Below are 144,179 nucleotides of genomic sequence, written 5' to 3' on the forward strand. Positions count from 1 at the left end.
TAACATTCTGTGTATAGTTAGACCTGAGTTTTGGCGATGAACATCTTAAACTCATCAAATTTGAACCATTTATGTCTTATTTGGATGGTTAGGATTTGATTTTTTTTATTTATTTAAAATAATTATTTTAATATAGATGAAATCTAAAATAAGAATAATCTCTTAATTATTTTTTTTCAAAAAATAATTTTTTATTTAAAATAATTAATTAAAAATTTTAAATCTAAACTGTTGAAATCAATCAAATATAAATGATAATTTGATCAGTGTTGCTCGTCAAAATGATGATCACCGAACCTGTTCCGTGGTTGAACTCAGTGAGCGAGGAAATATGAGGGTATGATATACAGATACATTACAATGCTCTGCTTTCTTTTCCTTTGTATATAACTATAAATACATGTAAAGAGATTGATAAATCAAATTTATCAGTCACTGCTTCCAATTCCATCATTCTCCATTCACGCTCGAATCGACGATATATTGATCCGTCGAAGCCACACAGAGTGAAGAATCATATGAAACACATCATAGGCCTTAGCGGGTCGATTCACCTCAAAGTGTCTCTGCACCTGAATCACCCTTCTCTGCATTCTCAGATACTTCCCTTCCTCCACACTCTGCAATACTTTCTTCAATTCCCATATCTTCTCCGACGGAATGCGCACCGAAAACTTGCTCCAATCAAGGACATCCGAAAACGGCGGTTCGTAGGCGTCGGCGATTATCACAGGGACGCAACCGGCATAGATGGCCTCCACGGTCCTCGGACTCGCGACCTCGAATCCGCTGGGGCACAAGCAGAACTTGCTTCGCTCCATCATTTCCAAGTAGTTGAGATTTGGAGGAAGTTGTTCGTACACTTGGAGTTGTTTGTCTTTGCCCTTCCAGGTCTGGATTAGCGTTTCTCTGATGCTCCCATGGATCCCACCGGCGAAGAAAGCGAGGACGGAGCGATTCTGTGGGTGTTGGCCTTGGCGAGGATGGCTGGATTCACTGGCTCGCAAGTTGATTTCAGGTATGGATACATCTTTTGAAGGATTGAACTGCTCTGATTTGTTGGCGTTGCATAATGCTCTTATTATGTTCTTGTACAATTGCTTATCTGGGTTCTCCTTTGAGATATCTGGTGCCTGCAAAAAGTTGAATGTGAAGCTACACCATTGATACTTTTACAATAACCTTTGCCCTTTATTTCATTTCTTAGTTTGCCATTCATCTAAAAAATATCTTCAGACTTACAGATTAGCGAACCTAAAATGATTTGTTTTATTACAGGTATGAGTATTGGTTGGCTTGGGTTGACTCTTCAAAATCGGGTCTATCAATTGACTTAATGAGCTTCATACGAATTGACTTTATTAAATTTGATATTTTTAAAATATCATACGCATGGATATTCCATTGTAATACCCCCCCAACCCCTTGGAGAATATCATGATTAAGAATCCATAGGTTCTTTCCTTGTTTTACTCTGGAGTTTGAATCCTTTAGGTTCCAAAGAAATGGGTACAAAGGAACCTGCATGTATGCATACTAATCAGCACATGCACAAATGTCGAAGTGCTAACATAGCGCTTTAAGTTTGTGTTTCCCCTCTTCTTAGGGACGAAGTTTTGCTTGACATGCTTTTGTTATGCTTCATATTTTAGAGGAGACCATAGAGAATACCAATCGCCTTTATTACGCTTTATTTGACTTCAAGTTGGAAACTTCCATATGAAAGATTTCTTAGTGTACAACCGGTATAAGCTAGCAGTAATAGTTGTAGGTATGGTGTCACACGCTATGCGGGTTGTTGCATTGTCTGGTTTACAGTTTGATAGTTGTATTCTAACTTATGTTTTGAGTTGCTGGAGTTGCTTCGTCCTTTTCCTTGAAGGAGTGAGCACTTTTATGGAAGGCATCATCATCCATAAGGGACGGATGAAACAAAGGATACTTCTATCGCGTCTTTTGGAATGTTTCTTGGGGAAGTTCATTCTTTGAGGGCTATTTATGTGAAATCCCCACCCCAAAACAAAATTTTCAACCTTCCTAGGCAAAGGTTAGACTTGCAGTTTTGGGAGGACCAGTTAAGGTTTTTAAAATGGGGCACTAATTGCTATGTTTTTCTGTGTGGTGAATTTGTACTATTTTGTTTGAAGTTGCATTCTGTAGAAACCAGAGGTTCTGTGCGCCTCTGTTCTTCAATTTTATGCCCTGAACAGCATGTATATGTATAGGTTGTAGAGACACTCTAATTCTCCTGGGATCATCTTAGATATCATAACTACAATAATGTATACTAAGATATCATAACTCTGTTCATATACATGTGCATATATATGAACAGCATTTATACCCTAGAATCATAGATTTAATTTCTGATATACTAAGATAAAAAAGAAGTACCATATCTAATAGGATAAAATAACAAAATGAATTGTATAAAGGGATCAAGTTATTTACCCAGTCATGACAAGAGAGCAGCAAATGGTCAGCTCCATTGGTTCTATTCCAGAATGGGTGTTTATGTGATATAAGGTGGGTATAATTATTGACTGTTGTGACAAGTAAATCTCGAGCATAGGTGACCAGAGGTCGGTACAGGCGGCTCACAATGTTGCTTACACTGATGGGTAAGAAGAAGACATGGGCTTCATCTGGATGAGAAGCAGAGAATGAGGTATTCCCTTTCTCAACTTCTTGCATGAAGTATCCTTCTATGCCATAAATTGATTCTGTAGGACCTTCATGCACCAAGGGGGGTTCACCTTCCCAGTAAGTCCACACCATGAATCTCTTCACCATCTCTGTGTGACTCCTGAACAAGCCCAATCATATTTAAGGCAATGAGGTTAGTTATTTGCTAGTATGTTCAGTGATTGTTTGAAAGATGGAAGCCATCATCACAATGTAGCTGCTAGCCATGGGTGGAAATAAGCCATAGGCTGATTAGGTGGCTAATGGCTTGGCCTATTTGACAAACAGGTCAAGCTTAAACTCACATCCAATTTTGTTAAATTATTTATAAAATCATCTATTAGATTTTTACTGCTCAATTTTCATTTGTTGAATTGTTAGATTGGCTAGTGGCTTGACTAGATTTGAAACATGAACTTGTGTCATGAACAAATTAACTTGTTTGTATTGCTGTAAACTTATAATTGTATTTTGGTGTTTTATGTAATAATGTGACGTATGAAATTTTGTTATCTTTTTTTTTTTTAATTAAGAGGAAATTTTAATAAAAGATAAAAAGATACATTAAAAAAATTGTTATCTTTTTATGGACGTTTTAATAGGCGGCAGACCTATTTGAGGCCTTGAAGGCCTTTGACCCATTTTTGAGTTGGATTTATATTAGCTTGCGGGTTGGTCAGGTCTTTCCTAGGCCCAAGCCTAAATAAAGCCCTTGTATGAGCCCACAAGTTAAATGTGGGTTTTAGACTTCAAATGCTAGTAATTTTTATTTAGCCAAAATTTAGACTGGCTAGGACTATCAACATTTTTAACAATAAAGAGCTATTATTTTCTTTTAATACTTCAAGAACAACCTTAAACTCAAAAAACTTTCAAGATAACATTACTTTTAAATGAAAAGTTTTCAGAACAAATTTGCATTTAACCCTTTGAAAAATTAGTGAAATTGAAATTGAGTTCCATGAGAATACAAGCAAAGGCTTGCCGGACTCTTACGGGAAAAAAAAATTGAAAAAGAAAAAAAAAGGCATGCGTGACATTTTTGTCACGGTGCTTTTCTATTTTATTCTCTCTCTATCTACCTATCTATCTATGTATATGTATATAAATTAATGATATAATCCCTAAAAGTCCTCCAAATTTTGTCTTATAAAGCTAAGGCTTTCTGATCTTGTATTTAAAATATCATTTTCTTTAATTTAATGTTTTGAAGACAAAGCCACTCAATGTAATCAGAACTATTCTTCTACGTATTATCCAAATAAAAAATGTCCTTCTAGGGAGCAGTACTATTCTTTTTGTTTAAGACGTTCATTTTGGTTTTTTAAATCTTATAAAAGAAAAGATTGAAAGAAAAGTGATCATTAGAAATAAATTGATTTATTTTTAAGGGACTGAATTGCTGTTACTAGAGAAATATCTTAGGCATGAGAATACGTTATCTATTGCTGCAAAAATTAATATTATTGTTCTATTAATTTATAATACTCCTCCGATCCTTATGAGAGTTGACGTTGCTTCTAAATATAAGTCTTATTTTATATGTTTATTTATTAATTTTTGAAAGTAACCCTATTAATATTCACTCAATAATAATCAAGTAGAAGATAGAGAAAGAGAATTAAAGATTATTAAAGTGTTTTAGAAAAAACATATCATATTAATTAATTTAATTAATATCTATAATACTCTTCCGATCATTAATATAAGACCTAGTTATCAAGTTAATTTTAATTTGAAATATAAGATTTATTTTTTATATTTATTAATTTTTTCTAAATTACCCTTATGGATACTCTCTCAACCATAATCAAGTAGAAGAGGGAGAGAAGATATTAAAAAAGATTATTGTGGTGTTTTAGAAAAAACATGTCATATTTCTTATAATTAATTAATTTACCTAATTTTTTTAATCTAATCAAATCAATTAAATAGATCTTATATTAAGGATCGGAGGAGTATATTCAAATTAGTTAATCAAGTATCACATTAAGGATTAGAGGAGTATGTATTTAACCTGGTTAGTTTTCAACAATCTAATTTCCGATAATTTTTTGAAGGACATACAACACAACAATGAAAGTATGGTGCATGGCACATTATGCTGTTGTTTGCTGCAAAATAGAGAATCCTAATCCTTTCATAATTTAATGGTGGGTTACTGCTAGCTAAATCCACAAGCAAACAAGTCTTTTCAATTCACACTGCTGACTCACAACTGTAAGTTAGCCTACTAACCCACGAGTTAACCCATATTTATTTTTTATTTTTTTAATTTTATTAATTACTATAATTATATTATTATATTTTATATCGTATCTTAAAAAAATTTTAAGAAATACCTATATCATTTATTTGGTGCTTTCAATCAAATATTTGGAAAAAAAATTCATTATCTTTCGTTTAGATTGTATAAGAAAAAAATACTTTAAAAATTATTTTTTTAAAAAAAGAAATAATAGTTAGTGGGCCAATCTATCATGGCAGGTTAGGATTGGCTAAAAGTTAGATCACCATTACATGAGCTTTTTTAACCCACACTGTTGAACCTTATTACTAGCCTTAGATGCTAATGTCAAATGAATGGTATTTTTAGGAATTTATATTTTATGCTTTTTGCAAAAAATGGTTAATATCATTTTTAGTCCATAAAATTTGATTTCATTTTGATTTTGATCCCTAAAATTTGAAACTAGTGATTTAAACCTTGTTTCAAACGCCAAAAACACTGTTCCAAGAACTAAAAATCTTTAAATAGACCAAGACCAAGTCAAATTTTAGATATTAAAACCACTATTTTCAAATTTTAGGAACCAAAATTAAAATGAAATCAAATTTTAGGGATTAAAATGATATTAGCACTAAAAAAAATTTAAGATTCTCAAATGCATTTAGTTATCTTCGTTATGCAGTTAAGAAAACAACTTATAAAGAGGGAATAACACCATTGTGCTGTCATTTTCTGCATTGAGGAATACTAATCATCTAGAAACCAAAATCATTAATGTACTCTAAATCAAATCCACTGAATAAATTCTAGTGCTTTTATTTTAATGTTTGAAAAAAAAAACACTCAGGTCCCAAAAAAAGAATGTAGTTATCAAAAAGCCTTATGGCAAGTGAGTCGTAACATATAATGATAAATTTCAGTGCAAAAAATGATAATATATTTATAATACTCAATTATTATGAAACTTTCATCTTCAGATTTTATAATGATTTTCCCTTTAATTTTATTAACATTTTCTCCAAAATAAAAAAGTGACAACAGAAATTTAGGGGTAGGGGAAGCAAAAAATATAAAAGGGTCAAAAAATGAATAGTACAAATTGTGAATCTATGGTCAACAAAGATTAGAAAACATGAAGTGGTCAATATTCTCCTTTTTAAAGTCAACGGTTAAAACTTTATGAATAAAAAAAAACTCATGTTAAGAAAATTATTATCTTTCTCCTTTTTTTTTTTCGCCAGAAGAAAGTTATTCTCAGTTATTCACATGACAATAATCGAAACTAGCCTAGTAATATTATAAACCAGGTACTTTCGTTTGTGTCGTGTGTGTGTGTGTGTGAGAGAGAGAGAGAGCTTAACTGATAAAAAGCATAAGCATTATGGTAAATGCTCCCTCTGGGGATGAAGCTACCATCTTTCTCTGACGTAAATCTTCTGCTTTTCATGGCTTTTCTTATAGCTTTCCTTGCTTCATCCAACTCCTCAACCTTCTTCCATTTCTGCTCCTATAAGTATAAACTCATATATAACAGCATCAGTAACAACTTCAAATACAGAAGAAAACCAGAGATCAGAAGCAAATACAATAATGCAGATGTCAGAAATCACAAAAGGGCTCATACTGTATCATCATGATGAAGAACTGCTTTGTGGTTTTGAGCTGTTTGGAGTCTTAGAGGCAGCGGAATGCTAACATCTCTTTGGTATTTGTAAGTGTAGATGCTAACCAAGAGAAGGCTCAAAAGGAAACTTGTAAAAAGTTTTAAGCATAATCTCAAGCTTGCTGCCATGGCTTCCCACTGTAGTTTATTATTTCTCGCTCTTCTAGCTACAGGCCAAGGTCATATAATAATATATTAATGAGAAATATATATAATGTGGATTGTTATATGAAAAAATATGCGTGAGGTGGATGTTATGCATATGAACTTTCACCTAATTTTAATTTCTAGAAATATACAAGTTTCTTTATTGTTTATCTTTAAATCTTACCTAATCGAGTATGCATATCACCTTTTGGCTCTTATATGAGTTGTGTTAAATCATGCAAATTCCATTCTTATATTTTCTAAGCTTATACAATTATTGACTATAACAAATAAATTCGTTCCTGTTGTGACTCAAAATAATGCGAATTATAAAAAAAATTTGTTATATTTGGATTTAATTTACATGAGTTTTTTTTCAAAAATTTTATTTATTTATAAATAAGTGTGTATAAATTTTCATTGTATGGCATGGCAACCCAGACCACAAGGCTCTTACACAAGAATTTGATGCATACACTGTTATTTCGAGGCTCACTCTCTTTATATGGCATGGAATCTAAAAAAATTAAATCATATGACTTACAAATAATTTGAAAAATGTCTGCCCTATTTGGAAAAAAAATTGGAGATAAATTTGTGTTAATTTTAAAAATTAACTAACTCAAGAATAACTCATAAGGTTTTCACAACTAATGCTCCAAATTTTCTAGACCATCCAAATGTTTAACTAATGAAGACATTATTAAGCTCTCAATTTAAGATCCAAATTAAATATCACAATCCCATATTAAAACCATAGTGTTTAATAACAAATAATTAATGTTTGAGGTCCACACACACACCTGTTTCTTAAGTACAGAGTACATTACACCATTGCCTATCTCTAATACTCAAGTTTTGTAACTTTGTTCAAGACGTATTTAAATTAACATAGTAATGTATTTAAGGCTTAATTTCTATATACTGGTCTTGATGAACTCTTAACAAATGGGATTTTAAATGCTTAAAGAAATTAAGCTCTTTTTTTTTTTGTAATTTGTAGATTTGTAGTAAACTTTCTTAATTTGGGGAGAGATCTTTGATGTGATGAGTTCTTATTGCTTATCCTCTAGAACTAGACAATATTGGTAATATATAGTAACAGTAGTTGGGTCTTATCTCTTTTATGTTTCTTTTTGTGAAATGGGATCTATCGTTTAATTAGTCGTATCAAAATCATAGACAAATGCCTTGAAAAATCTTCTAATTTATATCTATGGTTGAAGACTTTCGAAATTAAATTTCTTTTTATGCATGACAAAGCTAATTTGTCGGTTATATTTTTTGTGGAAGTGATATTCATAATTTTCCTAAATTGTGATTTTATTTTTTCCTGATATTACAAAGACTCATCAACGACCCAAAAAAAAAAAGTCACTTGTGCTTCCAAAATATATTATTTATAATTTACAAATTGTTGTTTCCAACGTCATTGGATTTTTTTAATTTTTTTTTATTATTGGGTTTTAAAAAGGTGTTCATATTTAGTACTCGACAGTGTCTTGAATAGGATTACCTAAAATAGGATACTTATGCTTTAGTAAAAAAAAAATCATCATCGCATTTAAAAATTAAGTATAATTTTAAAAATTTTCAAGTACTCTCTCAATCCCATTTTAGTAGTTGTTTTAGTAAACTTTTTTTTTTGTCCCTTTTCAACTTTTTTTATATTATTAATGGATCATTGATATATTTCCGTCCTAAAGATGAAAGCTAATTAAGAAATTAGTTTTGATCATAAATATGATACTTTAATCTATTTTATCGTACAATCTAATATTATATATAGGTATTTTAAAAAAAGATGTCACCTTTGTTATAATTAAATAATTTAGTCAGTTTTATTAATCTTCACAAAGTAGTTAAATAACTCTTACATTGAGAATGAAGGTGAATTTTTCTGATTCTTAACATTAAACGAATTAGTAATTAATATTTGCTTCTCGAACAGTATATAATTACATAATAAGAGAATATCCAAGCCTCACAACTTCTGTGGGAATGTGAAACGCATCGTATGGGCAAGAGGAGGAAAATGCTTTTATTAATTTCAAAATCTCAGTACAAAACCAACGCTCGGGCTCTATTTATACAAACGACCCAAATAACAAACTCTAGACAAGTAAGCATGAATTGGGCCGAGCAGATGGGCCTCGCATAACCACGGCAACAGCCCTGCAACATTAATAGTTTAATACAGCACAGCAAACAAGAATTAGTCTAGTCAGTAAGGAATCGGCTCATAACTAATAAATTCATGAATTCGGGTCCCACTGTTGATGCAAAGATCTTGTTAATGGACAATCTATAAGTATCTCTATAAACACTTTTTGAATTTGAAGGCATGTTTTAGTTATAATACACCCCTGAGGCTTAACTCCCCTAAATTTCTTACTATGAGAAAAAAAATTAATAATAAAGATCATCACATTAATAATAAAGATACAACAACGATCCTATTCTATCTACTTCCCAACCTCCTTTGAATTAATTACATTTAAACATTATCACATGCTTATGTATCAAAAAGTCCAATCATACAGGGTAGCTGGGGTAAAAATAATAAATAATTTTTTTAATTAAGGATATTGCATTTAATCAAGGATTTTTTTTTAAAAAAAAGATGGAATAACTTTGAAAACAACTATCAAAATAGGCGGTTTTAACAAATAAAAAGTCAGTAATTTAACAATCAATTCTGCGAAGTTTTTTTTTTTTCATTTTGATCCAATTTATAAGATAGGTAGGAAAAAAAAGTTTTACCCAATTATAAGATAAGGCATGTCTTATTAAACATTAGTGTATGTTATAACTAGAATCATAATGATATATAGATATAAATTCCTATCATCCATCAACATGTTTTCGCAGATCCCTCCGCCATACCTTGACCATTCTAAAGCGCCCTATGTCACACCTTCATTTTAAACCTCACTATACATCATTTGGAACCATTTCTGAAGCATTACACTACACTTAAAGTTGGTAAAACCAAGATTGAAAAATTTTGATTTCGGTTACTATTCATGTAACCCCTAAAATCAAGTCAACTTTGAAAAATTATAACTAAATGTAGAAAAATCAAAACGGAGTGGTTCCAAGACTCACGCGAAGCTTATGAAAAGTTCTACATAGGAAAAATAATCATGGATATCATTTCCTCATGGATCAGTGCCAGCTTCCACGAAAATATGTACTGTTCATTTGATAAATTCTGAAATTTCCAGTATTTTTGCTCAACTTTGGAAGGGCATAACTCTTTGCACAAAATTCCACATTTAATGATCTACCACTTGATTTAAAGCTAAAAATGTGATCTATAAGTTTTTCAAATTTCAAGTCCAAATTCAAACATTTGCTATATATTTCATATGTACCAAGTTTGGTCATTTCTAGGGAAAGCTCATCCCCTAACTACACTTGTTTTGGTTCTTTCTTAACCTTTTACCCATCCTTAATCATTTAAGATTTAACACATGCTTGAACATACATTCTACTATACTTTCACATGTTTAAACATAGGCATACATGCTTGGCTCCCATTAGGAGCTATTATCCAACAAACATTTCCAAAGTCATAATATTACCTAACAAGTTTCAAATGTCATTCTATGGTATAGTAAATATTCATTTGGCCTCCGGAACTACTTCCTTGCCCTTGCCCTTGCTTTTGCTTGAACTCCCTCCTAGGTGGTGTTAAATATAAAAGTGAGATTTCAAAGAAATCCCAATAGCAAGGAATCACAATTATCATGCATTCATACAAACACTACATGTAATGCTTTTGTGCATTTATCTTGCTTATGTGTTCATGCTTTTATGTCATGGAAAGCAAGCTATCATACACATATTCAGTGGACATAATGCTAAGGCAACATAATTCAAACATTGCAATCAACATTTGTAATAAAACTTAGTCACATCATGGCACACATTGCACACATACACACTAACACATCCATGTAAGTAAGAAAGCAATCAAAGTGTAATTCAATGCTACCTTTTGACACTTGGTTCTTGATTTCCTTTAGGTTCAAGACGTTCTCTTGAGGATTTGGCAAGGTACCTATCAAACCAATACCAATGCCAATCATTCAACAATTGTTCAAACACATTACACATTACTTAAACATTAAACCCTCTTTCTTTGGATTTTTGGCCTAATTGTTTTCCCTTTGATTCAAGAAACCTCCTTAGTCATTCTTATATGATTTTTCATGTAGAATTCAAATATAAAATCAAATTTTACACAATCTAATCCCTTCCTAAAGTTCTGGTCAAAACAGAAACGAATTGTACAAGGGAAGGTGTCAAAATTTCCAACTTTGATTTTTAATGCTTCCAAATTCAATTCCTCCACATATCCCTACACAAAAACACCCAAGGAATTCAATGGAAGCATCAAAACCATCAAAATCCAATCCTAAGTCCATGAATTCAAAATGGCCGAACACCTCCCCTTGGATTCCTAAATTTCCACATTTTATTCCAATGAATTAAAACATACTTTCATGGCACAAACCTACACAAAATCACATTTCAAATCCATTGGAACCATTAAAACACATGGAATCAAATCCCATCCTTGAGTTCTTGGTTTGGCCGAAACAATGTTCTTGCAGCCTAGGAGGTTTCCTTTCCATAATCTATTCCAAAACAGCATCAAACACAACAACACAAGCTCACAACTCAAATTACTATCCTCTCCTAGAACTTCCAGCAAAACAGAAATGGAACAGCACTTCCCCCTCAATTTTAGTCATGATTTGACCATTAAAAATGCATCAAATTAAAGCCTAAACATACCTTAAGGAGTCTTGGATTAAAGCTTGATGATTAGCCTTGGATTGGAAGTGGTTTGAAGGGTATTTAGAAGTCAAGAAAATAGTTGCGCAGAACCTCCCCTCTTTTGTCAATTTTTATCCAAATTTTGAGTGAATTATGGGGCTATTTATAGATCTCATTTGCTGCCTGAAAACTTGCCCTTGGGCAGCTATTTTTGCCCCAAAATTAAGTGCATAAGTCGGCCAAAATGAGGGGGCAATCCTAGCCACACATGCTTTGACTCTAATTTCAAGAGAGTTGATCCAATGGTTGAAAATTTGCCCAGCACATAAGCCAGCTGTTCTGGTCATAATGGGCATGAATTTGGGCCTTGTTGGATGCTAAATAATTGGTAAAAACTGATTAGGAAGCAATGGAATTGGTTAGGGTAATTTTAAAAATCATTTGGTCACATAATACCTAATTTCTTGCCCCCTATTAGGAAAAATAGCTAAGGGCTTCAAAAATTCCATTTCTTTTCATGATAAATCCCTATTTATTCCAAAAGTGTGATCTGGAAGTTTTGGAAATTTTTCAAGATCTCTGAGTATTTATTTCACATTTCCTTTGAAATCGGGTCTTTACTGATAGGAATTCGGAAATAAATTCCCCATAAATTATTTCCTACATTTGCAATACTTGAAAAAAATTTTATAAATTCATATATATTCCTAGGGAGTGTATCCATATTTTTCCTTGAATTTTTGGAGTCATTAGGTAATTAAAATAATTGTATCACTTTAATTCTCCTTTTGTTTTTCTCTATTTTCCCAAAAATAATTATTTTTTTGGGAATTTTCACCAAAATTTATTTTGGGCCATTCTCACTCCCAAAATATCATAGGTGACTTAAAAACCCCTAATTCCACCTTTTTCTATTTTTAGAGAAATTTCAAGATTTTTTTTAAAATTATTGTTTTGCCTCTATGGACCCGATAAAGTCGATTTTGTCCCGTTTTGGGTTTTCATGTTTTATTCACACCTTATGCTTATCAATCATGTCTCATTCCTTACATTTCCATTGCTAGGGTTTATAATTTTGGGATGTTACACCCTATGCCAGTATATAAATCTCTATGCTTCCTTGATCCCCTGACCTTTACTAAAAGAACCAAGACTTTTATTGTAAGTTGCCAAGTTAGATGGCCAATATTAAATATCTCAAGGGTTAAATATACTCTGACAACTTTATGTAAGATAGAGCTCGATTTTTTTTTTTGGGGTGATAATAAAAAATACAACTGGTAATAATAGACTTGTGCATCTAACCTACCAACATGTCAGAAATATCGCCCAATCTTAACCAACAGATTATTATTGACTAAAACCCAACTTACTATCACACAAGTTTTTTTTTTAATTCCATATTGCCTCATCCTAATTTACAGGTTGGCCGGTATTATCATCTATTCAAAAACTATTTACTCAATAAAAGTAAGTCACACCCACAACATAACACTAAATATCTCATACTTTTTTTGGGGTAAGATAAATATCTCGTACTTGAGTAAGATTTAAAGATGCTTAGTTTCAATTGCTCCAAAAGACCTCGGCTATTTTTAAACCTCACGCCCAATGCCTTTTGTTTTTTGTTTTTAAATAGCAGCCCACCTTCCCTTTTTTTTTTTTCAAATGTAATTCGTGATTCATTTTGGGCATATCTCTTTTTTTTTTCTTTATAAATTTTTAATATCATGTTCAACATTCATAAATAGATGGTGGGCATATTGATGAGCCCAGAAAACAAAAGTAGCCATTGAGGGTTAAGCGGGGATATCCTGCACTCGAGTCTGGTTGCCACATAAAAATCGACTATTATTATTTTTTTAGTGCTGATTTAGATTTTATCTAAGATTAATTATTTGCTAGCAGAATTATAATTTTTTAAGAAAAATTAAACACCCTCCAATATATAATAATTTACCTTTTAGCCTAAATGGTTTTATTATAGACCATTCATACCAACTTAACAAAATCTGAATCCTCGTTAAAAGCAGCCACCGAGATGACGTCGATGTCTGACGTAAATGTGAGTATTTTTTTAAGCGTAAATTTGATTTTAGTGCGCTTATGAATCCTTTTAATGGCCCAAAAAAAGTCATGGATTTGACGAAAAATACAATACTCCTTCCGGTTTACAGGATAAGTCGCTCCTTGTAGAATTGATTTATTTTAAAAAGTCACTTGAAGAATAATACTACTTTCAGTCTTTAATGTGAGAACTAGTTAACTAATTTGAATAGATTAGGAAAACTAATTAAGTTAGTTATTTATAATAAATAAGTGTTATCTCTCTTAAAATTTTCTTATTAATCAAGTGTATTAACTAGAATTATCATTATTATAAAGATTACCTTAAAAAAAATATGAGAAATAAAATAGATTAAAATCTTGGATTAAAATAAAAGCTAAACAAATTATTATATTAAAGACCGGACGTAATACTTATTTATTAATTTTACCATTATGCCTAAATGATGTAAGGGACAATTGCAAATGAAGGCCCTTGAAATTATGAAATTGCAAAATGAGTGCCTGAATTAACATAATTACTACCAAGGACCGGGATTCCAAATATGAATTATGATATGTTGGTGAAAAGACCAAAATACCCCCATTTTTTGGGGGGGGGGGACAGAAGCTCTCATCCTCTCATTCTCTTACATTCTCTGCTTCCTCTCCCTCTTCTCTTTCTTCTACTCCTTCCTCTTCTTTCTCTTTCTCTCTCTCTCCCATCCCCCCATCCGCCCCACCCGTCTTTCCTCCCTCGACTCCTGCCACTGAAGAAGGAAATCTAAAATAGTGATGTTGGCGTCCTCCTCCCTTCTCTGCTCAAATTTGAACAAGTTGATACGTTTGGATTTGTAATAGGCCAATTTCAGGTCTTAGAACACTTCATATGATAAAGAAATTTTTGACGACCAAAAGGAATATAGGGTTCTATAGATTGCTTGCAACGGATCCTGGCTCCATTCTTGATTGTGAATATTTATTTCCACCAAATCATTGTCATAGAACCATTTTCCTGTCTTTACTATATTTCCCTTGCTCGAATGATGATGCAGTGGAGAAACTACATATGGTGCCATTTTAGTAGGATTGCTAAGGCTAATTTGATTTTGTTAAATTTATTAACTTGTGGGTATGAATATCATTGGGCATATGAGAAGGGAATACATATGGTTAGCTCAATTAAGCCTACGCCAGTGACAATGGATTATACGGTCTCTCCATCTTCCGTATTTTTTCCTTAAATATAATATAATAGAGATTCTAGTTCACCATCCTCATTTCATTGCCATATTTTACCATTGTGTGGCTATGGGTTACACTTTATTTCACTATATTGGAGATGAAGTTTATAGAGAGTTGTTATTTTTTATACTAAACTTGTTATTGACAATTAAATTACAAAAATAATGCCAATTTTTGCTAAAATATAAGTTAATATCAATAACTTTTCAACATTTGTTATTTTCCATACTAAACTTATCACTGGCAACTGGATTATGAAGATAATGCCAATTCTGCTAAAACTTAAGTTATTGTGAATAGCTTTTCAACACTTGTTATATCCTATTCTAGACTTATTATTATCAACTAAATTGTGAAAATGATACCAATTTCTTCTAAAACTTAAGTTATTGTGAATAGCTTTTCAACACTTGTTATTTCTTATATTTAACTTGTGATTGGTAACTAAATTGTGAAAATAATACCAATCTTTACTGAACCTTAAGTTAATATCAATAGCTTTTTAATACTTGTTATTTTCCTTATTAGACTTATTACTGTGGAAATGATGTCAATTTCTACTAAAGCTTAAATTTTGTGAATAGCTTTTCAATATTTGTTATTTTTCACACTAGACTGGTTATTAGCAGCTAAATTATAAAAATAATACAATTTCTATTAAAACTTAAGTTAATATCAATAGCTTTTCAACTTAGATTTTATTCCTCAGTTTTGATCTCGGTGTTTATAAGTGTTCTTCTATGAAAGTTATTGGATAACTTTAAGGTAGCAAACCATTTGTCAATAAATTTAAATATGAAAATTACAAATACAGTATATCAAATAACAAGTCTACATAGAAAAATTACAAGTCTGGTAAGTGACATAATAAGTCTGAATATAAAAATTATAAGTTTAATAAGTAAAATAACATGTCTGGATATAAAAATTACAAGTTTAGTTAGTAAAATAATAAGTCCAAATATGAAAATTACAAGTCTAGTAAATATATCAGTAACAATTCATTATCAAATAACAACATACGGTAAAAAATAAGCACTTACATTTCTGTATCATGCATTGCTAGGTTTCCTATCATTTCCTTTGACTACTATGTACAAATGAGCACTGCTATCATTATATCTAAACATATTGGAAATATCACCATCATCATAAAGATCAATCAATATCCTCTCGTCAAGCAAGCCTCTCAAACTGCTGCAACAAGCTCTATAGCCATTGGAGGAACAACACAGATACTTTTATAAGGCAACTCAAATGAAAGAACTGTACAGGGAAAACATAATAATTGTAATTAGATGCAGCAGAAAGAATCATATCAAATCTGCAATACGAAATAACAAGTATACAATAGAAAATAACAAGTCTGAAATATGAAATTATAACTTTGAAATAGAAAATTACAAGTCTGCAATAGGGAGTAGGGAATTACAAATCTAGAATAGGAAATTACAAGTCCATTTTGAGGGGGGAAAAATAAGTTTTGAAAAGCTATTCACATTAATTTAAATTTTACCCAAAATTGGTATTATTTTCACAATTTAGTTATCAATAACAAGTCTAGTATGAGAAATAACAAGTGTTAAAAAATTATTCACATTAATTTAAATTTTACTAGAAATTAGTATTATTTTCACAATTTAGTTGTTAATATCAACTCTAGTATGAGATAAAAACATATTGGTAGTCATTTTGAAGAGAAGAAAAATGTTGCTTGGGTCAAAAAAAAGTGTTGGTAATTCATAAATCATACGTGAGATGAAAGGACAACTGGACAAGAAATAAAATATGAAAGCTGGCAGCAAGCTATCTGATCTTTTTCCTCATTAAAACCATCTGATTGCTTGCAAGAGATGCACAACACATGTCTGGAAGCTTAACAATCATCTGATTGCATATTATTTTCAGTATTTTATGGAACTGATGCTTTTCCTTGTTTTTTTTTTCCTTCACAATTTTGTTTTAAAAAATAGAAATTTATACACAACACACACACACGAGAAACTAACTAAAATATGATAGGGATTGTACATATTAGGAGTCGAATGAGGGGAATAGTATGTGTTACATATGAAAAAAAAAAACATAATTAGTGAGTTTGTTAATGAAGGATCATGTGTGGTACCAATATTGGATTAAAAATAAAGACAATAAGATTTGATTAGATATGTAACATTTGAGTTCCCAGAACATTTGATTAGATACTGAAGTTGTAGATTGTAAAGTCTCCAAGTGTGCCTTGAGTTTTGAGATTACTTATACATAGAGAAGAGAAGACAAACCGGAATCCACGATTTACAAACATTACAGAGAACTAAGCAACCAATGCACTATTTACATCCCCCCATGGTTTTTTTTTTTGGGGGTGGGCTAGCAAAGCCACTATAGTTTCCAAAAGATTTAAGAAATCTAGTCATATGGTCATAAATATCTCTTTTAGCTTTTAAGTTCAAGATAAAGTCAAAATGACCATAATCTTCAAGAAAAAGAAGTTCCGGTGTGGATGGTGGTTCCTTCAAAATGTGAGCAAAATCAATCATATCTGCTAAAGCATCATTTTCTCCAGAAGCCATCCATAATGGTAATGATTTGGGCATGTCGCCAAGATTGAATTCTGGTGATTTTAGCTGGCCATATATTCTCAGATTTTTTAGGATTCCATAATCATACTGACAGAAAGTACCTTTGTGAATCACTGTAAACAAATAAATTCATTTGAGACACTGTTGATTTAGTTCAATAGTGAACAGGATATTCAAATCAACAGTGAACATAACACGAGAATTCCATTGTGAACAGGTCAGAAGTACTCAAATCGCTTCTCAGATTGTACAGAAAAAACTCAACATGATTGCCATTAAGATAATACGTAGTAGTAATTGGTAGGAAAAAGGGCAACGGTATTAGACTTAGAATGCAAATGACAATTTTAAGGCTGTTTAAAACTAGCAGCCACACAAATTTTGAGCAGACATAACATGATTGCCATAGGAGGATGCCAAATGGAAAGTAAATGAAGCTTACTCTAGAATAGATGGTGCAAGTTCTTCGAGGATCTCCATACGTAAATTATTGAAGCAGCAATTCTTCCTCGTAATTTTATTTAAGTACCTTATAGAGAAGCACTAAAGAATAAAGAAAGGAAGAAACCAAACAAAAGGACAAAATGATATGAGCAATGTAGAATACTATACCAAAACAGTAACAACCATTGACTACTTAAATTACCACAATAGTGAATCACTTAGCATTCTTTCTCTATGGTCTTTGACCCAATAGCTCAAGTGAGTATCATAAATTGCCTTCGTTCAAACACCTCAAATTCAAATGTAGCACGCTAGTGATGAGCCAATCTTATGATTAAAAATCAGTGGGTGAGCATGATGATTTTAAGCTCTGAATTTGTATCCAAAAATAAATTGTATTTTTTGGCTGACAAGAAAAATATGTTTTTGAATATATCAAAATTGGTAACCTATAACTACTAGACCTACTAAAAATGTGAACAATAAAAGTACAACACACTTATTATTGTAAAATGAAAGAAACAAATCATAAGAGCAATATAACATATATAATGGCATGTTGGATACAACAGTATTTAAATTCACCCTTGCAACTAATTTTGCACAAAACACTACAAACAAATAAACCTTGATTAAAATGCAGAACAAAACTTGAAATTATAATATTGAGAAGCATACCTTATTCCTCTGCTACTTCCACCCCAATTGCAATAGCTTGCAATTAGTTTCTATAGTTGCTGAGCCCCTCTCAAAGCCATTTGATTGATTCAAAAAGAAAAGCTTTTAAGAGGAACCTAAATAGTTAAAAAGAGGCCAATGAGATCGAAAGCTAACGGTTACGGCAGGCTGACTAATCTTAGCAGATAGTAAGGGTGCTAAACAGTAACACCCTTTTGCCTTTCATAATTCATGAAAGCTGAACTCTAAACTTTTTATTTTAGTATATATTTTATCATACAGTACAAGCATATAACCCCTTGCCCTCTCGACATATCCTCCAACTAAACCACGCACCATTCGCATAAACCAATATATGAATTTTGATAGATGTTTCAAGTTATATGAAAACCCAAAATACAAATATAAAGCAAAATATAATGCAGGATATGGAAAACTAGCATTAGAATTATCAATCTAAAAAGCTTCTCTACCAGAGCCCGTAAACAATACATTGAACCTACCTTTTGCGCAGAAGGTCTTGAGACAATACAACTCTGGTTTCACTCTGTTTATAACGTAGATATGTCTTCGAATTTGCTTAATGAGTCTTTACCAGATGACTTTGGTGGGGATAAGTTGAAATACTTGAACCAGAAATCCAAGGAAGAGAAGACGAGTCAGGGAGGGAAATCGAACCTAGAATAATCGTCGTTGCCATCCTTGCCATAACTCATTCACTCATGGTTGCCTTCCTTCATTCACTCATCACTGCCGTCCTTGCCGTCATTTATCTCGCTGTCGTTGTAAGAAAAGAAGAGGGAGAGGAGTCAGAGAGTGAAGAAAGATAAGGTCAGGGCATGACGGCAAAGGATTAGGGAAAGCAAAAGGATATTTTTGTCGTTTAATCAACATTTCATAATTTCTAATTGGGACCAGATTTGGGACAGAAATTATATAAATTTAAGAACTTAAATCCAAAATTTATATATTTCAGGGTTTTTATTTGTAATTTTTCCAATTCACTGTTAACATGTTCCAGTTCACCGTTAACATGTTTTGATTCTAAATTAATAATTTGTTGTCTCCATAACACATTTAGAGTAAGTCTTTCAATAAAACTTATCAATCACAGTAAAATCTTTAAATTAATAGGTTTAATTATGCAGTTAACAAGTTTTAATTTTAAATTAATAGCTTTATGTTTCCAAAATACATTTGCAATAAGTCTTTGAATAAAACTTGATCATGATACAACTTTAAAAATTAACATATTTTATTTCACAATTAATATGTTTCAATTCTAAATTCTAAATTTTCTGTTACCATAACATTTGAAATAAATCTTTGAATAAAACTTGATCACAATATAATATTGAAAATGAACATGTTTCATTTCGCGGTTAATATATTCCAATTCTAAATTAATAAATTTTTGTCTCCTTAGTACACTTATGATACTTCAAACAAAATTTTATCATAATACAACTTTAAAAATCAACATCTTTTATTTCGCAATTAACACGTTTGGATTTTAAGTTAACAAATTTATATTTCCACAACACACTTATAGAATTGAGCAAGAAATATTTAATATATAAACTAACTTATCATTGCCTTCTTGATTGATTCTTTCGACTTTGCAATTGTAGACACCAAATTTTCCTTATTAAAAGCACTTAAGCAATGTAGGAATGATAGAAAATCTTTATCTCTATAGGTTTTTAATGAAAAGGGTATTAGAATCATTTCATAAAATTTTTAAATCCTTCTTTAGTTCATGTGACCTGATTAAGACTTTGACAAATTCAATGACTTGAATAAAAATTTGGCTTATTTAAGCGTTTTTTAAGAAATTTTTCTTTTTATAAATTGCCCAATTTTTATTGTAAACCTACTTATATCTCTTGTAAATCAGTGATGGGTGATTCTTTTTCCAAAAAAAAAAAAAGTAAGGGTACGAATGTTTTTTCATGCATAAAATTTAATTTAATTTGGTAAAGGGGTCGAATAAAATTACATAATGTTTCGAGAGTTTTTGGATGTCAATTAAATAGGCATAAAGGTGTGCAGTGAAATTTTTCCTAATTTTATCCTTAGATTTTACCTAGATATTGCATTTTTTTGTGAAACAATCAACCTTGCTTTAATTGAATCTGTTTCATTTTCCGGTTTTAGTCTGCATGTTCTTTCTATTTCACACATGATAAGATATAAATGCTTTTGTTTTCTTAAGGGGAAAAAAATCTTTTTTACTGATTCTGGGCACTAATTAGTTATAATTATTTGATAATTTCTTTTCTTGTGCCGTAGATAATATGTTTAGAACATTTCTTAGTCGATCACGTGGCATGATCTAAACCAACCCTACAAATCCAATATAATATTATTTATGAGTAATGAATAATATGACTTGTTTACTTCATTATATATAATTATATGTTGATAGTATAATTCATTTAGCCCAAAAAAATTTTTTTTGTAACAAATGTAGAAGTCTATGATAGTCCAAGTGACACATTATGTGTGACATCTGTTTTTCTTCATTACAAAAGTCTGAGAGGAGTTGTCGGTCAACTTTTTGTGCTTTGTAGCTTTTGGTATCTTAATGTCTGTGCAAAGTCTTCCAAGTCAACCCTCACGTGTGTAGCCCCACTAATAACTCCACAAACAAGCTAGCAGCAAATGTTGAGGGTGTTTGGCAATGGCTGAAAAAATACTTTTGAATCCCAAACTATGGTTTGGGCTCAAAAATATCCGAACACCCTAGTTTTTATAAAACGATGGTTTAAACTAAAATCATGATTTTAGCCTCACAGACCATGGTTTTAGAAAAAGCAAAAAAATTTTGCTTTTGGGACTAAAAAACTGGTTGCTAGAGTAATTATTATGAATGTCACAAAAATACTCCTTCAAATTGAAATAAAATACTGGCCTTATCTCCTCGTTGGTTCCTTGCCCTTCAAATTATTAATTAGTATGAACAATGCTACATTAGTAAATAAAACGTATTTCGATATTTTTCAAAAATATTATTAACTGTTAAATTATTTTACTCTTGATTTTAAGATAAGTATCATCCAAACCACTAATATAACATAACGCTCGTCATGGGTAGTTTAATTCTGTATGTGCCTCATGCCTCACAAGTTACAACTATGTGATTATTCATTCCTTTGCAAGAAAGAAAAAACAGGACCACCGGTTTAATCGGAAAATTAGTGAACCGGTCTGAGGTTCGGTCTGATTTAGCCTAAAAACCGGCCTCCAATCAACCCAGGATGAACCGGACTAAACCGGTAAAAACCAAAAAAACCGCTGGGTGGACTTGGTTGGCCGGTTTTTCCCCCCCCCAAAACTACTCTCACCATTTGCCGAAGAAGGAATGGACATCTTATTGTCTGCCAGAAACCATGGACACTGCAAAGGCAGGCAGTAGAAGCATAGGAGATCATGGAGGCTGAGGAAAAGAAATCTTTGTTTGTGCCACTTTGAGGTATATCCGTAGAAGACTGGAAGAGAAGGAGAAAGATAAGAGAGAGTATAGGATGGATGAATAAAGTGTAGAGAAGAAAAATGGTACTGACCTTTCGCTATTTCTCCATTCTATTTGAGGAAGAAATAGAAGTGATCGCTGAGGACGGCAGGAAGTAATTTGAGAAAGAGGTGGAAGAACGGGTGATGCGTGCTCAAGGAGGCAAAATATGCTACTATAGTGCTACCACCCTAGTCTACTCTGCTTGTTCAATGTCTTATGAGAGAGACGTTGCTTCGTGATGTGTGATATAAGGAGAAAAGTGGCCATGGCACGTGGTAGAGAGAAGATAGAGAAAAAGGAAAAAACCCATTTAAAAATTAAATATTATTTTTATAATTAGAATATGAATATTTTACTAATTTTAATTAAATTATATTATTTTAATTATTACTGGTCTAACCCATTAACCCTTGAACCAGTATCTTGACCGGTTCAGTATCCGATCCGGTTTTTGTTCCTTGTTCCTTTGAATGTGCATTATTCTTCAAGTAATGAGCATTTAGCATTACTTATTTAAAAGGACTTTTTTGTCTTAAAAATCAAGGTATTGAAAACTAGACTGGTTACTGAATTGATCAAAACAATAGGATAAGCATTAATGGATTAGACCGAAATCAACTTGAAAGTCAAACTGATGAGAAATGAAAAAAATAATTTAAATTTTTATAATACCATCCAAAGACTAAATGTCAATTCAGTACCTTGAAGCACTAATAAAATAATCATATACTTGTAGTTTCCTTCTAAATCTTCTTTACAATTCCTTTGACAAATTGAAATCATAATATCATGCTATCAAAAACACTAAATATTATATTCATCCTAACAAAATATCAAGATAGATATATGATAACAAAATATTCCACCCTACAATCATTCAATCACTAAGTAATAATTACCAGTAGCTTAAAAAAAGGAAAAAATTTTCCATCAAAATAGCTTAAAAAAAGAGGCAACCGAGTTAATCTACCAAATCGGTTAGGTTAACCGAGTTGGTCCGAGTCATCCCATGATTAGATTTTTCTAGTTCTTAAGGGCTAATCGAATCGATCAGATGACCAGTTTAGTAGTTTTCAGTCTAATGCAACCAGATCCAGTTTCCTATAGTGTTAAAAATAGATACATCTTTTGAAAATTAGTCCAAAAGTTCAGTAATAAATTTATCAAAAACTAAAAAATTAATTAAGTTTTTTTAAAATTCATTTTCATCAAATATTACTTTTAATTATTTATATTAAAAACTAATCTCCTAATTAAAAATGGGTTAAAGTGCAATTTTAACAACAAAGTTTACCTTAAGAGGCATTGGGCACCATAATGTTTATTTGGGTGCAAAAATATACATGAAGTTGTCAAAAGGTGGTGTTTGGTACCAAGCCGTTAATGTCCGTCACTTTACTATCAAAGGGGCCCACAAAATCAGTTTTAAGGTGCATTTTTAATAACAAAGTTTACATCAAGGGGTAGTAGATGCCATGAAATTTACTTGGGTGCAAAAATATACATGAACTTTCTAAAAGGGAAAAAATAACAAAATTTTTCAACTTCCATAAATATCCATTAATTTTATTCTTTTGGGTTCCACCAAATGCTATATTTTCTCTCCATCAATTTTCACTTCCAAGTCGATCCATCTTTCTTTTATCATAGTCAACACGCACACTCTTTTTGTCATGTCGTTTTCTCCACCTCTAAGTCTTTTATATGTATTTACACAAAACAATGCCTTTCCTTTCTAGGATATGAGGTTCATTTCTTGCACCCAAGTACTACGTCTAGTCTTTAATATAGCACATAATAGACTAATTTGAAGAGATTAAAAAAATTACTTTAAAGTATTATATTTATCATTTTTCTCTAAATTAATTTGCTTGACTTATAAACTAATATATAATCAAATAATGCATATAAATATTTTAGAGAGATCATATAATATATGCTATATTTAAGTAATTGTTTTATTTCTTTAACTTTTTTCTAAATTTGTCCATTATACTAAGAAGAAGAGGAAGTAGGAATGAGTAGAGAGAAAAAAATTATATTTAGTGGGACCCAAAAAATAAAATTAATGGACGTTCATGGGAGTTGGAGACTTTTGTTTTTTTCCCCTTTTAGAAAGGTCATGTATATTTTTGCACCTAAGTAAATTTTATGGTGCCTAATGCCCCTTGATGTAAACTTTGATGTTAAAAATGCAACTTAAAACTGACTTAGTGGGCCTCTCTAATGATAAATTAACGGATGTTAACGATATGATGTCAGATGCCCCCTTTTGATAACTTCATGTATATTTGTGCACCTAAATAAACTTTATGGTGCCCAATTTCTCTTAAGATAAACTTTGTTGTTAAAATTGCACTCTGACCTTTAAAAATTTTTTTAATGTATACAATCAATACAAATGATTAAAAGTAATATTTGTCAAAAATGAATTTTTTTAATGTGATTTTATTTTGTATCTGATTCTTGAAATTTGGTTCAACTTAAGATTTTTGGTTCCTAAAACAAAGATCAAAACCAAAATAAGTTTAAATTTGAGGGATCAAAACCACTTATTTCAAACTTTAGGGATCAAGACTAAAATGAGATCAAATTTCAAGGACAAAAACCAGAACAAAGTTAAATTTCAGGGACTGAAAATGATAGTAACCCTAAAATAAATTATGATATTGTATTGAGAACCAAAATAAATTTCTCTATTGGTTTTCATATTAAAAACCAGAGGAAGGAAGCAACGTCGTTGTAAGTTTATTATCAATTCGAAAAATATGTTGTGATCCAAAAATTTCAAATAGACTAGCTCTGTCCAGATAAGGTATTAAGATTTCCGCATCATATTTCACCCAAAAAAAACAATTTCCGCATATCATAACATAAATAATTTAGTCAGGGCTGTTTTTTTTTTTGGGGCTAAGCTAAGGTATTCTCTTATAGAAAACAATCCTGTTTGAAGCACTGTTGGGTCTAAATATGAGCATATCTCTCAGCAGAAATTTGAATATTAATTTTTTACATCATGAGAAATCAGTCTCTTTTGCTAGACTCAATCCTAGTGGTTTAGTTGGGGATCTGTTGATGACACAATTTTAGAAGTCAGATTCCATTCGGCTTGGCAATATAGTTGGTAAGGGGAACGGACTCTTTCTGGGCCTTGCAAAAAATGGGGCAAGTTGAGTTAATTGAGATTCTATCAAAAAATGAAAAGACGCCAATGTATCGGCAGTGCCTGCAAGCATGGTACAGGCTTCTCTCCGCTTGCTGCTCCCTAGGAGTGTTCATAGAACCCGATTGCCTGCTATACCCATCCAAGCCTGTAAAAAAATACCCAATCTGCTCTAAAAAAAAGGCCTGAAAGAAATATTGGGCATGTTCGGGCCGGTCAAATTGTCGGGTAGGGCTGGGCATCGGCACAGTATGCTGTCCTGCTCATCTGGTATCGCCCGCAAAAATATATATAATTTTATTTATATATACTTTATTTGCCTCGTATTTACCTCTTGAACCAAATGCACTGTTGCATCAATATTCAGTATTCATTATATTTATTTATTTTTGAATGATTTTAAAAGTTATATATCTAATCATTTATTGTGATCTATATGACCATTCTATTTTTTAATGCAAACATTATGGCTGTTGGCAATTTATATATTGGTATATAAGTAATTATATATCTTTTATTTAACTGAGTTATTTTGAAATTTGTTTTACTTCTTGTTTTTCTAAAACTGTTTTCTCTTTGTTTGGTTAAAATTAAAAGATGATCAAGATAGTTTAAAAATTTATTAAAAAACAAAGATTTTTTTAAAATATAATTGATTTCATCCTCTTATGAGTATTTGGGAGTTATGGAAAAAAAATTCATATTTGGTTAAGAAATTTTAGAAACTAGAAAAACAATTAAGTTTAATAAAATATAGTAAGAATATTTTTTTGTCATAGTCCACTCCTCTCAGCTACTACAAAATGTAGTTTCATAGTATATTAATTAGTAACAGCTATATTAAGGTTAACTTGCCATTTTAATATAAAGTGACATTAAATTATTTAGAGAGACATAAATAATAAGTTAGTTAATATAGTACTTCTTCAGTCCTAAATATAAGACTTCGGTCCTAAATATAAGACTCATTTTGTAGTATAAATAATGAGTCTTATATTTAGGACTGAAAGAGTATATTGACTTGTTAGGCATTGAAGCCTGCCCTACCAAGTCCAAACTTACTGAGGCTTTTCATGGGCAAGGCCGGGCAACAGGCTGTATTTTCCAACTCGTTTATTCTTCAGGTTGGGTATCAGGCAAGGGCCCTGACCTGCCCAGCCCAGCCTAGCCAAGCCCACGTGGAGCCCTACTGCTCCCATTCGCTCCCCTCCTTTACCCAAAATACTACTCCCTCCGTTCCTTATTATAAGAGACGAATAACCGAATTGCGTTGATCAAAAAAACAGTTAAAATTAGTTAAGAACAATTAATGTGCAAAAAGTATAATTTTTTTTCCAAAAATGCCCTCATTAATAAGGAGAGAGAGCATGAGAGAGAACAATAGTAAATTCTTAAAAGAAAGAGAAGTGGGAAGGAGAGAGAGTGTGAGTTGGAGACAATAAATATGGGTAAAATAGGAAATTAACACAAAAAAGTAAAGACAACTTTTAAGTGTCTCTTATATTTAGGAATATACTATAAGCATCAAATGTCTCTTATAATAAAGAACGGAGGGAGTATCATTTTGGTGTAAAATAATTTTAGGTTATTTTTTTAAAAGCACCTTATATCCCAAAATAATTTTAGTACACTCAGCATTCTAAGGAAGGGCTGGAAGGGGAATAGAGAGAGGACTTTTGTTATGAAAGCCCCCCCCCCCAATTTCCTGGAGACAGAGCTAATGGACATTTGCGGACTGTTCGTTAAGAGGTAAGATTGGTCCATTTTTAATATGTTAGGGATAAAATCACGTCTCAAAATATTTTAGGATGCTAGATGCACCTCAAAAAATATTTTAGAGTGCTGAATGCACTTTAACCACATATTAAATTACCAGCAATGCTAATTTTTTTTTCACTGTCATTGAGCAAATAAGTTTTATATCTATAATTTTATACCTACCCATTCGGTATAAAAAAGGCTTCCCTTAGGCTTTGAAGAACACACGCACGCACACATATAATTCTCAGGGAATGTAATTTGTCATTGTACTGATAAATACAATGATAAACTATAATATAAAAATTATTAAAAATCAATTTTTCTGATATTATTAATGCACCAAAAATATGAAATAGAATGTACGTCAGATAAAGATAATTAATTATGAATTAACAAGCATATTTGTTTAGATATAAAAATCTTTAAAGATGTATTGAGAAGATAACTTACTCCATCAAATGTTACTTTTTCATGCAGTTCAGATCATCCATTTTGTTGACACTTGACGTGTTCCTATCGTGCACGCATGCCTGCCTTTACATATGGTCAGTTGTTTGATTCGGGGATTATAGAAATGTCAACGACTGCCTTTTTTGGGCATGTTTGGATAAAGAATTGATGGATACATCTACATTATGGTCCCATTTGGTACAAAACATTGGGATTGAAATTGAGAAAAATTACCCAATGTTGTTTAACATGAATAATTTCTTATTATATGGGATTAGAAAATTCCATGTAGGTGGGATTAGAAAATACCACCTCCTCTAATGATATTCCCAATCCCACATATATGGATTCATCCTATCCCAAGTAACAAGCAATCATTCGTACTAAATACTGTTTTTTTTTTCATTCCTTAGTCATAATTTATTATATTCAAATATTACATCACCTTTTGTTTATTCTATATATAACATAAACCGTGCATACTTAGTCGCATGCATTATTCATAAACCATGTGTGTGTGTGTGTGTGGTGTGTGTGTGTGTGTGTGTGTGTGTGTGTGTGTGTAGTGTGACTCTCTTTAGACTCGGATCCATGCAAAGTAACATGACGACAATCTAGTCTAGTTTATTTATAAAACTCAATGACTCCCAAAGCAGTGGAGGCAACACAAGCCGCAATACGGTAGCTAGAAAAGCCACTATCTTTGCAAAGGGCTTCAAATTCTTTCTCTGTTCTTTCCTTCCCACCAGGTTGCACAAGCATGAGGTTGTCAGCAATTGATACATGCTTATGCCCGTCGCTTCCATCTGGTATTTCCGGCATTATAAGGTCAATATATAATAATAAGCTTGCCTTCGTTTTGAGAGATCTATGGCAGTTTCTTAAGATTTGTACGCAGGTTTCATCTCCCCAGTTATGAGTTATGGACCGCAAGACATTAAACATATATAAACATACGTATGTATATAGCTTATCATTAGCAAACTTTAAGGACTTGTTTGGTATGAAAGAAATGGAGAGAGGGGAAGGGAAGAAAAATTTTAATGATCTCAACTTAGAAAATTGAAGAAGTGGGGCTTTAAAAGTTTAATAAAGAGAGGATGTAATGCAAAAGAGTAATAAGAATTAATTAAAAGCTTTTAACCCCACTTCTTTAATTTTCTAAATTGAGCTCATTAAAATTTTTTCTCTCCTTCTCTCTCTTCTGTTTCCTTCATACCAAACGGACCCTTAAGAATAATAATAACTACTATTTAAAATTAATTATAGTGTTAAACTGATCTTCATCATTATGGCATCCCCTTGGGGAACGCTGTTGAACATATCTCCTCCAACATGCTTCATTCCTTTAACTATATCCAAGGAAGATCTTATGATAAGCTCAAAGAAAAATTTTGCATGTGCGAGTTTTGAAAATTATATGATTCAATTGATTAATGGGTTAAGGTGTAAATTTACTCTCAAGTGTAAAACTACCTGTGAAAGTTCAAAATAAGAGGAAAAATGACATTGCGGTTAACTGTGTCATATGTCAAAAGACCTTTTTACAGTGGTTCGGAAAAGAATATTTACACCGATTATATAACCAGTGTAGAGATAGTAATATACACAGGCGTAGGAAATGATTTTTCCCACCCATTGTTGTTAACTAATTTAGAAAAGGCTAACCAAAAAGCAAAAATTAAAGAAGAATCCTCCTCACTTTCTACACAGGTTGTAATGTGTAGAAAGTGTTTATATGTCAAACATGTGCGTATGTAGGCGTGTGTACCTGGACAGGATAATGCATGTTGTATCACTTGTGGCAAGTCAAAGTTAATGCCCTGATTTGAAGGATACTTGGAAATGACCATTTTGAGGCTTTGGCCAATGCCACCACCGACATCAACAAGTGTTGATATTCCCTCAAATCCTTTGTATGTCTCAAGTACATACTTCATCATCATGGTTGACAAATCAACCATTGCCCCATGAAAAGTAGTTTTGAAAGTTGGATCCATTTCCATATACATAGGCATCCCATGAACTTTCCTGAAGAGGTCCTCTTCCTCATCAAGAATCACTTGCTTGAAGTTTTTCCTGGCATCATATATACAAAACATGAAATGGATAAACACAAATTGGTGATTATGAATCAAAACATGAAATGCTTACCAAATTTTTGCGTAGGCGGGATGATTACATAATTTGAAGAATACGATGCTGGAGGTTTCATCTTCACCGGGGATTAAGTACTTGCCACTACGAGATAGAGCATAAAACCTCTCCATCCTACCGTGTTGATCAAGTTTGTTGGAAGAACAAGTCAAGAGAGAGTAATTAGAAAGCAAAAATAACATTCGGTCAAGCCGACGAGTCATGCCGGCATATGGATTTTCAAGCTTGGAAGCGATTCCAGAGGGAGACATGCCTTCAAGGCTTCCTTTACCAATGATCTCAAACAAGTTCAGATCAATAGCAGCAACACTGCAAGGTAAATGGGATCAGATGCCAACAACAAAGGATTTAAAGAGGAATTAGAATCATATTAATGATTCTCAATGTTGGCACTCATAATTGCTACAGCTGCTTCTTGTTGTAGATAGACTCTCTAGTAGTAACTACGGAGGATGATAGAGCAAACTTAGAATCTAAAAGTTCTCACTACCTGATTTTCTAGGTCTAGTTATGTTGGTATTTATATGGTGTAATTAAACCCTGAGTTATTGCATTGAGTCCTAATACAAGTTATACAATGATATTCACATGATGTCAACAGGACAACTTTTTATAAATTTTTTTAAAAATATAGTATAAATTTGACCGTTGACAATTGAAAGCTTTTGTGATCTTGAATGTAATAAGCAAGCAACGCATTTATCGGTGAAATTTAATTAGAATAAAAAGCAAACCGATAAACGTTCGCTTTGAAAATTTGTACAATTTATGATTCTTTTATAAGCAAAGTCGCATGAGTTCAATAAAATTGTATAGTTTAAAATTCTTCCATTGGGCATGAAGCAGATAATTGGCGGAACTATCAACCTATATATCTGTGTGTGTATATTATATGCAATATGGAATTCATCAAAAGTGATCACATTCTTGATAACTTAATTAATAGTAATAAAACTTCCAATTCTATTAAGGATAGACACCCGTGCATGATCAAGACAAGAAAAAAAATATATACATTTTTGCATGCATATTTTCTGACGTTAATTTTTTGATGTAGTTTACCAGTTAATTGGAAGCGATTCTGATTTTTTTTTTTTTTGATAAAGTGGAAGCTATTCTAATTTATAATTTTTTACTGTTGTGCAATTCAATTACTAAAAACTTTGGCGTGTATAACTATTTACACTCTTTATAGCACTAAATGTAGAAACTGGTTGAAAAAGTTATTTGGTCTAGGTCATAGGACCGTAATCTTTTTATATATCTCATTAATTAATTTTTTCTCCAATTATCCTATTTATTATGATTTCTTTTAAAATTTCATATTAAAATCTCAATCATTAAAAGTTAAAATTAATATCATTTAGGACCTATCTAATAAATAAAATTTAAATATATTACATCCATCACTTCAAAATACCTTATTATTACGGAAATTGGGTCCTCGGAGTTTCAGAAAACATCATCATCATACGACACACGCGCACATGATGCGGCAACAAGCCAACAACCGGTCAATTTGGATTGCATTTTATTATAATTATTTTGTGGATGTGGGTCAAAATTTCCCCAACCAAAAAAGGCCCCCCCGGGGGGGATACAAGTCAAAAGAAAGATATTTATTTTCTAATTATTATAATTTTAATATGGTCAAAGACTCAAGGGTAAGCCTTTCGTGTCGGAATGTTTTATTTACTTTTTGTTTTAAATTTTACATGAATCAATTAACAATAAATTTGAAAAAAATCTGGATTCTAAAATTGTGATAGTGATAACATTTTCAAGTGCCTTTACAAAAATTTTACAAGACATGAAATCTTTTTTATTATTTTATTTTTTTAAAGTGAAATCTTTTCTATTTACTAAAAAGCTTAAGAGGTAAGGATAGAAATAAAGAATATGACGAGGATTATATCCACCAACATTATTAAATTGTCGTTTATCTTTCTTCAGCTCGCGCATACATATATATGTATGTATGTTATTACTACTACTTAGATAATAGTATTTGGATAGGCGGAAAAGGAAAATTGTATTACCTCCAATCTTTAATATAAAAGTTAAATAATTAATTTAGATATATCAAGAAATTAATTAAATAAATTATTTAATCATGTATATCGAAATAATCATAGGATATTTTGGGTGGAAATTATAAATTTAAGAGACAAATTAGATTAAAATTTTATATTTAGGACTAAATATAATCCTCAACTAATTCTTATATTATGAACTAGAAGTAGTGATAGGCTAAATTTTACAAGACGGGAAAGAATATTTGCAAATTTATTGATGTGCTGGGGATTTCAAAAGGGACTGCCAAATTTGCTGTTGGCTTTCATTATATATATAAGGGTTAGTGTGCAAAATTGTTTAGAAAATTTTTACTTAGAAGTTTTGGGTATCCAGAAGTTTATTTTGGTAGAAAATTTTTTCTGAAAGTTTAAAATCACAACAATATTATCTCCGACGGTTAAAAAACTAACATTGACTATTAAAATAGTGACACTGTCTATTAATATTTTTAATGGTATAAGACAATATTACTACGATTTTAACAGTATAGAGCAAATTCGCTCCCAAAAAAATTCCAGACACCCAGCCCTATTGAGTGACAACTTATGAGGCAAATTTGATCTTAACCCTATATATTATGCATACTTACATTATTTACGCAATGGTTGATATAATTTTTGGTCCCTCAAGTTTACTCTTATTTTAGTTTTGGTCTCTCAAATTTCAAACCATAGCTTTTGGTTTCTTAAATTTCTTTTCGTCTAAAACATTAGTCCCTATAATTTAATAAATACCTAGATCATTTTATTTATTAAGATATCAAAACCTATAATTTAAAACTTAAGGAACCAAAATCAAAATGAAAGTAAACTTGACGAGTCAACGATTATATTTGCCCTTTACACAAACAAAAATTCTTCGGGCATGGAAATATTTTAATTTTTTGAAAGATTCGAAAAAAGATATACAAAATTTATCAATGTTAATAAATAATAAAAAATAATTTATTCATTCACCAAAAAAATGGTTTATTTCATACGTTGTCACATCATGGATAAATAGATAATCAACGAATCGTAATGGATTATTTTAATTTTAAAACATACATTATGAAGTCTATATTTAATAAATATTATGTCATTGCGAGGTTTTATTTGAAATATCTCTTCATATTTTATTAAAAGATGATATCCACGTATTCTTTTTGTTTTTCGGGACCTCAATGGCATTCTCGTGTTCATAGTTACCATTAATAGTATTTTTCTGACTAAATATTCAAAAACAAATAAAATATAATATAGTGCTGGGAAGAGGGAGAAAAAAATTAAATTCAAAATAATTCAAAATTCTCTATGAAATGAACACTGTCATCTGAAATTTAATCACTCGGGAAATTAGTGTGACACAATATGACATTCAAAGATTCAATCTTCCGTGAAACATTTTATGCCAAAAAAAAAAAATCTTCCGTGAAACATAATTTAAAATATCAAGCCACATGAAAATTAGAAAACTAAAAATATTAATGAGTTGGCCCAAAATTTTTAATATTTATACTTTTTTTCCCAAAAATAACCAATAATTAAATAATGTCTAATAAACTCAATTAATTCAAAATCCACAATTCAAGATATGAGGCTTTGAAGTTAAAGAATAAAAGTTGTATTTACTTATTTAGGGATCCCGATGTCAGTTAGAAGATAGTATCAGTATCATGTTATGGTGAAAAGGAACATTTTTCCTTAAAAATGTTTTTGTGGGGATTTTTTTTTAAACCCTGACGTGGTATCATGTCAGCAAGCATTGCGCTGGTAAGTTTATTATCAATTCGAAAAGTACGTTGTGATCCAAAAATTTAAAATAGACTAGCTCTGTCCAGATAAAGGTATTAATATTTCCACATCATACTATAAATAATTTAGTTGAGGCTTCGTTGATTTTTTTTCCCTAAGCATAGATATACTCTTATTAAAAGTAATCCTATTCAATGTATTGTTGGATTTAATGTAGGTACATCTCTCAGTGAAAATTTGAACTTTGATTCATCATGTTATGAGAGACTAGCTAGTTTCTTTCACTAAATCTAAGTGATGTTTGTTGAGGCTCTCTTTGATGATGACACAATTTTAGAAGTCGGATTTCTTTAGGCTTGGTCATATAGGTGGGAGCCGAGACCAGCCCACTTTGGGCCTGGCAAAAAATGGGACAAGTTGAGTTGATGGAGATTTTATCAACTCTGGTGGGCCATGTGAGTTAGCCCACTTTCTATTATCATCAATACTTAGTACCCGATAATATCCCGAACATGATTGTCTTTAATAACCAACAAGTGTTAGTCCAAGTGGAAGAGATTTGGGCACCTTAAACATCATGTCTTGGGTTCGATTCTTGGAGCGGTGCGCATGGAAAAACACTGTTGGGAGGGGTCCTCACTATGGTGTTTGACACTATCCCGAGATATTAGTATCTTATCGTTCAGGTGGGAAGATATTCTGGGCAACAAAAAAAAAATATTGTCTTCAATAGGAGGATACATATGCTTATAAAATTCACCAAAAAATCCAATTCCTCAAAACATGAAAGGATTAGATTTGGAAAAAAAAAATGAACAAGTCCAGTTTCATTTTCAATATAATTTTTTTTTTCTGATTTTACTAAACATATTGAAAATTAGGAGTGCCCGAAAGATGAGCGGGCTGCAAAACCTTACCCTGCCCATAGAAGCCCTAACCATTTCGGGCTGGGTAATAACGGGTTGGGCAGGGCAGGCTTCCAAGTCCAAATAGTGATACCTTGGTGAAAAATTTTTTAGTTGAAGTAAGGGTATCTTATAACAACTATAAAGAAATAATACTTGAATAAACAATAAATTCAACAAATCAATAACTTTGATTTGTCTTAAATTGATATATCTTTTAATACAACACTAAAGTGAGCTTGTTTTTGCATCTTTGCAAGACAACCAACAATGAAAACAAACTAAAAGATACTAAACCAGATTAGAAAAACATTAAAAAGATACTAAGAAGGAAGAATTACACATACCACTAAATGTATCTAGGACAAATAAAAGAGGAGAGAATAATATATATTATTATATATATTATATATCATTATAAGTATTTCTGGAAAAAAAAGAATTATAAATATATATATCACGGGCAGGGTCAAACTGGCAGGGTAGCACACCGTGCCCGCAGCCCAGCCCAGCCCATAATATGCCCATTTTTCTTTGGGCTGTTTTTTTTCGGGCTGGGCAGGGCTATTTTTTCACGGGCTCGGGCAGGCATACTGGGCTAGCGGGCTTGATGAACACCCCTATTGAAAATACATCTTTACACGTCAATCTTTTTGGGGTAGAAATACATGATAGAACTATAATATGACGTACTCCTCTGGTCCTTTTATTATAAACCCTGTATGTGCTTATGTGCTTGGGAAGCAGGTAATTATTAAGAAATGTTATAATGTAATTGTAATTTATATATTAATGTGGGGAGGTGATATAATGGTAATATAACATAACACCACGTGGTTTACTTTTATAGCGTATACTCTAGTTAGCCCTTTTAGAGAAGGTAGCACACCTCCATTTGCAATATTCCAGAAGTATCTCGGGGCAGCATACCCTGAAGGTAGTGTACACAACAAGGTACTAGAAATAAACTCATTGGGGCTGCACATCCCTTCTTCGGATGAACCCATGGCCCGTATGTATTTTACTGACTTTCGTCGGTCTGCATCACATGTGTGAGAAGCTTGTGAGAGTCACTAGTCACACAATTAGGACTTAGCCAATGAGTTCAAGTCGGTAGTTATACGGAGGATATAAGGCAAGAATTGAATGATTAATAATAGATAATAAATTATGGTTAAAGCATGCATATATGTTAATGTTTCTTTTAGCTTATATGTTTGTGATATATGTTACCTATTACGTGATAGTAATGTGTTTAATGATTATTTTAACTATTAGTCTCATTTGGCGCCTCTTAGGTGGATAGGAGTTTTTATTATTGAGACAGTACTCTCATTTTGTTATATTTACCATTTTTAAGTAAGAGCAGTCAAAGAGTCACAATGGGGAAGAAACTGGAGGCGTGAGGTAACTTTCATTGGTGATCATGCTTCGAACCTTATTATGTTTAATTATGAGTTATTTGTCACCTAGGACATCTTTATACATTTTGTATATTCTCAATATTGAAACTATTTATATGTTCTAAATTATAAATTTCTTGTCGAGAGCCTTTGCGAGCCGAGGATCCGCAATTGAATATTACTGAGGATTGCTTTGAAATAAGTTAAATTTAGTCTTGTTATATTATTTGTCACAACTATGTTAATCAGGTACATAAGAAGCTTTTTATAACCATGTTAGGGGATATAATCCTTTCCTAACATGGAGTGGGACTCTTTTATAACCATGATATGTTACGATGTTGATTGGTTGCCTTATTCTTTTATACTATGGTTATGAGATAGAGCAAGAAAATTTGGAACAATTTTTGCAACCCATTTCCTTTAATTAACATGATAATGGTGTTAACATTCCTTTAAGTTTGATGAGTTTCTAGTTAGAGGATTACATTTTCTCAATGTTTAGGACGGTTACTTTTTCTAGTAAATAGGTCTATTTCCTTTTGTATATCTATTCATAAAAAAAAGTTTTTTTCTATACATAGAGTCAAAAGAGCTAGAAATGCATGAAAATAATCTTTTAACCTCTTCGGCCAAAAAAAAAAATTAACATATGTAATAATGCAATATTATTAATTAGTTAAAAAATTAACTTTCTCATGATTCTAGAATTTGTATACATTTTTATCCATTAAATATCCAATCAAGTATTTTTTAATATTTGCAAATTTTTCCTAGTAATACATTAATAACTTTTTTAAATAATTTTAATTTTAATTTTTCTCTTAAAGTTATCAAATTATATACATATAATATAATAATATAGGCGCATACATTATAAAATTTATATCTTTCTTAATCATTTTTCATACGTTAAACTGATTTTTTTTATAAAAGAAATATTAAAACATAAATCATATTATATTAACTGACTTTTATTTTAATTTCAATTTGCAAAAATCAGTTCAGATAAAAAGTCTCTTTTATTAAAATTAATCTTCTTCCACTTATGCAATGATTGGTTGGGGTTTTTTTAGGAGTAGAAAAAGGGAAGGAGTGAAAAAGGAGAGATAAGGTTGTTTGGTTCAATAAAATTATTATTTTTTGGTGGGGGGGGAGGGAAAATTGTTGATATGGTGGGATTGGACTAATTTAATTATTGATATGCTAATAGGATAAGGTGTTTAAATATCCTAAAAATATCAATGAAGGAGCACCCAATAATAAAAGAAGTTTTTTGGCTGTTATATTTTCTGGAAGCTTTTTTGGCTCTTATATGCTCTAAAAGTTAATTTTTATAGCAAAATTATCCTAATTGTTATCTGTCTTTAAGTTTGACAGTTAAATTATGTGGTTTGACCAATATCTTTAACAGTTAAACTTAACAGAAGATAATAATTCAGGTTAAAAATGCTACTAAATAAAACTTTTAAGCTATATAAGAGCGAGAAAAAGTATTTTCAGATGTTGAGTGCTCCTTCATAAATAATTTTAGGATATTTAAGCACCTTGTCTCATATGCTAATTAAAGTTGTCAAAACAGAACTACTATCCGTCCACTAGTGCTTTGCTTATCTTCATGGATACTGTACAAGCCTACAGGCTTTTATAGCTGATTTACTTTAATGGTTTTTTTTTAATGGAAACTTAAATGTACTTTTTCTTTACATGAATAGCTCGTTTGGTTCAATTCCTTGATCCTTAGATATATTAATGCAATGCAATCTTTACTTCCATTAATGTGTTTGGTAGCTTATTAAGAAGATAAGGCAAAAAATTATTTTTGAAATTTAACCAGATAAAATAATAATGAAAGACCCATATTGCCCTTAGTAAAAAGGTAAAGAAAAGCTTAATATATCACCCACCAGCCATCTTCAACCCCTCTTCCACATCATTTTCAGCAACGCTAAGGAACTTCCCAGTAGTTGCTGGCTTCCCATTTTGATGTGTGGTCAATATATTGGGAAGACTCGTGTAATGATTTCCTTTTCTAATGCCAAAATAAGCCACATGGATCTTGTTTCCACTAAATGGTTTCTCCTCTGATACGGCTTCAAGCATTGTGAGATTAGCTGCCATGAACTCAATCTTAGAGCATAAAGAGAATTCATAGAGTAATTAGGTCGATGTGGCATATTCTGTGTAGCTTTGCGATATGAGGAGGATTATTTTAAGGGTTCATCCTCGATTTTAATGTGTCAATCTCTAATATGAATTACGATTCTAGTACAAAACCGGTGATAAACAATTTAGAATTTTTGATGCAGGTTCCGACTTTCATTCAAAAACTATTAATGCAATCTCATTAACGATTGCTTCGAATAGGTGAAAAAGTAAGACAAAAATAAGGGGGAATCCTATTAATACGGTCAATGGAGGGAAGAAGACGACGGTTGGAGAGGGAAATAGATGAAGGAGGGGGTTTGGAGAGAAAGGGATGCAAAGGATAAATATTAAGGGCAAATGACGTCTTTTTACATGAGTTATTGAGGATAATTACAGCTATGTGATGATCATTTATAGGTCCTCTTTGGATATAGATATTACCCAAAAAATGTACCATCCTTGTTACCAATACAATCTCCTTTATTAGCATTACACAAAACCAAACTTGTCATTTATACTAATACAATAAGGATTAGCATTCTATATACGCAATGGAATTAAACCAAATAGGCTCAAAGTAACACAGCTAGAAATGCTTCTGGGCACAAAAAAAAAAAAAAAGAAGCTAGAGATGGATGAAAGTAATTTTTTTTTTTGGACACTATTTTTATGCAATATTTTATTCGACAGAAATTCTCCCATAGCTTCTTTATGATATTCCGGTGTTGCCCTTTCAACTTGTAAGCCCTTCTCGTTTCTTTCTCTTCGGTGTTCAGCCGCTCTTCTTCCGCATCGGTGCCTGTTGCCTCTCCCCCAGTCGTCGTCGACGCCACCCGCCCCTGCAGACACCGGCGCCGCCGCCTCTCTTCCTCTACCCATCTTCATTGTCGTCAGGTGAATATCTCTCCTAGATCATATTGATTCTTATGTTCTTTATCCTTGTTCTTGCTCTCACATGCCTCAACCATCTGGTTTCATATTCCTGGTTTTATATCCTTTTCTTCGTTGATTCAGATTTCCCGTTTCTTCTTTGTTTCTAGTTTCTCTCACTATTAGTCGAACTTAAAATTTTCTAACTTGCAATATATACAGGATAAACCAAGAAGCGTCGAAGTTATTATATAAAGGTACATTAGAAATTGAAGTCTGACTAAACAAAACCAAAAAGCTAAAGTTTATAAATGCAATACATAAGTTGGGAATATCGATATGCACTTTAAAGAAGATTAATTTGAAAATTGAAATAGCTTTTTGGTTAAGACATCCTTGATTGAGTTCGATATAACAGTATTCATTCCATAATGAGCCAACCCCCGACATCTGCGCCATGAGGAATGCAATACAGTATATATAATGAATGGTGATTCTGCCTATGTGGCTATACAGCCTTTGGTAAAAATGACTTCCCTGTTCCTGGGGGACCATCTAAATCGATTGTTTTTGCGTTGGAATCTAGTGGCTTTCTATTTGGTCTACTTTGTTCCTTGTCTAATTTGATATTTATGCTCAATCATTTTTGAGAATGTACTGTGAAGCTGTATGGTACGTTTGAAGGTTCAAATCAAGGATACTGTTGTATTATTAGTACTATTCAGGTTCCAGTCTAATTGCTTGAGTTGCTGCATGTTTGACTTTTACAATCAACTAATCTTGAACAATTGCTTTTTCTTTGTGTTTACTATTTAGTAAGGGTGGAAACAGGCCATGCCAAGCTTTCCTCTTAATAGTCTTGGCCTGTCTTGTAACAAATCAGCTTGAGCCTGGCCTGTGGCCTGTTAAAGGCTTATTTTTCAGACTAAGCTTGACTTGTACAAAAGGCTGGCTTGGCCTGAAGACTGTTTAAAAGCCTGTATTTTTCAAAAAACCATAAACAAGCTAGTAGGCCTAGGCCTTCAAAGAGGAAAGCCAGGCCTGATTTGGCCTGTTTCCACCCCTACCCGTGGCCTTCCTAGTAACAATTTTTTTTTCTCCTTGTTATTGTTCAGGGCTTCTCCTTTTCTACTATTTTTGAAGCAAAAGATGGGTATATTTGAACCCTACAGAGCAATTGGATACATAACAAGCATTGTCCCTGTGTCCGTTCAAAGACTTGGTACTGAAACTTTTGTCACAGTCAGCGTTGGGAAGGCCTTTCAAATTTACAACGTAATTTCATTATTGCTCAAAGCCTTTTAAATATGTTGATGCTGATCTTTATTTTGTAATGTCTAGAGTGCTTATAATTTTTTGAATAGGTTGATGTTAATTTGGTCTGGTTGTATTGATCATATCATCATTTGTGCTATAACTTTCAATCAACTTGACTGTCAATGTGGCACTTTCTCTATGCAGTGTGCAAAGCTCAATTTGGTTCAAGTTGGTGAGGCTTATGTTTCCTTATTAATTTTTCATTCACACATATTTTATGGATCAATCCTTTTTTATTGGAATGTTCTATTTTTATGAAAGGTCCTCAGCTGCCAAAGAAGATTAGAGCTCTTGCTTCCTACAGAGAATACACTTTTGCTGCATATGGAAATGACATTGCAGTTTTCAAGCGAGCGCACCAGGTTTTCTCCATGATATGCTGCAAACACTGCCCTTCCCTAACACAGAAATAAATAGAAGAAAAATATGCTAGGTCCTTAATGTTGTTTGTTCAAAGTTACCACTGACTGGTTTACCGTTTTAAAATATATGTTATATTTTTTTATTTTTAATTTTCTTCTTCTTCATGCTAGGTTGCTCAATTTTATTATGCAAAAATTTCTTGAATTTTCATAAGCTTGAGTTTGAAAATTTGGAATAAAATATCACCAATCAAATTGATAGCAACTGGCCAAAAGAAATGCTCGAAGGAAATGGATTTAGTGTTTTTTCGGATTGAAGTTAATGCCATGCCTCTTTCAGGTAGCAACTTGGAGGAAACATAATGCTAAAGTCAATTTCTTACTTTTGTTTGGGGAGCATATCATTAGTGTTGATGCCCATGGTGATATGTACATATGGGCCTTTAAGGGGATTGATCAGAACCTTGCTCCATTTGGGCCCATGAAGTTAGATGATAAGTTTACCGTTAGTTGTATAATGCATCCAGATACTTACCTTAACAAGGTGAATATCTTTTTCCTTATGGAGAATTTTTTTTGATTAGAACTTGTTCAATTTAGATATGCAATCATCTTGTGTAATACGGAAGCATTTCAACAGGTTCTTATTGGGAGTGAACAAGGTGCGATGCAACTTTGGAACATCAGCACAAGGAAAAAAATATATGAGTTTAAGGGATGGAATTCACCTATCATGTCTTGCATATCTTCTCCTGCCCTCGATGTTGTTGCTGTTGGTTGTGCAGATGGAAGGATTCATGTTCACAACCTTCGATATGATGAAGAGTTATTTACATTTACCCACTCTACGCGGGGTTCTGCGACTGCCTTATCTTTTAGCACTGGTAAGTGCTTGAAAATTTTCTTTTTGTTATTTTAATTTGTCAATGGTAAGCATTGCATGTCACTATGGTTCTATCTTAAAAGAACTGTACAATGTGGACAGGATTTTCCCCCCTTGTTTTGATAGTTATTTTTATCAACATGGAAATCTTGATTGATTCCTCTTCTTGTGAAAAGGATTTGTAAATGAACTACAGGCAAGACAAATTTTCATTTTCACATTTTATGGTGATTTGAATTGAAGTAAAATAGATGTAGAACTAATTTGTAAAAAGGATTAAATTACAGTGAAAATGCTATATTTGTTTATCTCCTATCTTCATTCTGGTTGGTTGTAACTAGATTTAGGTCCAATTGAGAGAACACTGTAATTTAGACCTTTAACGTTACACTTGTCTACTTGCTATTCTGTTTTTTTTAGACGGGCAACCTCTTCTTGCTTCGGGAGGTTCATCTGGTGTTGTAAACATATGGAATTTGGAAAAGAAGAGGCTCCAATCTGTCATAAAAGAGGCTCATGATGGATCAATAACTTCGTTACATTTTTTTCCTAAGGAGCCAGTGCTGATGAGTTCTTCAGAAGACAACTCTATTAAAGTAAGATTATTTTTATTATCAAGACATATGGCAATCATTTTTTGCTTCTTAAACAAGATGATTTTGTATGTTTACTAAATCTCTTAACAAATATTATGTGTGGATGGCTATTATTTGTTGGGTATAACTCTAGACATTTGTTTTATTTGCTTTGGAAATAAAACAATAGATGAAAGTAAGTTTAAGTATTTGCAACCTTATGCTAATCACTACAAATCTGTTTTACTTTGCTCAATGACTTGGTCGACTTCTTTGAACTGTATAATTTTGATGCCAATTATATAGCTGCAGCATCAACATTAGACTTTATGTTGGGTGGGTTATATGTAGTCTGTTGCAGTTAACTGGTTTTTATGCCGTCAAAGCATGTAACTTTGTGACCATAACATTTTTCTTGTGGATTTAAATTTTACTTGTTGAATTTAATGTTATTTCTAACAAGTTTTCTGTTCTAAATAAATAAAGTAGAATTATTTTATTAAAGAAAGACTTGCTTTTATGAAGGCATTTTTCTTAAGAGGAAGGAAAAAAGTATACAAGAGGATGTAGCATCCTCCTTATAAAAAGTGCTAGAATTCAAACTTCAACAAGGGGGGAAAGATTGAAACTGAATCATGTGGCAAAGTTGTTGAATATCTCTGCATACCAATGATTGATGGTGCTGCTCTCTTCTATTAGGGACTAAGATAAAAAGGGCATGCTGACCGTACTTGATTGATGAGTCAGCCCTCTGCACTATGGATTCCCCCCCCCCCCATAGAATTGAAAGTTTCTGAATTGTAATTCTCTGTATATTCACCTAGGATCTGATTACATAAGGGAAGTAGGAATCAACCCAATTAATGCACGTCTGATTCTATGCCTCCTAATCAGTACAAATTTGATTCTATTCCTCCTAAAAACATGGAACACTAATAATGACCAGATTTTCCTCTAATCTGACCATTGCTATTTATTACAAAATATTCTTTGTAATAAATTTAGGAAATTAGGTTAAGCATTTGGTTTTGGGCCTTTAGGCAGCAGGCCCACTTTCCCACACTTCCCTTAAAACTGGCAAATAGATGTTAATCATTCCTAGCTTGCTTCTGAAACCTTCAAATTTTTCTTGAGTTGAAGACTTTGTAATCACGTCTGCAATCTGATTTCTTGGGGGAATGTAAGCTAGATCAATTACCTTACTGTCTATCCTTTCTTTAATGAAGTGGCAATCAATTTCCACATGTTTTGTGCAATCATGATGCACTGGATTATTAGCAATCTTGATTGCTGACACATTATTGCACCAAACTCTCATTGGAGCGTTAACCTCAATTTCAAGCTCCTTTAAGAGTCTCACAAGCCTTTCCCCCCCACAAATACGTAGGGCCAAGGCCCTATATTCTGATTTGGCTGAGCTCCTTGATGCCACTGGTTGTTTCTTACTCCTCCAAGTGACTAAAATTTCCCCACACATAAGAGCAATAACCAGTAGTAGATCATCTATCTCTTTTTGATCTTGCCCAGTCAGTATCAATGAATAGTTCAATTTCTTTAGATGTACCCTTTGCAAAGAACAACCTTTGTCCCGGGGTCTTCTTCGGGTACCTCAGTATTCTGTAGACTGATCATGTGTTCCTTTTGAGGAATATTTGAGAATTGGCTCACCATGCTCACTGGATACCATATGTCAAGCTTTGTGTGGGATAGGCAAATAAGTTTCTGCACTAGCCTTTGATATTGCTCCTTGTTTACTACCTTACCATATGGCTTGATTGTTCGCTTTTGGTTCAGCTCCATTGGAGTGTTAGCAGGTTGACAGCCCTATTTCTTTTAGCAGGTCAAGTATATACTTATGTTGTGATGCACTTATCCCTTTATGAGTTCCCGCCACCTCCATGCGTAGAAAATACCTTAATGGGCCAAGATCTTTGATCTCAAATTCTGTTGCTAAGTCTCCTTTTAGCTTTGTGATTTCTTTTTCATCCTTTCCTATCAAAAGTATATCATCAACATGAGCAATAAGCATAGTTATTTTTTCATCATGGTGTTTAACAAATAGGGTATCATCGGCTTGGCATTGTTTATAGCCTAACCCTTTGATGGCTCGAGAGGACCTCTCAAACCAAGCCCTTGGAGACTGTTTCAGCCCATACAAAGATTTGTGTAGCCCAAACACTTTCCCAAAATTATTTGAGTTTCTTTTCCCAAAGGAATCTGTTATGAAAGTAAAGAAATATGAGAGAGAAAGAGGAAAGAGAAAGGAAAAAGAGCAATAGAAACAGAGAAGAGTAGAGGATCAAGAGAAACTGAATAATTTCTAATCACATTGCAAAAACTAAGTTACAAAGAATAGCAAATACTTATTAATAAGCAAAAGCCCTAATAGATATAAATCTAAGTAAATATCCTAATATTATCTAAATGTTATCTGGATATCCTAATCTATCCAAATCCTACTAATATAATTAAATGCTATCTAAATCCTAATAATATTTATTTAAACCCTATTTATATCATATTTAAGTATTTTCTTATTTATAATTGTAATTACATAACAGAATCTTGATGTAAACTTCTTCTAAGTCCCCATTAAGAAAAGTATTTTTAACATCAAGTTGGTGTAAACACCAATCTAAATTTGCAACAAGAGATAAGAAAACATTTATAGTATTAAGTTGAGCTACAAGGGCAAAAGTCTCTTGATAATCTATCGCATAAGTTTGAATAAACCCTCTAGCAACCAAACATGCCTTATAAACATCCATCAGGATTATATTTAACTGTGAATACCCATTTATTACTCACCATTGATTTACCTTTAGGAAGATTTGTAATTTTCCTGGTTCCATTCTTTTGTAAAGCTCTCAATTCTTCTCCAATGGCTTGTTTCCGATGTAGGTCTATAACAGCCTCATTGAAAGTTTTAGGACTTTTCACACTTTCTACATTTGCTGCAAAAGTTTTTAGGTGGGGCGAGAGCTTACCGTATGAGATATACTTACTGATGCGATGTTGAGTACAGCTTTTCCCCCCCTCTTTTCTTAGGGCAATAGGCCAATAATGTTCTGTTGCTGCATAGATGTACAGTCACGTTGCTGCATAGATGTACAGTCACGTTGCTGTTTTGTGGTGTTAATAGGTTGGTTTTCCATAGTTTCAACCATAGCTGGTCATAGAGAGTTTAGAGGCTCAAAAGGATTTGTATCTTGGTATACAGATCTGTTTGGGGTAGTTTCGATGTTGGTTGGTGTATGGTCAGATCTGTTTTGGGAGTTGTGTGTTGGTTCTGCACAGGAGGAAGGCATAATGTATATATCCAACTATTTGCCGGTCTGTTTAAGAACCTTTCTGGTACTCACAAATTATCCAGTCACTTTCCTTGTTCTCCCCCTGAATGGATGATTTGGGATATAATATGGTTGAGATTCAACAAACTTGACATTCATTCATTGTAATGTAAACCTTGTTGGTAACAGGAGAGTAGCATTTGTAACCTTTATGATTTGAGGAATGACCAAGAAAAATACATTTAATAGCTCTAGGGTCCAGTTTCCCCCTGTGTTCATTATAAATAAAAGCAGTACACCCAAAAACCCTCTTTGGAAGAGAAGTTACAGTGCTTTTGAAGGTATTCGATTTATCAAATAAGCAGTGGTAAGTATAGCGCCCCTCCCCAAAAAAAATTATTTTTTTTTATTAGGAACATTGCCTCTTATCATAAGGGCTCTAACAACTTCTAAAGATATTTGTTTTTTCTTTTACAGACTCCATTATGTTAGGGAGAATAGATACAAGAGGTTTGGTGATGAATGCCATTTGTGGTTAAAAATTTTTTAAAAGATGAATTTAAATATTCTTTGCCATAATATTTTGATTGAAGTCTGGAATTGATTTTTGATAAAAGCATAAAAATTTTAAAAAACAAAAAACACTTCTGACTTATTTTTTATTAGAAAAACCCAAGTCAATCTTGTATGATCATCTATTAAAGTTAAAAACGGCCCCAAACATCACTATGAACAAGGGAAAAATGGTGAGAGGGGGTATAGGGTTGTGGGAGATAAGAGTGTCCAATTTGTTTTGCAAAATGGCATGTATCACAAAAAATCAGCGACAGATTTATTATCGATAGAAGGAAATAAAACTTGTATATAACTAGGAGTAGGGTGGCCTAACCTAGAGTGCCACAACATTATTTCATTGATTGTCATAGTAGATGCAACATAACAAGAAATAGAAACTTTTGGTGAAAATCCTTAGATATAATAAAGTCCATTCCAGACTTTAGCAGCACCAATCACCTTCCTCAATACCCAAGTCTTGAAAAACACAACTAATATTATCAAAAGTAACAAAGCAATGCAACTGATCAATAACTCATTTTACTGACAGCAGGCTGCACTTGATTTTAGGGACATATAGGACATTTTGCAGCATAATATTTTCAGAGATAATAACATTTCTAGAACCTAGAACCCTGGAAAACTGCCCATTAGCAACCTCTACATTATTATGTTCAGAAAAAGGACCGAAATCAGAAAAGACCTCTTTAAATTTAGTGATATGATCAGTGGCACCGGAGTCAAGAATCCATAAATTCTTAGATGGAGTCACACTACTAAGAGCATAAATTAGGGTAGTACTTGCATGGGCTAGAGTAACAGAGAGTGTAGGGGTCTCACTTATAAAGGTAGTAGAGTGCTTGTCCAACAACTTTTGCGAACATAGTAGCTCATCATGGCTTAAGAGACCACTATTAGCAGAAGAGGAACCTACCATTAAGCCCTTGCATTCTATTTTGCCCTTTTTGCTTGCTATTTGGAGGTTTCCCATGAAGCTTCTAACATACTTCTCATGTGTATGTCAGCTCTTGTGATAATGGTCACACCATTTGCTAGACTTCTTGTTTTTAGTGTCCCCTTGGGGGCCACTTATAGCAAGAGCAGATGAATCGTTAGAATTTGTGGAAGAAAGAGAGGAGGAATTGGTCAATACCTTCTTGCTTCCTTCAAACTTGACAGCATTGAAAGCTTCTATAAATGAGGGAAGAGGCTTAAGACTCATGATTCGTCCTCTCACATCTTCAAAGGGATCATCTATTCCATGTAGAAACTTGTAACACCATTCCCATCCACCAACTTTTTGTAATGCATGGCATTTGTGGGACTGGACCATTCATGGACCTCATAAAGGTCTGTTTGCTGCCAAAGTTTTATTAATGCTGTGTAATATTGAGTTACAAATTGTTCACCTTTAATCAGATCATGAAGCAAGCATTTGACTTGAAATAGAGCGGTTTTCTGTTTTAGAATAAGCTGCAGAATCCCAAATTTCTTTGGTTGTTGTAGCAAGGGGAGAGTTTTCACCAATCTCAACTGTGATGGAGTTGACGAGCCATGCCATTACGAGATTATTTTCTCCACACCACGTAGGAAACTGTGGATCAGTAGAAGCATGTGATGGGGGCGATCCTGTGAGATATTTCTCCTTGGTGCGACCACGAACAAACATGAGAACATGGCGAGACCATTTAAAGTAATTGTTCCCATTTAGATGATGGGTAACATGCATTTGAGAGAAGGTATCCGACAGCAAACCTAGTGGTAGCGTACTCCTAACTGTTCTGCCACCTTGTGAAGTTGAACCTTGCCTTGAAGGAGGAATATTACTTGCATCGGCAGTAAAACCGTGTGGCTGCTGCAGTGCAGCCTTGAAAGACATTGAGAGTGCTTTTCTTTCTCATAGCTCGGATACCATGAAAGTTTCTGAATAATAATTCTTTGTATATTCATTGAGGATTTGATTACATAACATATAAGGGAAATAGGAATCAACCCAATTAATGCTAATCTGATCCTATGTCCTCCTAATTAATATAGATTTGATTTTATTCCTTCTAAAAACATGGAACACTAATAATAATCAGATTTTCCTCTAATCTGACCGTTGCTATTTATTACAAAATATTCTCTGTAATAAAACTTAGGAAATTAGGTTGAGCATTTGGTTTTGGGGCTTTAGGCAGTAGCCCACTTTCCCACAAGAATGAATAGAGGGAAGGCTGTAGTTGAGTAACAGGGGATTCCCCTAATCCCACCCAGGATACCCCTAGCATAACCTGTGTAACTGCTCTAGTGTTTCAGCCGAGGGTAGGTTTCATCATTTGATCATGTCTTTAATAGTTTAATGATCTAATGACAAGATTAGATGCAATCATGTGATTGACCTTGTAAAGAAGTGTTGATGGAATCTTTCCCTTTTCTGTGCTAACTTAGAATTTCTGCCTTAATTTTCTTTTATGTGCCTTTAATCTCTTTCCTTTTTTTTTTATTTTATTTATTGTAACATCTTCTATTGACCTGTCTGTATTCAGAAAAGGATGATGTAGCATCTAGTACCATGTGTATTTTTTAATATTATTATTAGAATAATAATAATCAAAGTATTACATATTCCTATATATGTATGACTTTTTTGTTTTGTTTTTCCTTTTCCTTTAGATGTGGATTTTTGACACAAGTGATGGCGATCCTCGCCTTCTGCGTTTTCGCTCTGGGCATAGTGCTCCGCCACTCTGCATAAAGTAATAATCATTTCTTTGTGTTAATTTTAGTTTTGGACGCATTTATCATTGTTTAGGCATCTGTAAGTTAAAAGCAGTTTGTTCTTCAAAAGCTGGAGAGAGTATTAAAGATTTCACCATTTCATCTCATCCATATGCTTTTTCCCTTCACATAGATGTTTATTAATTATTATAATTTTTAATATAATTATTGTAATTATTATAATTCTCCTTGTTTTGATTGTTATGTTTCTAGAAAACTATTATAAGGAACTAAACTAGACGTAATAAGACTGCAGCAGAGTTGCATATTTCCTATGTTAAACAACACAAGACTTCCTATAAGAATTGGTATTTCTTACAAGACAAGACTGTGGCAGTGTGAACTCAGCAGGCTAGCAAGTGAGCCTCACAATAGAATTGAAACATAAATTCTACTCGTCAAAATCAATGTTTCAAACATCAAGCAGTTTATAAAAACTGTCATCATTATTCTTTGGCACTTTTACTGATTCTGAGTTGTCATCATGTCCAAATTTCTGATGGTGAATTTGGTTACCTAAAAGACCTTTATCATTTTTTAATGATTTGTGTCATGTTCACCAGTATTTTAAGGATCTTTCAAATTTCTCTTATTTGAGTTGAACCCATTGGTTATCAAGTTTTTACATCTGCTTTTGTGTGTGGTATGCCATCACTCAAATCACACTTAATGTAAATCATATACGGCAGGTTTTATGCCAATGGGAGACATATTCTCTCTGCTGGTCAGGATCGTGCCTTTCGTCTTTTCTCTATAGTTCAGGTTTGTTAGCTTTCAGAAATTGACATGATTTTTTGTTTTCTTTTGCTTGCTCTTGGTCAGTGAAGTTTGCTTAAGTTATGAACTGACTGTTGCATATTTCTGTGTTCCTTATTCTTGGTCTTCTCTAGAATATTTTGTGAAGGTGACCATGGATATCCAATAAATATATTCCATAGTGCATATTATATTTGTGTTTTGATATTCTCATGGTTAAGTTGTCATTTTTATATTGATGTGACAGCACAATTTATTTGTGACTCTGGATTAAATGCATCAAACCTGTATTGTCAATACTGAAGCTTAGGGGTGTCCATGAGACAGCTCGGTTCTGTCCTGGGGATTTCCATCTATTGTCCCGTTCCGCCCTAGAAGTGTCTCCGTCTCGATCAGGATGATTGGGATGAGATAGGGACGCCCCACCCAATTTTTTTTTTTAAGTGAAGAAGTCGGAAAAAAATCTAATGAAACTTTGCTCTCCAATTTAGCAATCACTCATATTCATCCTTAATCTTTACACAATAAAATCTCAAAATAACAATTTTTTGATCAAAGGAGAGCGTAATATTCTCATTTCATCACATTATTTTCTGCACGTCATTGCAAAATATCTGCCATTTTGAATAAAACAATTTCCTGTGAATCAAGAAGCTGACATGGGACGAAGTTGGAAAACTCATTGTGACATGGATATAATTGTCAAATACAGTGTTACAGCTTTAACTAGTATCTTCAATTTTTGTATTTTTGATTACTATATGGTAGAACCCGAATGGCTAGATGATTAAGTGAATAAAAAAAAAAGCTGAAATATAATCTAGTAGAGGGTTGAGGCAAGAATCTCACTCTCAACTCACTAATAGCCGGGATAAAATCTACTAAAATTTACTTAAGCAAGGATCTCACTTAACTAGATTTAGTAGCCAGAAGGAGAATCTCCAAATTACTGAACAAATATTTATTTCTCTCATATGTTAGCTTATAGGATGGCTAACATATTTATAATGCAGAAATTACAATTGAATAAATATAAGAATTAAGTAAATATCCCTAATATCTTGGAACTAACAGAAAGAGACGTTGGTGGACCTCTAACAACCTAAAGTCCCCTTATTCAATTAATAAATCATTAATAAAATCAATAAAACCTAAAAGACTCATTCAACTCCTAAAAAGATGCAAACAGACTCAACCACTACTCCAGTCTCCCTATTTCTTCTCTGGTGCGTTAATGTGCTGACTTGGAGTCCTATCACTATATGAAACTTAAAAAGAAGAATCTTTTTTTAAATAGTCAACTAAAACTGTTTGATAATATCTGTATATAAATAGTTGGGCGCACCTGATGTCTTTTGGTGTGAATATTTATCCGAAGTTTACACTACTGTGATTTTTAATTAAAATGCTGATGGATATATATACCCGCACATGTATAACATGACAAAAATTAAAATTTAAAAATCAGACAAGGTCATCCCGTATCTGTCCTGGGACCGGGACAACCCGCATTATGCTTGACTTAGTGGGTTAGAGGTTTTATATCTGTGTCGTTGTAACAGATTGGATACTTCCGTAGGATTTTTGACTTTGAGCATATTGTCGGTGCTTGGTCCTTGCTATGCAAATAGAGCTTTGATCATGAATTTCCTCAACGAGCTTACCTTTTTTATCTTTCAATCACTTTATTTGTTTTAAACTCTCCGCAACAATTGGGGTTGTATCAAGTCAATTGTTCATATAGGCTATTGGTAAATAAATGAAATACGTATTTGTGGATGTGGAAAATTATGAGGTCTTCCTACAACAGTGGAAACAAATTATTCTAGTGATGGGTAGAATGGAAGAACTCCATTTAGTTAACTTTATTAGTAACTTCTATCCTATTGTATATCAAATTTATGAATTCTATTGATGCAAATTCAAACACCTCAATTTGCAATTTCAGATGAGAAAGATTTCCCCATTTGTGGTAAATGCATACCGTAAAGGAGGAAAAATCCTATATCAAAAGTAAACACATATTCTTGCTGAAGCTACGAAGCTAATCTTCATATTGAAATATTGTTAACTGTGTAGTTACATTTCTTCATTAAAGACCAACGATTGTCTGTCACGTGTAGATCTAAAGAGCCCTTCCAAACCTCTGCTTCACCCTTAGCACTGTGGGAAAATATTATCATTAACGGATGCTAAGTTTATGACAATTTTTTGTTTTTATTTCAAATTTCCTTTATCCTCAATTGTTGTTTATAGGATCAACAAAGCAGGGAGCTCTCTCAACGGCATGTATCTAAACGTGCTAAGAAACTGAAGATGAAGGTATGTTTCGTTCTTCATTCTCAATTTTTTATTTCTTGTGAGATCTGCTATACATTTCTTCTTTTCTTTTTCTTTTTCAAATCTTGATAGTTTCCCTTCTGAACCTTTGGCTTTCATTGTAGAGGCATGTGAAGTATTTGTAATTAAAATGTAATGCCTGTTTTACTGCAGATAACCTCCTTTACTGTTTTTCCTAGTCCCCTCCCCTCCCCGCTTCCTAACGTATAAATTGTGATTTTATTTGGTTTGTTTGCTATTAAAAGCAATCAAATTGCTAATCATCCTTTGACTTAAATAACCTCAATTTTGATTGTGAGAATGCCATGAATTTGTGCTTTTGCATAGATTTTGATTTATTTTTTAAAGGGATTATTATTGATGAAGGTAATTTAAGACTTCTTGAATGGTTTAAATGTTCCAGGTTTGATGACCTCTTTTTTGTTTGTTGGCATTTGTTCATTGTACTTGCATGTTGATTCTATGTTTGGATGTTTCTCACTAAATTTTGATTTCCCTAGGCATTTATAGTAAATTGTAACCTATACTAAAATCAATAGTTAACGCTCCCCAATTTGGGGTATGCAAGTCATGTGTGCTAAAGTTCTCACAAATATAGAAAATGCAGGGCCTCTGATTGCTTTCATGAGAACATTAGTCAGCTGATGATTGCAGTTTATGTGGCTAGTGGTAAAAGCAGTCATTGCCCCTAGTAGCACTGCTTAAACCTCTAGTAGAACATACCCTATTAATCTATTGCCATTTTAGCCTCATGGTTATAAAGGTTGGGATAAATCTCAACCACTGGTTTTAGTCCTCTCTAAATCACTTTCCTTCCCAGATTTTCTGCCATAGATCTTGGGAAATGATGTCCTAATCATTTGGGAATCACCGGCTCCGTCAGATATTTACAATAAAGAGAAGATATCCCACAAATACAACTTTAGATAACTGACTCCCTCCATCTTCCTGAGTGTTACTGGACCATGGGCCTCCCTTATGTTCCATATGGCCCATGTCCCATGTCGCCATTTGGTGGCTGGTTCCTATCTTTTGGCCTTCTTCTCTAGTATACTCAGCCCATTGGAGGATTGAGCTCTTTAGTCCATCAAACTGCAAGCCCCTTTCTATAGATGTTAAGGAGGGTCCATTAAAGGAGCTTTAAGCTGAACACCAGAAGCCATAAAGATGATTTCTACCGGAGTCCCTAAAGCTAATCGGTGTAGATCATTTCAATTTCACTAGAAGTATCTAATAAAACACATAAAACACGTTTCTGCAATTATAATTTACTACTGAATTAATTCCATCTACTTTGATGTCCGAATCACTATCTTTTGCTATTTTACATACTCGATTTCAAGATGGCTACTTATCTCCCTTTTCCATAAACATTTTCCACAGGAGGAAGATATAAAATTGAAGCCTGTGATTGCATTCGATTGTGGTAAGATTTTTCATGAAGTTTTTCTTAATGCTGGTTGCTTCCTTGTGCTTGAAATTAGTGATTTTGGTGCTATGTTAGGGATATCATAGTTCATTCATGAAATATCTCTGACGACTGAAGTTCCATGATAGACAATACTTTGAGCAAAGAATGAATGGTGTGAGTATATAGGATTATATGAGTATCGAATGGTGGCTGATTCATGGCGTGACTTCAAGTTACTTAGATTGTGTTTTAGGCTGTTGTCACATTTTGAGAATTTAGACTAGTTTTTTTATTATTCAACGTTGAAGAACCACTAGAGCAACTCATTGATTTTTCACAATAAGATTTGTCTTCAATGATTATTTTATCTAGTCAGAAGTCAGAAAATGCATAAACAGATAATGCAGCGTTGTTCTGGTTTTCTGCTTCTCTTGACTAGGTAGTTGTGTGATTCTATTCTCTAGTATTCTTCCTCTTTCCTTGCTAAGAAAATTTCTTCTTACACTTGAAAACAAGGAAATAAAAGAAAACTAAGAATTTCTGCAATAAATTACTAAGCCACTTTTGGTAAGAAAAATAGGAAATAGTAGTTCAAGTGTGATAGAGACCAAGATAAAACAGTAGACAAACAATACTGAAATTGATATTAATCACACAAAAGACTGGGTTCAATACAATATATAACTGGCACAGGTCACACATGAAACAACAAAGGTCACTCAACTCACTAACACACTAAAATACACACTCAAATATAGAGAAAATGATGAAGAAAGACTCTCTTCCTCGACCCCTAACCTGGCATTCGAGAGGCCAGCACTCTCCTCACCAAACTCAGTCCACAAAATAAGTCCCCCTTCTCTCAGATACATCCACGGCTAATATAAGCCCCAAAAGTGAGTCACACAATCCCCAATACAACCTTTTCCTAAGTCAGGCCTATAGCCACCCTAAAGTAACTGATATGCTCAATATTCTTTCTCCAAAACAGAAAGAAGCTTGAGGCCAAGGCCCTACACAGCAGAAAGTAATTTTCCTTTTTCATGATTTTGCGAGTTCTACTTTTATACGGTTGACAAATAAAAGCAATTCTATCAAAGTGCAAAATTGAAAACTCTACTACAAAGCTCTAACAATTTGGAAAAGGGTTGTGACAGTGTGCCAAGATACTTATTTTGGATAGTCTTGGGAAAAAAAAGGCGTGCGTGTTACATATGTTAAAGTTATACAAACAACTAGTGTTGGAACACTTGGAGGCGAGACAAAGGGCTTTCTATTATGTAATTGTAATTCGTGTTATATAAGCAAGGGTAGATAGCACAATTGACGTAGGTTAGAGTAGCCGTTGGATAATAACTTGATTACATTTGTTTCTGTTAGTTCTGTTAGGTAATTTCCTTCTATAAAAGGATACTCGTGTATCAAATTGAGATGTACTACTGACTATTGAATGAATTCAAGGATTATCCGGCAACCCCCTCTGTTCTTGTTCCTCTCTTCCTTTTCCTCTCTCTATCACTCTTTCCCTTCTTTCTCCCTTTTCCTACGCCTCTCATTCCAAGAACGTACCAAGTGGCATCAAAGCCACAGGTTCTCGGCCTATCCCTACAAACTCTGATTCTGTGTGCTTGGGACACGATCAAAGACCAACAACAAAGTCGTGGATGAACGACTCCAAGCGGTCGAACAATAATTAACCGCAGTGGTGGCACTTCAAGAATCGGTTTTTCACATGTCAACACAACTTCAGGCAATTGCACGAAATTTAGAGGAGGTCACCATGACACTCCATGGCCTCGAACAGCCATGACTTATAAGCAAACCAAATGGGGGTGGAAATGGACAATAGCATGCGCCCCAGTTCACCAAGATGGAGTTCCCAAAGTTTTCGTGGACAGACGTGGTGGCATGGGTTCTTAAGTGTGAGCAGTTTTTTGAATTAGATAAAATGGCAAATGACTTGAAGGTTAAAATTGCTAGCCTGCATCAGGATGATCATGCCTTCTAGTGGCATATAGCGTGTGAAGAGAATATGTCGCGCTCCTTAAGGATTGCTTTGGGCCGGCCTACGAGTACCCAATTGGCCATCTTCTGCAACTGTGCCACTAGGGAACTCTCGCCGACTTCAACGAAGAATTTGATTGAGTCTCGGTTAAGGTGGGATTCGACCAAGCTCAATTGGTCGACGCTTATCTGAACTTGATCAAGGAAGAACTTGCCGGCCTAGTTCGTATGTTCAAGCCCAAATCCATGAGAGAAGCCAAGTGTCTTGCAAGAATGTAAGAACTCACTAACGAGTGTTTTGGCGAGAAGAAACTGTGGGAAAATGGACCCAAGCTTGCAACACCTGTGAATTGGGTGGCACCAAGACCGCGTAACACGTCTTCTTGGACTAATGAAGGACATGCAATTAGTGGGTCCTATTAGAAAGGAAAATTCAACTTTGTCATGACTAAATCTCATTCCTTTGCTATCAAGAATCCTCTTAAGGTGTCCAAACCATTGATAACGGAGGAAGAGGCTGAGTACCGACAGAAAAATCTATGCTTTTATTGCCATGACAAGTTTTCTAAGGACCATAGATGTTCCCAACAAAAAAAGATGCTCCTGCCCTTCATTGAATATGGCGAAGAAGCAGAATTAGAGGATGACCCAAGGCTGGGTCTAGCAAAAGATGAAGACGAAATCACTCCAACCATTTTTCCTTACATGCTATTAGCGGAGTGGATGATGCGGACTCTATAAGATTACAAGGCTACATGGGAAAATGTCCAATTCAGATTCTAATAGATGGGAGTAAACATGACTTTCTTGATTTGATTCTAGCTCAAAAATTGGGTTGGAAAACTGATTATGCACATGATTTTTGTTTACAAGTTGCAGGAGGCAAAATGTTGAAGGTTCATGGGCTCTGAAGGGAGTTTAAGTGGAGAATGCAAGGACTAGACTTCACCTTCGATTTTAGGATATTGGATTTACATACTTACAATATGGTGTTGGGTGTGATCAGATATGATGAAAGAATGATCATGTATTTCTGGAAAAAATGATCAGATATGCAAGGTACAAGCAAATCCCCCCAATCCCTTGCAGATTATTCAATCTAAGAAGGCAGAACTGAATTTTCTTCAGCACAACCAAAATTTTTTCGTGCATTTAGTTTAGGCCAATAATAGGGAGTTAGAGTGTTTTGTAGTTTTTAGTATTGATGAAAATGCTGCCACGTTAATTCAAAATACTCTAGGTGATTTTCAGGATCTGTTCAAGGAACCTAAGGAGCTTCCACCCCTTTGAGAAGGTCACAACCACCCTATTATACTACAAGAAGGCACGGATCCTATCAGTATTAAGCTATATAGATACCCAGCTGCACAAAAAGATGTTATAGAGAAACTTGTCATTGAGCTACTGCAAATAGGGGGCTGACAAGAAAGTTCTTCCCCCTTCTCAGCACCAATCATCCTAGTAAAGAAAAAAGATGGGTTGTGGCGTATATGCATCGACTACCGAGCCTTGAACAAAAAGATTGTGAAGAACTGATATCCAATTCCACTTGTGGAGGACTTACTTGATGAGCTAAGTGCAGCTTGTTGGTTTCCCAAGCTCAATCTAAGAGTTGGCTACCATCAAATTAGCATGGAGCCCAATAATGTTTACAAGACAGCTTTCAAAACTTACTCCAGACATTATGAGTAGCTGGTCATGCCTTTTGGCTTAACCAATGCTCCAGCCACATTTTAGGAAGCTATCAATGCCATTTTTAGACCCTATCTTCGTAAATTTGTATTTGTTTTCTTTGATGACATACTGATTTATAGTGCTACTTTTGCAGAACATCAATCTCATGTCAGGATGGTGCTGCAAATCTTAAGAGATAACACCTATTATGCGAAGAGGGAGAAGTGTATCTTTGTAGCAACTTCTATGGAATATTTGGGACACATTATTGGCAATGGAGTGGTCTCCACCGATCCAGAAAAAATTCAGGCAGTAAAAGATTGGTTTGAACCTGCCAATATGAAGCAATTAGGAGGATTCCTACGGTTGGCGGGCTATTATAGATGGTTCATAAAAAACTATGGCACTATTGCCAGACCTCTCACTAATTTGTTAAAGAAGAATGGGTTTTTGTGGTCACCAGAGGCTAGTAAGGCTTTCTAACAATTTAAGGATGCTCTTACTTTAGCTCTGGTACTTACCTTCCCTAATTTTTCCAAGGACTTTGTTGTGGAAGCAGATGCATGTGGATCAGGCATTGGAGCAGTGCTTATGTAGCAAGGACAGCTTCTTGCATTTTTCAGCAAAGGTCTGTTCCCAAAACATCAAAAGCTCTCGGTCTATGAGAAGGAATTAATGGTGGGAGTAATGGCTGTCCAATAATAACATTAGTACTTTGGAAGAAGGAAATTTATCATTAAGACTGACCAGCAAAGTCTAAAATACTTGCTGGGTCAGCAACTCAACACTTCTTTTCAACGATTTTGGGTGGCCAAACTTGCTGGTTTTGATTATGAAATTCACTACAAAAAAAGGAATGATAACATAGCAGTGGATGCTCTTTCTAGAATGCGACGACAACAACTATTGCAAATGGCATTTGATACTTCTTCCCCTGAACTTTTGGATAAAATTAAAGCTAGTTGGGATCAAGATGATGTTGTTTCTGCCATTAACCAAAGGGTTCAGCGGCAAGATGGCCAATGGAGCCATTTTTCTTGGGATGGTGACTAATTAATGAGGAAAAGCAAGTTGGTTGTAGGGGTTGATCAGGCCTTGAGACAGCAGATTTTGGAATGGATGCACACTAGTCCCTAGGGAGGGCATTCTGGTATCCAAGCTACATACGAGCATGTTAAAAGTCTATTTTGGTGGAAGAAAATGATCCATGACATTGCAGATTTTATTAAACATTGTGACACGTGTGCCTAGTGTAAGTATGAGACCACTGCTTCCCTCGGATTACTACAACCACTGCCTATTCCTAGTAGGATTTGGGAAAGTATTGCAATGGACTTCATTGATGGGCTCCCTAAATCTCATGGAAGGGATGCTATTTGGGTCATTATTAATAGAATGAGTAAATATGCTCATTTTATCCCTCTCTCACATCCATATTCAGCATCTACATTGGCTCAATTATTCTTGGATCATGTGTTTAAATTACATGGAGCTCCATCAGAGATTATTAGTGATCGGGACCCTATTTTTGTGAGTAATTTTTGAAAGGAATTTGTAAGAGTGAGGGGAGTAGATCAGAAATTATCTTCCTCACACCATCCTCGGATGGACAATCAGAAATCCTTAGTCGGTGTTTGGAGACTTATTTAAGGTGCATGACTTGGGAGAAACCTAAGGAATGGAGTAGATGGTTTTCCCAAGCTGAATGGTGGTGCAACACCAATTTTCACTCATTTACGAGGGCCTCTCCTTATGAGCTACTGTATGGTTAAAAACCCCTTGTTCACTCCTACTTACCCCATAATTCTGTTCTGGAAGCTGTTGACAGAAGTTTTTCAGCAAGGGAAGAGATGTTAGCCATCCTCAAGCATCATTTACATCGGGTTGCAAACATGATGAAGAAGAAATCTGATTCTCACAAGGTTGATAGAGAATTTGTTGTGGGGCAGTGGGTTTTCTTAAAATTACAACCTTAATAGGAGATTTTTGTAGCCTCAAGAAGCTCCCAAAAGTTAGCTCCTAGGTATCTTGGGCCTTACAAGTATTGGGAGGGTTGCCTACAAGTTAAATCTTCCTCCTAAAACCAGAATCCATTTTGTTTTTCACATCTCCATGCTTAAATTATGCCCTGACCCGTCAGTTAAGCCTAGACATCCATCGGTTGATTTTCCTAAGCTACCTATAGTTCAAGAACCTGAGCAAATCTTAAACAAAGGGTGGGCATAAGGAAGCAGCGAATAATCACTGAGGTTTTGGTGCAGTGGAAAGGGAAACCTGATGAAGAAGCTTCTTGGATGCCTCCATTTCAATTTCAACAGCAATTTCCTAACTTTGTAATTCCAAATCCTTGAGAGCAAGGATCTTTTGAAGGGGAGGGCATTGTTATGTAATTGTAATTCGTGTTATATAAATAAGGGTAGATAGGACAATTGACAAAGGTTAGAGTAGCCGTTGGATAATAACTTGTTGATTACATTTGTTTTCGTTAGTTCTGTTAGTTAGTTAATTTCCTTCTATAAAAGGATACTCCCATAATCAAAATGAGATGTACTACTGACAATTGAATGAATTCAAGGATTATCCAACAACTCCTTCTGTTCTTGTTCCTCTCTTCCTTTTCCTCTCTCTATCACTCTTTCCCTTCTTTCTCCCTTTTCCTACACCTCTAATTCCAAGAACTTACCGCTTTCCTATAGTGATTGGCCTACATCGGGGATTATCTCTGAGCCCTAGTTTGTTTAACCTAGTTGTAGACATTCTAACTGAGCTTATCAAAGAAGAAATGCCTAAGTCCTTGCTTTTTGTTGATCATATAGTTCTTTTGGCTGAGTCAAAAGAAGAGAAACTCTAAACTTGAATTATGGAGGAGGTTCCTGGAGTCTTAAGGTTTTTGCTTAAGTAGCAATTTTGATAAGATACAAGTTAAAAGTGATTTGGAGGTTAAATTGGTGGATCAAATCATTTCACAAGTGGCAAAATTTAGATATCTAGGATCAAGTAATCAAAAAGATGATGGAAATGATGGAAATTTTAATTATAGAATTGAAGTTGGGTGGTTTAAATGGAGAAAAGCTACCAGAGTAAAAGGGAGGATTTATCTCGCTACTATGAGACTAGCAATGATATATGGAAGTGAATGTTGGGCTTTAAAGGGACAGCATGAGCCTTAAATGGGTGTAGCCGAGATGAGGATTTTGAGATGCATTCGTGTTCATACAAAAAAAAGATGAGATTAATGAACATGTGTTGAAAAGTGTTATATTGGCATCTGTTAAAGAGGAAATCGTAGAAAATCATTTTGAAGTGGTGTGAACGTATTCAAAGAAGGCTATTTGATGCGCTGGTGAGAAGGGTTAATCGATTAATTAAGTTTTTTAACAACATCTTTTGGTTAATTGTTCTGTGCAATCCATGTAATTGACTCCACTTAGGGGGATATGTGATCAAAGTAGTAAAATATTTGAGATTTGTAAACCAACTAATTCGGTCAATCTCACCCTAATTTTACCCAAATTCTTGTCCAAATGCATTCTTCCTAATTGAACGAAGAATTATGTCCAAGATACCAGCAAAAACTCTATAAAATATTATTGATGATGAATATGATCTAGCATAAGCATTAAAATTAGAGTCACCTGGATTTAAGTTCCATAAAGGAACTGGTCTTGATAATCTGCTCTTCCTCATATGTGCTTAAATCCGGCCTATGCATTCAAAAAATGTCTTTCCACTTGCAACAGTAATATGATTTAGCATATGCATTAATGATGATGAATATGATCTAGCTATGCATTAAAATTAGAGTGACTTGGATGTAAGTTCCACAAAGGAACTGGCCTTCATAATCTGCACTCCTCATATGATCTTAAATCCGGCCTATGCATTCAAAAAATGTCTTTCCAATTGCAAAAGTAATATGATCTAGCATATGCATTAATGATGATGAATATGATCTAGCTTATGCGTTAAGATTAGAGTGACCTGGATATAAGTTCCATAAAGGAAATGGCCTTGATAATCTGCATTTCCTCATATGATCTTAAATCCGGCCTATGGATGCAATTAAAAAAAAAGTCTTTCCACTTGCAACTGTAATAGTAGTGAGAAATATGAAGAACTAATGTTGTTGCTGAAAAAAATGGCTGATCCAACGCCTTTTTCATAGAAAATATTATTTTCAGTGGTCTTTCTAGTAAAGGTTTCCAAATGCTTAATGTTCTTTTCTTGTGTGAATTATTTACTTAAGCTGAGATTAGGGAACGGGACTGGTGCAACGTGGTCACTTGTCATATGGATACCACCCAAGCATATGTGTGGAGACTCCAAAACTTTGTTCTTGGTGAGCATATATTGAAGCCATGCCCCCAAAATCCGACACCTGTAAAGGTTATCATCTTACCAAGTCTAATTTGATTTCCTGTGTAAGAGGGAAAGTAGGTATATGTCAAAATCATCCCCAGCCTTCTTTGAGAAGATTAGATTTTTATGTTGCTTTTGCATTTGACAAGGTATTCGAACCCCCATAACTAAATGAACAGAATTTTGATACTCAAGACCTCATTTATCTAATTCTTCCAATTAAATTGATGTCAGCATAAAGGGCCTGACCGGTTGTTTTGGGACAACCCTTGATTAGCGCTCTGTTGCTTTTCTTGGGTCAGGAGGGCGAATTGTTGTTTTGAAAATAGAAATGAGTGAAATGTATAGCTAACCAGTAGCTTGCTGCCGGATTATATAACTTGTTTCATTAGGATCATTGTGTTATGAGAAAGTAGCATATTACACACTCTCGGATGTCAAATGTTGCATCTCTTGTTGGATGTTAAATTAATTATGAATTATGATGAACAACAGTTAGCTGTTGATAATGGCTTTCATGTGATCCCAGGCTTGTGCTATCAGTGCTTGTGGCAATTTTGCCTTGCTAGGGACAGCATGTGGTTGGATTGAAAGATTTAACCTTCAATCTGGAATCAGCCGGGGTGCTTACGTTGACATATCAGAACCTAAAAATTGTGCTCATGATAGCGAAGTAGTTGGAGTTGCTTGTGACTCCACAAATACCCTCCTGATAAGTGCTGGATATCATGGAGATATAAAGGTTAGTGTTGGTGAGCGTATTTTGGCAGCTTGTTCAAATGGGTCATCTTGTATTCCTGTTTCGTGCTAAAATAACCTGCATTTAGTATGGGACATAATTGAAATTAGTTTTGTTTCACATTTTTTAAGTTTTAGGCTTGTTTAATAATGTTTTTCTACTAAAACATTCCTAGTTTAGAACCTTAAATAAAAGGAAGGAGTGGAATTTCACAGGGCCTTATTGGGTCAAAATCTCAACATTTCACATTAAGCAAACATGCACAATCTTGCAAACAACAGCACAGTAATAGGATTGTATGTGGGAAAAATAAACTGCACATCAGCAAGACAAACCCACCTTTCACAAAAAATATCAGATTGTCCGCTCCAAATCTGCCAGCCCACTTCACAATGTGGAAAAAGACGACTCATCTCCTCTGTCATGGCCTCCCATTCGGTTACAGCAGTCGGCCTATTTGGGAAAGTATTCCATATGGTAATCGTAGGGAATGGAAAGATCTTCGGTTCTTAGTCTTCTCTCTCTCTCTCTCTCTGTCTCTTAATTTATGTGAAAATTAATCTTCTAATTATTGAAGTTTTGACTCACTTAAAATTTAACCCCTCAATTATGAATCAGTGTGACTCAGTCCTCAATCCCTAAACTTTCTTATTTTTAATAATTTTATTCTTATAACCTATAACTCATTTCAAGCCATCATTTAGTCATGTTATGTGGCATCTAACTCAACTCCAGGTGGATTTGATAGATTTTTTTTTTTTTTTGGGGGGGGGGTGCCTCAAATTTACAGGGCATGAGATCATCTTTTGCTTTATTCTTCATCTTCATCATTCGAGAGGAAAAGAAGGATAATGTTTTCTCAGGGTTTGTTGGTTGGCTGTGCACCAAGGTGGCAGGTAAAGACTTGAGAGAAAGGAAACTAGCAAGTAAAGACTTAAGAGTTTCACTTCTAGGAGTTGTTGGATCTGCGCACATTAGCCACCAATTTGTAGTGTTGTTTTTATTTTCTTAGTTTCTATCATGGAAGTGTGAGAAAATGTAGAGTGAGAAAATTTGCAGAGTTGTTTCAAGACAGGGGTGTATGTCCTCCTTTGTAAATCTCAAGAGAATGAGATAATCGAATGATGGAGATGAAGAATGAAGTAGAAGAACATCTTGTCCTCTGTAAATGAGTTATATTGCATTCCCTATTTTCTTTTTACCTTATCAAATCCACCTGGAGTTGGATGTCACCACAACTTTTAGTGTTGTTTTTTTGGCCACATAAGATGACTCAATGAGGACTTGGAATGAGTTACAAATGATAAGGGCAAAATTATTAAAAATAAAAAAGATTAATATAATTTTTAGTCCCTCAAGTTTTAAATCATAGGTTTTGGTCCCTCAAGTTTTATTATAGGGACCGATATTTTAAATGGAAAGAAACTTGAGAGACCAAAACCTATGGTTTGAAATTAGAGGGATCAAAACTCAAGTGAGGGCAAACTTGAGAGACCAAATTTTGTGTTAACCCCAACAAAAAGATTAGCAACTGAGTTGGAGTTGATTTAAAAGTTTAGGAACTGAATTTTACGTGAATTAAAACTTTTAAGGACTAAAATATTAATTTTCTCTTTCTTCCTTCACTTATTTCCCCGCTCTTGGTTAGGGAGGATGGTGTGTTTTTGTTTCATGTTAATAAAAAGCAACTTCTACCATTTTGTGTGGGACCTCCCATTTCTAATAGGTTCTCTCACAGGTCTGGGATTTCAAGGGACGTCAATTTAAATCGAGATGGGGCATTGGGCGCCCTATTGTCAAGATCAATTACCATCGTTATAATGGTAGCTTCTGCTTATGACTTGCTCTAGTTGATGTTTTGTATTTGTATTCTTCATAACTTCTAGTCTTTGATTATGAGGTAATCAATATTTTTTCATTGTTTTCAGGTCTTTTGGCTGCCGTTGTCGATGATTACACTATACAATTGTTTGATGTTGTGAATCTTAAACTTGTCCGTAAATTTGAAGGTCACACTGATCGTATAACAGACTTGTCCTTCAGTGAGGACGGAAAATGGCTTGTATCTTCCAGTATGGATGGAAGCCTTCGAATTTGGGATGTAATCTTAGCAAGACAAATAGATGCGATACTTGCTGATGTGCCTGTCACTGCATTATCCCTCTCCCCAAACATGGATATACTAGCTACTACACATGCTGATAAAAATGGAGTATACCTGTGGTGAGTCTCCACATTTACTTTTTACCTTACTCAGCAAGTTGGCGGAGAACATCTTTCATATGTCCAAGATTTTGGTGAATCTTCTTCTGGATGTTTCTTAGCTTAAGTGTCAAATAGTCTGGAAGCTGATTTTGTTTTGGCTGGCGGAAGTCATTTTGAAAACAGTGAAATGCCAATATGTTTTATGTAGACAAGTTATTTCCGGGACAAAATTCTGCATGTATTACAAGTTTCATTATCATGTTATTTTCTATGGAACGAACAAGAGACTGGTTTGTTTGAAAAATGTCTGAAAAGTATAGGCATCCTGAATATTCGGGAAGACAGTTGCATTCATGAATGACGTACTGTTGATGATTTAGAAATTCAACTAAAAGTAAATGACAATTTGAATGGAATTAGTTTTATTAATCTAGGAATTGAGTTGACACCTTAATAATTTTCTTTATCAGGGTAAATCAGGCGATGTTCTCTGGTGCTCCAAATGTTGATTCCTTTGCAAGTGGAAAGGATGTTGTGAGCATCAAGCTACCATCTATCTCCTCTACAAATGATTCTCAAGTTGAACATTCTGATAAGCCGGCAAATGCTTCTGAACCTAAGGATGTTCCAGGTTTTGCTGCTCAAGAGAAGCATATGCCTGATCTGGTTACTCTCTCATTACTGCCTAAGAGCCAGTGGCAAAGCTTGATTAGTCTAGACATTATAAAGGTCTTCAAATGTCTTCTACATTTCTTCTTATGCTATGTAATAGTGTGATTTCTCTTTCCTGATAACTGTAAATAGCCTTTAATATGTTATGCTTTTCTGGACCACCAACTCTAATTTGCAGGCCCGCAATAAACCTGTTGAGCCTCCAAAAAAGCCTGAAAAGGCTCCATTCTTCTTGCCTACTGTTCCGTCTCTTTCTGGGGAAATATTGTTTGAGCCTGGTAAGTTACTAGAAAAGGAGAAAGATAAAACAAGCCACGAAGCAGAAATATTTAAAAGTGCAGACATGCCGCCATCCCAATTTCTTTATCTTCTTAAATCCTCAGCCGAAGGAGACAATTGTAAGAACTTTTACAATCTGATATTTTCTGCACATTCTGTTATTTATTGGTTTTATATACACAGTTTTGTATATTCTGTTCGAAGTGATAATTCAAAGCATATCTCTGATATTTTGGATTTCATTTGTAGATGCAGCTTTTACTGATTATATCAAAGGATTATCTCCATCAACTTTGGATATGGAACTTAGAATTCTTCAGATCATTGATGATGACGATCATCAAGAATATAAGAAACCAGAGTTGGTTTCGATTGAACAACTTCTGGACTATTTTATTCATGAGCTCTCCCGCAAAAATAATTTTGAGTTTCTACAAGCTGTAATCAGGTTATTTTTAAAGGTAAAAAAGTTTTCCCTATCTGTGATTAGGAACTTTGATGACTTAGGTTTATTCAAAGGTGTAGAAGATTCTCTGTACATACGTACACACGCACACATCAGTATATATATATGTATATATATATATTTTTTCACAAGCTATTTTCTTCTGCGTCTCACAGATACACGGTGAGACAATTCGGCAGCAGTCACAGTTGCAAGATAAGGCGCGGAAGCTTTTAGAAGTTCAATGCCTGGTTTGGCAGAAAGTAGATAGATTGTTTCAAAATGCTAGATGTCTGGTTTCTTTTCTGAGTAACTCACAGATTTAGATATGAGTAACTCATCCTGAAATTTTCCAATTTGAGTGGTAGTCTAGGCGCACGATAAGAGCAGATCTATGAAAGATGTTATCTTATGGGGTTACACATACATTTGGAGGCAGATGGAAGGGTGGTGAATGATTCGAAGCTGGTGGACGAATTCTTGTGATGATGTTTCAAGTTTTGTAGATCTATTTTAGCCCCACCAAAGGGTTAAAAAAGGAATTTAATTTTTTTCAACTGTCATTTTAAAGGGGGACCAGCCGTGACGTGGTCTTATTTAAAGTGTTGGATGCATTATAGATAAAATTAGGGTGTTAAAATGTAACCAAAAAAAAAAAAGACCTGGGTTTTAAGATAATTAGGATGGCAAATGTGACAAAACTAAGATCAGATGTACTTAGAAAATAAAATTAAAGCGCTGGAAAGATGAAGAGTTGGTTGAAATAGGCACTGAATACTTTTGGAGGAATTTTCTCTTAATCACTGGCATGGCAATTGAATTCATGAACATTAGCATTGGGCTCCTAATAGATGCTATAAATTATTTTTCATTAAAATTAGACTGATTTTGTAAATTTTCAATTTATAAAAATTATTTTTTGATTGATGCGAAGAAGTTATTACACCACAAAATGAGATGTTAGAGACTGGGGGATATAAAAAGGGTGGGATGAAGTAATGAATTGTCTCTTTAAACAATGCCACCTTTCGAAGCACTTCATTCTCCTTTCTCACCACACACTCGTGATCACTCTCCTCAAGTCGATAATATTAGGGCGCAAATATGGGAGTCGTGAAAAGTTGGGAGCATGATAGACGGGAGTTATCTTCTTCTTCTTTGTTTGTTTTTTTTTTTTAAATCTCAGTGGGCCATTTTAATCTTTCAATATGTTTTCATAATTCCATTTAAGGATTGTCTTTTAATAGGATTATAACACTTAGAGTACCCTTTGAGAATTAAGCAATTTCCAGATTCTTTATTGTCGTTTTTTCTGAGACTTTACAAATTGAACTCATCTCTTTAAATTTCAAAAATCAAGTAATATTAGATTCCCATATCTAATATATAACCAATTTGAATTATAACAAGTGTGTTGGTTAAAATTTTTGTTTGTTGCTGCATACACTTGTGGTTGATTGAGGAAAGGGATTGACGCATTTAGGCAAGAAATGACGAGAGCCTAATTCTGATTGATTGATCTCCTATGTTATGTTGTCAACTATATTTGAAATTAGTGTTTTAGTAATGTGCTAAATTATTGTCGAGACTAATGGATTTAGAGTAGGAAATAACGATGACCCAATTATGATTGACTGGACTTCTATGTTGTGGTGTCAACTATGTTTGAAATTAGTGTTATAAGAAGGGAAAATGGCATTAAGGTCCCACACAAGCATAAATACAGCAAAAAAGTCTCCTGAAATCTCATAATTTTCCTGAAGTCCCAAAGGGACTTAGATGCAATTTTCAGAATCCAAAAATTACTCTCTTGCCCTGCCCCTGCCATCAGAAACAAAGACGGGAGAAGTTCATTTGGGTGAGGAGTTCCCGCGCAATATGCTTGAGAGAGAAGAGATTGGGAAAGAGGGAAGGAGCCATTGATGATGAAATATCTTCTCCATTACCATTAGTGAACTCCAAAAAGCTTCCATGTGAATCTCTACAAATTTTCAGGTGTGGAACTTTCTTTCCTCTCCTCTCCTACCTCTCTTAACAGATTGTGCATTTGTTTGGGAATGAGAAATTAGAAAATCGTTTTTGTCTTTTTGGGTTGCTTGTGGGTGGTTTTGGGAATGAGATTCACAAGTTAATCAATAGAAAAGCTGTGTTTTTGGTTGGTGTGTGTTAGTGATTTAAGTTGGGTGTGTAGGATGATCATGGGTGCTCTGTTTTTGAGTTGCTTGTGGGTGGTTTTACTTTGTTCTAATGTTAGTTTAGTGGCAAAGGAAGAAAAAGATGAAGGTTAGTGTGGGTGGAAACCTTTAGTACAAAATGGGATATTGTGTTGTCAATCAGGCCGCGATAGTTGTCAACGCGTGCCGTGACAGTTGTCAATATAGCTCCTTGACTTGTCAATGACAGTTGCGTGATTCTTGATGCAGGTTTAAATTACTGATGGCGGGTACATCCAGAAAGCATCTATTTTGCTTTGTTCACATAGGTGGAAAGTTTATAAATGACGGAGAAGATGATATGAGATATGTGGGAGGTAGTGTAAGAACAACAAATATAAAGGAGGGCACAAGTTATGAAGAATTGAAGAAGATTATATCATCAATTGCTGGAAAAGAAACCAACTCATTTCTTTTGAAATTCTCAGTTGTGTTTGATAAAAAAAACTTTTGTGGAGTTGGTAGATGATGATGGGGTAGAACATTTGATAAAGTTCAATGAAAAAAGTGGTCATGTGTATGTAAAAGAGACTGGAAATAAGGACCACATAGAAGCAACAAGGGATAATACAATGGAGGAGCAAGATGTGTAAGTTTAGTTTAACAAATCTGTTATTGTCATTTCTTGGTATGTCAGTTGTTACTGTCTTGCTATCAACTTGTCAATGCATGCACCCTGACTTGTCATTTCCTGCAGGATTGATCAATCATTTGGAGGTGTCAATGAATTGTCTATGTCTCCACCTACCTTATTTGATGTGATTGGAGAGCCATCATCAATTCCTTGTGCTGTTGAAATGATCCCAACACCTACACCACAAATGAATTCCACAAAATGGAAGGATTTGATTATTGGAGAAGGACAAATATTTCCAAATGCCACTGCTATTCGAGAAGCATTATACAAGTACAACCTATCCCAGAAGTTTTCATACCTTTTTTATTAAGAATAATCAGCAAAAGATTATTGTGAAGTGCAAGGTTGATGGTTGTCCATGGTATATGGGTGCATATTCAATGGAAGCACATCAAGATACTGAGTTTTTAACTATCAGAACATACAAAAGTGAACACATTCATCATGCACAGGACAACTTAATTGTTTCTTACTCAGGAAGGTCAAATTTAGCTGCTTCATTTGTGATTGATGACTTGAGGTGCAATGTTGACAAGAATCCTAATGAAATTAGAAAGGACTTGTATAAAGAATATGGAGTGCAATTGAACTATACTCAAGCATATAGGGTCAAGAAGAGAGCACTAACATAATTACATGGTCGAGTAGAAGATTCTTATAAGGTAATCCCTTGGATGTGTGAGAGATTAATAGAAACTGATCCTGATACAGTTGCAAGATGGGAAGGCTCAGATAGCAACCGATTTGAGAGGCTATTCATTGCATATGGATGTTCAATTAAAGGCTTTGTACAAGGTTGCAGACCAATTATTTATATAGATAGATGTCATTTGAGTGGTCCTTATAAAGGAACTTTATTATCCGCTTGTGCATTTGATGCAGACAATGAGTTGTTTCCCTTAGCATATGGTATTGTTAGCGAAGAAACAAATGATGAATGGGCTTGGTTTCTATAGAATCTAAAAGAGATAACCAGATCAGCATAAGTGACAATTGTCTCAGATCAGAGTAATGCTATCATCGGTGCTGTTAAGACAGTATTTGGTGCTGTTAAGACAGTATTTGATGGTGAGAGACATGCTTTTTGCTACCGACATGTGAAAGAAAATTATAGTGCCCAGTATGTGAAAATCAATAGAGGTGTGAGACGAACCTCAGAAAATAACAAGGAGAATGCACTTAATTTACTTGATGGAATCGCATATGCAAAGCATGACAATGAGTTTAATGTTGCAATGGGAAATTTAAGATTGTTTTGTCCACAATTGGCACAATGGGTTGAATCTCATGGGGATGTGGATAGATGGACGCAAAGTAAATTTCCTTTTAAGAGATGGGATAACATCACCAATAATCTTACTGAGTCTTTTAATGCATGGATGTTGAAAGAAAGGAAGCATGCCTTGCCGGTTTTGATACAAGAGCACCAAGAGAAGTTGGCAAAGAAGATGGTTGCTAGCAAAATGGGGATGAAAAGCTAGAAAAATGGTATAGGACCCAATATTAAATCAAAGTTGTCAGAACAAATAGCAAGAGGTGTATATATGGAGGCAACATATTATGGTGATGACCATATTTCAGTGCAAACAATGCCTGAGGGACGCATCATTTATGTGACTGTTGATCTTATTTCTCACAGATGCACATGTTTGGCATGGCAAATGAGTGGAATACCTTGTCCACATGCGTGTACGGCAATCAAACTAGTTCACCGTAGTGTGTATGATTATATAGATGACTGTTATAAATTGTCCACACAGGAGAAAAATATATACAAATAGCATGAGACCAATTGCAACGCATGATTGCCCATAGTCGGATGCACCTACTGTGACTCATATGCTGACCCAAATATTCTTGCATCCACCCATAACTAAAAGGCCTCCAGGAAGGCCAAGGATTAATAGGATAGAATCTCAGTTCCAAAATAAGAAGGTTTATCGTTGTGGAAGATACAAAGAGCCTGGACACACTGCCAAGACATGCAAGAACCCAAATCTCAGTTGAGAACATATTGAAATCAGCTATTTTTTTATATATGGATATGAAGGGAATATTTTGTAAATAGGTGTGTAGGGAATTTTTTGTAAATGGATACACACCAATAGTTAGTTTCTCATAATTACATGCAACCCCTATGTTTTTTTGGGATGGGTTGTGAAATAGGTGTAGTTTCATGTATGTGAAGGTGAAAATGAAAGTTGACTATGAATTGGCATGTTAGATTCTGCTGTCATTTAAGTTGTCATTACCTGCACCCTGTATTGTCATTAGACCTGTTATGACTTGTCAATGGAGTACTGTCGCTTGTCAATTAATTTGCTAATGTAAGTTGTCAATAATATGAATTCAAGTTACATAACCTGTTTTGGTAACATATGATATTTTCAATCACTCCGTCATATTATATTTTTGGTTATATTGTCGTATATAATCATTATTAGTGAAGTGTCAATGGTGGCATTGTGACTTGTCAATGGTGGCACACTAATTTGTCAATCGTGGCACTGTGACTTGTCAATGGTGGCACACTGACTTGTCATTAGTAGCACTGTGACTTGTCAATGGCGGCACACTAACTTGTCATTCTTGACACTGTGACTTGTCAATAGTGGCACACTGACTTGTCATTGGTGGCATTGTGACTTGTCAATGGTGGCACTGTGACTTGTCAATGGTGGCACTTTGACTTGTCAATGGTGGCACTTTGACTTGTCAATCGTCGCACTGTGACTTGTCAATGGTGCTATTGTGACTTGTCAATAGCGGCACTGTGACTTGCCAATGAAGCACTCTGACTTGTTAATGAAGGCACTATCCCTTATCAATTGAACATAACTTTGAGTAACACCTTCTTAATAATTATATTTTAATATAAATATTACTTAACATTATAAATAAATGACACTTTCAATTGTAAAAATTTTAAATATCAATTGTTAATATCCACATATTCATTTGTTATGAAATTGTTATATCACTTGTCATTAACTCCTGTTATATTACTTATTAATATTACATAAATTTGTCGATATCAATAAAGATATAAAACAACAACAAAAATGTAATAAAACCCTAGGAAATTGGTATCATAACATCTGATAACAAAGGTAATAATATTATAAACATAATTTGATCAGTTTGTTACAAAATGACCTATTAACCATTCAGCTATTGCTACTCATAGCTCACACCCTTAGTTGCCAATCATCTTACAACACATCCTGGCATAACAGAACAAAAAATTAATTGACTCCTCTATCTTCTCCTCTTGCTCTTGTTTTAGTCCGATAGCATCGACATCACTTCATCCCTATGTTCATTATGTGGATGGGTAACCAACCACCACAAACAGCCAACCTTCAACTCTTGTAATTCATTATTGGAGTATCGTGGCATGGTATATCCTGCAGCATCACGAACAATGCCATCCCACTCTTGTAGCCAAGAGAGGACATGAACTCCACATGAATCACTGCCAAGCAAATTCAATATGTAAGCACCAAGCAATTTTTATTGTGAACAATAACAAACAACATAACACAGTCGAACAACTACACTCACATATCATTCTGCACATAAACTTTAGCCCATTGTACTTCATTGTCAATTTTGTCCTCATTGGCAAACAATTCTGGCTTCACAGCACGCAGCATCATATGGAAACAATTCATCTGAAAAAAAAAAGAACATAATCAAAAGGCATCACTAACAACACAACATCCAATGACAACTACAGAAGCATCCTGTGACAACTATAGAAGCATCCAGCAACAACTAACACAGTATCTAGTGACAACTAACACAACATCTAATGACAACTAACACATCATCCAGTGACAACAACAGAAGTATCCAGCGACAACTAACAGAGCATCCAGTGACAACTAACACAAGCATCCAGTGACAACTAACACAGCATCCAGTGACAACTACAGAAGCATCCGGCGACAACTAACACAGCATCCGGTGACAACTAACACAAGCATCCAGTGACAACTACAGAAGCATCTAGCGACAACTAACACAGCATCCAGTGACTACTAACACAAGCATCCAGTGACAACTACAGAAGCATCCAGTGACAACTACAGAAGCATCTAGCGACAACTAACACAGCATCCAGCGACAACTAACACAGCATCCAGTGACAACTAACACAGCCTCTAGTGACAACTAACACAGCATCCAGTGACTACTAACACAAGCATCCAGTGACAACTACAGAAGCATCTAGCGACAACTAACACAGCATCCAGTGACAACTAACACAGCCTCTAGTGACAACTAATACAGCATCCAGTTACAACTCCGCAAGCATCTAGCGACAACTAACACAGCAGTAAATAACTTAACATGCAGTGACAACTACACAGGCTACTAGTGACAAGTATAATAGTAGACATTGACAAATATAATAACAGTAAATAACTACACACAGTTTAGGTTGCCAAAAATTATTTTGGATTGAAGTGCCTTTTATTTGTCCCTTTTTTCTTCTTCTTGGCGTCATGTTGCTGCTGACCCCCCTTTTTTGCTTGTTCTTCCTTTGCTTGTAATCTCATGTATGTGATGTTATCAACCAATGAGTCAAGGACGTAGAAGGTCATGGTCTTTGTCTCCAAAACATAACAAAACCAATGATCTTCAAATAACGTAGGACCGAAAAGGAAATCGCATTCCCCTATATTGTACCCATATATTTAGGTAATATTTCCCTTTCATGGTCCTCCCATTTCCATTTTAAAGGATTTGCCACCTCCTTTGCATGAAATCTATACTAAATATATGCCGGTTGACTCGCCCCTCTTTATCCTTTTGATCTCCAACAAATGTCTTTACCACCATAGTTATAAACTGAAATTACAATACAAAGAGATTACAACTCTACCATCAAATAACTCATTCTAATGTTAACCATATACATGTAACTCACCCTGTCGTTTATCCATTTTCTACGTTGGAGATATTGCAGATCACCACGGGTTAGGAAGTATCCATATATTGATACAAAGTATCTAATGCAAATGAAACAATTATGAACTCAGTAAATTCTGTAACATAATATAAATTTGGTCACCAAAATATAATACTTACTGCTTTTGCTCCTCTTCATCACATCTTGTTGTACACATGTCAAATAAAGCTTGCCTATCATCAATTGTTCTCTTGTTCCCAGGCTTACTTTTGATTTCCAGAAAGACCTAAGAGCCTTACCCTTACTTATCACCCTTATTGATTTCCTCACATATTTTTTCCCTTCCCCTTGGTTGTCCTCTTCATCCTCTTCTTCTCTTTTATTTCCTTCTTCATCTTCTTTGTCCTCTTCATCCTCTTCTCTTTTATTTTCTTCATCTTCTTTGTCCTCTTCTTGCTTTTTGTCCTCCTCATCCTCTTCTTCTCTTTTATTTTCTTCTCCACCCATCTCCTTCTCTGATTGAGTTTCTTGTTCTTCTTCTTGATTTCTATCATCTTCCGATTCAGTTCCATCTTCTTCAATTTCCTCTTCCTCTGATTCACTTCCTTTAACAAATTTTTCCTCTTCTGACTCAGATTCTTCCTCCTCATCTTTCTCCTCTTCACTTACATTGTCACTATCCTTTATTAGTCTTAACTGAAGGGACATCATTTCCTCTCCCAGCATTGACACTAATCGAGCATATGTTTTCTTGATCTCCTATACAAATAAAATTCAGAACTTCAATCTGTAAGCAACAACAAAAAAAAAAAGTCTATTAAGCCTCCAAGTCCACATACCGGGTGAGTTAAAGTTTCTAGATCAAAATTGGTGGCTTGACTAGCCGGATGCAATAATCCTCGATCGCTCTCCTTCTCCATGTTAACTCTTTCCTGCACTTTCTTTTCATCCCAAAATGTAAGAGCATGCTTAACAGGTGAAGCTTTTGTTTCCCCCAATAGAAACTTTTGTAGACAATATATCTACATGTGACATGAATGATAAGTTAACAGCAACCATTGACAACATTTAGACCATAAAATGACAACAGAAATATACAAATTATAATAGCACTTACTTGTAGGAAGTATAGACAGCCTGGAACATTCTTCTTCTTTTCAGTCAACTTGCCTTTTTCCAATTATTTTTTGTACACTCCAATGCCCTTGTATAGTTCATTCGACACATAAGATGACCAGTCAAAGTTACCCAATCTATCCTTTGTTGATAGTATTACCTTCAACAAATAATTAGTGACACAAATACTTGCATTAGGACACAACAACATTCCCAATGCATACATCACAAACAGCATCTCAAAATTTTCATCTTGTTTCTCCTCGGTCAACAATGACGCTATCTTCTTGTATGGAATATTGCCATACACAATCCTCCATTGCTTAAACACTTCATCTTCACTACTCACAGCTACCTTAATCTCTTCCCCCTTAAATGGTAGCCCCATAAAGTCATGCACATCATTTGCCCCCATTTTCCTTCTCTTCCCTCTTATAGAAATGCTTTTTGTTGGAAGGTCGAATACACACATAAACTCTCCACAAAATTCTCTTTGAATTGTGTGACAACATAATTCAACCAACTTGTCAAAACCTATCTTTTTTAGCCTACCCATCAGGTCCTTCCTTTCTTTGACATGCTTGCAAACTTGTACAAATTGTTTAGGTGCACATCTTGTGTTGAAAGGAACTATATACTTCTTGGACTTTGTAGGAGCTCTTTGTTCCCTCGCCCTTTGACAATATTCCTCCCTTCGCTTTTCAGATAATTTATCCCAAGCCTTCCTCAGATCTGGATTCCCTGATTCAAGGGATTTGTACTTTCTCGAGGTTTTCTTATAGAATTCCTCTGTGAACAAGACATAACCAGAAAAATTAGAGCTCCTTTGTCCACTTGCATTGCTTCCATCCTTCCCCATTTTCTTAACCTGCCCAAAAAAAAAGGCAAACTATGACTAATTCTGCATGATATAGAAGGCAAGTCAAAAAATGGAAGAATTTAATAAATACATATATTTGGTACATGGCACACCAAGATTTAAAGAAGAGGGAAAAAGACAATAGCATCAGATAACTTGCCCAATACAGCAGCTCTCAACTCTGTCTTGATTATTATCTATGGTTTAGGACCAAAATTAATTTTTTTCTACTTGTGCAATGCAATGCACAACATCAATAATAACCTAATAGAAATTTTTTACCAGGGGATATTTTAATTTGAACAAAATTTTAGGTTTTGAAAATTCAAAATGCACATTCAGATAGTAAAATAGAGAGAAGAGATACAGATAAATAACTAATAAAACAATAAACTAAGACAAATTTTGGTACAAAGCGTATTGTCTATGTGCCTTGTGCACAGCAAAATTATAAACTGAAGCCACACTACAGTAAAATTACAAACCGTATGCCTTCTTCAATTTTTCATATTGCAATCATAAGTTGGTTTCTTTACTACATCAGGCTCAATGTACTTAGTAATTTCTAAAAAAGGGAATTCTAATTATTAGTATTCAGTAATGGGAAGCAACGCAATCTGGGAAAAAATTAGAAAGAAATTAAGCTTTTAGACTATGCAGAAGGTAAACGCACTACTCATTCCCTCATGAACCTTAAAACTTGTTTCAACATTTGATATGACCAATTGTATTATGCTTTAAACAACAAACTGGCAGCAAAGAATGAAAGGGAAAAATGCTAGAAAAACAAACCATCATTCATAATCTCTGCCTCCATCGTTCAATGATTTTCTGTTCCAAGAAATCAGCCTCTCTGCCTTCGTCGTTCAGTCACTTTTTGTCCCCAGAAATCAGCATCTCTACCTCCGTCGTTCAGTTACTTTCTGTTCCCAGAAATCAACGCCTCTGCCTCCGTCGTTTAGTGACTTTCCGTTCCCAGAAATCAATGTCTCTGCCTCCATCGTTTAGTGACTTTTCGTTCCTGATCAATCAGCGTCTCTACCTCAGTCGTTCAGTGACTTTCCATTCTCAGAAATTAGCGTCTCTTCCTTTGTCGTTCAGCTACCTCTGTTCTTAGAAATCGCCATCTCTGCCTCCATCGTTCAGCGACCTCTGTTCCCAGAACTTGACTTCTCTGCCTTCGTCCTTCAAAACTCGCCTCCTCTCCCTCCGTCGTTAACAACTTGGCATTCACAACACTTAGGTCTCCATAACTTTTCTCCCTTCAACGCTGCGTTTTCCAACTTCTCCAAGATAGCCAGCCGTGTTTGATCTCGTAAGGAAGGGCTCCAACAGATTTTACTTTAGGGGCAAGAGAGTAATTTGTGGATTCTGAAAATTGCATCTAAGTCCCTTTAGGACTTCAAAAAAATTATGAGATTTCAGGGGACCTTTTTGCTGTATTTATACTTGTGTGGGACCTTAATATCATTTTCTCTTATAAGAATGTGACACATTATTGTCAGGATTGACAAGAATTGTTTTGGAAATGACCATCATCAATTTAGACTGAGCATTTCGCCATGGGGTGCTCCAATGTTGTTTGTCAAGAAGAAGGACGGTAGTCTAAGATTATGCATAGATTACAAGGAATTGAATAAAATCACAATTAAGATCAAGTATTCGCTCCCCAGAATAGATGATTTATTGGATCAGTTAGCTAGTGCCAGTGTACTTTCTAATATTGATTTTAGATCTGGCTACCACCAACTCAGGATCAAGCCTGATGATGTCCCTAAGACTGCATTTAGAACTCGTTGTGGGCACTATGAGTTCTTAGTGATGCCATTTTGATTGACAAATACACCTGCGATATTCATGGACTACATGAACTGGATCTTTTGGCCTTACTTAGACCAGTTTGTGGTTGTATTTATTGGTGACATCCTGGTGTACTCCAAGTCTCCTGAAGAGCATGAGAACCACTTGAGAATTGTCCTAAATACCATGAAAGAGAAGCAGCTTGTTGCTAAACTTAGTAAGTGTGAGTTTTGGCTACAAGAAGTTCGTTTTCTCGGTCACGTTATTTTCTGAGAGGGAATGGCTATCAACCCCAACAAGATTGAGGCAATACTCAACTGGGAGAGACCTAAGACAATGACTAAGATCAGAAGTTTCCTCAAACTAGCAGGGTATTATAGAAGATTTATTAAGAACTTCTCTCAAATTGCTCTTCCATTGATCAAGTTGACCAAGAAGAACCAGCTGTTCTTGTAGGACAAGAAGAGTGAGGCTAGTTTTTAGGAGCTAAAGAGAAAGCTCACTTCTACTCTCATACTTCTACTCCCTAATCCTATGCAAACCTGTATCGTTTACACAGATGCTAGTAAGCAAGGACTGTGATGTGTGCTAATGTAGCAACGGCAGGTAGTAGTCTACGCCTCAAGTCAGTTGAAATCTCATGAGGAGAATTACCCGACCCACGACCTGGAATTGGCAGGGATCATTTGGGTATCAAAGATATGAAGACATTACCTGCACGGAGCAACAATAGAGTTGTTTTGTGACTACACGAGCCTTAAATTCCTCCAAGATCAGAAAGAGTTGAATATGAGGCAATGTAGATAGATGGATTTATTTAAGGATTATGATTTTCAGATTAAGTACCATCCGGGCAAAGCGAATGCAATTGCAAATGCCTTGAATAGGAAGCAATGCAGGTAGTATCACTAATGATCAAGGAGTAGAAGCTGGTAAAGGATTTCAAAGATTGAGATCCTCTATATCAGATGCAGCTAGTAGAAGAGAAAGGAGGTAGAACACAGTTTACAGCTCTACTCAAGAATCAGATTAGGGAAGCGCAGTCATAGGATCGATTAGCATAAATTTTCAAAGAGAAGTTGTTTAAGGGTGAAACTCGAAACTTTAAAATTTTTGAGGAGGGACTATTGAAGTTTAGAAAGTGAACTTATGTTCCTCAAGTAGCCGATCTTAGGGAAAGGATACTAGCAGAGGCCCATAAGAGTCGATATACTCTTCATCCAGGAATGATCAAGATGTATCATGATGTCAAAGAACTCTTTTGGTAACCTAGAATGAAGAAGGATGTCACAAAATATGTGGCAAAGTGTCTCACTTGCCAGAAATTATATATTGTTATTTCGACACTCACCCTCTTCATATGGCATGGAATCTAAAAAATTAAATCATATGACTTACAAATAATTTGAAAAATGTCTACCCTATTTGGGAAAAAAAATTGGAGATAAAATTTGTGTTAATTTTAAAAATTAACTAACTCAAGAATAACTCATAAGGTTTTCACAGCTAATACTCCAAATTTTCTATACCATCCAAACGTTTAATTAATGAAGACATTATTAAGCTCTCAATTTAAGATCCAAATTAAATACCACAATCCCATATTAAAACCATAGTGTTGGATAACAAATAATTAATGTTTGAGGTCCCCATTGGATTCATATTTGTGTGTGTGTGTGTGTTTCTTAAGCACAAAGTACATTACACCGTTGCCCATCTCTAATGCTCAATTTTTGTAACTTTGCTCAAGACGTATTTCAATTAACATAGTAATGTATTTAAGGCTTAATTTCTATATACTGGTCTTGATGAACTCTTAACAAATGCGATTTTAAATGCCTAAAGAAATTAAGCTTCTTTTTTTTTTTGGTAATTTGTATATTTGTAGTAAACTTTCTTAATTTGGGGAGAGATTTTTGATGTGATGAGTTCTTATTGCGTATCCTCTAGAACCAGACAATATTGGTAATATATAGTAACAGTAGTTGGGTCTTCTCTCTTTTATGTTTCTTTTTGTGAAATGGGATCTATCGTTTAATTAGTCACATCAAAATCGTAGACAAATGCCTTGAAAAATCTTCTAATTTATATTTATGGTTGAAGACTCTCGAAATTAAAATTTATTTTTACGCATGACAAAGCTAATTTGTCGGTTATATTTTTTTTTTGGAAGTGATATTCATAATTTTCCTAAATTGTGATTTTATTTTTTTCTGATATTACAAAGACTTATCAACGACCAAAAAAAAAATAAGTCACTTGTACTTCCAAAATATATTATTTATAATTTACAAATTGTTGTTTCCAAAATCACTAGAATTTCTTAATTTTTTTTTCATTATTGGGTTTAACTTTTTTTATATTATTAATGGATAATTGATATATTTTCGATCCTAAATATAGAAGCTAATTAGAAAATTATTTTTATCATAAATTAATACTTTAATCTATTTTATCTCTTAAATTGATATATAATCTAATACTATATATAGTATTTTAAAACAAATTTCACCTTTGTTATAATTAAGTAATTTTGTTAGTTTTATTAATATTCATAAATTAGTTAAATAACTCTTACATTAAGAATGAAGGAGAATTTTTCTAATTCTTAACATTAAACGAAGTCTTATAATTAAGATTAGAGGTAATAATTAATCTATGGTTCTCGAATAGTGTATAATTACATAATAAGAAAAGAACCAATACCTGTGTAAGCCTCACAAATTCTGTGTGCGTATGAAACGCATCGTATAGGCAAGAGGAGGAAAATACTTTTATTAATCTCAAAATCTCGGTACAAAACCAACGCTCGGGCTCTATTTATATAAACGACCCAAACAACAAACTCTGGACAAGTAAACATGAATTGGGCCGAACAGATGGGCCTTGCATAACCAAGGCAACAGCCCTGCAACATTAATAGTTTAATACAGCACACCAAACAAAAATTAGTCCAGTCCATAAGGGATCAGCTCATAACCAATAAATTCATAAATTTGAGTTTCACCGCTGATGTGAAGATCTTGTTGATAGATAATCTGTAAGTATCTCTATAAACGCTTTCTAAACTTGGAGGTATGTTTTAGTTATAATAAACCTTTGAGGCCTAACTCACCTAAATTTCTTACTGTGAAAAAAAAACATTAATAATAAAGATCATCACATTAATAATAAACCTACAACAACTAACCTATTCTATCTACTTCCCAACCTCCTTTGAATTAATTACATTTAAACATTATCACATGCCTATGTATCAAAGAGTCTAATCATACGGGTAGTTGGGTTAAAAATAATAAAGAATTTTTTTAATTAAGGATATTGCATTTAATTAAGGATTTTTTTTAAAAAAAAGGAATAACTTTGAAAACAACTATCAAAATAGGCGGTTCTAACAAATAAAAAGTCAGTAATTTAACAATCAATTTTGCGAATTTTTTTTTTCATTTTGGTCCAATTTATAAGATAGGTAGGAAAAAAAAAGGTTTTACCCAATTATAAGATAAGGCATGTCTTATTAAACATTAGTGTATGTTATAAATAGAATCATAATGATATACAGATATAAATTCCTATCATCTATCAACATGCCTTCGCACATCCCTACACGGTACCTTGACTGTTTTTTCATTTCTTATAAATTATGGCCAATATTAAATATATAAGCAATGATTTCAAATTCAGGGTTAAACATACTATAACAACTTTATGTAATATAGAGTTTGATTTTTTTTTAGAGTAATAATAAAAAATAGAGCTGATAATAATGGACTTGCAGATCCAACCCGCCAATATGCCAAAAACATCGTCTAATCCTAACGAGAAGATTATTGTTGATCAAAAACCGGCTTATTATCACACAAGTTTTTTTAATTCCACACTGCCTCATCCTAATTTACAGGTTGAGCCGTATTATCATCCATTCAAAAACTATCTACTCAATAAAAGGAAGTCACACCCTCAACATAATACTAAATATCTCATACCTTTTTTGGGGTAAAATAAATATCTCATGATTGAGTAAGATTTAAAGATGCTTAACTTAATAACTTCAATTGCTCCAAACTTTTTAAACCTCACGCACAATGCCTTTTTTTTTAATAGCAGCCCACCGTCCTTTTTTTTTTTTCCAAATGTAACTCGTGATTTTAAATTTGAGCATATCTCTTTATTTTTCTTTATAAATTTTTAAATATCATGTTCAACATTCATAAATAGATGGTGGGCATAATGATGAGCTCAGAGAGGGGGGGGAGCCATTGAGGGTTAGGCGGGGATATCCTGCACTTGACTTTAGTGTTTATTTAGATTTTATCTAGGATTAATTATTTGCTAGCAGAATTATAATTTTCTTCAATATATTATAATTTACCTTTTGGGCTAAAATTATGGTTTTATTATAGACCATTCATACCAACCTAACAAAATCTTTTTTGACCAGTACCAACCTAACATCGATTCTTAAAGTTGTAATTATGAATTAATCTGAATCCTCGTTAAAAGCAGCCACGGAGATGACGTCGATGTCTGACGTGGAGCTTGGGCTCGTCCCTCTAGTTATGACGCAACATTCAACTTTTATTTTTTAGGCAAATTGCCCTGTAATTTTCTTCAAGTAATTGTCAATGTGAGTATTTTTTTTAGCGTAAATTTGATTTTAGTTCGCTTATGAATCCTTTTAATGGCCCAAAAAAAGTCATGGAATTGACTAAAAATACAATACTCCTTCCGGTTTACAGGATAAGTCGCTTCTTGAAAAATGATTTATTTTAAAAAGTCACCTGAGCAATAATTAATACTAATTTCGGTTCTTAATATGAGAACTAGTTGACTAATTTGAATAGATTAAAAAAACTAATTAAGTTATTTATTTGTAATAAATAGGTGTTGTCCTTTCTAAAATATTCTTGATAAGCAATATATTAACTAGAACTATCATTATTACAAAAACTATCTTTAAAAAATAGATAAATATGAGAGACAAAGTGGATTGGGTCTTATACTTAAGATGAAAATAAAAGTCAAACAAGTTCTTATATTAAAGACAGGTGAAATAACCTTCCTAAATAAACAGATAAACCTATTTTTTTTTATATAGTAACTTTAAGAAATAACTTTTTATAACCAAACCATGCTAAATACAAACTCAAATTATATCACAATCATCTATACTAACTAATTATATAATATTGTTATCCGTGATAGAAAAGAGCAGCACCCAATCATACATCCTATCACGGATAAAAAAATTTTTCTTAACTCATTTAAATACAAACTATATAAGAAAGGATCAATCTTATCTAATATGGTTATAAAACAACATATAATATAGCTCATAAATCAAAATATTAAAAATTAAATCTTAATTCATACTTTATAATAAATTCATAAATAAATAAATCACATGCGAATATACGATCCTAGGCCTTTGGCCACCTATCAGCACACATACCACAATAGTACACTCAAAGGACATAAGAAATAATAATGAACGAATCAATTAAAACCAATTTATCCTAAGGTGGCAATATACAGGATACAACATAGCTCATAAACCGAGGAGACGCTACAAGTTGCTAATGTAGCTTTACTCCTCCTGAGCCTTTCCTGATGTCCCTCCTTTAAAGCGTTTACCTGAAAAATGTTAAATAATAGGGATGAGACAACGTCTCAGTAACTAAATCCCTACCTATCACACACACTAGCATGGGCTAGCGAGGTGTTAGTTGGGATACACAGAGTTAATAATAGTCAGTAGACATTTATCTAACAGTTGAATTCACAATAACCATATAGGTCAAATATATCTGCCAATCTCAAGCAACTGATGATTTCAAAAGAGATAACATACTTTTCATTTATTCAAAAGATATAAACATCAATGAAGATACCATGTCGTATGAAACCCATGAACCCAAATTCATCCTTATATCCTTCTTATTTCCGCCGACTGGACCCATGGGCTAAGTTCTTTCCATTTGACTGGCTACTCTGACAAGCTCACCACTCGAGTGATATGGACCGGCCAAAGACCACAGAGTACTCGGTGGACCATGGTCCCCCCTCGAAGAACTAGTGGAGTGTCGCAGTCCCTCGAAGAACTAGTGGGACAATAATAGTGGCCAACCATAGAGTTCCGTATGGAGGCCGATACCACGTGATAAGTATATAAATCTCAATAACTCCAATCATCTCCTTCCCCCACCCAAACTAGATGCACAGGGTTCAAAATAACACATTTATATACAAAATCAACCGAATTCCAGAATAAGACCTCATAGTCATAATCATTAATTTCTAACAATACAAACGATTTCAATCATTTTCAAAACAGTATCCCACCAGACAGTTCATACAAAACATAATATATGTATACGAAACTTGGTTATAAAATTACTCACCAACCTCATACCAATGCATGTAACAGATAGAAATTTAGTTACCTGGTCTCCTAGCTAACAATCAAGCACAAACGATGCCCGTATTCGAAAATGCCACAATAGGGTTTATATCTTACAATTGAAATTAAAATATTATTTCTACAGTATTAGAGTAAACTACTCACAAATTTCTAACCTTTAACGCTCTTTCTAATACATTTAGCTGTTACTCGAAATTCTAGCTCGAAAGGCTTTTTCTAATGTTTGGGGTAAGAACATATATATGATGATTTAAACTCGATTCCAAAATTTTCATTACTTAAATATCCTTTAATTATTAGACTATATTATTAGAATCATCAAATTCATAATGTAAATAGACAAACTATAAATTTATAACTTATATTCCATCTTCGAAGGACTTAGACAAATAGACTTAGTATGAACCAGGATATTCTCACTACAGAAGTTAAAACCTTAATCTAACCGTTGAATTTAATTTCCTATCTATCATGATACTATCCTCCAAATTATAGCCCAATCTGACGGTGAATGAACTTTAAAATGCTAATTTACTATTCATGACTCTATTTGCTAAATTCAAAAGATATAAGTTAAAAATGTACCTAATAACTTGTAACTCGGAGATCAAAATGATGATCCAACCATTGAAATTAACGATTTGGATGTCCCAAATGGGCTGACCAAATTTCAGTCTGATCCAACGGTTAATAAATTCAAAACTAGCACTTTTCTGAGACTACCTCAGATATGTGCGAAAATTATTTACTCACTTCAAGCTCCACTCACTATCTTCTATATATAGGCTCTTCAAACTCCTTCACTCTAAAGATTAGTCGATGTGGGACTTTTATACCATGGTATAATTTTCTAGAATACCATCCACACACACAATCACACACAAAAACATTATTAAAATAATAATAATAATAATTTGCCTATATCTAACCTTTTTATTTATTAACTTAATACTAAAATATATTTATTTATAAATTTAATTAAATAATAGATAAAAATAAGGATGTTACAACAGGAGGTAGTATTTATTTATCAATTTTACCCATATGATTAATGCTTAAATGTAACTTCTTGCATTTTTTTCCCTCTCCCTTGTGACCTCATTTGATATAGGTTAAGTTGAAAAAAAATTCAATTTAAAACAATTTAATGAGTTAACTATTATTTTTTTAATATTGATGAATTAATTAAAGTAACTTATATTATGGATAGTATGATTTTTTAAATAAGATTTTGAATTTAAATTGGAAAAATGGTAAAAAAAAGACCATCAAAATAGAAAGATTGTACACAGGGACCGATATGTAAATATTGTTGTCAAAACCTATACTAATGTTGTCATAAGTCTTTATTTGTAATTTTTTTTATTTTAGCGGTCTTTTTTGCCATTTTTTTCATTTAAATTTAAGCTTTTCAATAAAAATTTGACCTGAGAAATTACATTCGCTCGTCTTGTGATAACTTTGACTTTTGGCCCGTTTCTTTTATTATTTCCTAACAAACATTTAGCCCTTGTCACAATACAATAAAGGAAAGCTTTCATTTTTTCCCCCCAATATGCTGTAAACTTTATATTTTATAGTCATGTAGGATATGCCTTTTTAAACTTAAAATTATATAAAAATATTTTTTCGGGAAAATTTCATTTAAGGGCAGCAATTAAAAATTTATATCAGATGGTCCCCAAAAAATTCTAAAATATCACCGCAAAATCAAAAGACCAAACTGAAATTAAAATTAAGAATAAGATTACAATAATAACTCTCACTTTTATTTTTTTAAGAAAATAAATATTAATAGTCATCGGAGTTCCGGCCACTAGCGTTCATGTGGTCATTACTGTAGCTCCAGTGGTTGAAAGATTTTTTTTTTTTAAACAAGGCGGCCAAGAGAAGGTTTGAACCCATGACCTCTTGACACACTAAAAGTGATATAACCACCAAACCAAGCAAACCATTTAATTATATGATGCAAATAAAAAAATATATAACAAAACAGATGCAAGTGTCTAAGTAGAAGTAAACAAGTGAAATTCGACAGTTTACAAGTGAAATTCGACAGTTTACAACAAAGATTTGGCAATTTACAAATAACATAATGGAATTCATAACTCCAAATGCAAGTGTTTAACCGCAAATGAGTAAGTGAAATTTGAAGATTTACAACAAAAGTTTATGGATTTACAACTCAAATTTGGCTATTCACAAGAAACACGAGAGAATTCACAATTCAAAATATAAGTGTTTTGAGTGTAAGTGAATAAGTGAAATTTGATAATTTACAAGTAAAATTCAGCAATTTACAATAAAAATTTAACAATTTACAAATAAGATAATGGATTTCACAACTCTAAATGCAAGTGTTTAAGTGTAAATGCAAGTGAAATTTGAAGATTTATAACAAAAGTTTATGGATTTACAAGTGAAATTTGATAATTTACAAGTGAAATTCAATATTTACAACGAAAATTTCATTTGCTTATTTACATTTAAACACTTGTATTTGGGGTTGTGAATTTCATTATGTTATTTGTAAACTGTTAAATTTTTGTTGTAAATTGCTGAATTTCATTTGCAAATTATCGAATTTCACTTGTTCACTTACACTCAAACACTTATATTTTGGGTTGTGAATTCTCTTGTATTTCTTGTGAATAGCCAAATTTGAGTTGTAAATCCATAAAATTTTTTTGTAAATCTTCAAATTTTATTTGTTCATTTGCACTTAAACACTTGCATTTAGAATTGTGAATTCTATTATGTTGTGTGTAAATTGCCAAATCTTTGTTGTAAATTACTGAATTTCACTTGTAAACTGTCGAATTTCACCTATTCACTTATACTTGGACACTTGCATTTGTTTTGTTATATATATATATATATATATATTTTTATTTGCATTACATGATTAAATGGTTTGTTTGGGTTGGTGGTTACATCATTTTTTACGTGCCAAGGGGTCATGAGTTCAAACCTTCCTTGATCACCTTGGTTTTTTTTTTAAAAAAAAAAAATCTTCCAGCCATCGAAGCTCCAACCTCCAGTGGCCGAAACTCTAGCGACCATTAATATTTATTTATTTTTTTAAAAATGAGGGATATTATTGTAATCTTACTCTTAATTTTAATTTCAATTTGGTCATTTAGTCTTGCAATGATATTTCATAATGTTTTGGGAATTGTCTGATATAAATTCTCGATTGCGGTCCTTAAATGAAATTTTTCCTATTTTTTTATTTGAGAAAATAATAATTTATTTGGATATAACAATATAAAAACTATCGAATGTCATCTTTGCACTTGGTACATTTATTGCCTGTTTTATATTTTAATTTGATATTAATAATGTATATCACATGTTAAATGGATATAAAATATTCATATTAATTATATTAATATTAATAATTAATTAATCAAATAAATATAGAACCAATTTTTTCAAAAAAATCAGAAAAATATTTTTGGGCTCATTTATAAGGCACTTCAATAGATTAAAAAAAAAATTAAGTCTCATTAACTTTCTCTTAAAATTTAATAATTTTTTTAACTTTATTTATATTTAAATTAGAAATAAATTATAGATTAAAACAACACTACCTGATGGTTGAAAGAAAAAAAAATAGAATTAGAGAAATAAAATATCAATATGGCATTCTATGTAAGGCATTTGTAGGAGAAAAGTTTGGTATTAAATATATGTCATTCTTAAAGTAAATAATGACCTTTTCTTCAATTTTATTCCTATTAAGTATCATAAAAGAAATAGATTAGACAAAATGCACACAATTTCTTTAAAAACTTCAGATCTATAAAATTTGATCAATTTAATGTTTTTTTTAATATACAAGAATGAGATACAAATAATTTATAGATCAGTGTGGTAGTGATCAATTACTAAATTTAGTTCATTTTTATTCAGTGGGTACCACTGTGATTTTTATTATAAATTACTCGTAGAGAAAGATTTTAACCTTAAATATAAGTTATTTGTTAGGCAGTTAATAATTCTTTTTTAATTTTATTTTATTTAATTCTCGTTAGAAACAGAGGAGGAGGAGGACAAGGAAAGTGTATCTCCAATTCTCGACGTAGGATTTTCTTTGAACGTATTTGAATGAAAATTTTTCAAGTCAGAATGAGAAACGCTTTATTGGGTGCTGTTCTTAGTCCTCGCTCACTCGTTTTTCTTTGCCTTCAAGTTTTGGTAATTTGTAGTTATTACCTTCACAAATCATTTACAAGTGCTCTGGTCTATGGTTCTTCTATGGGTTCGTGGTTTTGGCGTTTTGTTTAAGTTGTACTGTAGTTGAACTTCGAGAATTCTTCAGCTGTAGGTTGGGGAATTTGGATTCTTCCCCGCTGATCTAATTTTCTGGTGCTTTGTGTATCTTCTCCGATTTGCTGATGTTGGTGTGCCCAGCTCACCTCCATTTTTGCGTACAGCGCGTCAGTGGAGCTCAACTTCATTTCAGACAACACGAAAATCGTGGTCCTCAATATCAAACCTTTTCGGTGATAAGTATCTGAACTTCCTTTTTTCCTTTTCTTGGCAATTTCTTATCAGAACGTAGCTGGTAGTGATATGCGAGAAAGTTGAAGTCGTAGGAACTGTGATCGCTTCATTGACTGTGTACTTGACTTCTTGGCCGGCGGGTTTTTCTTAGCCGGGGTGATTTGGACTGATAATTTGGTTGGCTGCTGAGTTTATTTCAGATACGAAGCCAAAAGTCTCTGGGTTTAGACACTCGCTCTAAGAATGAATTTTTTGAAAGTCTCTGGGTTTTGACACTCTCTAAGAATGAATTTTTTGGGGTTAAGTTCGGTGTATTTTGCTATGCATACTACTTGAACGGGATTTTTTATAATTATGTTTGGTCCCCTAAATGTCCTGCATTTATTGCTTTGGGATGTTTGATTGACAACAGTGAAAAGCTTTCATTATCTATTTGTACACAAGAGCGCGAACGAACTGGTTAAGAATGGCTATCGCTGTTTTGGCTTTTATGCTATTACTGCAGTTGCCAAGAATTTTTGGCTCTGGGGACTTGTTGCAGGCAAAGGATTGTGGTGCCAATTGGGTAGCCTATTCATATTCTTATGGTCATGAACTATTTTACATAAACGGGAATGTTGTTAGCAAAGACAATTTCTGCAGGACCCTTCAGTTTTATATGGTAAATGGTTGTGATGCGAAGCACTATTTTGGAAGTACACGCTGTGGGCGGGAAGTTTCTTTTGGTATGAAAAATCGAACTTTGTGATAACTTGTTGACCACAATTTGGCAAAGAATTTTTTTTTTTTTTATAAACATTTTCACTTATATGAGCCAATTTTTTTAAACATGTGCATTGATTTTTTTCTTTTTTAACCGATGTGGTTAATTTACCTTCAAATGCAGGAAGAAAGCTTTTGCAGAAGGATATAAGCGATAACTCAACATTCCCAGGTCCCCAAAACGTTTCTAAGCCCCTAGCACCCTCAAAAGTTGGTATAGTTGCAAGTGGGGTTTTGCTTGTATGTTGTGTTTTTCTCTGTCCTTGTTTCTATGGGAAGAGACAAAAAGGCACTGCTCATGCTGGTCCATCCAAGGACCCAAATTCAAGTGAGCTGATCTTTCTATATGAACTTGTTATCTTTTTTCTGGTGCAATGTCTTGAAATCTTTCATGCCAGGCATATGTGCATTCAAGTAATGACAACTTTCTGGACGTTTCAAAACCTTTTGTTATTGTATTACATTAAATTTTCTGCTTCGATTATTCTCGTTTACATTCCTTTTGTAGCTTTTGCTTCCTGCTATGCTTTGTTTTCTTTTCTTTTCTCTTCTTTTTCCTATTCCTTGGCATGCTTAGAATGAAAAATAATGGGCAATTTGCTTTTTCTAGTTGATTCAGCTTCTTCTTTGGAAGGGAACTCTGTTTCTGAGAAGATCCATGGCTCTCTCCATAGGGTACCACCTAGTCCTTCAAGATTTTCAATGTCTCCAAAACTCAGTAGACTTGGGTCAATACATCTCAACTTGAGTCAGGTTGTGAAAGCTACTCATAATTTCTCGAATAAATTACAAATAGGAGAAGGAGGTTTTGGAACTGTCTACAAGGCTCAGCTAGAAGGTGGTCAAGTTGTGGCAGTAAAGCGTGCCAAAAGGGTACAAACTTATGTCTTAATTTGTAGTTGACATTCTGCAATCCAGTAAACTTGGGAATACTGATGCTTTGGATTTTGTTTATCAATGAAATTGTTTGTCAATTTTGTATTGTCAAGTGCTTGGACCATTTGAACCCATGAGCACCGTAGCACAGATTGTTGGAAAGGGTTTAAAATACCTTCAATTGTGAGATGCATACATCTGACATTGGGTGAAATTTGCAGAAACAAAGAAAATTATGCTCCATATGACTGGGCAAAGGAACCTCTTACCCTTTGGCAAGTTATTTCTAGTTTATACGCATGAATAAACACAGGCAAGCACGACCCATAGGACTTTATCTAATCTAGTGGCCTGATCAATTTATTCTATTTGGAGAAGATGCTAGTTACACCAAATTAGCAATCAATGTGACTTAAAAAAATCTAGCTTCCCAGGGAGGCCATAGTAATGTAATCCAGCAAGTAAAGCGCTCTTTTTTTTAATTGATTCAATCAAACGTTGAAATACAGAAGAGTTTAGAGCAGAATAAACAGTAGAAAAATAGCAAAGAAGGGTATTGGTTGCGGAAGATCAATGAGTTCTAGGTCTGTATTTCTTCATTTACCGGAGAAAATATATCCTGTTATGACTGATAATGTAATTCGTGTTATCAGGTCTCCAGCCTCTGAAATAGAGTTTGTGTCATAGTTCTTTTCCCTTTGCTAACATGGATATATTGCGTAGGAACATTTTGAGAGTTTGAAAACTGAATTCAGCAGTGAAGTTGAACTTCTGGCCAAAATTGATCATCGAAACCTGGTGAAGTTACTAGGTTACATTGACCAAGGAAATGAACGCCTTCTTATTGCAGAGTATGTCCCAAATGGTACTCTTAGAGAACACTTGGATGGTAAGTTCCTGCATTTTGATACAGACCTATGATTGTGCCTCTATAAAAAAGCTACTTTTGCGGATGTTCCTTGCAGGTTTGCGTGGAAGGATCCTTGACTTCAATCAGCGCCTTGAAATTGCCATTGATGTTGCTCATGGCCTGACCTATCTACATCGTTACGCAGGTCGGACATCCTTCCCGTGAGCTATTCTTCTCACCTTTGCCACCTTCTCCACAGAAGCTGAATATTAGATATTTGAATCTGGACTTCAATTTACAGTATAAATGGGTGAAGTGAAGCCTGATTCAAGGAAAATCATTTTAAACATAGTTGTATATTTTCCGGGAAAATATGTTTTAGTCCATGAACTTTCTCTCATTTATTGATTCACTGCTTGAACTTTGACTCAGAACCACTCAACCTTATGTAGTTTGTTAAATGAAAGAATTATGAGGATTGAGTTGTTCTGAGTCAGAAAACTATTAGAACGGACTCATTCTTTTTTGTTTTTTTTTTTGGTGACAGAACTGACTCATTCTGAGTCAAGAAAGTATAGGATTTGTGAGTCAGATCAGGAACTGTATCAATAATTGAGGAAAAGTTTGAGGACCAACAATTATATTTTCCTGATTGTTTTTCTTGTTAAAGGTTTTGTTCTGTTTGTTTGTTACGTAAGAAATATCTAATAAGGCTTAAATTGTTAGGTGTAATAGGATGGTTGTCTGTTTAGGAGGGTCAGTTTGTTAAGAGTCTCAGTAACTGCCTGTATTAGCTTGTAACAGGGGAATTTGATAGTTATGCTAGTTGATACTCACCTTTCTCTTCTTTTCCCTACCTTTTATCTTCCTTTCTAACTACCACAAAGACTAGTAGATATTTTCTGGGACAATAGACTCACCATATCGTTTTGTAGCCCCCCCCCCCCCCAAAAAAAAAAAAGAAAGGCATGGTCATTTTAACATTTCAGACTCCTGGACATTCATCAATTTGCGAAATTTTTCCTGATGTGTTGCTTATCATAAAACAGAAAAGCCAATTATCCACAGAGATGTGAAATCGTCCAACATTCTTCTAACTGAAAGTATGAGAGCTAAAGTTGCTGATTTTGGATTTGCAAGACTTGGTCCAATGGACTCTGATCAAACACACATCTCTACCAAAGTGAAGGGAACAGTTGGTTATTTGGACCCAGAGTACATGAAAACATATCAGCTTACTCCCAAGAGTGATGTTTATTCATTTGGGATTTTGCTTTTAGAAATTGTGACCGGCCGCCGTCCTGTGGAGGTGAAGAAACCTGTTGAAGAGAGGGTGACATTGAGATGGGTAAATTCATATCCCGTTCTTGTCTTCTCTACTTTCGATTGATATCTCATTATATGTTATGATTTTACTGGTTTTATAATTGTCTATTAAATATTCCATATGCTTCCAAAAGATGAACTATAAACTGGTTTGATTTCCTCCTAGGCAAGCTTTTTCTCTCCTGGGGTTCCTAGCACGTCCAATGTTTACACGTGCTTTATTAATTTTGAACGTTTTAAGTGACTTGATATAAACCCCACAAAAATTCTTGTTGGCTGACAAAGTACAACGACCATATTGCTGAACACATCATATGACAATGATCAGGCTTTCAGGAAGTATAATGAAGGGAATTTGGTGGAAATGGTGGATCCTTTAATGGAGGAAGGTATAAATGGAGAGGTTGTAATGAAGATGATTGGTTTAGCAATTCAATGTGCAGCACCAACTCGAGCTGATCGGCCCGACATGAAGTCGGTGGGAGAACAACTGTGGACGATCAGGGCAGAATTCCTCAAAAGTTCAAAGAGAGTGTAGTTATTGAAAATGGAAGAGATTCTATTAATTATATTCAATGTTGTTTATTACCTTTTTTCCAATGCATATCTTCTTTGCACTAATCCACTTCAATAATACTTATTCTCATCCGTGTGAAAATAGTAGATTTTAGGTCCGGTCGCCCTTTGTTTTTGAGTGAGAGGTAGGTTCGGTAGCCCTTTACATGTGCTTGTATGCAATTGAGAATGAATTGCCTAATGTTAGTTGAGTTTAATTTTAGCTTGAGTTCTAGATTTTTGTTGTTAGATCTGAATGATATTTTAATTATGAAATACCCTCTCGTGTTATTTAAAGTTATTTTCAACATATTTCATAGAGACTGAGAAAAACTTTAAATTTTATTAAGTCTATTTAAAATTTAATAATTTTTTAATTTTATCCGTATTTAGTATATATTAATAATTTGTACACTTGTATTAATAATTTAATGATATGATTTATAAATGAATAAAAAAATCCTCTCTCTATTTTATAAATAAAATCGGAGGAATACATATATGCGCATGTTTAATAGTCAATGGAATTAAGCAAGAAATGCATAAATATAGATAACCAGGAAATTCACGGGTGAACGATGAGTTCTGAGTGTCCACATTGATGAGAAACATGCATGTGAATGAAAAATAAATTGGACTTTCAACAAAGTTGGTATCTACATGTGGATGAGAAATCTGAGCGTATGAACGTAGATAAGTTATCCATTCCACCACTTGGGCACCTTTTGCATTAGGTGGTTTTCTCATTTGTTGTTGGCATGTAGAAATGTGCAAATATACGGTATGCTTCTTATTTTTGAAGTTAAGAAATTAAAATGAAATTTTGTATAAAATTAAAGAATAAAGAGCATATTTTTGACTCAATCGTGACCTAATATCAACAGCATACAGTATAGTCGACTAGTGATTCATGTCATCATCTCCTGCAGATAACGCCTTGCACCTCCACAGGAGAACGGTGATAAGGTTGAAGTGGGCAGCTTCGCCGGCCGTGGCCGTGGCCGTGGCCACAGCTTCGAAGACTCCAGACTCGGATGAGGAGGTTATCAAGATTGAGGAGCTTGGCTAGGTTGTCCGAGAACATCTTGAAGCTAACACTGTCAACAATGGTGTAGTTGGTGAGAAAAGGAGGTGAGGCAAAGCAACAAAAAGAAAGGGAGACAGGCATTTGTGACCAAGAAAAAAAAAAACCAAACCACCATTAAAAATAGTTGAGGTAGTAATCAAGGGTCAACTAATCAAATCAAGGTTAACCCAAAGTCAAACGCACAGTTCCAATACACATGAATAAAAAGAATAATTGAAGAAAACCAATATATGTTTATTATAAATAACTAATTTAATCAATTTTTTAATATCCTAAATTAATTATTTCTGTGTTATTAAGTATCGGTATTATTGTCAATTTGATGCAAATCAGTTTGTAATTGGGAGAACTAACAGTCTAACACCAATTCCACTGTTAAGTCATATTTACTTGAAAACTTATCATCTATTTAAAAATTTGTACATAATATAATGCTAACTTGTATATTATGCGAGTGTATCTCAAAATTACTGGCTTATGTGATTTCGCAAGTGTAGAAATGACGATATGACAAATAATAATTACCAACAAAATGAACATCTCAAAAAATTAAGACAAACAAGCAAAGCACACAGCTCAAGATAGATTTATTATATTCAAATCCTATCATTGATCATAAGTCACTAACTTCTGACAACAGTTATATAACTATTGATTATTGATATTGGTGATTTATTACGTGCTTAAATTATCAATTTGATCTGTGCATATATCAAAATAAAAAATCATCCTTATGCTAAAATTACGAGTCACGTAAAAAGTTGAAGTCAATGATTATGAAATAAATAATAGAAATTAATATATATTGATTTTATTGGAAAACAGATTATGCTAGATAGAGAGCCTTAATCAGTGAACCAACAATAGATGCCTTGTACCAATAAGTGTTGATTCAAATGGAAGGAATTTAGACACTTTAAACATTATATCCTGGATTCTATCCTTAGGACGGCGTGTATACAAAAAAAATATTGTTGAGAAACGTCTTTGCTACGGGACCTAACAATACTCTAAGAGATTAGTCTCTTACCATTTAGGAGGAAGGATACTTCGTGGGGGGAAAAAATAGATGCCTTGAAATTCAACGCATTAAAGGGAGACAAAGAGGTTGATTAATAATTAATATAAAGCCGATATTTATTGACTAACTCGACTAACCCAGTACCCCAATGACTGCAAAAAAAAAAAAAAATTAAAAAAATAGAACTCCATCTTCATCAGAGACCTAAACCCACATCCCCAAGTTGACATTCCATTTCCCAGGGAAGCATTCATATCTCATCAGAATTCTGATGTAACCTTGTACAGAAATGAGGAGCAATGTCTTGTATAGCTCTGGATTCTTTTATTAAGCTGGTCAGAGAACGATTTTTCTGTTATGCAGCCTTCTGCAACTAGGAGTTATTTACATCTGTTGAAGGCCAAGCTTGAGCCTTAGAAGAACTTGTTCATAAAAGGAAATTTTATTCTTAATCTTTTCCATCTGCTTCTTTCCAGCAAAGGATGCAACCCCAGAATGTGCTCTGGCATAAAATCGTGCCTTGTTAGTATTCCGACGACCGGTAATCTCTGCAATCAGTAAGCACACAACTAATATGAGTAAAAACACAAAGAATATTGATGGTACTGATTAACCACGAGTAACATGCACAACATAAAACAAGGCATAATTAACCAACTTAGTTATGTTCATGGGGATATTAATATGCTATGAACAAAATATAGAGAACAAACCCAATGGCTTTGCATAGTGACACCCCTTCTCTGTTCATGCATTCATACCTAAGAATGTAACTATATGACATCAACATCCATCTTCATACCCATCATTCTCTCTATTTTTGTTTTTTTAATCTTTCTTTAAATGCAATATATGGAATTACTGGGTGGGTTCCATTTCTCCCTGGTACTTCATAGGGGTTTGGTCGGTTTCAATGCCTAGCCAGAGAACAGTTAGGGATGTTAACTAACCAATTTAGTTAATGCATGACAAAATCGGAGCAGGTTTTGATCAAACTAATGAAATTTACCAATGTATGAAATATTCTTTTCTCTAATATATCTACTAACCCGTCACGCAAGCATAACTTTGCTTATTCATGACGTAATAAATAGAAACTACACCAGGTTGGCACAAAATTAACATATGGAAACATTCTATGAGGGGGGGGGGGATGTGCAGAAAATAGATAATCCCTCAAAAACATATTGGTGGCAGTAAGGCAAGACAGAATGACTTACACTAGAGACCTTGGGTATAACCAGAAGATGCCTTAAACCGACTTCCCGAAAAAGCGTAAGGGCCTTTCCCAGAGACATTGTCCCCACGACGGTATAGGGTGAAGCATTACTAAATGGATGGAGATCTATGTACATGTCCAACTCTTCCTCAGTAAACTGTATATCATCTATCTTGTCACTATTGCCAGAACCCCTCTTTGAAAATTCATCACAAGAAAAACTATCATAGGCATTATCTCCTATTGCCATTGGTGTACGCAAGAAATCTTTCTTCTTTAACACCGTGAGAAGATGTTGACGAAGAATCGTACCATATAAAACTGGGGCTTCAGAAAATGGAGGCTCATCAACCACAGGGAACCCATTATGACTTGAAGTCTTGAGGACAAACACAATGTTGCGAACCTTCTCAATGCCATTAAAGACCTGTAGCGGACCTGTGACTACATCACTTACTGTTAGCTGCCTCATATATGGCTCAGCATGAGTTTCTAAATAAGGAAACCCTTTTGCTTTCATGATAAGGTCATATATACTTGCATTGAAAGCATCAGCTACAGTCTTAGATATCAGAAGCACCAGCATCATCAAGGGTAGCAACAACAAATTATTTGTTAGTTCTAGTAAGATTACACATAGGGAAACAGTCATTCTCATAGATCCTCCAAGAAAGGAAGCAGCACCCAATACAGCAAAAAGGCCATGGCTAAGAGTCGAACTTTTGCCAACCAACATACCAACCGCACGCCCGTAAGATGCACCAATCAGAATATTTGGCACAAAAAGACCAGCTGGAGCAACAACCCCATAGCTAAAGATGCTTAGAAAAAAGCATGTGATGAAAAAGATAAACATTGATGGATATGTAAACTCCTCATCTGTGCCTTTGCTAAATAGATTTTTGATAGCATCACCGCATGTGTTAAAAAAAAGGCTGGCAAGATCGTTGTAATGACCGGGAGGGCATTGGAATTTCTTGTAGTTACCAGAACGGCCGATTGTAGGACATTCCTCAGGGGCATCAACTGGACAAGGTTGACAATATACAAGCCATGGCAATCCAAAAAGAAGAACAGAAGTAATAATGGAGATCAAGCAAGCAAGCAAAATTTTGTATGCAATGCCTTTCCTGAAAGAGAAAATTACAAGAATGAGCTTAGCAGAAAAACTTTGTACAAAGTTAGGATACAACACAATGATCTTACTCGTGGATCATGTTGTAGACACGGAGAACCCTGCTCAACAGAGCATTATATAAGCTTCCAAGTAAGCCTCCTATAACTCCGAGAATTATTGCAGGTAGCACATCCACCAGATGATATGAAATACTTTCTGAATAAGCATTAAACATAATCAGCCCACCTTTACCGAATAGCCCGCATTTACCACTTAAACAAACATCTATCAATGCACGAAGCACAAGTGCAACTATTGCTGTTGAGAAGAAAGTTCTCCACAGAAGGGCACTTCTCCACCTGTAAGAACAGAACAAAAACTGGTTATGGAAATTAAAATTAAAAAGACACACACTTTTAACAGTAATCCAAAAAGAATAAATGGAAACTGACAAAATTGGAAAAACATCTCATACTTTGCACGGAACCTAGAATGGATTGGAGTTGCACACACTGTTCACGTATTATGAATAATGTGTTTTGCTATTATATCATGAGAAAGATATACAAGGGAAAACAGGAAGTGGGGATGAGAGAATGTGCCATCATAATAGCTGTCTGAAAATTTAGATCAGCCTGTTGTATAAACACATATATAAACAAGTTGCCCGGTCATGTTTAGTCAAGGTCCTCACTACGTCTATTATGACATAGTTTGGGTTCACAGGGCTGAAAGAGAAAATGGAATCAGTAAAACGCACCAAGATGCCATCTCTTCGAAAGCAAACAAGACCCCACCAACTGGGGCACGGAAGGCTGCAGCAATTCCAGCAGCTGATCCACATGTTATTAGATCCCGTCGATCACGGTCGTTCTTAAAAAAACGTAACCATTTCCATGTTAGTCGATATCGGTTTGAACCACCCTGACCCAACAATGATCCCACACATGCACCTATATGCACCATAGGCCCAGCCTTTCCAATAAGAAGGGATGATGAAACTGCTGAAATGCTTCCAATAACCTGTAGAAAGAATGAACATGAATTCAATCCATTCTTCAAGGAAAGTATGAAAAATCTGAAATTCCATCTTCCCCTTCAAAGTAGCGGGCTTTAATTTATGTAAGATACCAAAAAATGACATCAAATGAATCAATACTAACTCATCAAATAGCATCAAAAACCAAGGTTGTGGAAGTACACGAATCATACAATTTTATTAGAGTATAATCCCATCTCTTGAGTAAGTTCAATCAACGTAGCTGGTCAAAAAAAAGTTCAATCAACGTAGAGTAACAGTGTGAGTAAATTCCGAACACTGAAAAAACGTTGCATACCTTAACGAACAGAGTTCTAAGCGTAAATATTCCAGGGGCATCTACCCCATTTAAGTAGGCTTTCACCTCTGGTATACCAGAACCCATGGCCGCAGGCGCTATAAAAGCCGTGATTATAGTAGAAAAAAGAGTGAGAACCAAATTCGAAGAAAAAAATACTACAAAGGCCAGGAGAAACCTGCAAAAAAGGAAATTACTCAAGGTTTAACAAATTATATTTGCTTCAACAAAAAAACAAAAACAAAGCTACAAAAGTAATTGTGTCCTCTCCCGGTATAACTAGCACATTGTAGTATGTGATTCAGTCAATGGAAGTAGCCAAATTATATATTTCTACGTGACACAAAGCAGGATTATAGACAGTACCTCCCCTGCAACATCATGTCAGATGTGATCACGAACTTGAGGCCGGCGAGATTCTCAATCGCGAGATTAATGCAAAATCCAACCAAGCTAACAATCCCACCAATCAACAAGCACAAAACCCACTTCATGAAAAGGTACTGGAATTTCTGAATCTTCCCTCGGCACCTCCAATCCTGCTTGAAGAACTCGTTCTCGAAAATCCTGCATACCCCAGAACAAAAAGGTGAAGAATTGAGCACAAATTCATTCACAACAGATGAAATCCCATAAAAACTTTCTCCAAAAGTTTCAAAGAACAGATCAAAAACAACATACTCATAGTCAAGGCTCTCAATGGGACAGACATTGGCTCCAACAATGGCAACCTGCGACGTGGAATTGATCCTGGGTCTTTCGGAATGAAGCAAGGGTTGATGGAGGGACTCGCAGTCCCCATTCGAGTGGTCTGAGGACATTGTAGAATACTAAGGGAGTACGTGAAGCAGCATATGAGTATGTAGAGAGGGAAAGAGAGAGTGGTTGGAGCGCAGAAGTGGAGTTGGAGAGTTGAATAGAAGGTGAGACAGTATGGTGAGTGATACTGATATGAAGTCCGGCTCAGAAAGTGGAGGCGAGAAAGTACAGAGCAGAGACGATCCTCCCGCACACAAAACGACGACGTGGGAGGCTTCCGGGGGGGACTGTAATCTGTGACCTATATATTCCTTTATCGCTCCGAATCCGCAATGATTGACTTGAAATGCCAACGTTTTTTTCTTGAGAAATGAGTCCCTAACTTTCCCATTAAGCAACCATCTCAACCATTTCCGCTTTTTTGAGGTTTTTTTTCCGCCCTTTTAAGTTCCTTTTTCAGTTCTTTAAGACTTTAAAATGGAGCCTACAGGGCTAGGCTCTATTGCATTCCTCTCCCCGGAGTGAATGAACAGCACTCCCCATTGAAGATTCTTTGCACTGAAAAGCAGATCACTATAATTAAAGACTCTTTTTTTATTTATTTAATGCAAATAATAAACATGTTAATATCAAGCTTAAATTTGAGATCTCTTGAGCCTGATACAAAACGTTATCACTAGAACAACTAACCAGTGAACAGATTTAAAAACTCTAGTTTGGATCAAACCGACACAATTTGGGGAGATCTTGCAGCTTTATCTAAGAATTTTAGTAGTATAGATATTTTTATTACTAGTTATCATTATTTTCATTCCTTGTTTTTCCTTTTCTTTCTGCCCTCATGTGACCCCTGTAATCTGATTTCTCTTTAATATAATTTGCAATTTAAAAAAAAAAGAGAGAGACTAGATGGTAAATTATTGGTTAAAAAGTAAAAGTAAAAATATACATTTAATCTCCCAATTGTATATAAAATTTCATTATGGTTTTTGGATTTTATAAAATATTTTTTCAGTAAATTAACCTTAACATCATTCGTTTTGAATGATTTTTTTAACGATTATTATAATTTTGAAAAATTAACCTTCATCTCCACTTGAAAATATTTTGTCAATGTTTAAAATTTTGATATCGATATTGTTTGTTAACGACATTGAGATTAAATAATTGAGAATACATTTTATAAAATTAAGAGATCAAATAAAAATTTATATAAAGTTAAAAAGCTACAGGTGTTTTCAAATAAATTTTATTTCATTATGTATGATATAGATTTTCTTGAGCCAATTTTTCCAAATTATAAGTTCAAATCTTGTATAATATATTTAATTATCCATAAATATTAGCGTTGATTTTTCAGATAATATTGAATTTGATATATCTAAACTATTTTTAAGATTTTATTGCTGTTAATCTCAACTACCCTCAAGTGATAAAGGCATGCATACTTATGCAGGTCATTAATTATTATATATTATGAACTTATCACATATCGTACGTAATATATTAAATAACCCTATACGTCATTATCACCATATACATCAAAATTAAAAAAAAATAGCATACATACTAAAAGGAGGATTCATGATTCAATATAGTTTTTATTCATTTTGGTCCAAAAAAATATAGTCTATTCGTTAGGTCCCCTCTCCACAACAAACAAGAATGTCCAATTAATTTTTAACACAACCCTTCCTAGTTGAATCACACACTTGTTTATAATTATTACATAGTTTTGTTTTAAGAATAATCACATCTAAAATTAGAAGCCATAATTTTTACAACTCTATAATTAGTGGGCCTTCTAGTACATTACAAGCCCTTTAGTCTTTTATATGAGTCACCTTTTTTGGAAAACAAAGAAATGGGTGTCACCTTTTATAAGTGATTTTGCCTAAAAAAAAAATGCACTATTATTTTTTTTTTCCAATTTTGCTTTTGTATATGAAAATGATAAGTGTTTTTGAACATGATGCATTTGCTTGGATGAGGTGGTCAGAAATAATTTATACATAAAATTTTGGGGGGGGGGGGGAGTGTTATACATGGTTTCTAGTTTAATGATGTTAAACATCTTTCTTAAGCTTTTCTTAAATATGAATTTGTGAGTTTGACTGTTTATAAATATGATGGATACATAAGTTTTTTTTGGATAATAAATGAAAAAAATAATGATGACATTAAAAGATGAGGGATGAACGTTAGAGAAAGCTATAAAGGGTTAAATGCCTGCAGACATGGCAAGATCCCACCATAATTGATATTTTGTGATCCCTATGACTATTTTTTAAAAAAAAAATAATTGCTAAGAAATGGGCCCATGAAAATGAAAAAAAAAATTTCTTCAATGATTCTACGGAAAATTCACACTGGCTTCCTTCATCAGCATTGAGCTGATTGTGATCTGTCTTTTAATTTAAACAACAAAATGCTAGAAACAAAATGGTCCCATTTAATATAACCATTTGTGATCCGCTTGGTACATGGGACCACTGCATGTCTGCCTCTATTTGTTTTTTTTTTTTTTTTACTTTGTCTTTTATCCCTAATATCATCAATAGGAGGGTTCGGGACAAGATCAGGACGACCCGTCTTGACAATCGAGATGGGGTAGTCTTTTTATCCAAGCGTCTCTCCGGTCCTAATAGCGTCCTCTCCTGTTTGAAAGTAGATACCATTAAGATGGGACGTATTTTTTTTTATTTTAGAACTAAATGTATTTAGAACATAAAAAACCATAATGAAAATTATATAAAGAAAATAGATAAAAAAAATTGGCTAAAAACTTGATAGTAATAAAACAAAATGTTTTTTCAAAAGACAGAAAATATATAAGGGTTAAGGTGCGTCCAGTACTCCAAACTATTTTTCCAGGTGCGCCCATTGTCCTAAAATAGTTTTCGGTGCATCCTGTGTCCCAAACTAATTAAAACGATGCATCTATATCTTGGACTAACAGAAAAGTTAAGTTTGATCGTTACCTTGCTGACTCGGCCGAAGGTAGACTGAAAAATCCTATGTGGCGGACACGTAAGCGTTTGATGTGTATTATTTTGACGAGTTAAAGTGTGCAAGCACCCCGAACTATTTTCTCAAATGTGCCTAGTATTTTAAAGTAATTTTTGGTGTATCCAATATCTCAAACTAATTAAAATCTCAAACTAACAGAAAAGTCTCGTTTAACCATTACATTGCTAACTTAGCTGAAGGTTAACCGAAAAATCTTATATGAGAAACACGCAGGTGTCTGCTGTGTATTATTTTGACTGAAAATTCAATTTATTTCCTTCTCTTCTAACATTTATCTTCTACTAATTTTTAAACTTAAAGAAAAGAAAGACCACCGATTCACCCTCTTAAATCCTGGTACATTTACCAGCCATTCAATTACATCCTCGTCTTTAACATTTTATCTCATTTCTTCCACCACTCCAATTTGAAACCACAACAGCTATCACATCACACTTCCGTCTCCATCTCTGTCAACTCCTCATCCGACTCGCATTTGCTTTCCTCCTCGTATAACATAGTAAACTTCCCCTTGGTCACTCTGTTGACATCGCCGTCATCTCCCGAGAAAACACCCGCTACCACCGAGTTCGTCTCGGGAGCTTTAGTCAAAATGATACACATCAAACGCTTGTGTCTCAGCCATGTAGGATTTTTTTTGGTCAACCTTCAGCTGAATTAGTAAGGTAACAGTCAAACGAGACTTTTCTGTTAGCGTGAGATATGGACGCACTGTTTTAATTAGTTTGAGACACTGAATGTACAAAAAATTGCTTTAGGACACTGGATGCACCTGGAAAAATAGTTCGGGGTGCTGGGCGCACTTTAACTCGTCAAAATAATACACATCAGACACCTGCGTGTCCGCTATATAAGATTTTTCGTTCAACCTTCGGTGGAGTCAGCAAGGTAATGGTTAAACTTAACTTTTCTGTTAGCCTAGGATATGGATGCACTGTTTTAATTAGTTTGGGACATTGGATGCACTAAAAATTACTTTAAGACACTGAGCGCACCTAAAAAAATAGTTCGGGAACGCACCTTAACCCAATATATAAACTCAAAGTGTCTCTCAAAAGACATCATATAACTCTTGAAAAAACTTATAAATAGTAAACAATATAATCATAAAAATTATAATATGATTATATTAATAATAAGTAAAATAAATTTATAAAACTAAAAAACATAATATATCGGGATGGAACCATCCTATCCCTAGATATTTTTATCCAGTCCCACTTTTAAAATAACTGAGATCAGGATGAGATATTAGGACGAGACACAAGTGAACATTCTAATTATCAATAACTCATATCTGATCACCATTACTATTAAATCTAAATGTAATAAATTTCTTAGAATGGTTTTAATGAACTGAAATTATTATGTCATAAAATGCTAAATTATTTTACAAATATCTTAAATAAATTTGATATTTTCGCACCCAGGAAATTGTTTCTTCAAATAATAACACTATTAAAATTGGAAAAATGACATAAAAAGTTGAAAATTACAATATTCCAATTTAGGTACTTAAGAGGTCAAAATTCTAGGGAAGGAAGTGATACCTGATATGTTATTTTGCAAATATAATTAAAATGACAAAAATGTTCTTGTATCAAAAAGTTTATTAACAAGTTGTCAACTGATAATGACAAGTATTGAACAGCAAATGACAAGAAATATACTGACAATAATAAGTTATTTGTTAATAAGTTGTAAACTAGTAATGACAAATGTTGAACAACCAATAATAAGAAATATATTGGCAATGATAAGTTTGATAACTTTTTTTTTAAAAAGAAAAAGATACAATGACATTTTAGTCATTTGACTAAATTTACAAAATACTAGATCAACCACCAGTTCCTCCCTTGGGATTCTAACTTCTTAGGTGCCTTAATTAAAATATTGCAACTTCTAACTTTTTTTAATGTCCTTTTCCATTAAAATTTAATATATACACATACACGCTATCTCTGATTTTTAATATAAGACCCAATTAACTAATTTAATAAAAATAAGAAATTTACTGAATTACTTTAAAGTATTTATATTTATTATTTTTCTCCAAATTAATTTGTCTTACTTATAAATTGATATACAATCTAATTATGCATATAAGTATTTTAGAGAGATTATGTAATATATACTATAAGTAAATAATTTAGTAACTTCCTTAGTCTCTCTAAATTAATCAATTAAGTCTTATATATTATCTACACAATACAATAATCTTATTGTGATAATAAATTTTAATTTATAATTTATCACCCTTGTGAAAAAGTTAATTTTTAAAAATAACATAAATCTTAAAGGATAATAATATTTTTGTTTGCAGAAAAAAGGATAAAAATATTTTGCAAACAGAAAACAAACCTTATCCTGATGTCCTCCACGCATTCCTGTGGTTTTTCAGGGGTCCTTCCTTCGCAACCAGCTACCTCTGGACACCGAAGCTTCCCCACAGACTATTTATATACCAAGAAATAACAATATGATATTCTTTTATTTTATTTATATTTTATATGAATAAAAAAATCTTAACCTTCATTAATTTTGATTTAAAATTTAACCATTTTTTTACTTTATCCCTATTTAATAATACACTATATCCCATAAAAATGAAATCAACATAATAATAAATAAAGAGAAAAATTGTACATTCATGTGAAATATTTCTTTCTCTGTCCTATGAATAGGAATAAAAACTTTCTCTTTTCTCTGCCTTATAGTTTATTGTAATTTAACATGAAAATTAGGTTAAATTAAATAAAACTTCCCTGAATTTAGAAGTTAGAGCAATGTGCAAATGACTAACCTTTGAAACTTCTGAACTTTCAAGCCCATATCTAACTGTTCAAGGCCGAAAAGGGCCTGTATATAACTGTTTTTTTTTTACCAGAAGCCTGTATATAACTGTTTGAATTATAAAATAATTACAATATTAATATTCTTCATCAATTTTTTTTAAATCGATTATATTATAATTTTTTAAAATATTAGATTATTTTTTAAAAATCATTCTTGATTTCCATATCCTACAATATGAATTATTGACGTTTAAAATCAATAAGAAATCAAGTTCAATTAGGATATCTCACTTGAAGATTTTTTTTTTTTAAACATTCTCACATATTTGAAAACCTCCGTATTTAAGCGAATCCTTTCTACTGAGATGCCAATCGTTATCTCTTTTTATATATAATTCTCTCTCGTCTTGCTTATCTCTTTCCTCCTGAATCTTTCTTATACTTTTCACAGTTTTATAACAGATTCCATTAAATATGAAATCAAATGTTTTCTCCATAAAAATATAAAAAGAAAAAAATCTAAATTTCCCATTCCCTGGGGCCTGACGGTAGCAAGTATTTTGGGAAGCCAAATATTGCTTTCATTTACCTGCGCCCCATCCCCTGCACTTCTTCCATTGCTTTTCACTCAAAATATGTATATAAAATACAAAGATATTTACTTCAGAACAATAATAAAATATTTCAATGAGAATTAAATATTTATACTTGAGAAACCTTTGGTTCGATATAACGTATCTTTGGAGACTACAGCTTCCTCCACCCCAAATTGGGCCTCCAGATTGGGCCTTTGTTGGGCTCTTTAGTCTGCATGTGACTTTTTTATCGGGTCAGCACAAAACGCTTAACATTTTAAGATCAAACAAATTAGGCAGCAACAAGCCTAATGAAAATCAAAATAGAAAGCCCAAAAAAAAAAACAGAAACAACAAACAACAACAATAAAACTGATGCCACTTGGAGTGGTTCTATCAATTATTTAAACTTTTAGACAAACTGTTAATCAATTCAGGAGGTCCCCCACTCAGAAACACATAAAACAAATTAAAATAGGAAATTATTTGATTCCCTTTTTATATAGCATTAGAGCTATTTGATTGGGTTAAGTTTAAGCATTGTCAGACTTATTTGGAAGTAGCTTTCTTAAACATGTTTTCTGTACTCACACTGAAGGATTTCCAGGCATATTTGGAGTCCAACGGGTAATTTGGCATGCCCACATGCCGTAGAATCATTATCCGGACATTACATAGTTATACCGCAAATATACCAAAGGGAAGAGGAGGGAAAAATTCCTCAGGAGTTACTTGTTCTATCCTTATTGTCAAACTGACTTTTAGAATTAACATATATCTCATATATCATGTATGGGTGGTTAAAAGGATTTAAATTTAAACAATAAAGTAAACATTCCCTCTCTAAACCTCTTTTTTTATTACCCACGCAGTTTACCGGAGTTTTGTTCCGACTACATCGGGATCTGACCCGCGTCGCACACCTGGCTGTGGTGGGTGAGTCTCCCAACGGGGATTTCTGCATACGCTGAGGCTCAAACTTAAGACCTCACTTAAACGATACCAAGCCGCTTACCACCTAAGCCAACTCCTGTTGGTAAACCCATGTATTTTGATATTCATATAATAACCCCACTTGTATTGGGCTTGGGTCTTAATCTCCCAAAGGTGGATTAGGTCTAACCCAATACATATGAATTTGAATTTGGGACCTCATACTTAAACGACCAAATTCCACTAGAACTAAAACTCATTTATTTATCTGATTGTTTTTGTTCAAGAGAAGCTCTTAAGTATAAGCTTAGGTTGCTAATCACATATCATGGAACATAATTCCTTGCACCGTTGTGAGCTTTCTAGCTTCATATTGCATTGTGTGTATATGTTTATGTACGTATTGGATGTAATATTTGCCATTGAAGTCCTATCTCACCCTATTTCTGATGAGTGTTAATATGAAACTTTAGAAGTTGGTAAGGAGAAAGCAATTTGAATATAATTAGTTAATTTGGAGTTTCATTGCTCTTCCCTTTCACTTTTTATCTCCACCATCATATCGATATTTGAACAGTTCAAATTTAATTTTTTATAAAATTAATAATAAAATGTTAACATTAATTAATTAAGTGTTGTTAAAATGGCCGAAGGCTGTAGGATGTTTTGCATATGACTCTTTAGTAGATTCACATTGTCATTGTTTTGAAAGTCTATAGGATGATGACTTTGAATTGTGTATCCTTTTTTTTTTTTAATTACCCAGAATATCCTCCCACCCGAATAGTAAGAGACTAATCTCTCGGGGTACTGTCAGGCGCTATAATGGGGACCCCTCGCAATAATATTTTTTTCATACACACCGCCCTAAAGATCAAACTCAGGACATGATATTTAAGGTGTTTAAGTCCTTTCTACTTGAACTAATACTTGTTGGTAAATTGTGTACCCTTATTACTTGAGTTGAGTAGGTAGCTGACTCATGGGCTCAGCTTAGTTCCTTCACGTTTGACACTCCAAGTCTTTTTGCTTGGTACATGTGGAATGCGTTTGGCGGTGATTATTGTGCGCCCAGGCCTTTGGTGCAATTGTTGTTGGGCTTATGGGCGTTCATTTGTACCATGAGTCCTATGTGATGATTGATAAGATTAAAAGTAAGTTTTTGAGACTTACCAAAAAGGAAAAGTATGTTTTTGAGAAAATTGCAACTGAGGAAAAATTATTTTCTAAATATGGTGGTGCTTTTGTTTTAGTTTTGATTTGCCTTTTTAGTAGTTTGAAATCTTTATAACTATCGTATGGCTTTTGATAAAGTGGTGGTTAAACTCTTTTTCAGCATGGTTAATTTTTTGAAATAGTTAAATGTTTTATTTTATGAGGAAAGGATTTTTCAGCAAACATTTGGCAAGAAATGGTAGTCCTGGCGCATAATGATTCTTGTATAAGAATTCCTTTATAGAACCGCCATGATAACATTTTATTCTTTCACAATAAAAAAGATTTATGACCAGTGCTAAAACTTATTCAAAAAGTTTACGGTGCGAGGAAATCAGTCACTACTATTGACAATGAATACTTTGGGTTTAATTTAAAAAAAAAAAAGATTCCTGCCATTTGAACTTGTCTTGGAAAATATTCGAGCCCTCAACATTAAGAGGCATTGAGGAATCGAGACTAGAAAAATAGCATGAGAAAAGAAAGTTGAAAAGAATGATCCACTAACACCCGATAAGCCTCGTAGCTAAGAACAACGGTAGGAAAAAGAGAGTCGAAAAACACACCAAACAAGACAAACAAGCCAAACAAGGCACAACTTTTGGATCATAGACCCACAGAAAGAAGTCAAGGCAAGAACAAAGGACAAGGCAACCGTATACAAGGCAATCAAAAAGACTCCCATCAAGCCACCTCATGAAGCCACATAGGCAACTAGAAACTCGAAAATCCACAACTCAATAAAGGAGAAGAAGCTTTTGAGAAAGCGAAAAAAGAAAAGAAGAAAAAAAAAAAAGATGACACTAAGGCCATTGAAAATTCATGCCAGATTTCTTTCAGCAGACCCACAACCCCATACTTAACTTACAAGGACTCGAAAAAGCAAATGTAAAACCAAACATCAAGCCAAAAAATAAAAAACACAGAAACAACCAGCCTTAAACGTACAAATCATTTGAAAATAGGGTTAAGGTGTAGATATGACATATTAGTCGCATTTTGATGAATCTTTAAAAGCTAAAGCTGAGAAGGATTGGACATGTTGGATTTCGTGAACGATGGAAATGAGAGAGTCACATTCTCCATGATAGAAGACATTGTTGCGCTTTCTCCATATTGTATTGGGCAAACCGCAAACATGTAATTCCACATACTCGTGAAGATGGTTTAAAATTTGAAAAGTTGATTTGAGAAGGGACTAGACAAGGGGTGTTCTAAATATTCCTCAACTTTACGTCATTATTATTTAAAAGTTTTCAGATATCGGTCAGCGATCTAAAGGAATCTCTAGAAGTGAGGTCTGAAATATTCTTCCGATTCTAAATATAAAACTCTTTTTATAGTGTAAATTACATTACAAAAAAGATCTTATATTTAAGACTAAAGGAGTATAACATTAGCATTAATCGGAGAGTACATGGTGTGAAATAGAGATGAATTCCATTAAGCAGGATTTAAGAATAAGGGACATGTAAAAAGAGAGCAACATAGTGAGGATTTAGAAACCTTTATAATAGCTTATAATAATTAATTTTTTAATCGTGATTTACAGAACATGAGGTAAGCATGAGAAGAATTTTTTCTTAACTCACATAAAATATGATTATAAGTGATTTAACAGTGTGCTAAGTAAGATCTTAATGTTGCTGCATGAACACACCGCATAAGCCATAAAAAACGGTGGCTAATAGAAACGGAAGCACCGTTTCCCACTTTGAATTTGAGATAAGTACAGCCAGAGGGTATGAATTCGAAGTAGCCAGGATCCGACAAGAAAAATGCGGGAAAACCATGATGGGACAATTGACAGATGGGGACATTAAATTTCGTCCGAAGTTGATTTGCCGACATAGGAATGATTATTCCCAAAATAATATTAATTCTGGAGCTGTTGTGGATTTATCACAATAACCGCCCAAAATATAAAAACCCAAGAATAATTCTTCAACCCATATAAAAAGAAGGTGGATAGATAAGACCATGAAGAAGAAGAAGAACTATGCTTTTAGGAGATGTGATTAATAATCATCATTTTTTTTTCCTTAGGAGCTAGGATAAATACTACCGGTTTAAGGTTACCAGTAGATTGATTATGACCTTCCATTCACAAAAAACATTTCATCTCACTAAGTTACAAGAGACTAAACAATTAATAATCATCATTTAGGGGTTGTTTAGTATCAGATAAAAGTGTTTTTAAAAAGCACTTTTTCACAAATCGAGACAAATTCTTTCGTATATTTATTTCGTATACCGTAAAATCACTTTTAAAACTATACTTTGATTTCTGTCTAAATATCCCTTTCAATGCTAATTTGTTATGTGCTTTTGGTCATTGCTTGAAACATATGTGATATGGCTAATTAAGAGTTAGTGAATTGGCTTTCTTATTTGGTTAGAGATTCTAACTGTGAATATGACCATCTTATTGCTCAATATGTGATTGTGTTGCTTTACTTGATTTGGTGGAAGAGAAATGAAGCAATTAACAAATAAAAATGGTTCCGCAGCTAATTATCTAACCTTCGCACAACCCTTTATCCTAGAAGTGATAAGCAAAATACAACGGCCACATATCTGACATCATTTTATAGTTTTATTTTTTTTCCCATTAATAAGATCTACAGTTTTCATGTGTTAGATGTAATTAAAAAATCACATCAGAAAAATGTCTGAAAAAAATAATATTATAATATTAGATATACTATAAATAAGATTAGAATATAAGATATATATGAGAAATAACATTAAGGTGTTGGATATTATTTCTCTCTATATTTTTCTCACTTAAATTTACACTTAATACTCTTCCGGTCGTAAATATAAAATCCATTTTGTAGTGTAAATTATACTATAAAATGGGTTTTATATTTAAAACCAGAGGAGTATATTTTATCCAAATAAAAATATTAATATATGGGGTACTACTTCCGGTCTTAATTATAAGAGCTAGTTGACTAATTTGAGGAGATTAAGAAAGTAAGTTGAGTTAGTTATTTGTCATAAATATAGGTGTTGTCTTTCCTAAAATATCCTTGCTAATCAAGTGTATTGATTAGAACTCTTATTATTAGAAGGACTATTTTGAAAAAAATATATAAATATAAAAAACAAAATAAATTGAGATCTTATATTTAAAATCAAAATAAAAATTAAATAAAATTTTATATTAGTAACGCGAGCTATTATCATGTGTATTTCTTTTACCGTGCAAATATGTCTCAATCCTTCAAACTTTTTCTAATGGAAAGGTCAATATCAATACTTATCGTGGCCAAGTCTACAACTAAAAATGTCAACGGTTTCATGTCGGCCAAGTTTTAAAATAAATAAAAAATTTTGAAGTCCCGAGCGCCTCATCGAATTCCGGCACTTGGGACAAGGCAAAAGGCTGCGAAGGTTGCTTGCTTTTGATCATAGTGCATTACCCGCATAATCAACTTCCTAATTGCCAGTTAGAGTCTCACGTTCCTCTGAAATTCTTACCTTCTACGCTTATCCGAAGCCGTCAAGTCTCCATCACACTTTCCTTTCAAGCTTCAACACTGCTCACAATTCACATTCACAGTCACAACAGCCTCTGCTTCTGCCAGCAAAGGGAAAATGGGTTTCTTTTTCGGGCTCGCGCTCGGAATAGTTGTGGGGCTCGCCGTGATTGTGGGGTTCGTTAAGTGCGAGAATGCGCGGTCCCAGCGCCGGTCTGAGCTGGCAGCGACGATTGCCGCTTTTGCGAGGATGACGGTGGAAGATTTCAGAAAGCTCTTACCTCCTCAGTACTGCCCTTCTTGGGTCGTCTTCTCTCACAGGCAGAAGTTGAGCTCAGCTTTCTTCAATACTTCTTGTTCACTGTTTTGCAGTTGTTCTGCTCCTTCCTTTGTATATTTTTCTTTAAATGCAATATTTTTCAAGGTTTTCACTGGATTGACGTTCCGATTTTCTTTTCTTCAGGTATCTTGGCTTAACGCACATCTTGCAAAGATCTGGCCCTATGTTAACGAGGTAACTTTTATGGGTGGAAATAATCAAGGGTTCAGTTGTATTTTTCACAAAAGTGACAAGAATCTCTTCAACCGCAATTTTAGGCTGCCTCCGAGCTAATAAAGACATCGGTGGAACCCGTTCTTGAACAATATAGACCCATTATTTTGGCCTCGCTTAAATTTTCCAAGTTTACTCTTGGTACCGTAGCACCCGAGTTTACAGGTCAGTTGAGTTCATTAATTAAATGACTGTGGATATAAATGAATCGATTCTTCCTGTAACCCTGCCAGTGATCCTCATCATCTTCCATTTCCTCTTGCTGAAAAGAGCATCTTCTTGGAATCCCATTCAGTCAAACTGCTCTCTGTGAGCTGCCTGTGATACGGGAAAGAAAACTTCATCGAGTAGTCTGTTTGGGACATTAATTTAAAGAACACCTGGCGAGAAATATATGTCAACGGTCATAATTCGCGTTTCCTTTCATTTCCTTGCTTTTAGATTCCTTTGTTGGGTTTAAAAGCATGATGATACGATCCAAAATATCTGTCGTTGTAGAGTAGTCGATAGAAAGACCAAATAGTGAGTATATTCATTCTGTGTGTATTCTTGACGCTTGATGGCATCTGTCTAGGTTATCTTACTCCGTTTTCTATTTATTTCTCTTCTGGTTTTTCACTTACGGAGTTGCTCGTTGAACTTGTAAGATATGAAACTGAACACTAAAGAGTCTGTATATTTGGTTGTTCGTCTATGCTTGCTTAAATGAAAACATGGTAATATGCATTTTCTTTTATCACGTTGCTGTGTTCCTAAGTTTTCCTGTTGAGGATTCCATCCCGAGGGTTCTGCCAGTTAGTGTTTTACATTTTATTGAAACATCTAATTTTGTTGACGTTGATCTTTAGGCGTGTCTATAATTGAGGATGAAGGGAGTGGTGTTACAATGGAATTGGAAATGCAGTGGGATGGGAATCAAAGTATTATACTTGATATTAACACTCTAGTTGGTGTTTCACTGCCAGTGCAGGTATTCAACTTACTTGATGTCTGAACCCTGTTTTACTAGTAGCTATTTGATTTCCTTCAAATGGTCTTGTTGATCTTGGTGTTGATTAGGGTTAAGTCATCTTCTTCATGTCTGGAGAAGTTGACAGCAGCTTTGAGTTACTAATTCATGACCTGCTCGTTATCTGTTTTACTCTATGCTAGTAGATTACTAAATCATGAGTTTCATATCTTCTACCTTTTCTGTTATTGTTTAATTTCATAAAGAATGGTGGAACTACTTGATATTGAATTCTTTCTGAATGCTGCCATTGATTTTGCGCATAACTAACATAGTCTGTTAGTTAGCTTTACTCCTGGAATGACTGAAGTTGATTTTTCTGTCTCACCTCCTTTGTTCAGGTAAAAAATATTGGATTTACAGGCGTTTTCAGGTTGATTTTTAAACCACTTGTTGATGAATTTCCTGGCTTTGGAGCTGTTAGTTTTTCTTTAAGGCAGAAGGTATCTTATCACTTTCTAATGTGATCCATTCCTACTTGTTTTAGTGCATCTACATGTGTATTAGGATTTCAGATCTAAGTGACATTGCATTTATTATTATTATGATTTGTTAGCTGAGCCTGGCTTGCACTTTTCTTTGTTCCGCCCTCATTATAAAATTGATTTACTTGTACACATGTAAGTTACCAATTATTAATTACTTGATTAAGAGTTGCAATAGAGTCTTGCCGGTGGGCTTGATCAAGAACGTTTGTTTTTCATCTTAGGAGTCATATTTGGAGCTGAGAATGAAGGAAGGTTTAGCAGTGAAATGCCCAAAGTGTTATTCTCAATAATTACAATGTCATTGCCACACCCAAGGAGGATGTTAACATCTATTTATTTGTAGAACGCTGAATAATCATACTTGATAATAATAAGGGGGGCTTCAAGACGAGCTATAGTTCCATAAGCATTAACAAGACTGTAAACACCTACTTCTATCCAATAACATTGATAGACAAAGGCAAGTTTGCCCAATGGAGAGGAAGTGTCTAAGCATAGCTCTTAGTAATAAGGCGAGCTTCAAGATGAGTTATAGTTCCGTCAGGATTAACCTTGATGGTAAACACCTATTTGTATCCAATAACTTTGCTTGCGAGCAAACTCACTGCTTCCATTACTGCTATTGTGGGATCAGGTAACTCCACCAAGTGTGTTATATCTTCATCATCTAAACAGACAATTTATTTTGGCGTCACAAATCACATTATACGTATCCCAAGTCTCTTTGACACCTTTCAGTCACATGCCTCCACCTCTTATCTTGCCATACCTGATTAATCAAAAAAAGGTATTCAAGTAATCACGAAACAAACTTAAATATATTGTCACAAAATAGGATTAGCAACACAGACCCACAATAAGAAGCCGGAAGAGTGCTCAAACAATACCAAAATGATTCTGAGCCACGCCTGGGTATTGGTTCAAAAAACAATACAAAGAAGCTAACAAATGCTATAATAGAGCCAGTACCCACCCCAGATTATTCCATTATTTCCATTTGCATGGCAGCAGTCTTTTTCCTCTCTGTACATTTCATCTCTCTTTCTCTCTCTTATGTGTGCAAATACACTTACACAAAGAGCACCTAATGTCCCGCTTTGACATTTTTTTGTGCATACAAGAATTGCATCCCATCTCATCTTTCATGAAGGCATCAAGTGCGTTCACATGATTCTGCAATTTAATCATTTAAAAAATATTTGACTTGCAGAAAAATTTGGATTTTACCCTAAAAGTTATTGGTGGTGATATATCAACAATCCCTGGACTATACGACGCAATTGAGGTTTGAGCAGCTACTTTTGTTTGTTAGTGATCACCCTTGTGCAGCTGCTTCCTTGTGCGGTTGATTCACCATGTGTTCTTATGACATCTCGCTATTTAAGAATATGTAATGGACATCATGATAAAGCATATGATTATTCTTGCAGTTTCTTTAAAATATCAATTGTGATAAATATGACGGGTAGAGTTTTGCTATGTTCCAAATTAGACCATTCATGCGATATGATTTTCATTAACAAAAGTATGGCTCTTTGGTCAGCTCAAGTAAATGCTGCACGTCATGTCGTTAATTTTGTCCAATTTATTTGACTCTTCTTTCGAAATCAATTGGCAATAATTTGGTATAGATCCTCCTACACTTGAATTTCCAACTCTGGCTTACCTTTTCTTTGGTCCGAGGGAAACAGATTCTTCTCATGTATTCATGCTATTGAGAGTTGCATCTGCGTTGTAATATATTAAATAAGAAAATATGGTGTAGTAACTTATTGTAAAAATATGCAAACTGAGTTTTTTTTTTTTTTTTGTGTAAACAATTTCTAGGTTTTACAAGTTTCTTGCTTTATTACTTCAATTGTACCACACTTTATTGTTTTTTCCCTACCTTTTATGATTTCTTTTTTGGGGGAGGATGCCGTTGCATTTGGATTCTTCTTATTGTGGTGTATAAAAGAACAGTTGGCAGATCTTATTAATCCCTATTTTTTTTGTTTGTCTTTTTGTCCACTTCAACCCCTACAAGTCATTGATGATATAGTCAGAGGTCAAAAACCCATATTTTGTAAGTAGTAATTTGGGATGTTAAATTACTGCAGGGGACAATTCGGGATGCTGTTGAAGATTCTATCACATGGCCTGTGAGAAAAGTTATACCTATCCTGCCTGGAGATTACGAGTATGTAAATAACTTGACGAGGATTAAGATGCCTTTGCTATATTACTAATGCTTTGTTACTTCCGGGAACCACTTTTTGCTGATTGCATTATTGTATTGCTACTTTCTAGGTGGATTTTCAAAAATAATAAACTGCAAATGTTTGAATCATTCTCTTTCCTAGTGGAATTAGGATCATCTTGGGATTTAATATGATCAATAAGTACTAATGAATACAAATAAACTTTAACCAAGATGTTGCGTCTCTTCTAATGTATGTCAATTACGGTTCTACCATATTATCACATATGAATTGAAGAAGACGTAAAAATTCTTGAACGAGGGATTGCTGCTTGAAATTTGTTTCTTCATGTTGCTTAGCATCAAAACCTAAGTTTACACCCATTAATCAGTTGATTTGGCAGTAGCTTCAATTTAAGTGGCTTCTATATCATTACTTTGTTAACTTGATTGTTGTGGCTGACTTGGGGATTATTTTTTCTATTGGGTATTGCTGGTTGTGTTGAAGATTCAAGGTAACAAAATTAACAGTGTTATCTTATTCAGTGATCTAGAGTTAAAGCCCGAGGGAGTATTAGAAGTGAAGCTTGTGCAGGCGAAGGAGCTGACAAACAAGGATATAATTGGTAAATCAGATCCATATGCTGAACTATATATTCGACCGTTACGTGACAGAATAAAAACTAGCAAGACAATAGTAAGTTTTTTCCCTTCCTTCCCCTCCTCATCTATAGCTTGCCAATTCTAGTAGAAATAACGTGGTTTTGTTTTTCCATTTCAGAACAACGACTTGAATCCTATTTGGAATGAACACTTTGAATTTATTGTAGAAGATGCATCCACTCAGCACTTAGTGGTCAAAGTTTTTGATGCTGAGGGTTTACAGTCCGCTGATTTGATTGGGTGTGCTCGTATTAGTCTTAGTGAACTCCAGCCTGGTAAAGTTAAAGATGTGTGGTTGAACCTGGTGAAGGATTTGGAGGTCCAAAGAGATAACAAGAACAGAGGACAGGTGAGAAAGCTATCTTGTACTTGGATACAGTATTCTTGGTTAAGTTGGATTTTACTTTATTTTTTATTTTCTCATTTAGAGTCTGGAGGTCATTTGAAAAGGTAGGTAGCGTAGCAGATATTTCGGATTTTTTTTTTGGGGCCTTTTTAGTGATAAATACACTTTGATGGAAATCTTGTTATTTTCTTCTGTGACACCTAGCTTCCCTGAATGTTGTGTAAGTGGCAAACATTAAAGTTACCATGACACAATTGCAAGAGCAGCACAGGGTTCACACCAGCCTTGTCAGTTGTCACTAAGGCTGAAGAAACAAATATGTGATACATAAATTCTTTTTTTCTGCAACAAGCATGTTACATTACTTGCGTCATTTATGATCTGTTCTCCTTGTTTCAATATGGTTTTAAAATGCTTTAGAATCAGCTGCTTTTTAGTAGAATTCAAGTTAAAACTCATTTTAGGTGTTGGAATAAAAAATCACTTGGGGTCACATTAAAAGGGCATGAAAGGCCTAACGCTTGAATTCCTGTAATACCATTACTCATCGCTTGTTCGGTCAAACTTATTATTTCTGTCCAAGATTCATTGGATATGCACGTGATATCACTCTTAGTGGTTGCATTTGCTCCGCGGTTCAGAAGTCTAATTGTCAACATACGATCATATATTCATTTCTTGGTTTGCTAATTGTTATCAGTGACAGAGTTCCATCCTATATGTGTTTAATGTAATACAGACACGTGCTTATTGTATTAATTGTTGTTTTTTTTTCCTTATAGGTACATTTAGAACTTCTGTATTATCCTTTTGGCAGAGAGAATGGATTTTCCAATCCTTTTGCTCCCGACAATATGACATCCTTGGAAAAGCTTCTTGAAAGTTCAGCGAAGGGAATTGAAGTTCCTGATAATGAAAATACTTTTGCACAAAAGAGAAAGGAGGTTATTGTTAGGGGTGTCCTTTCTGTTACTGTAATATCTGCTGAAGACTTGCCTCCTGCAGATATGATGGGGAAAGCTGATCCTTATGTTGTTCTCATCATGAAGAAAACAGAAAATAAAAATAAAACCAGGGTATGATTTGGTGGGCCTAGAAACCAAGACTGGAATGTATTTTGTTAGTTTTGATAATCTTAGGGATGGACTATCAATTGTTATTTTAAGACTTCGCTTCTGCATATTTTTTTCTTCATTCCTGGGTTGGTTGAAGGACATCAGGGAGGACCTGTTTGTTTTTATTGCATGTGGCATGCTGGTTTTTAATTCTGTGACTAATCTGCAACAGATTATGACATGGCCCATGGGTTGTTGATATTGCAGGTTGTTAATGACAACTTGAATCCTGTTTGGAATCAAACATTTGACTTTGTTGTTGAGGATGGATTGCATGATATGCTAATTGTTGAAGTTTGGGATCACGACACATTCGGAAAGGTATAAATTTTTGCCTTGCTTATTAACAAGCTAGTTTGTCTTAATTTTCTTGATGACAGGCAATTATATTTATTAATTATCTTCACACACACACACACACACACACACACACGCAGAGAGGTTACACACAGATTAGTTCTTATCTATGAATATGAAGATCATCCCTATAAAATTTGACAGGAGACCCAAATTGTCTAGTGTCCCATCAGTGAATCTAATTGACCAAGCCTGTTTTATTTTAAATATAAGAATATTAGGGCTATTGTATACTTGTGGTTTTTCTTATTTTCTAAAATTTGACATGAAAAGTGAACATTCTAATTTTTTTCTAATTCAAGATTTGGATAAATGAAGATAACAGCATACGATCTGATTAAATATTAAGAACGTCTACTCTTATAGTTATTAAAAATTGAGATATTCTTAGGTATTGCCATTATAGTTATGGAACACTTAAGCTTGTCAGAAATGGAACCTACTGAAAAATGTGTGATATAAATGCATGCCTGTTTATGATTAGTTTGAATTACCGGTCTTCCTCGTTCCTATAAACCATAATTCTGGTGTCTCCATGCAGGATTATATGGGCAGATGCATAATGACGCTTACTAGGGTCATACTGGAGGGGGAAGTGAAAGATCGTTATCAACTAGATGGTGCTAAATCTGGCTACTTGAATTTGCAACTCAAGTGGCTGCCACAACCAATTTATCGTGATCATTGAGTTTCATTTTATCCCAGACATGTGATAAATTGATAGATAGAATTGTGCATGCTAGAAGGTATTCTATGATGATATCAAGATATTATATAACTTTGAAAGGCGTGAATGACAATGTGAACACTGTTCTTGAAGCAAGATTTGCCCTTTATTTTTGCTGCAGGGTACAAAACCATGATGGTTCATAATCAATGAATATAATGTTTCAGATTCAATGAACATGGTGATTTAGGATGAACATGGTGTCTGAACATCATTTCTTGATAAACGATATATAATCAAGACGCCTTTATCATCTCTGATCTCTTTCATTGAAACATTATTTCATTAATTGCAGAATAGAATTCTCTATAGGTCTTGGATCAATCCTAGGTTCAAATTTGCTTGAACTCTGCAGCAATGATAGAGAACAAATCTTAAAAATATACTGACATTCACATATTTCAAAGCCATCTTTTTGTTTTTTTCCGTCATTGTTTTGTTTTTGTAGCCCTATTTCCTATCAGTGCATGTGTGGACCATGGCACCGGCCCCATGGTGCTCCTTGTTTCTTGAACGCAGAGAACTACAATAAGCCAATCATGTACATAATTGTTTTATTGTATCAGACGTGATGAAGATAGAAGATTAGAAGACCTCCAGATGAGTTTAATCCTTTTTCAATCTTGATTGTTATTGAATGTCCTTTTCTGACTGCCCTCTAGTTGTCAAGAACTCTGAACCGAAGTTGCCTTGTTATGGTTGTGGGTTGATAAATGGAGTGAGAATAAGAGATTTAGGAAAAATAGTGTATTCCGCTCTCCTATTGTCTTATTTATAGTCGGATGTACAAGACAGAATTAATGAATAATAATTATACTTTTATCGTCCTGGTCATAGTCTATGCAAAGCCTGCATGTGGCATTACTTAAACCATCTCTCATTAGATTCAAATTTTTGAATTCTTTTGCCATTTTGGGTTTGTTTAAATGATAAATATATCTTTTCCCATTTTATTTTTAGTTAATATATTCTCTTTCTTTCTTTCTTTTTTTTTCATATATTGTCTCTCATTCCCCCCCCCTCATTCTTACCTCCTTATCAATAAAGCATAAAGTATACATTTGGTTCGCCAATATTTTATTTGGATCTTTTGATTTTAAGAAGTATATTTTTTTTTTTGGTATATATTTTTAGTCCTTTGATCTTATGTTAGTCTTGAATAATTTTTTTTAATAATTATGGTTATTTTGAAAATTAACTTTAATATGTTAGTATTTGAAAATGTTTTATCAATATTTAAGATTTTAATATTATTATTTTTTATTGACAATTTTAGGATTAAAAGACTAGAAATATATTTTATAAAATTAAGGAATTAAATTGAAATTATGTGTAAAGTTAAAAGACTAAAAGGATATTTAAGTTCAAATGGGAAAGTACACTTCTTACATATTTATTACTCTTAATTAACTTTGAGAGTTTTTTCAAATCATGTAATTTGGTTCTTTAGACTTTATAATAAGGGAGGGAGAGAGTATTATGTGTGGCATGCTTAATATCTAGGGTAGTAGTTCGTGAGTATGGAGCCAAAAGAAAGCTTGGTTTCATCTTGATGGCAGTCAGGCGGAGGGATAAATTTTTGTTTTCCTCCTACAAAATAGTTACTTAATTTAGATAAATTAAGAAAGTTAAATAAATAATTTAATTAACTTCTCTAAAATACTCATGTAACATTAAATTATGTGTGTGTATCAATTTCTTAGATAAGTTAGTTTTTTTGAAAGACGATAAATATGATAACAAAATAAATTAAAATGTTGCATTTTGGATCAAAATTATCTCTTAAATTAGCTTCTGTATGTAGAGTTAGAAGGGTACACAAAAAAATCTATGTATCAAAAAAAGAAAAAGAAGTATGAAAGAAAATCTCAGTTGCACGATCAATAAATATTGGGTTTAACAGAAGAGGCTAGTTCTTCACAATGTAGTGAACGAAAACTTAAATTCCTTTTAGGAGAGATGCCTATATTTAATACTGGATAGTGTTTCGAATAATATCGTCTCCAATAAAAAAAATACATGTGCCTGAAAAAATCTTAGTTGCACAACATGCATTGTGTGATTATTACTTATTTGTCTTAAAATTTTTTATTGGAGAGTCTACAAACTAGCCCAAGGCATAATCTCCATGCATGTTTGTCATCAAGAGTACCAATTAGGGCCTGTCCGCTTGTGATGAAGACCAACAATCTCTTGAAAATAATGAGACCCTTCTCTTTTTTTTGGGACAACAAATAGAAGACTAGTCAGTGCTCTAACTAAACAAGGTTCTTACGTTTACACATTAAAAAAGAAAGTGACAAAATATAGCTGTTTATTAAGTTCAAAGCCAATCATTTTTTGCCCTACCCAACAAAACTGACAATTCTGATAACATTTTTCTTTGCAATTTACCATTACATTGCATTAAAAATTTCTCGCACTATGTCATATTTCAACATTTTGATCTCATCCACCTAACTTTTTGCTCCATATCTCTCATAAATCAGACAGTTGAGGATTTTTTTAAAAAAAAAAATTATCGAAACACCCTGAGAGGCATGGGATTTGTGAGGGACATTCCACTTCTTTTAGTGATTTTTTTTTCAATTGTTTACAATGGCAAAAAAAAATTACTTGTGCATATTAAAAACCCTCGAATTTACACAGACAATTGAAAAGATTATTCCATGCCTTGAAAAAGAAAACTCCAGGTGTTTATTATATAACAGAATCATAAATAAAATTTATCATCAAAGTAGCATGATAGGGCTCAACTGTAAGAATGTCTATAAGTGGCATTTATATTAAAATAATAATGTAATTGTGATCGTATTGGTAATAATGAATTGTGTGCATCTATATGTACACCTATATAAGATAGCAAAAATATATATATGTACATTTATAAATGTGTGTAACAAATGAATATTAAGTTTTAATATTTAATTATCCCTTTCGTATATTTCTGATATGTGTAAGAAGTCATTTTCAATTTAAAAATCAAAACAATTCATAATTAAAACTGAAACTATTAAATAATCCTCCAGTCCATAATATAAGACCCAATTATTGAGTTGGTTTTGGGCTTAAATATAAGATCCATTTATCATATTTATTAATTTTCTCTAAATTACTCCTATAGATACTCCTTCAACCATAATCAAGTAGAAGAAAAAGAGAAGGTATTAAGAAAGACGATTATGGTATTTTAGAAAAAACGTGTCACATTTCTTATAATTAACTAACTTACCTAATTTTCTTAATCTAATCAAATTCGTTAAATGGTTTTTATATTAAGGATTAGAGGAGTGCTAAATTTCAGAGTCCTCAAAATTTTTACGTAGTCATTAAAGTCAAACTAAGTTTTTCTTTCTTCAATAATACAACTAAATTTTACTTGTGAAACTTTGCTCTAGATATAAACCGTTAAATTGCCAAACAATACTTTGAAATAAGACAAAATCTCAAGTGAAATTCAGTAAAATCTCGAGAGATAGCGCCATTCACTACAAGGAAAAGAGATGAGAGCATGCTTTTCTACAAGCAACTAAATACACTACCTTTATAACGTATGTCATACTCCTCTTGTCCTATTTATAGGATAGAGGGAGAAGACATTTTTTGATCCCATGTATAGGGGATTAAGAAATTTTTTTTTATACAAATGTACAATTTTGCCTTTCATTTATTATTATGTTAACTTTATTTACATAAGGTATAATGTATAATTAAATAGGGATAAAGTTGAAAAGTTGTTGAATTTTAAATGAGATTTAATAAAATTTAAAGTTTTTCTTGATTTGTATAAAACATGTTAGAAGTAATTAAAAATATGACCAAAGGAGTATTTCAACTTTTTAGACAAATCAACAAAACAAGAAAAAAGGAAACAGAACAAACCTTCCCTTTGCTTGACTCTATAGTCATTACATTATTTTACTCCATATAAAGCTCAAAGGCCTCAACTATACGATCACTTGTTATTAACAACCATTATACTTCCCAAAACAGGCTTCTTTCTCAAGCATGGAGAGAGAAAATTTTGGCGTAACCTTTTCAAAGAATCATGAATATGAGCATTTCTAACCTTCCTCGGGAAAATATGTCCATGTCCAAGTCTTGGATGGAGATTGGTTCACAACATCAATTTTTTCCTTGAACAAAAGCTCATAGCTACCATAGGCAAAACTCACCCCACGTCCGTTGTTTGCTTACCAAACTTCTCAGTCGCCTTTCTACGTAGCAGCATCTTGAAAATCGAGAAAACTGCAACAAGGGCAATTTGTAAATGCTCAGAGCTACTTGTCTTTATACATATCTGCCCCATTTTGTGATTATTGAGACTAGCACTAACAGATGCTTTGATGCTTCGATTCAGCCTAAACTCAGATTTTAAGCTTCCACTCAACACCGTCTCCTTATTGAGGGAAAGGACAGTCATTTTCAGACTAAAATTGTCGTTTCTAATTGGATAATCTCGTCCTCGTACGGCAGCTTCAAAAGTACCACCGTATGCCACTTGTCCAGCACCCACCATTTGTCCGGCATTCATGACAAATTTTAGACGTTTCCCGATCAACATAGTGTCCTCAATTTTTGCACCCAGATAATGCTTCTTTGCATAAGAGGTTATGCAAAATCCACATTCAGCAATATTGTGCTTTATGCTTCTAAACTTGGTGTTGCTATGAACTGTACACACCAAGTCTCTATCAGCAGATTGAACATCAACACCTATGGAATAAGTAGGGCCCTTAGGTTTAACATAAGTCGCCGAACACTCGGATTGAATACTAAAATCCTGCTTGTCCTTATTCATCTGTCCTGTAACCACGGCAAATACATCCTTCTTTAGTTTTGTGGCTATCTCCAAATTTATACCATCAAAGCCCACATCATGATCCCATCCATGGCCATTAAGAACAGGTCTAGAAAGAGATTGATCAGTCATCACAAGGCAGCGGTATCTATGAAGAGGCCAGCCTGAATCAAAACTTGGAGGAAGATCCATATCTGGTAATAGAACAGGCTCTGGAGACGCCTGCTGATCATCAGGATGCTCACTATCAGACAAATTTTGTTCTTTTAGTAACATTTCCTCTCTGCGCCTACGAGAGTCCTCTTTCAAATGTTTCTTTAGGTAAAGAGTCTCCCTGTAATCTAGCTCATCCAGATACTCCTTTTTTTGCAACTTGGACAACTTTCCAAATTGTGCTTTTGACAAGATTCGAATAGGTGGTAATTGATCGTATTCATCTTCTTCCTCTATATCTGAGAGTAAAATTTCATCAGTTTCATGGTCCATTCCACTTGGATTGGATACTGAGCGGTTCAAAAGGGCTGACACTAGATGGGGCAGAGAAGGTATTCGAGCACCACGTCCTGGCCCCAGTTCCACAGTGTCTTGAAATTTAAGGAGGAAATTGACATCACCCAAAACTTTGGTGCAAATGCAACATAACAAGAGTTGAGATACCCAAACCTGTCCATTTGGAAGACTTTTCTCTCCCATAAAATTTCTGGGACACTGGGGATGGTTCTCAACCAAAAGGACAGGGTTTTCAAGTCTTGTATCAGACAGTGCCTGATTTATATTATGCTGCATTAAGTCAGTACATTGAGAAACAAATGAATCAAAATTAACAATCTTTCCATCATGTCCTTCCAGAATTGCCGAGGAAGAATGAGTCATGACAAGGATGGTGTTGAACCAGATTGCTGAGCCAAATACTTCAGTTATTAGCCTCAAAAGGGGAGTGTCACTATAGCCAGCATTTATAAAATCCAGTCGTTCAAAGTACAAAACAACATCAGGAGGGGATTTCCGAATAAATCTTTTTATAGAATGCAGGATCCTCTTATTTCTCTTTACATTACAAGTAGAAGAAGGCAGGAGACCAGGAGTATCAATAACTCTTACTGTAATCCCATTGAGTGTTCCCACAAATTCTTGGATGCAATTAGTAGCAGGTTGAAATGCATCAGTGACGGTTTTTGTTTCATCAAATATAGAATTGATGGTAGCACTTTTACCAACTCCGGTTCTTCCCAGAACAAGTATTGTGCAGGAGAAATCCAATTCAGGCAGACCAGATGACTCCTGCTGGGTTGCAATTTCTTGTGCTCTCTTGCTGCTGTGGATGACTCTTTTCAGATCTGATTCCTCAGCACAAATTACAGTTGCCAAGTGCATCCGATAAAGAACCTTTGCAACAAAGAGATTTTCCTCTGACTGGCCAAAGCGCTGAAGCAGGCGGAAGAATTTAACTTGGAGGTCCTCAATCTTTGCCAAAGGATCCTTCCGTCTTCCATTGGTGCTATGTTGATATTGGCGAAGTGCCGTACCTGAAAGCTGATGTGGAGTGCTAGTATGCTGACTGCTCTGATTACCACTAGATAAGTCTAACAAATTAGAAGGATCTGGTGACACTATCAAGCTAGCTGAGTGGGCTGAACCTAACAAAACAGAATATTTATAACCACGAACCTCAATTTGTAACATAGCATATATTTTTTCTTTTTACTTGATAATCAGCAGCAGACATTTCGTTCAACCAAAAAACCAGAGAGTGATGTCAGCATTTATAACAGATCCTTAAGTATGGAATTAAGCATTAGTTGCTCTGGTTACTCTCCATCAAGATATCAACTTTAGATAGAAACAGAATGACATGGTCTTTAGAGCATCGTCAGAAGATGTAAGGAAGTTCACACCCACTATAATTGTAAGAAAATGTAAACATCCTTTTTACTTTTCTTTGTTGAAACAAGGAAAGGGGGTCCTCTAGTTCTCTATACACCAGAAACTGGTGCCAATCATTCATAAATTGAAGTAGATAGTAGTTTAAGAGGTAGCCCAGCTGCTTGATTTAAATTTAACATGTCAACTAGAATTTATATGAATAATTTTAATTTACTAACCAAGTAAGGCTACTCTTCCAAACCTCTCCAAGGGGTGGCCCAAGCAATCATGTCCTACTACCAGCCAAAAGCTGGCACATGAAGTATATATAAAACTGTGCTATTAGATGAATGATACTCAATTCTATATAATCTGTCAGATCACTTAAGTAGTGATCAGACAAGTTTAATGGAAAAAAATGACAAAAAAAGATGATAGATCTGATATTATTCATTATATTTATCCACCCACCCCAATCAGTGGACGGGGAAAGCCGCAGGGGAACATTCTTTCTTTAGTGATATAATTGCATTTTCAGTAATTCTAATCAGGAAATAGAGTCAGGGTTGAACCTTGATCAACATGCTCTTCACCCTGATGTCCCTCATCATAGAAATTACCACTGCCTGATATCGGCCCAGATGAGACCAGTGACTTGTACAGTAACTGAGAGAAAACCCAATCTCTAACAGTTTTCATCCTTCAGCAAAATAAGAAAAGGAATGCAATCAAATCATTTAAAGGCATGGTAGCAATAATGTCTCAAAACAAATAAGAAACATCAACACTAAATATTTATGGCATGTGACCAAGAACTCAGCAAAATGATCATTAGCATCCGCTCCACAACCAGTTGTTCACACACACACACACACACACACACACACCCCCATTTATTACCAATCTCAAAAGGGGAAAAAAAAAAAGAAGTCACATTGATCCAAAAAACAGGGTAAAACACAGAAAACAATGTTTTATATAGTTTACATCTGTGAGAAACATGTGAATCTAAAAGGTCAAATAACTGGAGAAAGTTTCTCAAAGGAACCTCAATTGAATTGCTTCTTCATTTTAAGGATCCAATCAATATGTAATTGTAAACCATCCTAAGACTTAATAACATTTTAAGGACAAGTAAGGCACCAGTAGTAGTAGTAGTAGTTGTTGTAAGGGACAGTCAGATGACCGTAATTGGCATGAAAATGAGCTAAACCGACAGTAAAGAACAGAAACAATTTGACATGAATAATCAAGCATATGAATATCACAGAGGTAGCGTATTTGTCCACTACCTACAAAGCATAACGATTACCAACTATTAATCAGAAGAAATTAAAAAAGCAAAAAGAAAAAGCTTACCCAAAGATATTCTAGTGGGTTGCTTCAATTTTTGAGCATCAAGTGACAACAGGCTTTGAGGAATATGCTGTTAAAAAAAAAAATCCCTCGAAGGACCACACCAAATCATTTTAATTTGTGTTTCTCGAGAATTATGAGAAAAAGATGACTCAACTAAACTAAGAGACATCTGAACCCTCATAAGGCAATAAAACAGAACCAAAAAAAAGTTCCAAAACCCTAGTTGTATGATGAATTCAGCGAAAATCCCAAGCCCAGATGAATGGGAACTAGCAAATTCCGAAACGACCCAATTCAAAGTGTCAAAACAACGGAAAGTAAGACCAGGGATTGTTGACCTTGACCAGCATGAGGTAGATGAAGACTATGGGATTAGTCAAAGACAAGCACTTTCACCTACCCTCTTGCCTTTCTTTCTTGAATAGCCACATTTTGCGCTTCAAGGCTTACGCTGCAAAATGAGAAGAACGTGATCCTTTTTAGCCCCAAAGATATGGACCTGCTCTGTTCATGGGGCGGTCGGAGGGAACCTGCGTAAGCAGATGATCTTTTTCCCCAGTGAAACGAGTTCAATTTTTTTCCTTTTGAAAATTCATTAGAAATTCTTTCAACTTAGAAAATTAGCCCGTGCTTCGGATGGGGGGGTGTAGCATAGGGTTATTACTTATTAGGTAATTACGTTGCATCTGAAAATGTATATAATTATTAGATAGAAGTATACATTTCATCTTGTAACTTTATATAAAATTTCATTTTCATCCCTTAATTTAAAAATATACTCCTCCGGTCCTAAATAAGACCCTTATACACACTAGTATAAGGGTCTTACATTTAAGACCGGAGGAGTATATTTTTATTTTTTTTATAACAATTATGATTATTTTGTACCGCTCCATTTTAAAGTTTTTTTTTTTAACCAGCAAATAGTTGCTTTTTATAATAAGAGTGGGGAATAGTATACATAGGATGTAATCCATATGTTCCCTTCATCCATATTATACGGAACATATTTTTTCGGTCTTGTTTTATATACATAGTTTTTTAAAAAAATAATTATCTACATTATAATAAATGAAATACAAAATAATATATTCATGTTAAAAATTAATAAGGTGCTCCTCCGATCCTTAATATAAGACCTTATTGTTAAATTAATTTTGGTCATAAATATGAAACTTATTTCTCCTATTTACCAATTTTTCTTAAATTACTCGATGAATACTCCCTCAACTATAATCAAGTAAGTGAGGGAGAGATTATATTAAAAAAGATGATTATGATATTTTAGAAAAAAATATGTTATATTTCTCATAATTAACTACCTTATCTAATTTTCTTAATTTAATCAAGTTGATTAAATAAGTCTTATATTAAGGATTAGAAGAGTAACTCATAAAAAAAAAAAAAACTTGATCTCTTTTAACTTATAAATATGGCCAAATGAGTATTTTGTTTGTAACCTTATCTTTTATCCTCCCTAAATCTTCTTTTACTCTTATTAAGTTATTTATATTTCATTAGTTTTATATTAGGTTATATGCACAACTTACTCCCAAAATTATATAAGGGGTAAGGACTATGAGTTTCTTATTACTTATCACATTATTATGGTATGGTTAAAATTCTATCCGTGGCTCTGAGGTATTATCCAACTCATTCGGATAATTATAATAAAGGGAATGATAATCTTGTAATCTTAAAAAGGATGTATTTATTTGTTCTAAACAATTCATGCATAAGTGGAATTTTTAATTTTTCCCATTAAGATATGAGAAATTTACTCTTATCATTACTTTCTATTTCTATTCATATATTTCAAGTTTATATCAACATTTATTGTTGTCTATTTTTTCTCCCAACTATTTTTTTTTTGGCCAACTTTGCCAACCATTTATTCTGATCAATTATATGTATCAATTGGTATAAACTCACTTATGACATAAAAAATGATATAAACTGACTAATATGCTGGAAAACAACATATTAGATACAATGTGAAAAGATGGATAGCCAAAAATCATGTTATCAAAGCCATAGAATGATATAAAGTTTGTAGTATTTTGATGGGTATATTTGTAATTTGGTTGTCATAGATATTATAGCCCTAAAAGCTTAATCTTTTATCTCGCCACATAACCAAGGGGGAAAGAAGAGGAAAAGGTCTTTAGTCTTGGCTTTAGAACTTTCAAAAGTTTGAATTTTTTTTCAGTTTACAAAAAATTTAGATGAGTTAAGTTTCGAGAAGATTTAAACCCACAATATATAAATATATAAATATATAAATATATATATATATATATAAAATAAGCAAATTCTTTAAAAACTAGCTCTATTTGCAAGAAGTTAGAACATAGCATTATTATCATAAAGATTTGTTGGGAGCTCTCCACTAAACCCAACGGGGAGTCTGTGTTGAGACTCTCTGAGTGCAAATGCACCAAACCCATTATCGAGTTGAGTAGCTCCTCTTCCACTTGGAATAATTTATGTAAACACTATTATATAAAAAGTCATATTTAACTAACAAGAGGTATATCTAGTAGAAAGGACTAGTTATCCAGAATATGGTGAGCCAATATTTAAATTTTTGTTAGGTGTCTACATTTAGTGCCTAACAATGCCTCAAATAGGATTGCCTTCAATAAGATAATACCTATGATAGTTAAAAAAAAAAAAAAAAGGTCACATTTATGATTATTTTTGGTCTCACTTTATTAGTCAAGTATGCACGCATTATTTAAACTTTAAGCACACACTTCGATAATTCTTAATTGTCAAATAAGTGTTAAGATATTTGAAAGTTGTTTAATAATGCCAGTCAAAATTTGAACTTTGGTTTCACACTTTATGAGGGATTAGTCTTTTCTATTAGAGTTAATCCTTATTGCCCAAAAGCTCAAGCTTTGCTTCGCCAGCGATAATCAAGAACTCCCGACATTATTGAAGAAAGAAACGAGGCCCAACATAACTGCCATAAAAGAGATATGGAAAAATGGCCCATAGTAAAATATTTAAGATAGCCCAACTAGTAGCTGAAAACAAAATTGAGCCTCACAGATCAGGAAATTGTATAATTTCGAATATGGCTTTGCCACGTCAACGGGCATTCCTTAATGTAAATATTACCCATAGGTAGCACTTAAAAGTATAAGCGCCACCTGGGACCTTTTAATTTGTAGCTTTTCAACTTCTTATCATTATGGTCTCATGTGCCAAGTATAAAACGTACGTATTTATATACTGGGTTTTGTGACCAGAATGACATTATACTTTTTTTTAAGGCTTTTTTTTATAAAAAAATATAAGGTTATGAATTCAAACTCTTACAATGTGCACATAAGTTATGACAAAAAAAAAACGATATATATGTATGTATATTGTATTTCTACACATAAATTATTCAAGGGTAACTGTCAAATTATACTTAATTAATATATAATAATAAAGATATAATAAATCCCATATTTCATACTACTGCCAGCCTTTAATATAAAAATTAATTTGATATTTAATTTGATCATAAATATATGATCTCAATCCACTTTGTCACTCATATTTATTCATTTTTTTAAGACAATCTTTACATTAGTTGCACATATTAGAGATTTTATTAAATAGTAGTTTTACCTAATACATATCATTAGCAATGGTATTTTGAGAAAGATAACACCTATTTATTATAAAAGGTTAATATAAGTTTTGGTCCCTCAAGTTTGCCCTCATTTTAGTTTTAGTCTCTTAAGTTTCAAATGATAGGTTTTGGTCCCTTGAGTTTTCTTTCATTTAAAATATTGATCCCTATAATTCAATAAAAACTTGATTAATGCATATGATTAAAACGAGTATTTTGGGAAAGACAATACCTATTTATTATAAATAACTAATTTTATTATTTTTTTAATTTACTCAAATTAGTCAACTTGCTCTTATATTAAGAATATAAGGTGGTAATTTATTGTTTTTGACTATGGTTGGCTTTTTCTCATTGATATACTGTAAATAGTTATTTAAAAAAACACACACACTGAAATATTACATTATGAAAATTATTCATCTAAATGCTACACTTGAAATTGTTCATCACTCTTTGAACCAATTAAAATTTGTATAAAAACTATGCACCCTAAAAATGATTTTAACTATTCATTAGATATGCCAATTGTGATTGTTCATCTTAAAAATGATTTTAACCCTTTATCAGATATTGAATAGTGGTGGTTCAAACTCAGGATGTGTCCATGTTATTACTACATGTCCATCATTATGATCTACCATGTCATCCCTCGTCTCACATCGTCACCATGTGTCCATTATTATGAGCTATCACGTTATTGTCTTGTCCATGTCATTGCCACATCACATATTGAATAGTGGCGGTTTAAACTCAGGATCACCTACATGCTGAAGCCTTTACTAATTAAGCTGAGAAATACCTGCGAAGTTTTTGTGCAAATATATAATATTTCTAATTACAATACAGATATATATAATAAATATTATATATAATTTAATATATATTACATAATTTAATATATTATTCATTTCAATTTAATTTTTGTATTTTATTAAAAATAACTAATCATTAATATTTTTATTCAAATATTAAATAAAAATTTAAAAAAATGATAGGGGTTCTGGTTTCCCCAGCATGGTTCTTTTTATTAATTCTTCCCATTGGCCTCACAAAACTAGAGAACCTGTCCTGACTATCCCGATGCTGGCTCTTCTCTACCTCTTAGGTCCTACAGGCTGCTATCCTAAGTTTTGAGCAGGCATCCTTGAAACTCTTAAACTCATATAAGGTCATTTGCTGCTTCAACTCAGGTCTCACCCATTCTATTAATTGTCGGGCCATCCATTATGGGTTATCTTTCTGTTACAAGTAGGTAACATGCTTGGAGAGGTCAATATACTTGCAACAAACTCATACTCATACATGTTCTCCTATCGAAGAGCATAAAAAGCTATTTCTGTTTTTTTTTGTCTCATGGTTAGGGGAAAATAGTGATCAAAGAACATCTGCTTGAATTCTATCCAAGTAACCCCTGAGTCACCTATGCCGCTTACGCCCCTCTACTACCTCTTAGTTCGGTCCCTCAATAAGTCTATCGCTGCTTGTACCTTTTGATAGGTATTACAGTTACAAGCTTTGAATATTGTCTTCATGTCATCAATCCAAGCCTCAGCTTTATCAGGATTCATACTCCCATCAAAAGTCTTTGGGTGATGCCGCTCTTCTAACAAGCCAAATTATTTATTTACATCCTCTAGATTATTTACTTTAATAAAAAGAATTTTTTTTTCAAAATTTCTAAATATGAAATTATTATATTTTAAATTCTAAAAATCCCATTTGAAGTTTAAACCTCAAAACTAAACCATCAAAAATTTACTAGGACCTCAAATGTTTATATATAATTAATCTAATAAAAAATTTAATGGTATAACTGTCATATTTATATATTTCCATAAATAATAAACTTTTTAACTAAAATAATTATTTTAAAACCTCCAGTCACCTAATAAATAAAACTAAAACGATTAAAATCTCAATAATATATCAAATAATCCAAATAAATTATTTAACTTAATTTTAATCTGTATAAATATGATATATCTTATAAATAACAGATTTTTTAACTAAAAATTTATTTTTTAAATACTAAAACCAACAAATCTAAACTTATAGAAATGATCTACTATAATAGATCTACAATACTGTGGTTAACACTCATTAAAACTAAATACTTGCTCCAAACTCTATACCAAAAATTTTCTCTAAGTAACACAAAATTACTAGCATTAGATAGAACTGACTGAGCAGAACAACTTTTATGAAAGAAGTTTTGTAATTAGAAGTAGTTTTACTTACCAAAATGATCTGTAACGATGTAGAAAGAAATGAGAGAGAGAGAGCGATGTTGCGACGGAGAGAGAAAGGAAAAGAAAACTGACGAGATAGTAGCAGTAAAAAGAAAATGTTCGGAGTACATTGAAGTTAAAGACTCTCTTTAAAACAGAGAAACTAACAGTTTGAAACCCTTTTTTTTTTCAATTTTTAAATATTTAAATCTTTGGAATAAAAATTAAGATGTCACACTCCACTCTACAGTACTTCACTTAACACTTCATTCAACCTCTTACTAGCTGGCCCCTTTGATCAAAACCCTTTGCAGATGGGCTTCTTCGACTCTCAATGAAAATACCATTATAATGAGCACAAATTCTTAAAAAGGGACTTATAGGCCTTGGGTTCCCCCGCCCTAATGACTGGCTTTTGGAGTGTAGCTCTCCTAAGGGGTTGTGCTCGATAGAGTAGGGTTGTTTATCTTTTTCATTGCTAAGATCATGGGAATCACCTTTGCTTAGGTCCTCCATGTCTCTCTCCTTTCACAACAAACTAAGCATTATTTGGTTTTTTTTTAATATAATACAATAAAATGCGCATACACACACATGGCAAAGACGAGTTCAAATCTAAGATCTCATCCAAGTATTACATATGTCGTTACAATTGAAGCAACTAGCCTTTTTAAAGAGAGGCATGCGAATGGTTTTGAAAGATAAAGGACTAACAGTGAAATCTGAATTTATGTAATATTTGTTACAAAAAAGAAGAATAAAATACTCCGACTACCCTTTTAGTTTGCATCAATTACATAGATTTTCTCTCTATTTTAAAAACGTACAGTTTAGTCCAATTAGTTAACACTGTTAGGAATATTCTAAAAAAATTCTAAAAATATTATTTTTAACTGAAAGTTATATTAAAATAAAATTTATTCACTATTTTACTCCACATTCTAATGGATTCTTAAATTATATTTTTATAGTTACATCAATTTCATTCAATTAAGACAAATATAAAAGATTTGATTAAAAATCTAACTAATTTTTTAATAAGTATATATACAGTTAACTAAATATATTTATAAATTTTTATAACAAAGATATGTTTAAAATTTTTTAATTGTAAATTTAAATAATTTATAAAATATTTTAAACTTATATCATTTAAATTCTGTGATAAACAAAAACTTTGCATTTGAAATATGTTTTTACAATTCAAAATAAATTAAAGTAAATAATTTCTAATGAATGTGGTAAAATATTAAAATTATAAAATTTTATGATTTAGATAAAATTAATAAATTTTATAACATATTAAAAATTTTAAAGGTAATTATTTTTTGATTTTATAAAAACATTTTTTTTTGAAAATATAAATGTCTAGATAATTATTGATTTAAAAAGGGGTATTTTGGTCAAAAAATAATTTAAAGTCAAACTTAGTGGTTAACTAATGGTTTGGATTGATAGAAACAAAATTTTAAATATATGAAGGAGGTTTATATAACATATGTTTTAACTGTAAGAGAAGTCTACGTATATTTTCAAAATAAAAAGAAAGTCTTTGTAATTGAGATAAAATAGAAGGGTAACAATGTATTTTACTCAGAAGATAATATATGTCACAATAAATGGGTGATTGTATTCTTTCAAAATAAGGAGAATTACGATAAGGTCTCAAGAAAATAAAAATAGTAAGTAGTTGTCATTTCCTATCATGAAACTTCTTATTATAGGATACTCTCTCATTATTGAGACTTTTTAGTAATTATATATCTTCTTTGGAATTCAAAGCAATTCTCCCTTCAAAATAACTGCAAGAAACCAAAGAAAAAAAACGAGAATTAAAAATGCCGTTGACTAGGCATATCCATAGATACACACAGTCAAACGTCCAAGATTGGGTGAAAGTTTATATTTATATTATTTAAGCTTTTCTTAATGTTCATCAGTGTTTATATGCTTAAATAATTGTATATTTTAAACAAATGATAAGATAGATTATGAATAATTACAATTAATATTTCAAAAATAGTTAAAAATAAATCAAGAAAAATAATAATGCACTTAAGCTATTAATTTGATAAAATTATAAATAAAACATAAGAAAGTTTGCTTTCATCTGGTGATGTACTGTAATGATTTGGAAAAAAAAAAAAAGCATAGAAGCTATAATTTTAGGAAACAGTTAATCAATATATATTTCAAAAATTATATTTAATATTATATAAAATTTATATAATAAAAAGAAAAGTTATATGCTCACGAATGTTCAATTTTTATAATAAATAATTCTAAAGAACTAAATTCAAAAAGAATGACATATACATAATTTAATACTAGCTATCGATTTCTTTTTCATAGATGAAGACTTAATATTAATAAATACTGCAAATATTTTAATAAATTAGTCATCACATATATGCACATTTTATTACTATTTAAATATATCAATAAAAAATCTGCGTGTTTGCGAATGGGAGGTGTTTTGAGGGGGACCAAATGGTGCACAAGTAAGGAAGGGTCCCAGCTCTACGTGTGTATGTGCCGGCCAAGCTAGTACCTAAATCAAGTATTCTACCTTCTATCTTAAATAGAAGTTTTAGTTTGTATTGCAAATACCCAGATCAGAGGTATATAGCAGTAATATAAGATGTCCGGTAGTTGTTATAAAAAGATTATGCCAATTGTGGGGTTGAATTTTTAATTTTGATTGATTTGTAAAAAAGGTTTTTGATCATATGAGAAGAAATACGTGCGTACACAATAAGCATCCATTTTTTGTAATAATAATCTTACTTTTACTATTTTTTTGTCATTTACATAGTGAAATTAATGCAGTTGGAAATCCAGGTCATAATGTTTAGGCCCATAGGGTCGCTTGTTTTGCACTTTCCCTTCTAATTAACCTGCTTCAAATTGCTTTTGACAATGTCATGTCTCTTTCCTCCTCTTGTAGGGTTTGGTATATGCTTTTTCTTCATTTTTTAGGGCTTCTTTTTAAGAAATAAATTTGTGTGCGCACACGCCTCCTAAATTAAAAGAGAACTAGTTTTAGTGCTTATCATAATGATGAACACTATGATACTCACCATTATGGTGAGAATTATATCATTTAAATACAACTTCAATGATCAAAAATTAAAATTTTTAATAGAGATAATTTTAAATTAAAAATTATTTTTTTGAAAAGCGGACATTTATGATATTATCTTTATTTTAGATTTGAATACATTAAAATATTTTTTTAAAGAATAAAATTTAAAAATAAAATTTAATTTGAATGATCAAAATTATAGATCTAGACAGTATACAGTGGTAATGAGTTGCTCTTGGCACTCATCAGTTTGCTGACTATTGAAACTCGTTCAGTAAAGAAGCAACTAATTACTACTAAATTATCTTTAATTTGCTCTTCAGGGAATATATATATATATATATATATCTCTCTCTCTCTCTAACATAGGGACCACATATATCTACAGTGTTATCTCATACTAATTAAATTAATATGGGTATATCAGTCTATCAACTCATTAATTATACTATCTTCAGTCTTTAATATAAGAGCAGGTTTGATATTTAATTTGGTTCTAAACAGAAGACTCCTATTCACTTTATCTCTCATATTTATTCTTTTTTTTTTCAAAGTAGTTCTTGTAGTAGCTGCACATGTTGAATGTTTTATCAAATAGTAATTCTAGCTAATATACATGATTAGTAAGAATAGTTTAGGAAAGAAACACATATTTATTACAGATAACTAACTTAATTAATTTTCTTAATATATTCAAATTAGTCAACTAGCTCTTATACTAAAGATCCGAGTTATTGCATGAATTTGCAAATTAAACCCTCAATTATTCCTTGCTCGAGAGCTAATATATTTTTAGCCAACATATTCCTTGTGTATGCAAGGGAATACATTTTTATCTTGTGAAACTATTGACCTATTTTCCTACAAGTTTTAAATACCCACACAACTTAACTCAAATTCTTCATCTTGTCTATAAATCTCTCTCAAGCATCAATCAAGCAATGAACAGAACAAAGTCAATCCAAATGTATTGGTGATGATCAAATGACCGTGGAGAGTTAAATCAAGATAAATCATCCCTAAGACCCAATAAAGAGAGGTAAAGGGTCCAAATATAATCTATAAATGAAGCCAGCTAACCAACCATTAAAGAACACACACACACACACACATAACAAAATCCATGTGTCTGTGAGAGAGGAGGGAAAAAGACCAGTAATCTCAGAGAATAAGCACCTTTTCCTTAAAATATTTCTCAACATGTCCAAATCCTTGTTGACTATACCCTAGAAAAATGCACATCTCAGACACTAAAACTGAATTATTACATCTCAGTGGATATTTAAGTGAGAGAAGAGATAAAAATAAAGTGAGTCACATGTGAGATCCATAGATAGAACCTACCTTTATATTTCTCTCTTCACTCATCATTCCACACTTCAGACTCATCGTTTCTATATTTAATTAATTGCATTAAATGGAATTGAATTGTTACCTGAAAACTACATATTTGAATAGGTAGACGGTAGGAAGAAAAGAAAGAGAAGAATGGGAGCTACCCTCTCCGCGCCCCTCATTGCCTGTTTGGAAATACCCCCCGGGGGATCCCACAAAAAGAAGCTTAAACTTATTAAATTCTAAATTAAGTTTGATAATAACACTTTAATAAGTTTTGATAACACTGAACTTACAAATAATAACACATTTTTTCAGAAATATTTTATTTAGAATTTAGCAATTTCAAGCTTCTTTTAGTGGGATTCTCCACAAAAAAAACTTGCATTTTATGAGATAAAACGTTTCTTAATTTCACAGGAGGTTGGGTAATAAAAAGCAAATAAATTATATTAATTAATTGCTTCATATTATTTTCAGTATGACCTCTGGTGGCATTAGGGTTGGGGCCCAAATTTGAATTGCTAGGAGTTGATGAAATGAAGGCTGTTATTTGCACGGGTCTAGTAGGAAATTTATTCTCTGATTATGCCTGGTATATATTATTAATATTCATGACTTGCAAATAGAATTTCTTATTAATATTCTCTGATTAATTAACATAAAATATGATTAACACGGGAGTAGGAGTTGCTTGGACAACCCATTAGTGGCCACAATTGGCTCTTCTCTATCCATACCAATGGCTATGTTAGAGGATATGGTCCTTCACCAGCAGCATTACTCACTACTCTATGCTTTAGGCTCCCTTTTGGTAATTACAAATATTTAATTTGATCATCCTTTTTTCACTTTTATAAGCCTAGATATTTCAAATCTCTCAGATACTAACCGTTATCCTCCGTCTATTTTTCAATATAGAAGCTTGATAATTAATTTACAAAGATTAATGAAATCAATTAGGTTAATTATTTGCCAAAAAGATATGTGCTGATTTTTCCAAAATATCCTTTTAATTAATCATATAAAAATGACCCAATTGATAGAAATCTCTTTTTAATATGTGCAATAATAAAGACAGATTGAAAAGAAAATTATAAATTTGCAAAATAAAGTGGATTAAGATCTTATATTTAGGATCAAAACTAGCTCATATATTTAGGATTAGAGGGAGTGTTCATTCTGAGTTACATATATTCCAAAATAAACTGCATTTTTATTCGAAGGAGAATATCAGAAACGTTTTTTGTAGAGCCACTGCATATGATAAAGCATATCTACAATCATCCAACACCAATACTTCTAAGTTTAAATCCTATAATCTGATGTAACCATTTGATAAACCTAAACCTCAATTAATTAATAACGACGAATTGTGCAGATAACACACTCGCTTTATAGTATTTAATTATGGGGGGTTCTGTATATACATTACGCACAGTTTGATTAATTAATATTGTTCATGACATAATAATAAGACAGCTCACTATATATTTTACATTCTATATTAATATCTTGACATTTTGATCATGATTATTATTGATGTCATTGATATTAATTATCCAATTTCAATTTTTTTGCCAACTTATTTGTGTTGCAGGTAATAGCAGGATTTGGAATTGCCAGTGTTCCAAAATGGTTCTCAACAACAACGCACTGAAATTGTTTAAGCGCACCAACTCCTCATAAAAGGTTCTGTTCCAAAATGGAGAGAATATGCAAGCGAGAGAGATATATATTAAGTTAGAATTTCTCAAGATTTCTAGTCGTTTTTGGAACATATAAAAACTCTATTGAACAAGTGAGAAATATTGAAGTTACAAAATAAACTTGCTCAGGAGTAAAATATATGAATAAAAAATTAAAAAAAGAAAAAAAGAAAAAGGTTACATTAATTTGAAAAGAGCTGCATTGTTCAGATCATGTGTCTTGTGAATCGTGTGGCTCCTTATAGATATACTGATTTATTATTTTGAGGTTATGTCTGTGAGGTTATGTGTGTGAATTCATTTATTCTGTATTAGAAATTTTAAAATCATCAACGTAGAGGAATATAAAAATGCATTAGATTCGGAGGAAGTTGAACTGCAAAAAAGTTTCCACAAATATATGGAAATTATTTAGTTCTCATTGTTAAACCAAATTAATGAAAGACTTTTTAGAATTAGGTTTTACAAAATATATTTAGTATTCATTGCCTGAATTGATCATTTATTTGTGAAAAATGTTGAATGTTATCGAGAAGCTTCAACGGACTAAAGTCCTTAACAAAAAAAGAATCATTGTGACTCCAAATCTTGTTAGACTTTCTTGTGTTTTCCCTCCTACATGAGTTGAAGCTGGGTTCTCTAAACAGAGAAGGATGAAATTTGCAACACCCCAAATTTTCTGGTTTAGGATAAGCCGGAAAGAAAAATTTATCTAAAATTTTTTAAAGCCTAAGAAAGTTGGAAAAAAAATCATGGAATATTAGTTTTAAGGATTTAGAAATTTTATAGAAAAGTTTATTCCCCAAAAAGTGGCGTAAATAATTTTAAAGTTATTGTCAGTGTAAAAATGGTTTAATTTCTTAGAAAATTCTCAGAAACATACTTAGAGGTTTCTAATTAACATGGAAACTTTAGGAAAATTATTTTAAGTGATGAGGAGGTTATTTGAGGTATAATGTAACAACCTAAATTTTCTGACTTAAAAAGAGAAGAGAAAATTTATTAAATAATGCCTAAGTAAGATGGGGAAAATTATGGAATATTAATTTTGAGGGCTTAGAAATTTTTTGAAGAATTTTATTTCCCCAAAAATGGGTTAAATAATTTTAAAGTGAATTTTCATACCAAAATGGCATATTTTCCTAGGAAAATCAAGAAAAAATAGTTAAGGTTTTTGTTTCAGCTGAAAATTGTAGGATAATTATTTTATGAGAGACAAAGGGGCAAATTGAGGCATAAAATCCTTAAAATGAATTAAGGATTAATTCCTGAAATTAAGAATCATTTTATTGGAAAATCCAAGAAAAATGGTTAAGAGTTGGTTTTTGACTCAAAATTTTTAGAGAAGTTATTATTTTACGAGTCAAAGAAGCTAATGGTGAAGAAAATCCATACAAAACATTATGGATTAATTAACCTTTATGGTAATTAAGGTAGGTGTTACATATAAAATCTCTGAAATGGGTTAAAAATTAATTTCGGAAGTTAATGGCTATTTTCTTCAAAAATTGAAGAAAAATAGGTGGAAGATTTTTTTGACCCACAATTTTTATAGAAATTATTTTATCCAAGAAAAATTCATGGGCACATTTGCATTTAAAGCCCTTGAAATGTCGTCTAATTTTATCCATCCCTTCCTGAACTTGATATGAAGTCAAGTTACAATCTCGTTCAATATGCCCTTCTCGGCCACAATGCCAACAAATTCTGAAAATTCTTTCATATCTACTTTCAATCCAAATACATCTGCCATTATCTAGCTGAACAAGCACTGCCAAAAGAAGCGGAAGAGATAAATCAAGCTTAACTTCAATTCTGAGAAAACTCATATTCATGGCATCGCCTATATGTTCATCAAACTCCAAAAATTCACCAAACAGACTACCAACAACTCTTGCAACTTCCAAATTAAAATATTCCAAAGGAAGACCCCATATTTGTATCTATACAAGAATCTCTAGAAAGCAAAACTATTCAAGAGTGAAATTAGGCCTCCATTCAAATGTACGAAAAAGCATGTTATCAAATGCCTAGGGCCCATTGTGCAAAACAAAGCTCCGGTATTCCTTTTTTACGAAGTAGATAAGGAAACAATTCTCCTTTTGGCTAAGGACAGTGCCTGGGTACCATGTAGGTTCCAAGCTGCTTCTATATAAGTTTCATGCTCCAAATAGACTTAGTTTTTTGTCTACAAGAACACCGAAAATGCAACTGCCTAGGAGAGCACGTTTAGCTAGCTTGCGTGGATGAAGAAATGAATCTATTATAAAGACCCATCAGAAAACCGCCAAGAGTAGCAGCTAACCACAGAACAAAGTAAACTTCCAACCAGATCACCGGGAAATGCAGAAGAAGCACAAGAACACTAAAATGGACAGCCAATCACCAAGGACGACAGGGCTAAAAGGTTCATGTGAACGAGAATGCTAGAAAAGGACGGCCATGCAAAAGGACGAGACTTCCCAAAGAAGCTCAATCATGAAGTGAGCAGTTGGGAATAAAAATTGGGGCTGATCAAATACTGGAGCTTGAAAGAAAATGATTGTAATTACGTCATAAGCACAAGATGAGTGAAGCAAAAATCGAAAGAACCTGATTGTTGAGAAACAGAATTTGCGGCTAAGAAAGAGTGGTGCTGCAGCAAGACCCGATCAAAGGGAAGAAGATGCAAGAAACAAGTGGAGGTGAAGTAAAAGACCGATCAATCGAAGAACATTCCAGTGATTCCAGTAATTTTAATCAAAAGCACACCGATTTGATGAAGGATTGAGCCCTCACGGAGAGCTCGACCATGCGAGAGATTTTCCCAGGGATATTTATTTTAGTGGAAGCTTCCACCGTGTCAAGCCTACATGTTACTCTTATTATCATCCTTTGCTTCCTTCTAGCCTCACATTTCTGTCTCTTTCTCTTATTTCCTTTTAAAACGTCAAAAGATTATTTTATTACTACTTCTGAATCATAATATAAGGTCTAGTTTAATTTGTAGTTCAAATTTGTAGTTGAATTTGAACTACAAATTAAACTAGATCTTATATTAAAAATTTGCGCCGCTGTAACATATGTCATCTTATCACATAAGTCCCCGGCTTATTCCCTAGGCAAATATCCCTAGCGTTCTGAAACTGATCCTTTTAACGCGCGGTAGCACGTTTTGGGCTTTATATTTCGGGCTAAGATGTGACCCAATTCCATTTTAGGCTTGGATAATAATTCGACCATCATGTTACCTCTAATGTTAAACTTTTTTGTACTAAAAAAAAAGACAATTTCAATTACCAATGAAGTTAGATTTAGCATAAGGGCTAATTTTTTATTACAATATGATGAATTAAAATTTAAATCTCTATTGAGGTGCTTACTATTCATATTTAGTGACTTACAGTGCTTCAAATAGATTACTTCTGATAAGAGAATATTTGTCTTTTAACAAAAAGATGTTTAAAAATTACTCTTAGTTAAAAAATAATTATATATTTTTAAAAACTGTATTTTTAATATACTTAAAATACTCTTAGTTAATATTATATGAAATTTAAATAATAAAAATAAAAGTTACATGCTTACTTATATTCTGTCAAAATTGAAGAATGTTCTATTTGCATGGGTGTTTACACAATTATGCCCCGTTTGATAGGATGGAAGAGTTTTTAAGGAAATAGAAGTAGAAGTAGAATTGGAACTGGAAGTGGAAAAGGATGTAAGTATTAAAGCATATTTGGTATGACCATGGAAGTGAGGTATAAATTTTAATTGAAATATGTATTAATAAAATAAAAATACCAAAATACCCTTCAACGAAAAAAATGTCCCTCCCAGGAAACATCTCCTCCACCACCAGACGCACAATTGAAGGAACGAGTGATTTCCACTTTGATGGGAGATTCACAGCCTTCAGCTTTTCATATTGCAAGTTTTATTTTGAGATTCATGAGCTTCACCAAAATGAAGAACAAGAACATGGAATGGAGAAGACGAGATCAATGGGGGGAAATGAAATCTGGTGGTAAGTGAGGAGGCGTGGAGGAAGGAAGGAGATGAGATCTAGTGGTGAGTGAGAAGCCATGGAGAAAAAGAGATGAGATCCTCACTGCTTCTCCACCGCCGCTGCCACCCTCCTCTCTGCTCCAGATATAATGCCAAGAAGAGCATCGTTGGGGGCTTTGAGAAATCTGAGAGCTTCGGCCAAGAAGACGTTGTCCACCGTGGTCGCCATCCGTCATGTACTCATCAGAGTTGTCATCGTCCGCCGTCATGCTAGCCAAGGTCACTGTTGTTGTCATGGGTATCGAACAGAAAGAAGGGTGAGGATGGGGCAAAATGGTCAGAAGCTCCATGAGAAGTGGAACTGAGTTCGAACTAAGTGTTTCATGAAAGCGAGTTCCAGCATACCAAACACCCAAAATTTGGGTTCCACGATCTACTTCCACTTCTCACCCCTTCACTTCCATGCTACCATACATAGCATTATATTTCAATACGAGTAGTTCCCCTAGTCTGTCATTAGGAAAAATCGTAAAAACAAACCTTCAAAATTAAAAAATTGTATACAAGGATCTCTTCACAAAAATTGTTGTCGTTTATTCATCAATTGTTGTCAAAACCAATATTAATATTGTAACATGTCCCTATTTGTAATGTTTTTATTTTCGAGGTTTTTCTGCGATATTCCCTTATCATTATATAGAAGTTTTCCCCCTTCTTTTTTTAATTGTATTTGGCATATCATTTCAACTAAAAATTGTGATTTGTAGAATGATTTTAAAAAAATGTTATGTTCTTTCTCTAACCTCTTGTTGTAAAAATAATTAAAGACTAATAGTATGTATGTGATGAGTAGTTTTTTTTTTGGCCTGAATATGTGATGAGTAGTTCAGAGATTGGCAGAACAGTCTTCGTACATGATCATGATTAGCAAATGATTAGCAAACGATACAAGCTAAGTGAACATTGTTTAAGCTCATTAAGAATGACATATCAACTCGAGTAGTACATGTAACCATTTTTATGTTTTATTTTTTATTCATACATTTTATTGAGTTATAAGCAATTTTATTTTTATATCTTCAATATTTCTTCACTATTTCAACAGAGTTTTTATACGTTCCAAAAATAAGTGCATGCAACTGTTGAGAATTTTAACATAATATATCGCTCTCGCTTGCATCTCTGAAGAAAACATAAAGCACATATTGGCTAAGGAGTGTTTGGATTAGATTTTTGAAAGTAATTTTGAGATGTTCGAGATAAGTATATAAGAGAAGTTTTGTCTTAACTTACATAAAAACACTTTTTTCAAGTACTTCTAATGGGTTCCCAAACTCTTCCTATGTCAGAAGCTGGTGGGCTTAAACAATTTCAATTGATGCGTTTGCTGTTGAAAAGCATTTTGGAAGTGGAACATCGGCAATTCCAAATCCTGCTATTACCTGAAAGACAAGTAAGTTGGCAAAAGAGTTCAAATTGGAGAATTAATATGTTCAATGTCATCAATGTTAACATCAAAATGTCGATATATTAATATAAAATATAAAATTCATAGTAAAATGTATTAGTAATATGTTTTGAACAACATGAGGTATCAAACTTTGTGCAGAAACAATAAGAAATTGGGTTAACGTTGATTTTGCAATGGACTATTCTGTCACAAATAAGGGGTTTCACAAACTTTTTGTGAAGGATTTATTTGTGCTGCATTTGTCATAGCAAATTTTATTAAGGTTATGGTGTATCCAGCATTTCGAAATATTTTTTTAGGTGCATCTAGCATTTTAAAATATTTTTTTAGGTTTGTTTAGCATTGTGAAGCATTTTTGGATGCATCTAGCACCTCAAAGTACTTTTTTTAGGTGCCTCTAGCACCCAAAAATATTTTTTGGTGCATCCAACATCAAAGCAAAAAAGACACTTCAGGGTATTAGATGCATGTAAAAAATACTTTGGGATGTTGAATGTACTATAAAATGTTTTAGGATATTGAATGCACCCAAGAA

At 33.4% G+C, this 144,179-nt stretch overlaps 7 protein-coding genes across 17 annotated transcripts; 3 read left to right on the plus strand and 4 right to left on the minus strand.

Moving 5' to 3' along the window:
* Positions 1-435: 435 nt before the first annotated feature.
* Positions 436-3,153, minus strand: LOC114719444 (probable glycosyltransferase At5g11130). The gene is made up of 2 exons (XM_028904949.1): positions 2,452-3,153; positions 436-1,133 (listed from the first exon to the last, which is right to left on the minus strand). The coding sequence occupies exons 1-2, from the start codon at positions 2,791-2,793 to the stop codon at positions 462-464; spliced, it is 1,014 nt and encodes a 337-aa protein (XP_028760782.1). The 5' UTR covers positions 2,794-3,153; the 3' UTR covers positions 436-461.
* Positions 3,154-28,023: 24,870 nt separating this feature from the next.
* On the minus strand, positions 28,024-38,706 carry LOC114719461 (isoliquiritigenin 2'-O-methyltransferase-like). The gene is made up of 5 exons (XM_028904973.1): positions 38,551-38,706; positions 37,577-37,803; positions 29,635-29,865; positions 29,171-29,478; positions 28,024-28,205 (listed from the first exon to the last, which is right to left on the minus strand). Exons 1-5 carry the CDS (start codon positions 38,704-38,706, stop codon positions 28,024-28,026), a joined length of 1,104 nt encoding a protein of 367 aa, XP_028760806.1.
* On the plus strand, positions 38,558-65,890 carry LOC114719414 (WD repeat-containing protein 36). Of its 5 annotated transcripts, XM_028904906.1 has the most exons (20): positions 38,558-38,715; positions 38,914-38,948; positions 39,807-39,966; positions 40,153-40,180; positions 40,270-40,370; positions 40,711-40,914; positions 41,011-41,254; positions 41,674-41,849; positions 48,332-48,414; positions 49,126-49,198; positions 51,449-51,514; positions 52,916-52,958; positions 60,868-61,007; positions 61,510-61,722; positions 63,458-63,542; positions 63,648-63,942; positions 64,395-64,653; positions 64,775-64,994; positions 65,125-65,336; positions 65,497-65,890. In XM_028904906.1, exons 3-20 carry the CDS (start codon positions 39,841-39,843, stop codon positions 65,644-65,646), a joined length of 2,718 nt encoding a protein of 905 aa, XP_028760739.1. In that variant the 5' UTR covers positions 38,558-38,715; positions 38,914-38,948; positions 39,807-39,840; the 3' UTR covers positions 65,647-65,890. The 5 variants fall into 5 exon arrangements, with proteins under 5 accessions (XP_028760739.1, XP_028760738.1, XP_028760737.1 ...); XM_028904905.1 differs by lacking the exon at positions 38,914-38,948; XM_028904904.1 differs by lacking the exons at positions 38,558-38,715; positions 38,914-38,948 and adding an exon at positions 39,397-39,416 and having other exon boundaries at positions 65,131-65,336.
* A 21,576-nt stretch (positions 65,891-87,466) lies between these two features.
* LOC114719437 (calmodulin-binding receptor-like cytoplasmic kinase 3) lies at positions 87,467-92,385 on the plus strand. The gene is made up of 8 exons (XM_028904943.1): positions 87,467-87,484; positions 87,609-88,518; positions 88,680-88,883; positions 89,175-89,428; positions 90,155-90,320; positions 90,397-90,486; positions 91,331-91,629; positions 91,936-92,385. Exons 2-8 carry the CDS (start codon positions 88,260-88,262, stop codon positions 92,143-92,145), a joined length of 1,482 nt encoding a protein of 493 aa, XP_028760776.1. The 5' UTR covers positions 87,467-87,484; positions 87,609-88,259; the 3' UTR covers positions 92,146-92,385.
* A 1,953-nt stretch (positions 92,386-94,338) lies between these two features.
* On the minus strand, positions 94,339-99,017 carry LOC114719445 (putative chloride channel-like protein CLC-g). Its single transcript, XM_028904951.1, has 7 exons — positions 98,625-99,017; positions 98,310-98,510; positions 97,944-98,121; positions 97,367-97,629; positions 96,696-96,965; positions 95,491-96,619; positions 94,339-94,818 (listed from the first exon to the last, which is right to left on the minus strand). The coding sequence occupies exons 1-7, from the start codon at positions 98,762-98,764 to the stop codon at positions 94,684-94,686; spliced, it is 2,316 nt and encodes a 771-aa protein (XP_028760784.1). The 5' UTR covers positions 98,765-99,017; the 3' UTR covers positions 94,339-94,683.
* An 11,638-nt stretch (positions 99,018-110,655) lies between these two features.
* Positions 110,656-119,006, plus strand: LOC114719423 (synaptotagmin-5). Of its 3 annotated transcripts, XR_003737907.1 has the most exons (13): positions 110,656-111,063; positions 111,199-111,249; positions 111,333-111,453; positions 112,137-112,258; positions 112,639-112,740; positions 113,996-114,070; positions 114,885-114,964; positions 115,511-115,661; positions 115,746-115,976; positions 116,756-117,049; positions 117,296-117,409; positions 117,987-118,191; positions 118,621-119,006. XR_003737907.1 is itself a non-coding variant. In XM_028904923.1 (12 exons), exons 1-12 carry the CDS (start codon positions 110,854-110,856, stop codon positions 118,131-118,133), a joined length of 1,698 nt encoding a protein of 565 aa, XP_028760756.1. In that variant the 5' UTR covers positions 110,656-110,853; the 3' UTR covers positions 118,134-119,006. The 3 variants fall into 3 exon arrangements, 2 of the variants coding, with proteins under 2 accessions (XP_028760756.1, XP_028760757.1); XM_028904923.1 differs by having other exon boundaries at positions 117,987-119,006; XM_028904924.1 differs by having other exon boundaries at positions 114,885-114,961; positions 115,508-115,661; positions 117,987-119,006.
* Positions 119,007-121,993: 2,987 nt separating this feature from the next.
* On the minus strand, positions 121,994-126,766 carry LOC114719422 (translocase of chloroplast 90, chloroplastic-like). 5 transcript variants are annotated; one of them, XM_028904920.1, is made up of 4 exons: positions 126,596-126,741; positions 126,196-126,262; positions 125,409-125,536; positions 121,994-124,610 (listed from the first exon to the last, which is right to left on the minus strand). In XM_028904920.1, exons 3-4 carry the CDS (start codon positions 125,533-125,535, stop codon positions 122,344-122,346), a joined length of 2,394 nt encoding a protein of 797 aa, XP_028760753.1. In that variant the 5' UTR covers position 125,536; positions 126,196-126,262; positions 126,596-126,741; the 3' UTR covers positions 121,994-122,343. The 5 variants fall into 5 exon arrangements, with proteins under 5 accessions (XP_028760753.1, XP_028760752.1, XP_028760754.1 ...); XM_028904919.1 differs by lacking the exon at positions 126,196-126,262 and having other exon boundaries at positions 126,596-126,766; XM_028904921.1 differs by lacking the exon at positions 126,196-126,262 and having other exon boundaries at positions 126,534-126,741.
* Between the last annotated feature and the right edge of the window lie 17,413 nt (positions 126,767-144,179).

Source organism: Neltuma alba, unplaced genomic scaffold (assembly GCF_004799145.2).
Source record: "Neltuma alba isolate B1F8T4 unplaced genomic scaffold, ASM479914v2 tig00011916_pilon, whole genome shotgun sequence".
NCBI classification, from domain to species: domain Eukaryota; kingdom Viridiplantae; phylum Streptophyta; class Magnoliopsida; order Fabales; family Fabaceae; genus Neltuma; species Neltuma alba.

What these genes read in the sequence shown, in the direction of transcription:
- LOC114719422 (XM_028904919.1), bottom strand. Translation starts at nt 125,535, where the DNA reads ATGAAAACTGTTAGAGATTGGGTTTTCTCTCAGTTACTGTACAAGTCA. An exon ending in TGAAGAGCATGTTGATCAAG is followed by an intron (nt 124,611 to 125,408) that starts GTTCAACCCTGA and finishes CTGTTTTGTTAG; the next exon opens with GTTCAGCCCACTCAGCTAGC.
- LOC114719423 (XM_028904923.1), top strand. Translation starts at nt 110,854, where the DNA reads ATGGGTTTCTTTTTCGGGCTCGCGCTCGGAATAGTTGTGGGGCTCGCC. An exon ending in CGTAGCACCCGAGTTTACAG is followed by an intron (nt 111,454 to 112,136) that starts GTCAGTTGAGTT and finishes GTTGATCTTTAG; the next exon opens with GCGTGTCTATAATTGAGGAT. An exon ending in ATCCTGCCTGGAGATTACGA is followed by an intron (nt 114,965 to 115,510) that starts GTATGTAAATAA and finishes TATCTTATTCAG; the next exon opens with TGATCTAGAGTTAAAGCCCG.
- LOC114719414 (XM_028904906.1), top strand. Translation starts at nt 39,841, where the DNA reads ATGGGTATATTTGAACCCTACAGAGCAATTGGATACATAACAAGCATT. An exon ending in TGCCTTATCTTTTAGCACTG is followed by an intron (nt 41,255 to 41,673) that starts GTAAGTGCTTGA and finishes TGTTTTTTTTAG; the next exon opens with ACGGGCAACCTCTTCTTGCT. An exon ending in CAATTACCATCGTTATAATG is followed by an intron (nt 63,543 to 63,647) that starts GTAGCTTCTGCT and finishes CATTGTTTTCAG; the next exon opens with GTCTTTTGGCTGCCGTTGTC.
- LOC114719461 (XM_028904973.1), bottom strand. Translation starts at nt 38,706, where the DNA reads ATGAAGATGGGTAGAGGAAGAGAGGCGGCGGCGCCGGTGTCTGCAGGG. An exon ending in GCTCTATCTCGTAGTGGCAA is followed by an intron (nt 29,479 to 29,634) that starts GTACTTAATCCC and finishes ATATGATGCCAG; the next exon opens with GAAAAACTTCAAGCAAGTGA. An exon ending in ACATGCATTATCCTGTCCAG is followed by an intron (nt 28,206 to 29,170) that starts GTACACACGCCT and finishes CGGAAATACCAG; the next exon opens with ATGGAAGCGACGGGCATAAG.
- LOC114719444 (XM_028904949.1), bottom strand. Translation starts at nt 2,793, where the DNA reads ATGGTGAAGAGATTCATGGTGTGGACTTACTGGGAAGGTGAACCCCCC. An exon ending in TGCTCTCTTGTCATGACTGG is followed by an intron (nt 1,134 to 2,451) that starts GTAAATAACTTG and finishes AACTTTTTGCAG; the next exon opens with GCACCAGATATCTCAAAGGA.
- LOC114719437 (XM_028904943.1), top strand. Translation starts at nt 88,260, where the DNA reads ATGGCTATCGCTGTTTTGGCTTTTATGCTATTACTGCAGTTGCCAAGA. An exon ending in ATCCAAGGACCCAAATTCAA is followed by an intron (nt 88,884 to 89,174) that starts GTGAGCTGATCT and finishes TAGTTGATTCAG; the next exon opens with CTTCTTCTTTGGAAGGGAAC. An exon ending in AGAGGGTGACATTGAGATGG is followed by an intron (nt 91,630 to 91,935) that starts GTAAATTCATAT and finishes GACAATGATCAG; the next exon opens with GCTTTCAGGAAGTATAATGA.
- LOC114719445 (XM_028904951.1), bottom strand. Translation starts at nt 98,764, where the DNA reads ATGTCCTCAGACCACTCGAATGGGGACTGCGAGTCCCTCCATCAACCC. An exon ending in TTAGAACTCTGTTCGTTAAG is followed by an intron (nt 97,630 to 97,943) that starts GTATGCAACGTT and finishes TTCTTTCTACAG; the next exon opens with GTTATTGGAAGCATTTCAGC. An exon ending in GTCTACAACATGATCCACGA is followed by an intron (nt 96,620 to 96,695) that starts GTAAGATCATTG and finishes TTTCTCTTTCAG; the next exon opens with GAAAGGCATTGCATACAAAA.